At 43.5% G+C, this 138,058-nt stretch overlaps 2 protein-coding genes across 2 annotated transcripts; both read right to left on the bottom strand.

Annotated features, from left to right (window-relative positions):
- Window positions 1-29,674: 29,674 nt before the first annotated feature.
- On the bottom strand, window positions 29,675-36,571 carry LOC148354565 (BTB/POZ domain-containing protein 3-like). Its single transcript, XM_088351559.1, has 4 exons — window positions 35,978-36,571; window positions 34,739-34,829; window positions 31,782-31,900; window positions 29,675-30,823 (listed from the first exon to the last, which is right to left on the bottom strand). Exons 1-4 carry the CDS (start codon window positions 36,286-36,288, stop codon window positions 29,791-29,793), a joined length of 1,554 nt encoding a protein of 517 aa, XP_088207685.1. The 5' UTR covers window positions 36,289-36,571; the 3' UTR covers window positions 29,675-29,790.
- A 24,164-nt stretch (window positions 36,572-60,735) lies between these two features.
- Window positions 60,736-136,950, bottom strand: LOC148354564 (uncharacterized). Its single transcript, XM_088350883.1, has 19 exons — window positions 136,759-136,950; window positions 103,328-103,484; window positions 101,919-102,025; window positions 87,083-87,605; window positions 84,878-85,519; window positions 79,561-79,658; window positions 77,221-77,335; window positions 77,105-77,154; window positions 74,438-74,528; window positions 72,607-72,741; window positions 72,440-72,539; window positions 72,209-72,264; window positions 69,580-69,705; window positions 69,392-69,483; window positions 68,254-68,391; window positions 67,989-68,185; window positions 66,750-66,873; window positions 62,294-62,487; window positions 60,736-61,518 (listed from the first exon to the last, which is right to left on the bottom strand). Exons 1-19 carry the CDS (start codon window positions 136,948-136,950, stop codon window positions 61,314-61,316), a joined length of 3,342 nt encoding a protein of 1,113 aa, XP_088207009.1. The 3' UTR covers window positions 60,736-61,313.
- Window positions 136,951-138,058: the final 1,108 nt, after the last annotated feature.

Genomic DNA, 138,058 nt, shown 5'->3' with positions numbered 1-138,058 from the left:
CTTCCAGTCTTCGTTTCTCCACGCTCACGTGTATTATTTAGCGCCTCCTAGAGTCATTTGTAAAAAAAAAAGAGCAATATTCGAATAATAAGATAAAATACAGCTACTATCATCTAGATGGTAGTGTGCCCGCTTTGAGACTGGGAGGTCGCTGGTTCGCGCCTCGGCCGAGTCATGCCTAAGACTTATAACATTGGTAAAATGGCGGCGCCCTCTGTTGGCTGCGGCTGCATCGGCTCGCTACAACGGGTCAGGTGTATCGACATTTCGTTCTGTGTACATTGTTACAAAGAATGACAATACAAAGGAAATTATTATTATTATATATATATATATATATATATATATATATATATATATATATATATATATATGTATATATATTTTCGAAAACGTCGTAGGAAACAGTGGTTTGGTATAACATGAGGCCATCTTGCTGCTTTGGAACCTTAACAAACCTCTCACATCCGGTGATCCCTGTTTGCATACACATGTCTCTTATTATTATTATTCTTCCTCTTCCTCTATTTCTTCTTCTTCAGCTTCTTCTTCTTAAGATTCTTCCTAAGATTCTTCTTCTTCTTCAGCTTGTTCCTCAGCTTCTTCTCAAGCTTTTTCTTCTTCTTCTCCTTATTCTTATTCTTAAGCTTCTTCTTCTTATTATTATTATTATCATTATTATTCATTCTCTTTTTATTGATTTATTTGACAGGAAACGCAACAAACTCAATTCCAATTGATGGGTTTTATCAAGCAAATGAGCAAATCATCTACAGTGTTTTTAGCTAGCTTTCTTCCTACCTTTTTAGTTCATTAACAAGCTATCTAGCTAGCTTTTGACATTTTTTGCATGCTTATCTGGCTAACATTTCAACTCTTTTTGCCAGTTATCAAGCGAAATTCTGGATTTCCAGCCATTTTTTGTCTTTTAGCTTCTAGCTTTTGACATTTTTTGCATGCTATCCAGCCAACATTTTCCTTGTTTCCCTAGTTATCAGGCTCAATTTTGGGCTCCTTTCTAGGGAGCTATCTAGCTACCTTTTTAGCTATTTAGCAAGCTCTGTAGCCAGCTTTTGACTTTTTTTGGTCACGGAACGGAGCGGGAAACAGGAAAGGACCCATTCGCGCCGCAATTTAGGAAGAGATGGAGGGCGCACAATCGATCCGGGAATCGACGGAGTATAACAAACACTCCAGCAAAGCACAGTTAGAAGGAATGCGTTTAAGTACCCCAAAAAAGCAATCAGCCGATGCGCCTCAGCCGGTGTCCATGGGCAGGGCCTATTGGGCGCCGCAGCCAGACGTGACATTTTTTGCATTCTATCTAGCTAACTTTTTTTTTTTACCTTTAATTTTCGAGCTCCCCTTTTAGCTATTTAGCAAGCCATCTATCTAAGTTGCTATTTTAGAAATTAGTATATAATAGTAGACGGCGGTCACAGGTTTTTTTTTTTTTTTCGGAGCGGCCGTCTTTCGGGGTCAGCGTTCCCTCTCGGGACCCGGCGTTCCCTGTCGGAAGGGACGACGACGGAAGGGCGGACTCGCTCAGTATTCGGCTAGCGTAGCTGGCGGCTAAAGGCTCTTCCTCCGCAGGAAGGAGGCCATCTTGCACCTGGCCTCTTTCATGCTGAGCACACACAGAGCCTCCATTGAAAGTCTGGGGACCAGCGTTCTAGGGTCCGTGGTCCGAAGTTGGCCCCGATCGCACAAAAACGGCCTACCGTAAGGTTTGTTTGTTTATTTGCATAACCGTCTCGGGGAAACGGAACGAAAAAGCTTTTTTCTCCGGAAAAATGTTCTTGATAAGGAGAAGGAAAAGAGAAGAACATGTGAGGACAAGATTGCGTCTGAAAAAGGAAATATATTATCTCAATCATTTGCACTCGCTTCACTTTTTCTCTTTCTTTCTCCCTTCATTTTTGGATTTCACTCTCCTTCTTTCTCTCTTGTTCTTTTTCACTTTCTTTTCCCTGTCTCCCACTGTCTTTCTTTCTCACTTTTTCTCAATCTTTATCTCTTTTTCTCTCGGTTTCTCCATTTCTTTCTTTCTCACTTTATCTTTTTCTTGATCTCTATTTCTCTCAGTGTCTCTCTTTCTTTCTTTTTCTTTATCTCTATCTTTTGTCCTTTTCTCTCTCTCTTTCACTGTCTCTGTCCCCCTCTATTTCTTTTCCCCTCAATTACTTTTCACCATTTGAGTTTTATGGGAAGTTGAACTTAATTGATGACACTTTCTCAGATTTATGGAATTGTCTTTGACTAGAAATCTAGAGAAGAAACTTGAGAAGCACACAAAATGAAAGCCAACGATAAGATTTGGGTTCTTGGCCAATGAATACTAAAGGCAATGGCCTTGAAAAGGACCACTAGATGTCGCTCCATTGTGTCGTGCAGCCAAAAAGCGCAAACCACGGAGACCAAAACGCAAGATTTTTCTATTTTGGCCCAACCTTTTGCAAAGACAGAAAATAAAAAATAAAAAAATAAAAAAAAAGAAGAAAGAATGGAAAAAAGAGAAAAAAAAGAAAATCAAAGATCCTTATTATCTGTTACTTTTTCTCTCTCTCTTTTTTCTTGATGTATTCCTTTTTCTTTTATCTGTTTTTATGTTATTTGTTTTTTCCTTTGCTTCTTTTTTTTTTGCTCCCCCCTTTCCCCCCTGTTTTTTTCTTTCTTCTCTCTTTTCTTTCTATTTCCTTGAATTTTTTTCTAATATTTCAATTTTTCATTCGCCCGGTTTTCTGTTTTTTTTCTGTGCTTTATTTCCATCCCTTTTGAAGTTATTTGGTGCATAATGTGACATCTTCATTGGCGATGGTACGGACGAAAGCGACAAAAACAATCTTAAGAGACATATTTTTAGAGAGAGCTCAGCCGAAAGCCGCTTAACAGAAAGAAGACGGAAACAATCTATCAATCTACCTTTTAGCTATTTAGCAAGCTAACGAGCGAGCTTTTGACATTTTTTGCATGCTATCTGGCTAACATTTCAACTCCTTTTGCCAGTTTTCAAGCTAAATTTTGGATTTCTAGCCAGTTTTTGTTTTTAGCTTTTTGTCCGACTATTTAGATGGATTTTCACTCTTTTAGCTAGCTATTTGGCTCCCTATTAGCTGCTTATGTGTATTGCTAAATATCAATCTACCTTTTAACTATTCAGCAAGCTATCTAGCTAGCTTTTGACTTTTTTTTTTTGCATGCTATCTCGCTAACATTTAAACTCTTTTTGACAGTTTTCAAGCTAAATTTTGGATATTTTTTTTTACCAGTTTTTGTCTTTAGCTCTTTATTCGACTATTTAGATGGCTTTTTACTTTTTTAGCTAAAATCTGCGCAGCAACATTGACGTAGTCGTATGGGGAAAGAAGAAACGTCGCGTAGCTAAGTAAACTCACTTCAAGTATTTTGTAACCTGAAACTTTCTTATGTAGAGACATTTGTAAGTTGCCAGGTGAGGCGCAGCCTCATCTGCCTCCCCCGGACGACTCGTTGTACTGCACGCAAAAAAAAATCATCTTCTCTCTCAGCTGATCGGAGAGCAGATGTACCGTGAAAGTGTGTTTGCTAACCCAAATTTGCCGCTCTAAATAAGAAAAGTCACCCGTAAAAGCCGGCCCTATTCCAAAAGTGGAGCAGGTCCCCGACTCCCCTGGACGCGCTATGAAGGGAAAAAAGGAAAAAAAGGGAAAAAAGGGAAAACATCTGGCACGGTTTTCCAGATAGCCGGGACTCGGGATTTAGCAAGAGACGCTAATGCTAACAGCAGCTTCTTTCCAGGTGAAGACGGGCGCCATCTTGGCCTATCTCTCGTCCAGATGATGTTTACAAAGCAAAGAATGGCTTCCTGTCCCCGTATTCACTCACCTTCCATGAGTTCTCCCGGTGGAGAAGAAAAAAAGCGTAAGACAGGAAACAAATTTGTCACGGAGAGTGTACAAAACAGAACAAGGAAGTTCACTAGGATTTTCAGAATTCGACGACGCCGGAGCCAGGCTAACGCAGGCTTGACGACGCATCCCTGCCGGAAAACGGGGTCGATCCAAAGGAACGAGACATGAAAGGCTGAGGAAAACGTTAGCCACGTATAACTGAACAAAAATGTAAAGGCGACCGCACAGGACGTGTTGGGATACCAACTGATTCTATCTGAACAAAACGTGAAAGCGAGGCAACAAGAGAGAGGTTGGGGTACACGACATGTTCTTCACCAAGCAGCTCTAAATGAGAAGAACACAAAAGGAAGACAAAGCGGAACACCAATTGATTCTAACCTAACAAAACTTTAAAGTGAGAGGCAGAGAACCTACATGTGGATAGTGCAACGACATCATGTTCCAACAATGAGCAGAACAGAACATGCAAAACAGTTGACACAAAACACCTGTTGAAACACTAACTCACCTTACTGAACAAAATGTGAAAGGAGGCACACCCAGGTTATGTTGTCATTATAACTAAACAAAAGGAGAAAGAAAGACAACGCGGCAGATGTTGGAACTTTAGCTCTAGCTGAACAAATCACAAAAGATAAACGACACAGGGTAGATTTTAAAATGAAATGAAATGAACACTCACTAATTCAAACTGAACAAAAACTGAAGAGAAAATGCGGAGTATGTTGCACCATTCACGAGCTCTAACTTAACAAAACATGAGAAAAGGACAATGCAGGATATGTACTCACATGTGGGTCGTCATGACGAGATGATGAAATACTGTTGAATGCAGACACAGTAACAAGCTGAAACGAGAAAAAAACATGAAAGTAAGACACTTGGAACACTAACTCTAACATAAGAGAACATGAAAGTAGGACAGTGCAGGATATCTACTCAAATGTGGATCAAACAGTCATCAGAGAGCCCTGACGACAAAGACATGCAATGAAACGCAGACACACGAGCTGTGACTGAACAAAAACATGAAAGTAAGACAACAATAACATGGGGTATGTTGGAACACTAATTCTAACATAAGAGAACATGAAAGTAGGACAGTGCAGGATACGTACTCAAATGTGGATGGAACAGTCATCAGATGGTCACGACAACAAAGACATGCTATGGAACGCAGACACACGAGCTGTGACTAAACAAAAACATGAAAGTAAGACACTTGGAACACTAATTCTAATATAAAAGAACATGAAAGTAGGACAGTGCAGGATATCTACTCAAATGTGGATCAAACAGTCATCAGAGGGTGACGCCAACAAAGACATGAAAAATAAAGCCGGCACGTGAACTCGTTTTAACTGAAAAAGACATGAAAGAAAAATGAGCAGGACATACATTCTATTCGGACATTGAAAGAAGAATAACGGGACGAGGACGCGATTGTGAAGTAGGACATTTAGCAGACAAAAGGCATTTTCCTCCTTTTCCGAGCGCAGCCCCCGATAAGGTCCTTTCTTCCTCTCCGGCCGATGTTCCCATTACCTTTTTTTGTCATTTCTCTTCGCTTTTTTCTTACTTTGGCTCGTGCAAACCCTCACAAGACGGGGACACAATTTCTATTCTCTTGGGCTGAATCAGGGGTCTCCGGGGCGGGGCCCGGGGCCCCGAGGAGCCCGCGGACCTGCTCGGAAAATAGCTCACCGGCGCAGTTTTGGGTCATTGGGATTTTCTAGTCCAATTATATTTTTGAAATGGTATACCGAGTCCATTTTATCTCTCCTTTCTCTCTTTTTTTCTCTTTCTCTGTTTCTCTCACTGTTTCTCTCTCTCTCCCATGGTTCTCTCTTTCTTTCGCTCTTGCTTTCCCTCATTTCTTCCTTTTTCTACCCCCCTCTTTCCCCGGAATCTATTATTCCGGCCCCCGTGAGCCGTTTCTCCATTTCTTCACGACTCCGACTTCGCTGTTTTGTGAGGAGAGAGGATGCGCATCCGCTTCTCTGGATTGTAGCGCCTCCCCCGCACTTGAGATAGCAGCCCCTCCCCCTCTATACACGCCCCCGCCCTACAGCATCTCCGGCAAAGAGGCGGCAGGGCCGACTTCAAAAGGAAGAGCTACCTACTCGAGCGGACGCCGGCTCCGGCGGGTGGGCGGCCTGATGGGGGGGGCTTTGGCTTCCTCCGGCGAATCTGGTCTCTCCTCATTTGCATCACAAAGAGGCACAAAAAGGCATTATACGCTGCCGCGTGCCACCGATGCGGATTACAACATCATGGGCTGCCCTCTGCCCAGCCTGGCGTGGAAACTCGATAGTCCTACTCATAATGTAGTCATTTTCTCCCCGCACCAGGAACGAAAGGGCATTTTTTCCTTAGGAGAAAGTTTCCCCAGTCGAAAGGCGTGTAACTGCAGGAAGCAGTAAAGCCCCAGGATACAGCGACCCCACTTTATGATGATTTCACGTTACATTGTGGTATAGAATAATCTTTTGGTTTTCTCACGACAAAAATTGCATGGCCTTTTTTTTTTTTAAATATGCCCCGGTCACAAATATTCCCCCCCTCCAAATTACTCTGCTATATAAGATACTGTAGCCCCCAGGATACAGCGACCCCGCTTTACGATGTTTTCACTTTATGGTGTGGAATGAAACATTTTTGGAAACCCCAAGTTATGGCAATTCTCCAATAGATCACATCAGCCAGACAGCTCAGTCCGTCTCATCATTCAGATAACGTCCACTTCTTTTTCCACCGTGTCCTTCTCCAGCCACCCATGTTAGCTGAGTCTACTGTATGGCTTATCACTAGCTGTTTTTATTATTGTTAGCTACTGCTGCTTTGCACTTCAGTGTATTTTGCCTTCCACCGCTCCTCATGCTAACGATAAAACCTGAGTTCCGTGTTTGGGTATTTAAAACTTTTTTCCTGTGTTTCTTTCTCTAGCCACCCGTGTTAACTTCTTGGCTCACCTCTGTCTGATATTGTTATTTTTGGTGACGACTTTCGCAATCCACCGCTGCTCCTGCAAGCGAACGGCCCCGATTTGTTTTTTTCTATGGTTTCCTTCTTTAGTCACTCATGTTAGCCACTTGGCTCACAGCTCGCTTTAATTGTTACTGTTAGCTGCGTTGACTTTGTCCTGTAGAGTCACTCGCTTTCTACATGTGAACCTCGCTGATTGCAGAGATTCAGGTATCCGACATTATTTCCATCGTTCCTTCTCTAGCCACTCATGTGACCGAGTTCTGTGATTCGGGCACCGGCCACCATTTTCTATTGTTTCCTTCTCTAGCCACTCACGTGACTGTGTTCTGGGATTCGGCTTCCCGGTTCTCGACAAAATCATTCTTTTAGTGGGGTTTTCAGTAGCTTCTTCTGCTAGCTGAAGAGTTAGCCCCTTCCAGCTCTGACCAACTCCAGCCATCGGTTCTTTTCAGTCGCTTCGGGTGCGTTGGGCTTGTTTTTTTTGTTGTCACTATTGGGGATGAACGGTAGCTTCCATGTCCTGTTCCTTGTGCAAGAAAATTCGACTTGAATTCTGCCCAGTGGCATCCGTCGTCTTAGGCTACATCGAGTGCGGAATTCTGACACGCTGTCACTTTAAAATGGCACTGCCATGCTAAAAGCAGAAAGACAGTTTGGATCCTCCTTAATCTTGTATTCTCACCTTGGAACGCCAATTGTGTAAAAACAGAAGAAAAAACGGATCACGATCAAGAGATTTGAATCGCTGCCATCGTTGATCTCTCACTCACGGATAGTGCAATGTATTAGGGCCACATCTCGTTTCATTGCGATTTAGCGAGTTTTATTGCCCTTTTGGCCAATAACGAACGTGTATTTTGGCATACATTTTGTCATGTACTTTATCGGTCATCGTTTATTTCCTCCTTGTTGATTCAAGTGTTTATTTTGTCATCCGTTTTGTGGCGTGTTTTTGTGTCTTTTGATGTTTTTTCTGTCGCGTATTTCTTGGTGAATATGGCAAGATCGGTCCATCATATCGGCATAGCACACAGGTGTCAACCAGGCGGCCCGCGGGCCAGATCAGGCCCGCTAAGGGATTGGATCCGGCCCGCGAGACAACACTCAGAGAAGCGCAAGAGAAAAACAAGCTGCAGGTTGAAATATGGCAACTTGATGTTGCCAAAGCCAGGTTCCTCTCACAAAGACACTGTACTTGTATTTATTTTTCTCTCTCTCTCTCTCTCTCTCTCTCTCTCTCTCTCTCTCTCTCTATCTCTCTCTTTTCCATCCCTTTTCCCCCACTCTCTGTGTCTGTCTCTTTCACTTTCTGTGTCTCTTGTTCTCTTCCTTTGTTGCTCTTTGTTTCTTTCTCCCTCTGTGTCTTTTTAACTTCTTTTGCTCTAACTTCCTCTTCTCTCTTTTATCTTTCCCTCTTCCTACCCTTTGCGCTTTCTTTTCTCTTTTCTCTCCTTCTGTCTTTCTATTTCTCTTTGGATTTCTTTCTTCCTCTCCCTTTCTTTCCCCCCCTCTCTCACGACTTTTTATCTCTTTTGTTTCTCACGCACTCTCCCTTTCTCCCTTTTTCTTTCTTTGTCCCGCCCTCTCTCCTTTTCCCTCCCTCTTTCTCTCATTTCTATATCTCTCTTTTTCTTTCTCTCGAATCTACTCGTCCGGCCCCCGACAAAATGTTTGTTCTATCGTGTGGCCCCCCCGAGTTCAAAGGAGTTTGACACCCCTGGCATAGCATATGATGAGTCTTTACTGAGAAAAGAGATTTTACCGCTGCTATCATTGATCTACTATGAAGAGAAGATAGTAGTGACCGGGTCTCATTTTATGATGATTTTGTGAGTTGTTTTGCCTTTTGTTGCACATAAGAAGTCCAGAGTCATGTATTTTGTCATTGATTTTTTTGTTGCGCATTTCGTTTCGCATTTTGTCACGTCCTTGTTGTTTCGTGTATTTTCTCCTTATTGATTTCATTGTGTATTTTATCTTTTGTCGTCGCTTACTTTGCTTTGTATTTTTTTCCTATAGTTTGTCACTCGTTCCGTTGTCTTTTACGTACGGACGGGTCTTCCGTGTCGACGTAGCATATGCCGAGTAAAGAGGTTTTAATCGCCGCCGTCGTTGATCTGTCAGACGCCGCTACGAATAACAGATGGGATGAGCGACCGCATCTCGTTCGATGGTGATTTAGTGCGTTTTATTGCCTGGTTTTACCCATCATGAAGGGTCACGCCTCCCGTATTTCTTCATTTAATGCGCAATCCGTTTCGACACGTATTTCTCTCCAGATAAGGACGGATGGGTCCTCCGCATCGGCGTAGATAATGCCGATTCTTCGCCGAAGAAAAGAGATTTTAATTGCGGCCGTCGTTGATGTGTCAGACGCCGCTATGAATAGCAGATGGGATTAGCCTCGAATACGGTTTCCGGTTCAAGGTCGGAATGGATTTTTCCAACAAGGAATAACGATCAAATCATTCATATCTCATCTCATGTCGGGATCTCATGTCATATCGCCTATACATTTCTGACATTTTGAGGATTTCGGTGTCATTTACGTCCTCCTTGGTTTATTCATCGATTCACTCGTGACGATTCAGATTCCCCCGTCATTTCGGCATCATCCTATAAGTACCGTATTTTCCGCACTATAAGGCGCACCTAAAAGCCTTGATTTTTTTCAAAAGCTGACCATGCGCCTTATAATACAGTGCGCCTTATTTATGGATCAACATTAAGTCGCAAAGTCTTCCAACTAACTTGCAGCCGCCGACTCGATTTTCCCCCGAACGCCAAGTCGTCCGCGGTGGATGCTGGGATTTATTTACCGGCGTTTCATTGGCTAACCAATGTGTCAATCATCATTTGAATGGATCACTATTGGCTAAAGTTATTCGGAGGTCAAGGGGCGGATCCTTTTTATCATTTACAGGCTGGCATAGGCTTGAACGGCAAAACAAAGCCTGCAATTGGCCGAAAAAGATGAATGCGTATAGCACACGTTTGACGGCATACAGAAAGCATTTTTTTACTATTTTGTATTTGTAAGTATTTTATTCTCCTGGATTGACTAAACTCACGGATATAAGAGGACCACGGCTGCGCATTATTATGAACACAACGACTTCGGTGAGCTACTCTGGCTATATATATTATCCCTGTATCTTGTTTCAGACTGAACTCAATGTTTCTGTGATAAGTGGTGCAGATAATAGTTGGAATGGAGTGTCTATTTTTAAATTCAACTCAATTCCAAGTGTTTATTGTCATATGCACAGTAAAGTTGCGAGCGAAAATAGAAACTAAGGAATGGTTGGCATTTCTTGAATCCCAAGACTTTAACCTTCCGAATGATGGAACGATGCGTTTGAGTGACATCGTACAGACACTGTTTCCGTACATGTCTGAGACAGGTATTTGCGTCTTCGCAAGCTTTGGGAATGTTAAGGGGAAGTTGGACTGAACCATCTGACTGTTTTGTCGACGTTCCCATTGTAGCGCCTTATAATCCAGTGCGCCTTATGTATGGAAGATATAGGACCAAAAACTATTTTTTCGGGGTGCGCCCTATAACCCGGTGCGCCCTATAGTGCGGAAAATACGGTACTCGTTAGAACCGGTGTAGACCAAGACGCGTTGCTCGGTGAATGGATTTCGTCGAATATTTCGTCACGTATTCTGCCATGTCCTTAGTCACATATTTCAATATTTGTTGTGCTGTGTGTTTTGTTATTTATAGTGACGGATTGTGGATCCTGTCTTGTATTCTGCTGTATATTTGTCATGAATTGGAATAGGATCAGGACCCAAACGCGTGGCGTTTCTCACACAAGCCTCTTTTTTTTTTTTACAAGAAATGGGGAGTCATGCACGTTAGGCAGCAGTCTGGTGTGGAGTGATAGGAAGCCAGAGGCTGACGAGATCAATACCAGAGGTAAATATCAGACAAATGGGGTCGATTCCGGGCAGGACGGGACAGACAGGATCGATAATGAAACAGAATATTGAAATTAAACAGGACAAACAAGACAAGAATGAAACTGGAAACTGATATTAAACAGGACTAAATAAACAGGAACAATACCGGACAGGAAATACCAACAGGAAACAGAGCCGAGTCAAAACCCATGTGTTGCGATGCAGAGGTTCGTTGACGGACTAACAAAGAAAGAATGAGAGCACTGAGCTTAAATAGACGGAAGGCCAATCTGACAATGAGCCGCGGCTGGCGCCACATGGGCGGGGCTAATTGGGCACCATGGCAACTGTGACAATATTTTGGATTTTTTTGTGATCCCCCGCTTTTTTTTTTGCTCGTGCAGTATTTTGCTGCGCGTTTTGCGGTGTATTTCAGCGTCATTTATTTCCTCATTTGTCATCAGCGTAGATGCCGGTTCCTTCATCCGCCATCGAGCAATAAGACAAAAGTGCGGCCAGTTTCCCCCCCCCCCCTCCTTTTCTTGTCAAAATCCATGAGAAAACACGAGACCCGATAAATATCGAACGAAATGACGTCACAAGGAATCCATTGCGTGGATGTGTCAAGAACAAGAATAGGATCAGAACCCAAACGCGTGACATTTCTCACACAAGCTTTTATTTGACGGGAAATGGGGAGTCATGCACGTCAGACGTGGAATGACAGGAAGCCAGAGGCTGATGAGATTGATACCAATTTCCCGAGCAGATAACCGAAAGGACGGGACGGACAGGATTGATATCAAAACAGGGTATCAGAATTAAACAGGACAAACTAGACGAGAACGAAACTGGAAACCGATATTAAACAGGACAAAATAAACGGGAACAATACCCGACAGGAGACCGCAAAATGGCAGAGTGCGATTCGGCAGAAGATCGTCAGGACGGACGGATGAACGGACGCCTTCTTAACAATTCGAGCATAGTCTCAGCGCATGAGCCAAAAGGAGGCTTGTAGCGCTAGCGTGCCGCGGGAAATCATCAAATGGCGCTCCGTTCCTTCGCTCGCTTAGAAGAAGGATGATGGGGTCTTCTACGACGCCTCAAACGAACCTACTGAACAGAACGTGAAAGGAAGACCGGGCCGGACATGTTGGAGCGCTCGTTTGTTCTAACTGAACAAAAAATCAAAGGGGATCGTGCAGAATATGTGGCCACGCCAGCTATTTCTTCCTGATCACAGATTGAAAAAGAGACAACAAAGACTATGTTGTAACGGAACAAAACGCGTAAAGGAGACAATGTAGGTTATGTTGGAACACTGGTTACTTCTAACTGAACAAAACATTAAAAGAGGATATGCAGGATATGTGCAGCTCCATCTATTTCTTACAGAACCAAATGTGAACGAAAGCCAACAAAGACCATGTTGCAACCCTCACTATATATAGCGGAACAAACTGTGAAAGAGAGACAGTGTAGGATATAGTGGCACACGAGTTAGTTCTAACTGAACAAAACATTACAAGAGGATATGCAGGATTGGTGCAACCATCTATTTCATACAGAACCAAATGTGAAAGAAAGACAACAAAGACCATGTTGTAACTCTCACTTTTTCTAACAGAACAAAACGTGAAAGGGAGACAATGGAGGATATGGTGGAACACGAGTTAGTTCTAACTGAACAAAACATTAAAAAATGATATGCAGGATAGGTGCAACTCCATCTATTTCTTACAGAAGCAAATGTGAAAGAAAGACAACAAAGACTATGTTGTAACCCTCACTATTTCTAACAGAACAAAACAAGAAAGGGATACAATGTAGGATATGGTGAAACACGAGTTAGTTGTAACTGAACAAAACATTAAAAGAGGATATGCAGGATAGGTGCAACTCCATCTATTTCTTACAGAACCAAATGTGAAATAAAGACAACAAAGACCATGTTGCAACCCTCACTACTGAACAGAACGTGAAAGGAAGACCGGGCCGAATATGTTGGAGCGCTCGTTCGTTCTAACTGCACAAAAAAATCAAAGAGGATCGTGCAGAATATGTAGCCACGCTAGCTATTTCTTCCTGAACAAAGAGTGAAAAAGAGACAACAAAGACTATGTTGTAACTCTCACTATTTCTATCCGAACGAAACATGAAAGAGAAACAATGTAAGATATGGAAGAACACGAGTTAGTTCTAACTGCAAAAAAAACATTAAAAGAGGATATGCACAACTCTATCTATTTCTTACAGAACTAAATGTAAAAGAAAGACAACAAAGACTATGTTGTAACCCTCACTATTTCTAACAGAACAAAACGTGAAAGGGAGACAATGTAGGATATGATGGAACAATAGTTAGTTCTAACTGAACAAAACAATAAGAAAGGATATGCAGGATAGGTGCAACTCCATCTATTTCTTACAGAACCAAATGTGAAATAAAGACAACAAAGACCATGCTGCAACCCTCACTACTGAACAGAACGTGAAAGGAAGACCGGGCTGAATATGTTGGAGCGCTCGTTCGTTCTAACTGAACAAAAAAATCAAAGACGATCGTGCAGAATATGTAGCCACGCTAGCTATTTCTTCCTGAACAAAGAGTGAAAAAGAGACAACAAAGACTATGTTGTAACTCTCACTATTTCTATCAGAAAAAAACATGAAAGAGAGACAATGTAGGATATGGAAGTACACGAGTTAGTCCTAACTGAAAAAAACATTTAAAAAAAGATATGCAGGATATGCACAACTCTATGTATTTCTTACAGAACTAAATGTGAAAGAAAGACAACATGGACTATGTTGTAAGCCTCTCTATATTTAGCTGAACAAAACATGAAAGGGAGACAATGTAGCATATGGTGGAACACCAACTACTTTGATGTATTTTGTGGAGGAGATGCAGGGTATGTTGGAAGTGTAATTGGCTTTTACTGAACATTATGTTGGAACACTAGCTTGAATTAAAAAAAAACATAAAAGACTACACAATATGTCCCGTAACTCTAACTGAATAAAACATAAAAGAAAATGATACAGGATACGTTGGGACATTAAGGAGCCCTCGAACATACTGTGAAAGAAGTAAATGCAGGAGGAAGTGGAAAACGAACCAGTCTCTTACTTCACAAAACGTAAAAGGAAGACAATGCGGGATATGTCGGAGCATTGAGTAGCTGGAACTGAACATTCATGAACAAAACATGAAAGGCCCACCATGGGATTGAATCAACAACGCTGAAAGATAAATAAGATATCCGGTTTGAAATCTGTCCACATGATGTCGCCAAAGCCAAGCGCCACTTGCAAAGCTACGGAGGCAAAATTACCCTTTCTTCTCTCTTCCTCTTTCTTTCTTTCTTTCTTGCTTTGTTTCTCTCTTTCTTGCTTGCTTGCTTTTGTTCTTTCTTTCTTGCTCTTTTTCTCTCTTTCTCTTTCTTTCTTGCTTGCTTGCTTTCTTTCTTGGTCTTTTTCTCTCTTTCTTTCTTTTTCTTTCTTTCTATCTTTCCTGCTCTTTCTCTTTCTTTCTTTCGTTCTTTCTTGCCTGCTTTCGTTCTTGCCTGCTTTCGTTCTTGCTTTCTTGCTCTTTTTCTCTCTCTGTCTTTCTTTTTTGCTTGCGTTCTTTCTTTCTTGCTTGCTTGCTTTCTTGCTCATTTTCTCTCTTTCTCTTTTCTTTCTCTCTTTCTTTCTCTCTTTCTTTCTCGCTTGCTTGCTTGCTTGCTCTTTTTCTTTCTTTCTTTCTTGTTTGCGTTCTTTCTATCTTTCTTGCTCTTTCTCTTTCTTTCTTTCTTTCTTTCTTTCTTTCTCTCTTTCTTTCTTTCTTTCTTTCTTGCCCGCTTTTGTTCTTGCTTTCTTGCTCTTTTTCTCTTTCTTTCTTTCTTTCTTTCTTTCTTTCTTTCTTGCTTGCTGTCTTTTTTGCTTTCTTTCTTTTTTTCTTTCTTTCTTGCTTGCGTACTTTCTTGCTTTCTTGCTCTTTTTCTATCTTTCTCTTTCTTTCTTTCTTCCTCTTTCTTGCTTGCTTTCTTGCTCTTTTTCTCTTTCTAGTGCATATGAAGCGCGGCGTGTTCCCTGAGGGTGCAAACCCAGGCAAGGTATGTCTATTTATAATCAGGCCAGCAGTAAGCGTGAAGTCTAATCCCATTTTCAATTGCAATGCCGATAACATGGACCTTCCTTCCTTCCTCCTTTCCTCTCTTCTTTCCTTTTTCCTTCCTTTTTTTTCTTTCTTTCTGTCTTTTATTGGGTCTTTTCTTTCTCAATGTTTCCTTCTCTTTTTTTTCCATGTCTGTTTCTTTCACCGACTCTCTCTTCCTTTGCTTCTTCTATATGTCTTTCTATGTATTGCGATCCAACATAGCTTGGGGATTGCACTCCGTGCAGGAGGTTTGCACTGAGCCGTGGACACGGTAAAAGCTCCGCCGGGATTTGTTCACTTCGGATGACCTTCCCCGGAAATCCCAATGGAGCGTCGAGACAAGAATCCTCGGAAATGACGGGCGGCTAAAGACGGTCAGCTCGCTTGCTAGAGAAGGCACTTATCGGCCCGGCGAGGGGCCGCGGAGGGCTAATAGGATTGCGGCGAACGGGGAAAGTGGCCGGCTAGCTTAGCGTGAGAAAAGAAACCGAGAGGGAAATATTTGCTCGGCGGAAGAGCGCATCTTGGTGAAGAAAAAAAAACTGCTGAAATGAAAAGTTCCTTTGACGTTTTTGACACTGGGAATAACCAGCGGACAGCCAAAAGGCTTTATCATTTAGAACTCACACTTTAACGGAACATCTCGTCACCATTTTTGTTTCATGCGGTAAGGTGGCTGTAGGGTGGGCTTAGGGTACTTCCCCAAAAGTCTGTATCTCTAAAGCAGATGGTATCACATTTCTGTTTCAAATATCGGTACCGCCCAAAGGGGTGTTTTGTTCTTTCTCTTTCTTTGTTCTGCTTAAATAAATGCAGTTGGGTGGGGGAAGGGCCCCCCAGAGTTAGGAGCGCGGCCAAGGAGACGGACGCAAGTTCCTCCTCTTCTGGCCCCTCCCCCTCTCCAACTGGCAGTTGTAAAAAAGTCAAAATGCCTGCTGTATCTTTTTTAGCGTTAGCAACTTGTAAATAGCTCTCCCACATGTAAGAGGTGGATTTAGACCCCACAGTGGAATTGTTGAAATGGAATGTGGTGACCATAGATGCATAAAGTGTCAGTTGGCCAAAATACTCAAAAATGATGACAAAACTAAATATAAATCTTCATGATTCAAAACAGGGACCTAAGATATTATTTTGTCTACATTCTGAAGAGAAAAACAATAGTAGTAAATATTACAAAAATACGACTACAGTGATAGTCCATCCATCCATCCGTTATCTGCAGCGCTTATCCTCAGTAGGGTCGCGGGGGTGCTGGAGCCCATTCCCAGCCATCTCCGGGCAGTGGGCAGGGGACACCCTGAACTGCTTGCCAACCAATCGCAGGGCACACAGGGACAGACAACTCATTTGCTCGTTCACACCTAGGGACAATTTGGACCGGCCGATTCTGCAGAAATCATACAAAAATACAAGAAGGGTAATAGCAAAGAAATCCCCCACCAAACATGATTTTCTTCACATTAGCACGCAAAGGCTCATTAGTGACACCAGAGTTTGCCTCGTTTGCTTTATGAAGGAAAAAGTTTTACAGTTGGATATGCCAATGGACCGAACCATTTCAAGTCTAACACTGCATTGTTCATGGTTGCCATTACGCCCGTGTGGCGCCAGCTGCAGCTTGTTGACGGATTGGCTTCTTGTCTATTTAAGCTCAGTGCTCTCACTCAACCTTTGTGAGTCCGTCAACAAACCTCTGCCCCACAAGACGTGGGTTCTGACTCAGTCCTGTTTCCTGTTGGTATTTCCTGTCTGGTATTGTTCCCGTTTAATTTGTCCTGTTTAATATCGGTTTCCAGTTTTGTTTCCGTCTATTTTTGTCCTGTTTATTATTCTCTCCAGTTTTTGTTCCCGTCTAATTTGTCCTGTTTAATTTCCATATCCTGTTTTGATATCAATCCTATCAGTCCCACGCTGTCTGTATCAACCCCATCCGTCCGATATCTGCTCGGGCAATTGCTATCGATCTCGTCGGTCTCCGACTTCCCGTCTTTCCGCGCCAGACCGCTGCCTAACGTTTCCCGTAAAATGAAAGCTTGTGTGAGAAACATCACGCGTTTGGGTCCTGATCCAGTTTTGGTTCGTGGCAATCTAGTGTTTTGTTTTAGCCTAAAAGAAAAAAGAAAGAGTTTTAAAATGGTATCATTTTGGGGGTGCTTGGGGTGACACAGGCTGGTCACACCCATGGACTGAACCATTTCAAGTCGGTGGAGTATTTCTTATGTGGCTCTGGGCAACGATCGTCCTATTGAAGCCCATCTCGTCCTATCTTAAGGAAACACCGCGGCCTTTTAGTATTCGAGCGGACATCGAGAGAGGTCGGCCATCTTTGTAATGATACAAAAGCGCCCCCCTCCCCGACGGCATGGCCCCCCGCCTCATTTGCATACCGCCAGGCTGGCCTTATCCGATGTGACGGCCGCCGAGGTTTATCGGTCGCGCTGGAATTCATTTTGCACGGGCGGGATGACGCCGGCTTCCCGGGAAGCTTCCTTCTGCTCCTTTTCATTTCCTGCGAAACAGAAAACGCAAGTTTATCCCTTAGAAATACGAGATGCGACATCGGCGAGGAGACGGGAGATACCATCTGGAACGAAAACCCGACCTCGACGGGATCCCCTCCGTTTTCACGGTCGGCCCGGTCCGTGAGCGCCTGTTTTCGGGGAATCGATGCAGAATAGAGGCGATAGCAGAGGTGGGCGACCGCTCGGAGTCGCCATTGGCTTCAAAATTTGTCACGGGCCAGAAACGGAGACGAGACCCAATAGCGTTTGTTTTACTCAGTTTTATTGAGAAAGAGAGCAGCGCTTGCCTCCACCATCCGATGATTGTCGGACACGGGTAGCCGACGGCAGGAACGCGGAAGTGGCACTTCCGTGTCGAGCGAGGGGAGTCGTAGGCGGCGGGAAAACAGGTCGATGGCCGGGACGTAGGAGCAAGGGCGTTAACGAGTCCAGAAAAGAGGTCGGCAACAGGTATCAGGCAGGAAAAAACAGGGCAGGGCGGGGCAGGATAATGTTGGATAGTACAAATCTTGCCTAGCTGAGAGCATAGGTTTGCAGACGGTCTGACCCTGGTAACAGGGAGCCGGAGGGGGGGTTTAAAAGAGTCAAGGAACCAATCAGCGATCAGGGCTGTGGCAGGTGCTCCGAATCAGCAATCATGACAACTCAAGATGGAAACATTCCGTTAATGAAATAGTATATAGTAAGTTCTACTTTTGCGTATGACTAAATATCGTAATAAATTAATCAATTTGTTTCTGCTTTCTATACATCCGGTACGTTCTTTCTCTGCTTTCTGTGTTGAACACGATCCACAAGAGAGCCCTTTTTGTCTTTATAAACAAGTGTGACATATTGAAGTTATGTACTATTTTATACGCTGTTTTATTCCACTTCTACTCAAAAATACTTGTCCTTAGTTTGACCTCAGCCTTGAGAGTAAGTCTTCAGAAGGGTGTCGTAAACCGACTTTGCTTTGAGTTCGTGCAGATAAAAATGACTTATCACTTCACCTGGGGGGTCAGGCCGTGACCTATCACCCTTCTCTCGAGCTTCAAAGGACTATCGGGAAATTTGCATCGACACGGCACGGACCAATCAGCCAGAGGCTTGGTCACGGGGCGTGAACATTTCATCGGCACGGGTGATAAGATTACAGTAGCCGAGCTGCGCGTCGTTCAAGCAGGATGACACAAAAAGATAGCAACAGCTCGAGATAGCACAAAGTATGTGCTAGCAGCAAGAGAGCCACTTTATTTTATCCGTCAAGTCGAGAAAAAAAAACGCTATTTTGATCAGCTCTGGAATTTCATCTGGAAAAACTTGAGAGTGCTTGAAAAGTGCTTGAACTTGCCCAGGGAAAAGGCGTCTTGTAGGTGTTTGGCACCCACGTCGGGACGTCGAGGTCTTTCTCCATAGGAGCCGAGAACCCGATCGGGCTCCGATCTGCTCTCGCTCGTCCATTTTTGCTCCACGGCAGATGGCGAAGTCGTTAGCCGGCACGGCGGGGGGGGGGACGCCTAACCCTCTACCTGCTGATAATCCCTTTAGGCCAAAACAAAGACACTTTCATCTGCCGACAACGAGGCTGGCATCAATGCCCGAGTATCGCCGCTTCGCTGCACAGAAACGGCTAATACTTGACAGCGAGGACTTATGCTAATACGCTAACTTGATGAGAACTAGGCATCGACCGATACGGGACGTTCACTGTCAAGGGGGGACCGGACCAGAACGGAGGCAGGAAGGGAGAACTCAATTGCGTTGACGATCAAAACTTTTACTTGGCAAAATAAAAGTCGTCCAAAACTCAGGGACAAGACGGAACAAACAGGCTTTAACTAAAAACGTGCAAACGCAGGTTTCTTCCGACTCAAACAAAACAGGACAGAGCAAAACAGAACGGGAAATGCAGACAGAAAATGCAAGCAGAAAATGCAATGAGCCAGCACCCGCAAAACCCAAACACCCCTTGAGAAGCAAACGCGCAAATTAGGCGATCTGCTTCAGCTGTTGCCCAGGGGGCGGGGCCAGCCGGTTGCCACGGCGACCATGCTGGACACGACAGTTCACGCCCGATGCCGCTCATTCAGAGGTCCGATTCGTTCGCTACGAAAGGTTAACGATCAACGTGAGACGTTTTTCATTGCGCACAAAGAAACTATCAGGACCAGGACAGGGAAACAGGGAGCAGAACCCACTCGCGTAACGTTACTCACAGTTTATTGGGGAGAAGAGAAAAGGAGAGCTCACTCCATCCGGAGATTGTTTGTCGCGGGGAGTAGATTGCTTGAAAGGCAGAAGTGGTCAAAAACAGATCCTGGCGAGAGCAAAACAGGAGCAAAAACACGGGAAAAAAAACGGAGATTCACAGGGCGTGACGTGTCAAATGGAGTTTTGCAGACGCTCCGACAAAAGGAGACTCACAGGACAGCCTTTAAGTAGTGACAGGGAGCAGTCTGTCGACGAGCTTCAGCTGGTGTCCATGGGCGGGGACCAATTGGGCGCCATGGCAACCGTGACAGAAGCTGGCGCCACACGGCGGGGACCAATTGGGCGCCGTGGCAACCGTGACAGAAACAAACGATATTTGTTATCCATTCAAATCAAACTTCAAGAGCTCCCTTTAATAGTCAATCGATTTGAATTTGGCTTCAACCCAAAACTAAAAGAAATCAAATTAGCAACTCGTATAAAGTTACATACACACTATAATATATTCCTGAAAATTGTTACAATAAAGAAATGAAAATGTCAAACCGACCAACACAACTTAATTTAATACAAAAAGTGCAAGGAAATTAAAACGAAATTGAAAAGTGTGGGCACTCCTCTTTAAGAGCCAGATCGACCGACTCGTGTTATGGTAGCAGCTCATCATTTCCGCGTTAGCGCGCTTTTTATGCTCTCTCGATCACAAATACACGCAGACTAATGTTATGATAAGAGCTAATATACCAGCCTCCACCTGAACGAGCTTCCCTTTAACTACACTTTTTAAGCTATCTCTTAATCAAAAACTTGCTTTTCTACCACAAAATTTCAAAAAAATGTCAATATTATCAATATTATTGATTTACGGTCATGTCGGGACTCGGGAGTTAGCATAGCTGCTGCTGTTTACCACGCTGTAACGTTCTTCTTCGTGCTCCAGTGGCTCCGCCTCAGGTTGCCTATCCAATAAAAAGGCGCAGGGTGGGTAGCGTTCTCCACAGAAGGCAGGAAGGAGAGAAAAGCTCGGCTGTATCTGAGCCTTAACAATTGGCCTGTCAAATAGACAAAATGCCAGTACTGATAATCAGCAAATTCCCAAATATAGATGCCGATCTCGATAATCAGTGGACATTTATATGAAGACAAATCATGCATCAAGAATTCCAGAGGTACAATCTCTATTAGCAACATTTTGCTCAAATAATTGTGTTGAACTCAAGACTAACCTTCTTTTTGTGGTAAAAGTGGACATGACAGGCGGTGTCCATAACTTCAGACGCCATCTTCTGGCTGAAATCCTCATTGCAGCTCGAATGAACGCTTCCTTTTTCAGATTTTTATAATGTTTGGCGTGGCGTTTGGACTGTATTTCAAAAAGTCCGTTTCTTACTTTCGCCATTTTCATCCTAGGATAAAAGACAACCGCCGACCCATGCGTGAAATCGCTTTCCTCCCTCTCTCCCCTTGCTTCCTTTCCTCAGGAGTCATGCGCTCTGTGGCTGGAACACCGAGGGTAAAAGTAGGATAACGGCAGATAGGCGCGCTGTAAAAAAATAAAATAATAATAAATAAATAAATGAATATTTTTTATAAAAACAATCAGATAGGGTGGAGCACCAGGTTACCTTATGACGCTTTCAGTTTTTGGTGTGGAGTAAGATTTGTTTCGATTTGCGTCACGCCATCATTAAAAAGCTGATCTGCCGTTGACTGAACTACCTCCCACAATGCCTTTCTTTTTCTTCATTCAGTTCAGAATCCCATGTATGTAACTTTCATTTGTTTAACTATGGCTCCAAGGACCTGAATAAATAGAATTAAAGCGATACTCCCTAGCCTGTTGAAGTTCTGAGTGTGTGTGTACGAGTTTTTCCTATTATCCCGGCTTGACTGCACATTGTCATTGTTCATTACTTTTATCCTGTCCGGTAAGTATTCTTCACATCAGCACGTCTTCCTTAAGGATTCATCCAGTCTGTAAAGTGGATGGTTTCGATCGGAAGGAGGAAAGTCGGACTTTGAGCCAAAGGAAAGGCTGTGTGGGGCCGAGACCCGCTTTTCCCCCAGGAAGTCATTAAGAAAGATGGAGTTGCGTTGCCAAGATCTGTTCTGCTGATTAGGCTTCATCAAACAAAATCCACTCTCGACAAAAACAAGAAGAGTCACTCGGTCCGGAGTTCACCGAGAGTTGAAAAGACTCGTCCTCTTTTTTAAAGTAGTGGGAAGGAGGTCAAACGCAAGAAGGAGTATATAATTAAGGACCATGTTTTCATGCAAGCTTACACTATACTGTATGCGTGAATACCGGCATGCTCTTCGTGTCCCCTGCGCTACAAAGAGCTATCCTTCACAACAGACTCACGAAAGACATGCAGAAAAGCAGACGTCATTGGTTCAGTTTTTCAAGAACAACACTGCAGAGTACCAGTAAATACTTAAAAGGTAAATAAAGTAGTATTTCCTTTATTTTTTGTTTTTTCCATGATGTGCCTCTCGCTTTTGTCACGGTTGCCATCGTGCCTAATTGGCCCCGCCTGTGTGGTGCCAGCTATGGCTCATTGACAGATGGGCTTCCCTTCTATTGAAGCTCAGTGCTCTCACTCTCCCTTTGTCAGTCTGTCAACAAACCTCTGCCCCGCAAGACCTGGGTTTCAACTCTGTCCGGTTTTCTGCCTGTGTTTCCTGTCCAGTATCGTTAACGTTTATTTTTGTCCTGTTTAATATCCGTTTCGAGTTTCGTTCTCGTCTAGTTTGTCCTGTTTATTTCGATTTCCTGTTTTGATATCAATCTTGTCTGTCCCGTCCTGTACGGTATCAACCCTATCTGCCCGATATCTGCTCGGGCAATTGGTATCAATCTCGTCGGCCTCTGGCTTCCTGTCATTCCACGCCAGACCGCTGCCTAACGTGCATGAGTCCCCGTTTCCCGTCAAATAAAAGGCTTGTGTGAGAAACGTCACGCATTTGGGTTCTCCCCCTGTTCTGGTCCATGAAAGCTTTATGTTTATTGCTCGGTGATCTCATTTTTACACGTATTTATTTCATGTTCTGATGCTCTTTTATGATTTATTAAAATGATACCACACTTTTCCTGGGCTTGGAACAGATTAGCACATTTACATTCAAAATACGTCCCTACTCGCAAACTTTTCATGTTACAAATCCATTACCAGAGGGAATGCAATTCCTAAGTAGAGGTACCACTGTATTTGAATTTTCATTTTCAAAATTGCGTTTTTTTTTTTTACAATATTTTATCAATGCAACCTGTAATATATGTATGACTCTGCTATGCAGATGCAGAGTGAGGCACGCAGTTCTCTTGCCTCACAGCAGAGGGCAATGGTCAGGCAAAAGACAAAAATAACCACAAGCAATCTTTAAATCGTGACAAAAGGACGATTCATATATAAAACTTTGTCACTTAATATGAAACATGTATCCAAAACATGTGGCTCTTTAGCGCCGCCCTAGTGGCTCTCTAGAACTTTGTCAAAGATTTTGGCCAAAATGGGAGTAACCCAATACTTTGCTTGCGTTTCCTCGATCATGCAGTACAATCTTGTATCCAGGGGAGGCAGACGAGGCTGAGCCTCACCTGTCATCATGGAAATATACGATACAAAATCAAAGAAATGGCATTATTTATTCCCCCTTTCAGGTATTCCTCATTTTACTTCAAAAATGAATTTTCGTTCCCAAATGTTCACAATTTTAGGTTCTGGGGTGTCAAAGATGCGGCCCACGGGCCAGATCAGGCCCGCAAGCTTTTTTAATTTGGCCTACCAAACAGCACCCAGAGAAGCTCAAGAGCAAAATCAGCGGCTGCTCAAAATATATCCACTTGACGTCGAAAAAGCCAGGCGTTACTCTCAAAGCAACTGGCGCAAGATTATTTTCTCACTCCCTCACTTTTATTTTTTTTTCTCTCCCTCTCTTTCTGACTCTCTCATTTCATTTATTCCTCTCTTTCTCTGTCTTCTTCTTTATTTATTTTTCATTCTCTATTCTCTCTTTCTGTCTCTTTCCACGAATTACATGTGTCTCGTTTTCTCTTGATAGCCTTCATCCCATCCAATGGCTACATGCTAACGAAAACATGCTAACGAAAGGATGCTAACAAAAAGATGCTAACAAATAGTAGCTAACAGCTATATGCTAACGCGTCATTTTAAGAGCTACATGCTAATGACTACATTCGTATGTCTCATACTAACAGCTCCAGGCTAACGTGATGAGTTATTCTAACTGCTTTATGCTAACAGCTACATGCTAAAGAGTCACGCTAACGGCTACATGCTAACGACGAGATGCCAGCTCCAGCCTTAACAGTCATAACTGCCACGGGAGTTGTCTCGTTCCCATTAGGATTCTGTATGGTCAGTTGCAGCACGGTTGGTAATGAAAAAAGACTATGGCGACTCAGATCAAGTGAGTTGGAAGAAGATTTGATTGATGATGCAAAACATGGAGAATTTCAAATGTTGAATGTATCTGAATGAGTGGAATAGTGATGACTTTAGTCATCTGGGGGTCAATCAATGAGTCAATTAATGGATCGGGAGGTTTTCTATTGAACCTGCTAGCTTTTTAACCTATAGCTCAACGACCCGAGATTATATTTGTTGCTGAAGATATGTATTCGTTGACATTTTCCTTTTTTTTTTTTTTTTAAACCTCGCAGCCGCAGCCAGTGTGCAAAACACCAGCTCGTTGACGGCTTCCCGCTAACGGCTTAGCATGCTAGTTTTTGCGTGTACTCTCTGCGTTATCTCAACCGGCTTAATATTTTTCAGGATAATGAGCGAGAGGGCCCTCGTGTCCCCCCGGGGGCCCGATGTAACGAGTGAGCGCTTATGAGAACGCCATCTTGCTAACGGCTAGAAGCTAATAAATAACAAGCAGCTGGAATGGGATTTGTAAACCCGCCATCTCACTCTGTTCGGGCTACGTGATGCGACGCTAGCACGAGTCATGCTAAGATTGGAAAAATTAGCGGCAGGTTTGGTGACCGTATTTAATCTTCGAATTCGAACGCTAAACGCGACCTCCAAATCTTAGCAAACCATCGGAAATTTAGGCGAGCTTAAAAGAAAAGCGATATGAAATTGACAGCAGCCAAAAAGGGGAGGAGCTACAATGTTGTTTTCCTAATTTTAATTGAAATTTTTGCCATGTTTTTTAAAGGATTTGTGTCTAAATTGCTTCAAATAGAATTGTAAATAGTTTATATTTTTGCGTTTTATGACTTAATTATATCATTTTTAAATGTTATCGTTTTGCAATTTTATAGATTTTGTGTTGCTGTTTGACTGGAAATCTGTTCAGTGTGTTAAAATTGTTAAAATTGTCCGATTTTTTTTGTAGATCTGCGAATATTTTAATTTATATGTGATGTGTTTTATTGAAATGACTCATTACTAAATCATTTGGAGCATAATATTTTAGTATCATTGATAATATATCATTAAAAAAAAGCCGTTCGGGAGTGAGCCGAGCCAAAAGAGACTGTTTTCTAAATAGAGTTGTCCTCTTGGGTGCAACCAGAAGGGGGTAGTGAGTGAGGCTTCACATGACAACGCCGTCATGACAAGTCACCAGAGCAGGCATGTCAGCGTCATCTTCACACTTTATACTAAAAAAAAAATTAAAAAAAATAAAAGTCTTCACCCAAAGCATTTTCCTAACCTTGCAACAGAACATTAAAAGTTAAGCATTTTCAAGGATTTCAAGCGCCCATACAAACCCTGTTCTTCGATCTCTGCCGTGTATATTTCAATCCTTTAAGCACCTTATAGTATCTTTCCACTTTTTTTTCCTCAGCATACAAAAATATCTTTGAGCGCAAAGAGTAAAAAAACTGGGCCACGTGCTCATAAACAAGCTCATCTCACATCAAGACGCTCTCGGGTAAACGTTCTAGTAAGGTTGCTGTATCCAGGGGCTCCACTGTATTAGGATTTGTTGATGTAGTATAGTAGGGAAACGCCTTCATGCGGGCCCTGAAAACATCTAAATCCAAAGTATAAAATGAAAATATCGTAAGGTGGGGTCCCCGTATCCAGGGGCTCTACAATATTAGGATTTGTTGATGTGGTATCGTAGGGAAACCCCTTCAAGCAGGCCAAGAAAACATCTCATTCCACACTGTAAAATGAAAATGTCGTAAGGTGGGGTCCCCGTATCCAGGGGCTCTACAGTATTAGGATTTGTTGTTGTTGGTGATGTAGTACAGTAGGGAAACACCTTAAAGCGGGCCCTGAAAACATCTAAATCCACACTCTAAAATGAAAATGTCGTAAGGTGGGGTCGCTGTATCCAGGGGCTCTACTGTATCGGAATTTGTTGTTGTAGTAAAAGGGGGAACTGTTGTAAAGAGGGGCCCAAAAAACCTATTGGACACTGTAACGTGATCATACCATGAGGAGGGGTATCCGTATCCCGGGGTTCTACGGTATTGAGAAAAGGAACGGCAAAACGCGGTGGTAGCTTTTGCGTTTTATTTGCTGGATCGGTCATCGGCCACATTCAAGAGACCTTCAGCGTTTTCCATTTCGTTCTCAACAAAAAAAGAATTCAGAATCATAAAAGTGACCGAGGCGGCGGATGGAAATCTCATCCCTGTAAAAGCCGAGGCGCAGCAAGCGATAGCAGCATGTGGGCTCCGTTTCCACGCGGGCCGAAATCCGACAGGAAGGCAAATGCCAAGATTCGACGATGATCCCGTCCGTGTCTTTTTCCGAACGGTCGAGTTTTGCCTTTGATGACGTCATCCGATCGCGCAGTTGAGCTCGTCCTGAATGGTTTCAAACCGCAATGCACCGTGGGACTTGTAGTACAGATACGTGTCCTACGCGCAAACTCCGGCTTTATTGCGGAAAACGGCGAAAATCCAAGAAAATAAAGAAGTATTTCAGTGATGAATAAATAACGGTGGACGGCACAACCAAAAGAAAACAGATGTTATAAAATAAATGGATATTAAAGAGAAAAAACAAACTAGGTCAAATTTTTTTTTAATAAAAATAAAAAATAATAGCCAAAGTTTCAAAATAAAACAGATGTGACTGTATTTGGTGCCGCAAAGCACTGGGACTTGAAAGTATACAAACCAATAATAAATTAAACTCAACTTTTGGGCTAAAAAAGTGAAACAAACAACCAATCGAAAAGAGAACGAGTTAAATAAAAAAATGAAAAATATAAAAAACATTTGAGAGAGAGAGTGAGTGAGAGAGACTGAGAGCCCGACTGAGAGAGAGAGACAGAGAGCCTGACCGAGAGAGAGACCGAGAGCCCAACCGAGACAGAGACTGAGAGCTCAACCGAGAGAGAGAGAGAGAGACCGAGAGCCCTACCGAGAAGGAGAGAGACTGAGAGCCCGACCGAGAGAGATAGAGAGACCGAGAGCCCGACCAAGAGAAAGAGAGAGAGAGCGAGAGACCGACCGAGAGACTGATTGAGAGACAGACCGAGAGACCGACCGGGAGACCAACCGAGAGACCGACCGAGAGACCGACCGAGAGACCGACCGAGAGACCGACCGAGAGACCGACCGAGAGACCGACCGAGAGACCGACCGAGAGACCGACCGAGAGACCGACCGAGAGACCGACCGAGAGACAGAGAGAGAGAGAGACAGAGAGGGAGAGACAGAGAGAGGCCGACCGAGAGAGAGAGAGACTGAGAGACCGACCGAGAGAGAGAGAGAGAGAGCGAGAGACCGACCGAGAGACTGACCGAGAGACAGACCGAGAGACCGACCGGGAGACCAACCGAGAGACCGACCGAGAGACCGACCGAGAGACCGACCGAGAGACCGACCGAGAGACCGACCGAGAGACCGACCGGGAGACCAACCGAGAGACCGACCGAGAGACCGACCGAGAGACCGAGAGAGAGACACAGAGGGAGAGACAGAGAGAGGCCGACCGAGAGAGAGAGAGACTGAGAGACCGACCGAGAGAGAGAGAGAGAGAGAGAGAGAGACCAAGAGACTGACAGAGAGAGACCAAGAGAGAGACCGAGAGACTGAGAGACCAATCGAGAGACTGAGAGACCAACCGAGAGAGAGACCGAGAGACCAACCGAGAGACCGACCAAGAGATCGACCGAGAGACCGACCGAGAGACCGACCGAAAGAGAGACCGAACGAGAGAGAGCCCAAGAGATTGAGAGAGAGACCAAGAGTCCGAGAGAAAGACCGAGAGACCGAGAGAGAGACCGAGAGAGACTGAGAGAGAGAGAGAGAAATACTACTTCGTTTGCTTTGCAAGTTGCGGCTGGCCTTTTCCATATCTGAATGATTTCCAATCGGATTTTTGCTCGCATGGAAACGCGACAACACGAACGGCGCACGAGTGAGGAAGGTGCCGAGGAACATGCTACATAGTGTCCTATAGTGCTCCCTAATCTAGGATAAAAGTGTCTTTTCCATTCCCCCAAACGCTCCGAATGACAAAAGTCTTTGGGTTGATCACCCAAACGGACAATTCTTGGCTAAAAGCGCGAAAGAAGGGGACGTATTGCTGCTAAATAGGTGCCTTCTGTGCAAACATAGAAATGCAAAGTCTAGCTCGTCCTCCTATTGACATATTTTCATTTTTACAAGATATAGCATTTCTACATTATTCATTTCAATGAGACATTTGTATCAAACAGGATCCGGTCCTTCTATTAAAAATCCAGTCTCGTGTGTCCCCAGCCACTTCGTCCAATTTATACAAGAGAATCCTGAACTGCTAAGCCAAGAGACATAGTCTCTAGAGGTTGTCCTCAGGGTCCCTCCACTAGCAAGTACAACAACCACTTCATCCAACAGGCCGAGCCAAGCGTGTTCTTTGTCGTCCTCGGGTCTCCTCACCAGGAAGGCAATACAACGGGATTCCCCAGCCCCTTCAACAGAGTGTCGTTATTCCACCCAAACTGGCGGTTAGATTTCCAGGCCACACTATGTCCCGTTGCGATAAAATACATCGGAACCGTCTACTTTCCTGTAATGAAGCCGAGACCTTTATGTCCCCGGCCGCTTCATTCAGTGTATCCAACAGGATCCTGTGGTGTTCCCAAGCGAGCTGAAAGGCATGGTATCTCCCGTGTGCCCTAGGTCATGCTTAAAGTCTCTTGACCAGGGAGGCGCTCAGGTGGCATCTTAACTACATACCCCAACCACCTTATCCAGCTCATCCAGCTCAAGGGGTTTCCAAGCAAGCCGAAAGACATGGTATCACAGGATCTTCCCTCTAGGAGAAGGTGTCAAGGAGGCATTCGAACCAGATTCCCGAGCCCCTTTAACAGGATCCTCTTAACGCAGAGAAGCAGCAGATCTAGTCTGAATCCTTCCCAGAAGACCAAGAAATTTGTAAATTACCATAAATGATGCCAGGATCATAGGTCAACCGGGGGAATCGAGAAAATCCTTCTGAGCCCTGATAGACCTGAACCGATTCACTTGAAAAATATTTTGAGATACTTGGAGTCCTCCACTTGGGCAGAATCTCATCTTTAAACCAGTGAAGACCAGGGTCTTGGAAGCTGTTGATCTTTATCTGTTTCAGTTTCAAACAGTAGTTAAAAAATAAATAGTCCTGTTCTCACTCAAGAGCAAGACCCTGAGATACTTAAGCTCCTCCACTTGGAGCAGGGTCTCATTCCTGCACCTGAGAGAACCATGGCCTTGGATTTAGAAGGGCAGATCATTATTTGTCCCGGTTTCAAACAGTTAAAAAATAAATCGCAGGCCTGTTCATACTCAAGAGCAAGACCCCGAGATACTTAGGCTCCTCCATTGTGGCAGGATTCCATGCACATGTCACTGTTCTCTGGCTGAGGACCATGTTCCTTTATTTGCAAGTCCAGATCTTCATCCATCCCTGTTTCAAATGGCATTCAAAAACACATCAGGCCTGCCCTTATTCAAGAGCAAGACCCCTGAGATACTTGGACTTTTCCTCTTGGGTCAGGTTCTCATCCCTGAACTAGAGAGGCCATGCCACCACTCTCTCTGGCTGAAGACCACGGTATCGAATTTGGAAGTCCCAACCTTGATTCGTTCCAGTTTCAAACATTAGAGGGACGAAAATAAATAGCGGGCCAAACTACACAAAAGCACTGGCTTTATATCTGTAATGCAAAGTCAGGCATAGAAGATAAGTTCTGGAATCTGCCCCCCTTGAACCCCGGTCCCGTTGGTGCTGTCTGAGGAGCACTGAAACTGAAAGGTCACCTTCCCGCACTGCACCTCCGTCATGCCTTCCTGTCCGAAGTAGCTCAGCTCGTTCCCGTCCAGAACCACGCTGGCAGTGTAGAAAGTATCGGCTTCGATCTGCACCGGGTACTCGAACCACACCGGGAAGGTGTTACTGGAACCGTCGGAGAAGTATTTGCTGAGGTTCTGGCCCATCAGAACTCCCTGCCGCTTCAGCTCGATCCTGGCGCTGTACTCCGTGGAACCGCAGCTGGATCCGTAGAGTCCGAACCCGGCGACGAAGACCCGTTTGTCCACGGCGAACTGAATGCTGTCGCAGCGGCCCCGGTAGCGCCATTGGTTGCTGCGGTAGGCGCAGGACTGGAACCGGTGGCAGCGCTGGGGGGTCAAGCCCTTCCTGGGCTGGCTGGCGAACGTCAGTTCCGGTTTCTTGGCGGCCGTGTACCACAGGAAGATGTCGTTGGTTTCGTTGAGGGTCAGCACGCCGGACTGGGCCGCCCCGTTGGCAAAGTCGTCCAGCGCCATGGTGGGGATGCGGATCAGGTACATGGCCTGACCCAGAACCTTGCGTTTGTTGTCGGTGGTGAGAATCAGGTCCTGCCTTTGGCACTCGGCTTCGGCCCAGCCCAAAGCCGCGTCGAAGACCACCATCTCTTTGGCGTTGAGAGTCTCCCGCTGTAGGACGCTTTGCAGGGTCCGCCAGTCGATGTCGCAGAAGCCGTCCGATCGTAGAGCCAGTTCGGCCTGAGCGTCGATGACTTCCCAGCACCGCTGGGTCAGTTCCGGTTCCTCGAAGAGGCAACTCTGGGACAAGAGAACGCAAGCGTTCTTGGCGCTTAGGCTGGTCTCCAGGAAGGTGACGCAGGCTCGAGCCAGGTGCGGGACTATGTACTTCTTGGCGGCGTAGAGAGTCGCCAGGACCGTATCGGCGGTCAGGTCGATCTCGTCGCAGTAGATGTACCTGTGGACACGAAGGGAATTTAACGGACTAGCCCTTGAACACCCTGCCCCCTTAGGAACCGGACCACTCGCGTTAAAACTCCTTCATCCGAACATCAAAATTCTAATCCTTATTTTGAATGACTAACACTGACCTTCTCCTGATAACCCTAAGACCAAAACCTTTAAATCCCTAACCCTAAACCTTTAATTCCTTAACTCCTGATCCTAACTGTTAACCCTCAAGTTTTACCGTCTAGCCTTAGCTTTACCCCCTAAACCCATAACCCAAAACTTTTATCCCCTAAACCATAATCCTAATCTTCTATTCCTAACCCTTTACCATAAATGTATCCCTCTAACCCTAAACCTCTAACCTTCATCCCCTAACCCTCAGCCCTTAACGTCTAGTCCTAAACCCTAAAATTGATTATAACACGCCATATTCCCATAACCTTAACCCCCTAAACTTTTAACCTTCTAACTCCTAATCCGAACCCTTACCCTAACTTAACCCCCTATCTCTATTAACGAAACCCTCAAACCCTGAATTCAACCCTTATTGCAGCACTCTAAGCCTCACCCTAACTTGACAGTCTAGCCTAAGCTTTAACCCCCCTGAATTCATAACCCCAAACTTTTATCCCCTAACCCCCGAACCCTTTAAATTACACCCCCCTAATACTTTAAACCCTAATCCTTACCCTTATTTTTCAACCGTTTAACCCGTCTAAGCCTAACTCTCTAATTTGAAGCACTTAACGTGACAACAACCCCTTAAACCAAGCTCCTTAATCCCAACTCTTAACCCATACCCTAACCCTTACAGTACAGATTATCTCTTCACCCTCCAAGGGAAAAAGTCCACTCATACCACCTAACCTTTGCCTGAGGAGATCAGATTTGTTATTTATAAGCGAAGGATTCCGCGTTTGAAGTCTTTTCGATCTAGCTTGAAAAAGCAGAAACCGGTTCCTTACTTCAACATGGCCAGAAAAGCCGGCGGCTCCACGTCCGGAATCCGGATCTGGTCTTGGTTCTCGGCCAGTTCTCCGTAAAACATGGCGTGGAAGACGGAACTGCCCACGGCTAACACGTACTGCGGAACAAATGCAAAATGGGGTTTATGGACGCGGCCCGATTCCAAGACTTTGTTGTCGCGGAGGCGTTTAAGGCCCGGCTATCCGACGGTAATTACCGGCGCTCGCCTTCGTTAGCTTCTCCGGTTAATGAGCTTATTTAGCAAACGACGAAGAGGCCGATAAACAAGAGGACGTCGGGTAGATGTTCAATTGCACAAATTCCAGTCGCTGAAATTGGACCTGATTGCAACACGATGCTAATATGCTCATTGAAGAGCAATCGCGGTTGTGCCTTTCGAGTAAAAGTAAAGCCGACGTCCCCGTTTTATAAGCGCTATTTAAATGACCGTCACCGATAAAAAAAAAAAATGGAAATCGTTCTTCAAAACAACCACTAGGTGGCGGCAACTTCCCACAACGGGATATCAAAGGTATCCATGTGTGGCAACGGACTAATCACAGGCAAGAAATGACACAGTAAGTTATGCAATTTGTGAAACACGTTTTTGTTATCTGTAACCAATGAAAAAAAAAAAGATACGTATTCACGTATTTGTATGAAGTATATGTTCCAATAATTCCGCTCCTTTCCCTGTTCCGTCCCCATGCTCCCTTGAGTCTACCATACTGCTATCAGAACAGCTGCAAAAGCCACTTAGATCCAGTCTGAAGAAAGCTTTCTGTCTTTCTGTCTGCCAATGTAAATTTCATTTTCTATTTTGTCAAGTCCAGGCCTTTTTTCGCTCGTTTGTTCTTTGGTTTGATCCGTCTTCGGCTTTTTGGTTCGTTCTTCGATTCATTTGTTTTTCGGTTCTTTGGATTGTTCTTTGTTTCATTCTTGGATGGTTGGTTGGTTGATTTGTTGGCTTGTTGGTTCGTTGCTTCTTTGGTTGTTGTTTTTTCCTTTGTTGGTTTGTTTGTCCCTTCTTTCTTACTTTCTTTTAAACCCTACTGCTCTCTCGTTCCCTATCTCTTTCCTTCTTCGTGATGACATGTGCCCGGTCGTTTGGCGCTAGCCTGAACCGGATTGGTTCCCTGTCTTTTTTAAGCTCCGTACTTTCACTCACCTGTTGTCAGTCTGTCAGCGAACCTCTGTTTCTACAAGGCAAGCACTTTGACTCTGATTCCCGCCTTTCCCGTTTTTGCACCCGTTTTTCCACCCACTCGTTCCTGATCTCCCCGTTTGTCTCCGGCTATGACCTGTTTTTTGCCCCCTACCACATTTGCTCTCCCGTCCCGGCTTACGACCTGTTTTTGATCCCGACCACGTTTTTTGCTCTCCTGTCCCGGCTAACGACCTGTTTTTTCCATCCTGGACACCGCCATCTCCCGCTCCGGAAGATCCACTTCCGCATTCAGAACACGATCTGATTCTGTGAGCAACTTGCTTTGCGCGTCCAGCGAGCATCTGGGTCCTAATTCTGTTCCGGTCGGGACACCTTCTCTCTCTCTCGCTCTCATTTCCTACCTCTCTCTCTATCTCGCTCTTTTTCTTTCCGTCTCTGTCTCGCTTTTCTCTCTCTCGCTCTTTTTCCTTCTCTCTGTTTCCCTCCCTCCTTTTCTTTCTCTTTCCTTCTGTCTCCCTCATACCCACAATTTTTCTCTCACTCCCTCTCTCTCGCTCACTCAGTGATACTGAAGGGAGAAGCAAAAAACATGACAACCTTGGAAACAAAGTTTGTGACGCTAACGAAAGGTGGCTGTCATTAATGGACTATCGGGACGGTAAGACAAATAAGGAGGCCATCAAAGCAAGGACATCTTCTAGGGGCAAATGCAAGTTTTCAAAACAGCTTCCTTTTCTATGTGCAAATAATTATTTAAGGGAGCTACTTCGAAAAAAACGAGAAACGTGAAAATATGAAAAACAAAATCCGCGTTTGCCGTCTCTTCCTTCCTCTGCAGCCACCTGCTACTCCACTTGACCAGCTCGAGTCATGCACATCAGAGGTAAATTAAAAAAAATTGTTTTTTTTTCCTATTTTTAAATAATGTTATTTCATCATATACCACACATATGTAGTATTTAATATAGATTATTATTATATATTATGTCAAGCCAAGTCATGTTTATTTGTGTGGCCCTTAATCACAGAGAGTCTCAAAGGGCTGCAAGGATTATTGCAAACCGCAGACTATTATGACACATCCCCTCATCTAAAATATATTCATTTTGATTACCGCAGAGGTTTCTTAACCCCGCTATACAGCAATTCCCTTTCGCGATAGTCACCTCATAAGAGGTTCAAGTCATGCCCAGGGGCATGATCATAACAAAACGCTCATCTGAAATGAAAGGAATTTTGTCTGATTTTCCAATAAAAGCAGGCGCTCTGAAGTGACGCTCGTTGTCCGGACGTAACGCGCGATTCATAATTGATGGCGACTTCTTGGAAGGCGAAGCGGACGGAAAAAAAACAAACCGGTGGAGGAGAAGCGGAGAGAATGAAAAAAGACCGGATTCCGATCGTTATCGTGCGACGGATGGAGAGGAGCTTTCCGTTATGGAAGAGCTCTTCGAACGTCAGGGAGACAAAACGGACGAGTTTATCAGGTGGACGGGAAGGAGGTCCCGTTTCCTCCCTCCGTTCAGACGCGTTGACGTTAATAATTGAGCAGTGTCTGGAAGTTCCTTCCTGGTGACAAGAGATGAGAAATGATCGAGAAAGAAAGAGGTGGGGAAAAAGAGAAAGAAGGAACGAAAAAGAGAGGACGGAAGGAGGCTGAAGAACGAAGGAATCAAAGAGTAAAGACCCCGAGATGGAAGTGACAAAAACAACATGAGGTTTTCCTTTTTGGCCTTTTTTGTTTTTTGGGGTTAAAAAAAAAACAAAAAACTAGAAAATAAATCTCACTCTGTGTCCCGGCAGCCGTCGGGTCTTTCCCGGCGCTCCCACCAGGAAGTGAACGTCCGCCATCAGCTCGTTGTTGTACATGACGGAATTCCTGAAAAGGCAAAAACCCGAATCAAAAACGCTGGATTTTCAAACGCCCGTCAAAGCTCATAAATGGTTTTGTGCAGATTGTGACATTTATGAACACACGAACGGTTCCTTCAATAAGAAAATGATCAAAAAGAAATAAGAGACGTGGGAGGTCAATAAAGTCTTTACACTGGACTGATGTTGTCCAAGGTCCTTATAGGTCATAAATCTTTTTGTTTGTATGTTTATCCATCCGGTATCTGCAGCGCTTATCCTCAGTAGGGTCGCGGGGGTGCCGGAGCCCATCCCAGCTATCTTTGGGCAATGAGCAGGGGACACTCTCGACGACTTGCCAATACGGAGACAGACAATTCGCTCGCTCATTCCCACCTAGGGACAATTTGGACCGGCCAATTCACCTGAAATGCGTGTCTTTGGAATGTGGGAGGAAACATGGGGAGAACATGCAAACAATGCACAAGAAGGCTGGTAGCTGGATTTGAACCTCAGAACTGTGCCGCAGGCACGCTAACCACTCGGTCCCTGGGCCGCCCTTGTGTGTTTATTTTCACACAAAATATTCTAAAAATAAGACCTTTCATTCATTGTCCCTCTCTTTGTCTGTCTCGTCTCTCTTTGCCTCTCCCTTTCTATATGTCTCATTTCTCTCTGATTTTCTCTTTTTCTCCCTTGCTTTGTCTCTCTTTTTCTTTTTCTCTTCTTTTGTTTTTCTCTTTCCCACTTTTTCTTTCTCTCTGTCAAATTTTCTCTCATTCTCTGTCCCTCTCTGTGTCTGTCTGTCTCATCTCTCGTTCCTCTCTAATTTTCTCTTTTCTCCCTTACCTAGTCTCTCTTTCTCTCTTCTTTTTTCTCTTTGATTGCCCTATTTTCCTTTCTCTTTTTTTTCTGTTTCTTTCTGTTTCTCACTATCTTTCTTTCTCTCTGTCAAAATTTTCTTTTTCCTCTGTTTCTTGCTCCCAACGTCTCTTGCGCTCTCTCTCCTTTTCTTCTTATTTACAAGTCGGGCCACCACCCCAGCCGGGACGAGTCTGACACCCCTCCGTCGGGAGAAAGCGAAACCGACAAGATGGACGCCAACTTTCCCGAAAGGGACCGGACGGGTCATAAAGCGATTCCGAGCGCGGAGCGGGACGGGGGTCCGGGTCCTACCTTTCCCTGATGGTGGAGTAAAGTCCCTGCCAGTTGCAGTTGTGAATGCTGTTGTTATTGTTGAGGTTCTGCCGCTGATACTGTTGCACGGCCACCGACTTTTTCCCGGAGAAGACGTCCGCTGCCATCTTCTTCTTCTTCTTCTTCTTCTTCCTCAGCGTGAGGATCTCGTAGCAGACCGGGGGTAGTTTAGGACCCCCTCCGTTGCCGGCGTCGCCCCCGTCGTTCTTCTTGGAGCTCTTGCCGGACTTGCTTTTCAGCATCAAGAAGAAGGTCAAACATTTCATGGTCCTCCCTTCGGGGTCCACCATGGGCGATGTTAAAGCGGAGAACGCCCGCTCTTCCTGACAAGACCCCGGACCCGATTGGGAGGGCCCGGTCGAGGTCCTTCTCCGTTCCCGGCCGATCCGCCTTCCGGATTGAGCGGCGCTGCGGCGCTCGGACGGACGTGCGGGACGTCTCCGTCCCTCTCGCCTCTGTTGTGCCCCCCGCCCTTCCTGGTTTTTTTTTTCGCAGCCCCCCCCTCTCCTCCTCCTCTTCGTCTCTCCTCCCGAGATGCTCCGGATACTTTCCTCTCGGGATGCTGGCCTGGGCTGCTCATCGGCGGATGCTTCCTTCTGCTGACTGGAGAGATTCCGCCGAAGACGCCGCAATCCCGTCTCCCCTCGGTCCCGCCCACCCCCCTCCTGGCGACGCCGCCAATGAGAGAGCGGAGCTTTTCCGATTGGCTGGCCAGGAACATCCTGGCATATGTAATGGCGACCGTTGAAGAGACAGTGAGTGAAATCCTCTGCAGCGGAGCGCCGGATCCATTCGTCCATTTATGACTTTATTTATGAACTGACAAACACGTGCGCACGAGAGAAGACGGCCATTTTTTTTTTTAGATCCCAGATAAAAAGTAGTGGAAAATAACAATCAATAAACACATCGAACTTCATTGGAAATAAAGAAAAACGAGAGGGAGAAAGAAGTAGAAAGGAAAAACAGAAAAAGAAAGAGAAAACGAGATGACCGGAGAGAAAAAGGGGGGAAAAGAATGGTAGAAACAAAAAGAAAGAGAAATTATGAAAGAAAAGACAGAAAACAAGAGGAAGAAAGAAAGAAAAAAGAAGGAATGACAGAAACAATAAAAAAAAGAGAAATTATGAAAGAAAAAGACAGAAAACAAGAGGATGAAAGAGAAAGAAAGAAAAAGGGGGAACAAAGAGAAAGGAAGGAAACCAGAAAGAGAAAGATGAACGAAAAAAGGAAGGAATGGCAGAAACAAAAAGAAAGAGAAATTTCTTTTATCAAGTACCTCTTCATCAACAAACAAGAACAATACAGTACGAATAAATCCATTTTGACTAGCTTGGCTGGACGCTAACGCTAGTAGCTACACAGGGTTCTGTCCTGTGTTAGCAACAATACATTTTGTCAAGTCATGCCTTCATCAACAAAGAAGAAAGGAACAATACAGTATGAATAAATCCCCTTATTAGGGTTATCCTTATCCCGAGCCGTCCTACGCTAACAAAAAAAAAGCTAGGCGGCAATTTGAAAGCAGTTTATGCGCTTGACACGTGTATTTGTTAGCTAGCGTTGATAGCTTAACCTTCTCACGGCTAATGTGTCCCGATGGCCTGACGGGGGGGAAAGAAGAATGACCTTTCCCCGATTTATTACTGCGTCGCACGCAAACAACGTGGCGCTAATTGGGACAGGGGGCGGCTGTTATGCTAGGTCGCATATTTCGGGGTAACCTTTCCCCGATTTACTACCGCGTGGCACGTCCACAAAATGGCGCTCATCGGGAGGAGCCGAATCGTAGTTTTGTGACGAGCGAAAGCGCTAAATATCCATAAGGAGTCGACGAGCAAGAGATCCTTCTTTGTGATAGCATCTGATACAAATACTTGAAAATTATCCGGGGTATGAATTACTTCCCATTATAACCGCGATACGAAACGGACAAAGGGTACGTACCCGGATACGCCCAACAAACGTAACAAATTGATTTCGTCCTTTAGTTTGTTTTGCACCCGGCACGTACTTTTTACATTCCTTACATTTTTTCAAATAGTGTTTTTCTTGTGTATTTTGTCCTGTATTTTGAACACTATTTCGTTGTGTATTTGACATGTATTTATTTGTGTACTTTTCTTGTTGATATCATTATTTATTTCATCGTCTATTCTTTGATTGAGTTGAGCGTTTCGTTGTATATTTAGTCGATTCTATTTATTTTGTTGCATATTTCTTGAGGTATTTATTTTATTATTTATTTTCTCTTTTATTCTGTCGTGTATTTTGTCGTTTGTAGAGAGAGAGAGAGAGAGAGAGAGAGAGAGAGAGAGAGAGAGAGAGAGAGAGAGAGAGAGAGACTTTATTTATCCCCGTAGGGAAATTCACACTTTCAGCAGGATCCTTGTGTTGATTATTAACAGATTAACAGGATGGCCTCGGGGTGCTGTGTGTGGTTGTGTATTCTGTCATGTATCTTGTCTTTTTTTTAACTATTATTATGCCGATTTTGGTATTTCTTTTTTCTCCTGTATTTTGTTGAATATTCTATTGCATATTTTGTCATTCACTTGTTGATTTTGGTATTTATTTCCTCGTGTTTTCTGCTGCGTATTTGGCCAACAAATATGTGATCCAAACGAGGAGGCGGCCCGGTGGCCTGAGCTTCTCACCTATTGGTTGATCATCGTTCGTTTCTTCCCTACATCGGCCAATAGGTGCAAAGCTCTGCCGGTTTGACCCGCCCCCTCATTTGAATAATGAATGAATGAAAACTTTATTCGAACAAAAACAATAACTCAACAACAAAATAATGTTACATAATATGTTCAAAAAGGGTTAGTCAGAAGCAAATGCTCCTTCATCTTCCCTATTAAACACGCCAATGATAATAAAAACTATAGTAATAATATCATTAATAACAGTTATGATATAACAATAGCAACGATAACAACAAAGTTGTAGACGAACTATTCCCAATTTCTCGTATCACCCATTTTCTTTATCTCTGTATTCCGCCAGGAATGTTTTTTTTTGTATTTAAATTTGAACAAGTGAATAGTTGTTTGACTCCGCACACAGACGCACACATACTTTTCCTGGTGGTTCTCACCTTTGGGATTAGGAATTCACTACAGCCCCTTAAGATATCATTTCCTTCTTTCCGAATGAAAATTTTATGGATGCTTTCTGGCACTATGTTTTTGTTGACCTTAAATAGCAGTTGTGCAGTAATTTACTAATTCACCCAATTTTAATCATTTGGACTGCAGTATTTCAATTTGAAGACGTGAATAGTTGGACATTGTTTGATCTGGTCTTCTAAATTGTTCCAAAGTTTGACTCCGCACACAGACACACACATACTTTTCCTGGTGGTTCTCACTTTTGGGATGATGAATTTAATAATAAGTTATAATTTCCCTCTTTCTGAGTGAATCATTTACGGATGTTTTCTGGCACTATGTTTTTGTTGACCTTAAATAGCAGTAGTGCAGTGAAAAATTGGACTAAATCATCCCATTTTCATCATTGGAGGATACAACATGTTTTTGGGACCAAGTACACACAACCTAAAACATGAAGAAATCAATCAATACAAATACGACAAAAACAACGATGAAATATAAATGACAAACTGCAAAAAATAAATATGTCCTGGATTTGGGCATTGGGAGATGTACTCGGACCTTCATTTTTGTCAGCATTTCTTTCTTTCTGCATTGATGTTTTCATGTAGCAGTTGGCATTGGCTTGCACTTGCAGCTGTCCTGATGGAGAAAAAGGGAGAGAAAAAAGGGAAAAAAATGCTGCTCGCTCCTACACTTGCGCAATCAGCAAATGAAATATGAAATATGAAATATGGAAGTTAGCGGAACGGAAAAGATGCGCTCGGGTGATTTCGTGACGGCGGATTTCTGCCGGATCTTATGCTTCGCTTTAATTAGTCTCCAGTTTTTTTTCTTTTTTTTTCCTCTCATAACGGGGAACTTTCTTATGCTCGCGTGGGTTCTTTCCTCTCTCGCTCAGAAGCCGTCCTCCTTTTATTAAAAATGTGGGGAGAAGATGACCACCGATAAAGGACGCTAAAGCCCCGCCATAAGGCGACTCCGCTTTACAGCGACAAAGGGGAAAAACAGTAGAAACAAAAGAAACGGGGGGAAAGAAAAAGAAGAAGTAGAGGAAAAATAAGGAAACGAGGAGGAGGAAAGGGGAAAGGCTTCCAAAAAGGGGGGAATAAAAAGGGGAACAAGGGGAAAAAATGAGGAAAATAGAGACAAGGAGATGGGAAAAAGGAAATGGGAGAACAAAAAGAAGAAAAGGAAAAGAAAAAAAGGAAAAAAGGGGTAAGAGAAAATAAATTAAATGGAGAAAGTGGATAACAAAAAAAAAAGGAATACAAAAGAGGAAAAGAAAAAAAGTGTAAAAAAGGGGGTGGAGAAGGAAACAAGTAAAAGGAAGCAACAACAAAAGGAAAAAGGAAGATGATGGGAGTTTTCGACCGCTCAAAGTAGCACAAAACCAAAGTTTCCCAATTTGGGGAGATTCCTTGTACAGGAAAAAAATGCTTACTCCCAAGAACCAGCAAACATGGTGTTCAATTTGAAACCGTCCTCTTACTTGTTCTTGCAGAGCGATTTGGTCCGGTGTGTCGCAACGTGTGGCCTGCGTGCCAGGCACAAGGACGTAGGGTAGGGCAGGCCCGCACGGCCACATCGAGCACCTGCCACGAGCGGCAGGAGATCCACATCTGGTATCGATCCTGTCTGTCCTGTCCAGTCCGGTATCGATACCATCTGTCCGGTATCTGCTCGTGTATCTGGTATCGATCCTGTCTGTCCCGTCCTGTCCAGTATCGGATCCCGTCTGTCTGGTATCTGCTTGTGTATCTGGTATACATCCTCTCTGTCCCGTCCTGTCCGATATCTGCTCGTGTATCTGGTATCGATCCTGTCTTTCCCGTCCTGTCCGGTATCGATCCCGTCTGTCCGGTATCTGCTTGTGTATCTGGTATACATCCTGTCTGACCCGTCCTGTCCGGTATCTGCTCGTGTATCTGGTAGTGATCCTGTCTATTCCGTCCTGTCCAGTATCTGCCCTCCTCTGCAGTCGGGTCCCACACTTCCTCCTCCCTATGACGCCCCCTCCTGCATTTGGGTCCGCCCAACACCCCGTGACTCGGAGCGGGTCTCGGGCCGGGACAAACCTCCTTTCCCGTCCGTGTCTCGTTTTCAGACGTCGGCATGAAAAATGCATGGCTTGACCTATATTTTTCATGCCGATAAATATATAATCGGGGGATGATGCAAATCTCGGGAAGACGGTCGGGAGGAGGGGGACGGGAAAGGGACGGGGGTCCCGCCCGTCTCCCTTTCACATATCTCGAAGGCGGGCGTGGATTCGGCATTGGGGGGCCGGTCCCGGAGACCCGTCCCATTTCTATATTTCGAATATCTTCATGTCAAGTATTAGCTTCCTGTCGGAGGTGTAGTTTTTTGTAGTTGTTTGGGAATATTTCTTCATTCCCATTTTTCTCGTACTTCTGCCATTTTACCTTTTCTCAGATTGTCTTAGTATTTCTGCAGTACAATTTTCGTAGTATTTCCAAAGTAGAATTTTTCAATTTTTTTTTGTATTTCCAATGTATATTCTTTGCCATCCATTTGTTAGCATCTACTCCTTAGCGTGAAGTAATTTGCATGTCATGGTTAGCATCTACTCGTTAGCAGGTAGTCATAAGCATCTACTTGATAGCATGAAGTGTTAGCATAAAGGGGTTAGCATGGACTAGTTAACATGAATGGGTTAGCATGAAAAAGTAAGAAGGGATGGGTTAGCATGAAGGGGTTAGTATCTACTTGTTAACATCTACTTGTAAGCATCTATTTGTTAGCATCTGCTTGTTAGCATCTACTTGTTAGCATGTAGTTGTGAGCATCTACTTGTTAGCACGTAGTTGTTAGCATCTAATTGTAAGCATCTACCTGTTAGCATCTAGTCGTTAGCATTTAGGCATCCTTATTCGATTTCATTTCCCCCCTTGGCGCAGGTGTCACGCTAGCGTGTTTTCGTGAGAGCGACGGGTTCTTGTGCACTTCCTCTTTATTTTTGTTTGTGAATTGTAGCTGCGCCACTGTGATGGTATTACTGGTGACCTTAAGCTTTCTCTCAAGGTCGGAGTCACAAAACGGCCCCGCGGTCAGCCCAAAAACTTTTCTTTGATTCTTTCTTCTTCTTTTCTGCTCCTTAATCTTTCCTTTCCCCTCTATTTTTAGACTTTCCTCTTTTTTTGTCATCCTTTTTGTTGTTCGCTAACGACATGCTAACGAGTAGATGCTAACTCGTCCGTATGCCGTATAAAAACTTAGTATTCGATCCCGCGGTGGATTTTCTTTCGTTTCTCCGGTCGAGCGTTTATCTATTTCCTCTGTTGATTGATTATTGGTCCAGCTCACTGTCGTCATTTGTTTTCAAACATTACCCTGAACCTAGACAAATGTAATATCACCCATAGTGACTCGGTCAAAAATCTAGGTGTTATATTTGATCCTAATCTGTCGTTTCAGTTACATGTGAAAAATATTACTAGAATAGCTTTCTACCACCTCCGTAATATTGCGAAGATTCGTTCGATGCTGTCCCAATCAGATGCAGAGATTTTAATTCATGCGTTTATTACTTCTCGGCTCGATTACTGTAATGTATTGCTTTCTGGTCTCCCGATGTCTAGCATTAAAAGTTTGCAGCTGGTTCAGAATGCGGCAGCTAGACTTTTGACTAAGACTAAAAAGTTTGAGCATATTACACCTGTATTGGCCAACTTGCACTGGCTCCCAGTCCACTTAAGATGTGACTTTAAGGTTCTCTTATTAACATATAAATGTTTGCATGGGCTTGCACCCTCTTATCTCTCCGATTTGATTTCCCCCTATGTTCCCGCACGGAGTCTGCGCTCGGAAAATGCCGGTCTACTCGTGATTCCGAGAGCCAAGAAGTCTGCGGGCTCGAGAGCGTTCTCCATCCGGGCCCCGGTGTTGTGGAATGCCCTGCCTCTGGAGATAAGATCGGCAACCTCAACGGAAGTTTTTAAATCGAGGCTTAAGACACACTTCTATTCCAAAGCATATGATTGATGCCCACCTCGTATTCTGTTTTGTCCTGTCTTTTTCTGAGGCCTGCCTGGCTGATACGAAGGAGAAGGATGATTTGGGATGGGTCAGCGGACCGGGGTCTGACCTGCAGCATGTCAACCCCTGCATTTACCAGCTGGCGTCGTCGTTGATGTCATGCTCTTTCCGGACATTTTCAACATCTTACCTAGTGTTTACTATTCTGTGTACAGTAATGCTAATTGTAATTCACCCTGTTCAATCCTGGAAGGGGGATTACCACATGTGAGGTCCTTTCTCAAGGTTTCTCTTTTCTCCTCACACTGAGGTTTTTGAGTTTTTCCTTGCCCGCATGCTGGTTTGCTAGTTTAAGATCAGGTCATTGTGTCATTTTGTAACTGTAATCCTGTGCAGTCCTTTGAGACATTTTTGTGATTAAGGGCGTCATAAATAAATTTGACTTGACTTGACTTGACTTGCGTTTTCTCATTTATTTCATCATATATTTCTTTGCGTATATCATTTACATTTCTCATGGTCTTTCTTTTTTCATGTATTTATTTGTGTGTTTATCGTGTATTTCCCTGTTGGTGTTTTTTCCCTCATGTATTTTGTCCTTGTTTATTTTGTATTGTAATCGATAAACTATTTCTTCACGGGGTCTCTCACCTTTTTCAATTGTCGAGTTACTTTTTGTTACTAATCAGCGCAAAAGGCACCCACAGTTTGATTTCCTAAAATAGTAACTTATTTAGACGGCTTGCTAAATCGCTCAAACGTAGCTTGAGAGTTGGCTCGAAAAATACACAGGTCAAAAACTAAAATGGAGGTCGATAGCTCGCTAAAAGAGTGTAAAGGCCTCCCAAATAGCCAGATAAAAAGCTGAAAAAAAGCTAGATAGCTAGCTAGAAAGGAGGTCAATATTTAGCTTGAGAATAGAATAGAATGGAATAGAATACTATAGAACTAATGAACTACCAAAAAAGATCAAATGTTAGCTAGATGGCTTGCTATGTTGTTAAAAATGACGGAAGATAGCTAGCTACTAAAAAGGTAGCCATATAGCTAGCAAAAAAGAAATGCACATTTTTTAGTGATTTGCTTTATAAAAGCCATCAAATTTGTATTTTCTGTCAAATCAATCGATTCAAAAGTAGAGAAATACTCTACATGTGTTTAATACATAAATATATTTTTTTCTATTCTCATGATCATTCCTCGTATAGATTATTCTGCCCCTGAACGGGAATCGACTTATTTAAAATATTCACTGGTGACCACGTTATTAGCGGGTTGATGATCAGAAGTAAGATGAAATCGACTGGGTCGACCCGACTAGAAAATCCCAATGACCCGGTTCAATTCAGAAATCCCGAGGCGTCGCGGACCCCCGCTTTGAAACGAATCCCCGCAATTGAAGCTGATTGAGGGCAGGAGACGGTATCCTAGCGACTCCAGTATCGCTAACGTGTCGTTCGGCTATAAATGATGTAGCGTCCAAGGTCACCTTGAAGAGGGGGGGTCCTGGAGGGGTGGGGGGGTGCTGTCCGATTCATATATCGCAGGGCATAGAATGGCAGTCTTCGTTCGGTGTACTTAACGCGGTCGGGGCCCGCCGGCATACCCTTTCGAAACGTCGGTATCGGTGTATCATAGCTCCCCGGTGGCGCCCCCTGGCTGTCCTCAAACGAGTGGCCCTTTCGTTAGCATCCGGGAGGACCCGAAGCCGGCCTCTCCGAAGATTCCGCGAGAGTCCGGCGACTTCACGTTTGCCTATACTTACGAGTGCAAAGAGGAAAACGGTTCTGGAATAAAAACCGATCCCGTACGACTTGATATTTAGTTACTATCGTTATGACCGCTTTCCCGCGTTCCTTATTGGAAGCAGAAAGAAAGAAAAAAGATCAATAGATGGAGAAAGAGAGAATTAAAGAGAAAAGAGACAGAGAAAGCAAGAATGAGAGGAAGATAAAAAAAGAAGGAAAATGTGAAGGAGAGGAAGGAAGGAAGGAAGAGAACATAGATAAGTATGATGTACAGTGGAACCTGGGTTCTCGACCATAATCCGTTCCAGAACCCTGTTCGATAACCGATTTGTTCGATCACCGAAATCATGTTTCCCATTAAAAATAATGTCAATCGTTTTCATCCGTTCCAACACCCTGAATGTTTACCACGAACGTAAACATGAAGCTAACCCGAGCTCATCGTACGTTCGCGTTAGCGTCATCTTCCGTATGAAAGATGACGCTAACGTGAATGTGTAAAAATTTTAAAATCAGGTCGTTTACACGTCATTTAGCACCCGGGTCTCCACAACAAGTGGTGAGTGGTTAAAGGATAAAGAAAAGAATGATGAATAGGATTTCTTACCGGTCGGCAGAAGCCATGCTGTATTCCTGAAAGAAGGGAAACTCGCACACCTTCATATTTTGCTATTATTTCTTTCTTAAATGCAATAGTTGTACGCACTACTCCTCTTTTTTCACCTGTAGCAACTTTGCTGCTTGCACCTACCTTCCGAGGCATAATTAGGGGTTAAAACACTCCGTTCACAGATATTAAAAACGAAAGCAAAAAGGAGTGCGCGCTCACGTGACAAAAGTTCTTCACGAGGGGTGGGGGCAATCTACACGATCTACACCCGTACGCCGCTCAGCGTCGCCCCTGGCGTACCGGCGTTCGAACCCCGATTTTTTGAACGAAAAGCGAAGCAAGAATTTCTCGAAATTTTTGGTCGAGAACCGATTTGTTCCAACTGAGAGGCGTTCGAAAACCCAGGTTCCACTGTATGGTTAATTTGACTCAGTCAATAAAAAATAATAATAATAATAATAATTGGACTAGAAAATCCTAATGACCCAGCACTGGTGAGCTATTTTCTTAGCTGTCCTTATAGGGGGCACCACATTGGGTGAAATTCGGCCAAATCAGTCCCACCATTCTCGAATATAGTTACATGACATAAAGTGTATCCTAAAATAAAAATTTGACACAGAATAAGATGAAGTATTTATATGCAAAAAAATCAATCAGTAATAAATGAATCCAAAATTTGTGCAGGCTGCATTCACCTTAAAGGGGCAACGTGTGATATTTGACCACTAGATGACGCTGTATTGTGTCATGCACCCAAAAAGCACAAGGAAGAATACAGACGACGGCGGCACAGTTTTTTTTTTCGCAAAGAAAGAAAAGAAAAAACGATTTTAAAATAGACAAAAAAAGAAAAGAAAGCAAAACATTAAAACAGATAACCAAAGAAAAGAAAAAAAAGAAATAAGTAAAAGGAAAATGTGAAAAAGAGAGATAAAAGATGAAATAGTGTTTTAAAAAAAATGCACATCGATAGTATAGTTTATGTATTTGGCTTACTTTTACAATCAATCATTTTGGAGTGAAGGATTCTTTTGCTTACACACACCGTCCCTTTAAATTTTGGTTTTAAAGCCGCCATCGGCCCCCGGGCCTCTCGTTGGAGAGCCTGGTGTCTTCACGAGGGGTAAGTCGCTACTCGGTATTTCGAAAGGTGGTCCAAAACCCCCGAGAGAATGAGGAGAGGGTGCTAGGACAGGGCGCCCTTGAAGGGACTTTGAACCGTAGAGGGAGCTCCCCGAAGGAGACGCGTCTTAGAAGTCATTGATATGTGCCGGCTGAGCTCTGACAAGAAAGCAGAGACCCCCTCCTCAAAGACCCCCTCCTCAAAGACCCCCTTTTTGCTTCTCGGACGAAACTCGGCAAGTCGAGCGTCCTTGAGCGCTAATGAGCTTAAACGCCGAATCCCCCTCCCACGAACCATATTCCCCCCACATGACGAAGGAGGAGCCATTTTCCTCACCAGAAGGAAAAGAATGAGCTCCAAACGAAAGCCACAGAAGTAAACCTAAACCTCCATAAATCATGTCGTATACCTCATTTGATGACATTCGTGCGATACGTTGGTGTATTCATATATTTTGTCTTTTATTTAGTTATTTATTGGTTTTTTTCTTGTATTTTGTCACGGTTGCCATGGCGCCCGATTGGCCCCGCCCGTGAGGCGCCAGCTGCGGCTCGTTGACAGATTGGCTTTCTGTCTATTTAAGCTCAGTGCTCTCACTCTTCCTTTGTCAGTCCGTCAACGAAACTCTGCCCCGCAAGACGTGGGTTCTGACTCGGTCCTGTTTCCTGTTGTTATTTCCTGTACGGTATTGTTCACGTTTATTTTGTCCTGTTTAATATCGGTTTCCAGTTTTGTTCCCGTCTAGGTTTGTCCTGTTTATTATTCTCTCCAGTTTTGATTCCTGTCTTGTTTGTCCTGTTTATTTTTGATATTCTGTTTCATTGTCTATCCTGTCTAGTATTGACCCCATCAGTTTGATTTCAACTCGGGCAATTGGAATCGATCTCTGGCTTCCTGTCCTTCCACGCCAGACCGGCTTCCTAACGTGCATGACTCCCCATTTCCCGTAAAATAAAAGGCTCGAGTGAGAACGTCACGCGTTTGGGTCCTAATCCTGTTCTGGTTCCTGACACATTTATGTGTGACTGTAGTTTTGCCATTTATTTCTGTATTGTTTGGTTCTGTATTTTGTTGGTGTATTTTATCATTTTTGATTGTATTAGGTCTGTTATTAACTACTGTTATTTTCTTGTATTTTGTCATTCAACAACGATTGTATTTTTTGTGTTTTCTTTATGAATTGGCTTCATTGATTTATTGCTGTATTTTCAGTTTTTTTTCTTGTATTTTGTCATTTATTCATGATTTTGTGTATTTCCTCATCATTTTTTTTCATGTATTTATTCATTTGTCAATTATTTTTGATTGTGTTTTCTTTCTTGTATTTTCTCATTGATTCATGACTGTACAGTATTCTTGTGTGTATTTGAGGCAGTTTCTATTTCGAGGTGAATTTTGTCATTTGTTCCTTTCAGTATTCCTCATGTATTTTCTCATTTATTTATTCGGGTATTTTTTCATGTATTTTGTCACGTAGATCATGATCTACTTTTTTGCGTATTTATTTCGTCGCGTATTTATTTGGCTATTTATTTTGCGATGCCTTTTCTCGTGTATTTCGTCACATATCATTTCGATATTTTTTTGTGTATCTCGTCGTTCCTTTTTTTCTGTATTTCTTTTGTTATTCAAATGAGGGGGCGGGTCGACCGGAGGGAGCTTTTCGTCGATCGGTCGATCGGCGTTTTACGCCCTCACAAACGACAAACGACAAACCGTCAAATAGATATATATATATCCACCGTGTCTGTTTCCTTCTCCGTATGTCGGGATCGCTCTTCAAACCCGAGTCGAAAAACCTCGCGTCGTATTTCCTGGCCCTTGAGCCAGGGGTGTCAAACTCCTTTGAACTCGGGGGCCACACGATAGAACAAACATTCTGTCGGGGGCCGGACTTCTAGATTCAAGAGAAAGAAAAAGAGAGATCAAGAAATAAGAGAAAGAGGGAGGGAAAAGGAGAGAGGGCGGGACAAAGAAAGAAAAAGAGAGCGAGGGAGAGAGCGTGAGAAACAAAAGTCGTGAGAGAGGGGGGAAAAGAAATGGAGAAATCCAAAAAGAAATAGAAAGACAGAAGGAGAGAAAAGAGAAAAGAAAGCGCGAAGGGTAGGAAGACCGAAAGAGAAAAGAGAAAAGGAAAAAAGGAAGTTAGAGCAAAAGAGGTTAAAAGACACCAAGAGAGAAAAGACAAAGAGGAACAAAGGAAGAGAAAAAGAGAGAACAAGAGAGTTAGAGAAAAAGAGAGGGAGAGAGAGAGAGAGTGAAAAGGAGATAAAAGAGAGAGAGAGACAGACAAAAAGGAACAAAATAATAGAAAAAGAAAGAGAGACAGAGTGAAAAGAGACAGAGAGAGGGAGAGAGTGGGAGAAAAGGGGTGGAATAGAAAGAGAGAGAGAAAAATAGTACAGTGTCTTTGTTGGAGGCACCTGGCTTTGGCAACATCGAGTGGACATATTTCAACCTGCAGGTTGTTTTTCTCTTGCGCTTCTCTGAGTGTTGTCTGGCGGGCCGGATTCAATCCCTTAGCGGGCCTTATCTGGCCCGCGAGCCATCTCTTTGACACCTGTGCTTTAAGCGGTTGCAGGGTAAAATGTGTTCCACTCTGAGACGTTTTTACGCTCCATCAACAATTCATACACCTTTTCTACGCGGTGCGTTTACGTCCTTGAAATAGAAAGGCACCGGAACCGGGGGGTTTTCCGACCCCTCGCTGAGAAAATCTTTCTTCCCGAGACCCGTAACCTATCATTTTTGTTTGCTATATTATAAGAAAAATGGCACACAAAATTCATTGGGGTTTATGTAGGAAATGGTTTCGTTTCAGGGTTTTCATAGCCCAACTCCAGGAGGCGAAAGGTATCGAAGGGCTGTGCCAACAGCAGAAGCTGTCGGACCGTTACTTACCGTTTTGATGCTTCTTCCCGCCTAAAGATTTCCCTTATGACCAGTCTTTCACCCACATGTGTTTTGATCCACCACCGTCCTCCAGAGGGCGCCAAAAGACAGGAGGACCCTGCACCTGTTCACCATCGAGAGAAGAGATTTAAGAACTGTGTTGACAGCAGAAGCTGTCAGAATCATGCCAACCATTATGACGTTCCCGCCTGCCTCTATTTTCCTTCATATCAATCATCAACTCACATGTGTTTGAATCAAGTAAACCGCTGTCCTCCAGAGGGCGCCAACGGACGGGACGACTTCACACCTGTTCATTATGAACCGCACTTGACTAAGGACTGTGCCAACAGAAGAAACTGTTGATGTCTGTCGTTTCGATAATCCTGCCTGCCTAGGTTTCTCATCATGCCGGTCTTTGACTCAGATTTTTTAGATCCAGTGCACCGCTGCCCTCTAGAGAGGCGCCAACAGAGACTGACAGGAGGACCCCAAACCTGTTTATTATGACCTGAACTGGACTAATCAGGAGAAAAGTATTTAAGAACTGTGCCATTAGCAGAAGCAGCCAGATTGATGCTCACCATTTTGATTGTCCCGCCTGCCTATGTTTACTTTATTAACGGTCGGATCTACTCTGGACTTCCTGAACATCGCCAGCCGTGAGTTTCTCCAGACTTTGTTTTTGTGTTTATTGTTTTCTCACTTGCTCCCTCGTGCGGAGGCCTTTTTGTGAATTCCCTTTTCCCCGAATAAACTGTTTTAAATCAGCGTGTATGTACGCGCTTGGGTCGGCCTTCGCAAAACATGATTATCAAAAATGAAAATGAATCTTTCACACCGTTCTCTTTGCAAACACACTTTCTTGAAATGATCCCGGATTATAAAGATGTAGTCACTGGGTTTTTTTTCAGGATTATCATTAAAATTCACATTTGATGCTGGCAGTAATCTATCCTAATCTTTCTCCAAGCCCTTTTCAGCAGCGGCCATTTTAATCACATTTGAAATAAAAGCCAGGCAACACTGCAGGCAATGCGATTCCACCGAACCAGCTAAAGACACGTCACCCCAAAACTAAATCAAATGTCATTTTTCATTCATATTTATCTAATTTAATCATAAGCCCTATATACATACATACTATTTCCTTATTTGAATATTTTAATCTGAGGTCATTAGCATAAGATTGAATCCCCTGTTATATGACATATTCACAATCAGTTTTAATTTGCATCCGCATCCGCTTTCTCCTACCCTTTCTGCATCCGCCTGCCACTCCCCTGGACCAGCTCAAGTCAAGTCACCTCAAAGAAAAATGAAATGTGTTTTCTCTCCTTATGTTTGTTTGTAATGTTATTAAATCATACGCCTTGAATAAAGTAAATATATTTGTTTTGTTTAATTATTATTTTATGAAAACAAAGTAAAAAAAAATAGGGTCTACTACACTACAAACTTAATCGGTCTTTGGTGCAATATGTTCTCTCATAATGGTGTCACCTATTGTCAGTGTGTACTAAACTAGACCCTTAACCCGGATATTGTGCATCTTGATAGTTTTGTACAGTCCCCTCCTGTTCTCCTTGCAAAGTCAGTGTTCATTTATGTCTCCTCTCCTTATTTTTAGTGTCTACTAAACTGTAAACGTAATATTAGTGTTTCAAGCTGACTATTGTAAATCTTGAAGTTTTTTGAAAAGTCCTTCCGTGTTCTCCTCGCAAGTTCAAAATGTATCCATGTCTTCTCAGTGTCTCCTGAAGGTTAAACGTAACAATTGGTCCTTTGAGCCGGATATTGAGCATCTTGGAAAGGACCACCGGGTTGGAATTTTTGCATCTTGAGTGTTTTTCTTTTCTCTTGTTCAAGTTCAAAACCCAATGATGTCTTCTCTCCATACATTGAAGGGTCTACTCAATTCTAAAATGGAGGGTTTGAGGGTCGGGAAGTAGATACCCTTCCGGATTCGTCCCCCTCTCTTGACGAGACGAGTCCCGCTTTTCTTCCGGGTATGAGGACATTTGGCACGTCTTCCCTCCTTCTCCCTGCAGGGGGACGAGGAGGACAGAAGACAGAAGTGAAAAAGTGGGTCACTGTTGTTTCCCCTCACACGCCAAAAGAGAAAAGCAGGCGGCGGAGACGTTTCTGGGTCTCCGCATGAGAAGAGAAAGGAAAAAGAGGCAGTGCGAAAAGGCAACATCGCCGTCTGAATAAAAGATGCCGCCAGTCTCATTGCTCGTCTCGCCGGCTTCCTTAGCGAGGACGAGCCGTCGGCTAGGTGTCCTCGCCTTCCCGGATCCCGATTCGGTTTCTCAGTAACGCGTCCCGGAACGCGTTCACGACCCGTCGGACCGGAATCCCAAAGTTTTTTTCGATGCTTTTCTTCGACCCTTTAGACCGGCGGTGGCCGACCCGCTCCCGCATGTTTTGAAAGTTTCTCTGCTCCGACTTTCAGCTCGTTAGCGAGCCTTGTGATCATGATCCAGGTGATCGGAATCACCTGGATTGGAGCAGACGTGCGGCTCTCCAGGACCGGGTTGCTCACCTCTGCTTTTGACCATTTTGGTCACTTTTCTGTTCATGACCGCAAATCTTCTAACATGAAGTCAAATTTGGAGCATGCAGAAAGATGTGATTTCAAGGTTCTGTTGGTAGTATAAAAAAATCATCCCTCATATCTTTCAGATTTAGTTTCCCCCTATGTTCCAGTCCGGAGCCTTTGCTCTGAAAACGATGGTCTACTCGTGATCCCGAGAGCCAAGAAGAAATCCGACAGTAGTTTCCATGGGGGCCTTGGTGCTGTGGAACGCTCTTCCCCCTGAGATCCGATCTGCAACCTCAGTGGAAATTAAAACACACTTCTATTCTCTAGCATATGAATAACCTGGATTTTTTGTTGATTATATGTATCATTTGCCCTCATGTAGGTTTTAGATGAGGGGAAGGTGTCCTAATAGTCTGTAGTTTGCAATAATCTGTGGTCTGTACAGCCCTTTGAGAGATTAAGGGCCAAATAAACAGGACTTGACTTGTATGTTGAAAATGTTGAAAAAAAAACACAAAGGGGTTAGTATGTTGAATACGTAAAAAAATAAAAAACACTTAAAGATTAGTATGTCGAAAATGTTGAATAAAACACAAAGATTTAGTATGTTGAAAATTTCGAGAGAAAAAAAACCCGTTAGGGGTGAGCATGTTGAAAATGCTTAAAAAAACCCACTAGCGCCGGTAAAGCTGTGTTTTTTATTAATAAATAGCAAATCAAAAATTCATTTTTTTCTCAATTTTGGGGAGATTACTTTCCAAAAGCTTAAAATGAGAACTCAATGCTTCTTGTGAGGCACCAAAATGAGCAAAAGTGAGACTTTCGGTTTCGTTCTCACGAAAATAAGCAAAAATGAGACTTTCAGTGTCCATTCAGGTGAAAATGAGAAAAATTGAGACATGATTTTTTTTTTGCGCAGTAATGACCAAAATTGGGCTTCAACGTGGAGTTTTTTCATGAAAATGAGAAAAAGTGGGACTTTAAGTGGCATATTTAGGCAAAAATGAGCAAAAGTAAGACTTTTGTGTGTTGTTTTTGAACAAAATTGAGCACATTTGCGACTTTCAGTGGCGTTTTTTGTGCAAAAATGAGCAAGATTGAGACTTTTGGTATCGTTTTTGCACGACAATGAGCAAAAGTTAGACTTTTGGTGTCGTTCTCTCACAAATATGGGGAAACTTGGGACTTTCAATTGTGTTTCTATGCAAAAATGTCACCAAAAGTCTCATTTATGCGCCAAAAGGACACAAAAAGTCTTGATTTTTCTCATTTTTGAGCAAAAACGCCACAGAAGGTCTCACTTTTGTTCAGATCCGGTCCCAAGATCTTACCTCCATAAATTATATAATTTCACACATTGTATATTTATGGCTGAGCCATGAGTCCCAATTGTGGTCGTTTATGAGCAAAAACGACAATCCAACCTGGAGGTGCCTGAAAAAACTGACTTCGGACCGTCGAATTTTTCCAAATTGATTATTATAGCGGGCAGCACGGCGGCGCAGTGGTTAGCGTGTGTGCGGCGCAGTTCTGAGGTCATGAGATCGAACCTCCTGTGCGGAGTTTGCGTGTTCTCCCCGGGCACTCCGGTTTCCTCCCACATTCCAAAAAAAAACATGCATGTCAGGTGAATTGGCCGGTCCAAATTGTCCGTAGGTGGGAATGAGCGAACGAATTGTCTGTCCCTGGGTGCCCTGAGACCAGTTGAGGGTCCCCTGCCCACTGCCCGGAGACAGCTGGGATGGGCTCAAGCACCCCCGCGACCCTACTGAGGATAAGCGGTGCAGATCATGGATGGATGGATTATAATAGCATACATGGCTGTAGTGTTTATACACCTACTTCAAAATCCAGAGTCTCGAGAAGACTTTGGATCTCCGTGCCATGTCCCAGGTTTGTTAGCGTTGCCCTTCATACAAGTTTATCAACCTCGGCAAATGCACGTCCATTCAGGAAGGGCTTCAGGAGGTCAGGAGATAAGAGACATGTGAATCTTTGAGGAGCAGACACAATACATACAGAAGAACACTTTACTGTGCTCGGATAGCACAGAAAGATGAAATCAAGACAAGACGGGGATTATTTTGCTCATTCAGTCTTATTTGTACTACTTTGAACTTGGCTTTGGTTCATGTTTCAGTATTACCCACTACCATGGTATAAATATTTTGATTGCATGATGATGGTTTTATATAAGATCCCCCTTGTTTATAACCTTATCTTCTCTGTTCCTTTCTCTTGGTTTTTTACCTCACTGTGAATGTGTGAATGATAGGTTGGTCGTTTTGGTTGTAATATTTCTCAGAATTCACTGTGTGAATATAACTTGTTTTTATATTCCAAAATATAAAAACATTCTTTCACACACACACACACACACACACACACATGAAGTAACGTTTCAATAATCAGTCTAATTGCATCTCTTGTACGTTTATCAATCTTATATTCTTTTATTGTGAAGTGCTCATGTGTGCTGTTTCTCCCTGACGTATAATAAATCACGCCCAGGTTGTGGGCGGGGTCTCTTTCCCTTCTTATTAACATCATGGAGGACGTGAGTAATCCTGCTCTTGGTATAACGATTAGATTTTAACAATATATATGTATTTTATTTGTATAAATATGGCCACGAAATAGTCTTAATAATGACTGACTTTAACAGTGAAACTGGAGTGTCATGCCCAATTTCATTGCAACAATATGTTAACCCATTTTGTAACAATGACAATAAAGGTAGATTCTATTCTATTCTATATGGCAAAAGTGACATTTTACACCTAAGACAAGTAATGTCAAAATACTTCATTTCCTTTTTTTCAAGTATGTGTTTTGTCGAGACCGCCTGAAAAAAAAGACATGATGTGTCAATGGTCATAAAGGGGGGACATTTGGATGATCTCGGAACTTACCTGTAATTCAGAAAACAATGCCGGTCACCTGCTTTCAATCTGAATCGCAGATGGCTCCCTCCCAACTACTTCCTGTCAGTGAAGCGCAAAGCTCTGGCCCATCGGTCCGGCTTCTTCTCTGCGTCATCCGGTAGAGATTCGGTATCCTCTTCGCGGGAATACGCGTCTGATTTCGACAGATGGTGCTGAAAGGGGCACTTGGAAGTTTCCTTATTTTTCAAACCGACTCGCAGATTAACTAAGTCATCTGCAAATGCGCCTGACTCAATTCGGACGATACGTCCCAATTCTACTTCCGTGAGTCGCTGCATCTTCAGGTCTACTACTCACAAAGTCAATGATTCTTGTGAGTGTAACGGGTGTAATACCTTTTGTTTTATTGAAATTCCTGCTGAAATATGTTGTATAGTTTCTAAATAAGTGTCCTGCAATGATGAGTCCAACAGTGCCACCTGCTGGTATGGGGTAAGGTTTGGTTTTGGCTTTTGACTTGTGACCGGAAGGCGGGGTGTGTTGGCAGTCTAACAGCAAGCTGTCAACGGTAAGACACGATTTCTTGGTGCTCCAAAAAAAAGTAAATTTTAAATACTTATAACCACAGCTGACAAATCCCTCAACATGCACAGTAATGTAAAGCTGTTTGGATTTATTTTCGTTTTGTTTCTGTCGCCTTTTATAATAATAATAATAAATAATAATAATAATAATTTCCTTGTATTGTCATTCTGTGTAACAATGTACACAGAACGAAATGTCGATTGCACCTGACCCGTTGTAGCGAGCCGATGCAGCCGCAGCCAACAGAGGGCGCCGCCGACCACTTTTTAAGTCTTAGGAATGACTCGGCCGGGGCGCGAACCACCGACCTCCCAGTCTCAAAGCGGGCGCCTTACCATCTAGGCTACTGAGCTATGTTAGTTTTGCCGGACATTGCGCTAAAAAGCTAATTCCCCTTGTAGAGATCAAAGAGATCAAAGCCAGGAGAGAAGCTTACCATGTGTTGTGACCCGTTCATTTGCAGGTCAATTGTACCCGTTCTTTATACTCATTATTGTTATTATTTCTATTTTCTCATATATAAAAAAGGATGATGTTGGTTTAAATTCAGTTTAAAGAAAAATATGTTGAATTCATCGTAAACGTTAAAAAAACACTATACGATCTCTTGTTAAAAGTATCTTGTTAAAATGGATGTAAAAATGTATTGTGATGGTTGATATTCTAAAATGTATTCCATGTAAACTAAAAAAGAAAGCTCTTTGTTATGTTTTGGGCAGTCTAACAGCGCGCTGCCAACGAGATCAAAGCCAGCAGAGCTTACCACGTGTTGTGACTCATTCATTTGCAGCAACTGTAATAAAAACCTCATCATCCAGTCCAGCGTGAATGTGGATCTTCGGTGGGACGGGTACACCGCGGTTACATGAGCGACTCGTGTCTTAAAAGAGCAAAGGAGGTAGGGGACGAGACCTGCAATATTGTCCTGGTTTCAACTCGTAGTGACGTGATACTACACCGGTGAACTGTGAAAAATGTGCAAAACTTCCATGTCTACTTCATAGGATTGCATATCAGTGACATGAGCCACGCGCTGGAGACTGCAATGAGAGACACAACATACACACACCATGTGGTTCGCACCTCCGCTGGTTTTCAACATCGTAAGCAGCGCGCTGGAGACCGCTTAACATATCTGCCTTCCAGTCATCAAATCAGAGGCTAAACTACACCTTACCCCATACCAGCAGGTGGCGCTGTTGGACTTGTTATTGCAGGACACTTATGCACAAACTAGACTAACATATTTCAGCAGGAATTTCAACAAAACTAAAGTTGTTATTACACCCGTTACATATGCAATGTAATTCTCTCCTTTCCTGTAAAAAACATGCATGCAATAGTTTTTACTGGAGGCTGCAGAGAAACTAGATACAAATTGATCCAAAAATCAAAACCCATTCACTTTACCCTACTGAGGATAAGCGCTGAAGATCATGGATGGATGGAAGAATATCGTAAACGATCGCTTACAGTCTTCTAAGTATGCATTTTCCTAGTATTTCTATCTTTGGGTTTTCACAGTCCATTTTCATTTACTGCGACATTATTTTGTCGGCCAGCAGAGGGCAGCATCCCCTCATCTTCGGCTGCTATGCAAGAGAAGCGAGACTGACGGAGGAGGGTCAAAGGTTCCAAACGAGAGTAGATCTTCTGGGGTCCTCCGGGACCCCCTTAAGTAGCCACTTTGGGGGAATTGGACACCATTCAAAGTCTTGCAAGACTGCCTGGGATGAAAGCAAATACCACATTTAGTGCTCCAAAACATATTCTTTTGTCTTCATTCTAGGAGTACTCCATAGACACTGCCACATAAATATGACGACAGGAATACTACAACAAAATACAACTACTGTAATACTACAAAGATAGTACAGATATACTACAAATATTCTACTATGGATATACAAGAAAATACTACAGTAGAAATACTACATAATAAAAAATAGAGTAAAATCCTACAGAGGTACTAAAAATATCTGAATGCAGAAATACTACAAATATTACCACAAAAATCCAACTCAAGTAATACTAAAAACATACTATAGATAGACTACACAAATTCTACTATGGAAATAGTGCAGATATACAACTGCAGATAGACTACAAAAATAAAACTCCAGCAATACAACAAGATTATGACGACGGAAATAAAACTTTGCTGCCCGTTTCACTGGGAGAAATGGGATTGTTTTGACCTAGTTGCGTATTTTGATCATTAAAGGCCGCGGGAGGTAGGTTGAACTATCCTCGTGTACAGCGTGCGTTCCTGTTTTGTCTTTGCCTCCTTTTGTGTACGTGATCTCGACTTTTCCTTTTGTCTTTCTCTCCGCGCGTCTTGCAAATCCTATAATATTGCCCAGATAGTTCCTTAAGGCTTCCAGTTTTGTTTGGTCCGGGTTAGCCCCTCTAGTTGTCGGCGAGCTGGCTTGCCTGCCGTGCTCATCGTGTTTGTCGCTGCTGTGGCTCGTGGTTATCCTGGCTGCTTACTGCATGTTTTCTGTCAGCCGATCGGTCCCGGTTCTTCCTCCGTAGCGTCCGGCTGGCCTGCCGCGCTCTTTTGGGATATTTACAGCTGGGTTCGTGTTTGTCACTGTGGTAGGATTTTGTTGCTGGCTTCCGGATATCCTGGCTGCCTACTGCATGCTTTTAGTCAGCCAGCGTCACGTTTTTCTGCCAGACGGTTGCGGTTAGCCCTTTTAGCAGCCGGCTAGCCTGCTGTGTCCTGACTACTTTAGCCCGTTAGCTCTTTGTGTGTTATTTTTTGCCAATCGGCCCCGGGTTAGGGTTATGTTATATTTTTTCCAAATGCTGCACCTGTCTGCGACACAACACAGACATTATCCACAAAACTTGGCTTCTAACCTTTTTGACTCATTAACCAAAGCGGTGACGGTGTAACTTGTACGACGTCACAACTCGGGAAGTCAAAGGCGAGACACTGTTTTCAAAATGCATTATCTTGGAAATGAATTAGAATATATCAATCACATGTATATATATATATATATATATATATATATATATATATATATATATATATATATATATATATATATATATATATATTATGCAGAATTGAGAAAACTATTTTCTCAAGCATATTTTGTATATGCTTGTATATTTTGGAATTTGTGTATCTACTTGAACTCCACAAGCACGTCAACAAAATCTTTCAGCCGGCAAGACATTCCTCCTTTGAGGACGCGTGGATCTGAAGAGAAGGCGGGCTCACCTTATCGGAGGCGGCCGGAGTTTGGCGAGGGCGCTAAGCCGAAGCAGATGCGGCGCGGGGTGTCGGTGCCGGCCCGTGTCAGGTACGCCGCGGGTTCAAGTCCGGGCGCTCCCAGATGAAACGGGGGTCGGTCCCGCTCCCTTTCAGTGCACCGTGGACGTTTTCCTCGGTCTTTCGTCCTGCCCGTCTAGCGCTCGGGGTTTTTTCGTTCTCGTGCTAAAAGACGCTCTTGTCTTTTTGCCGTCACTGCCTGAGATTCGGTTATGATATTCCTGACAAAATACTCGAGGATCGATTGAGAAAGTTAAGCTGTCCTTCCGTGTTCTTAGTCAAGGTATGTGTGCCAATCGGTCTTTAATAATCATCAGATGCACTTTGTATCAGAATCCAGGTATGTCCATAGCCCGGCCTGGGGGCCAGATAAGGCCCAAGATCCCACGCTACCAAGGCGAGGTACGGGGTTGCCGATCGCCGAACTCTAAAACTTTCTGAACAGGTACGCCGGCACCTCAGCCGTCCTTAGGGAGGACTTCGATTGTTTGAGACCCCTGCACTCATACCATTTATACAGGCTTGCTTGTTTATTGGGATTGCTCCAGAAATCCAATAGATTTGTACCTCTCCTTACAAAGGTTTCAGGTTATAAAGCACCTGAAATATTGCCTCAAGTTACAAAGGTGTTTCGGGAGTCAAAAGTACAGTACAGTACGCGCTGCCATTCGTCGCTTCCGGGGTTCTACCTGGCCACCCGGTGCGTAGGCGCGAATCCCGGCATGCTCTTCGTGTCCCCTTCCCGCTCTGCACGGTGACAGTACAAAGAGCCGTCATTCACAATGGTAAGACATGCAGAAAAGTGGACAAGGAGAAAAGAAGAGGAAGAGACTTTTTCTGGCTGCGGAAACAAAGCAAAGAGATAATATAAAGGTATAAAAATACACACTGCTGTGCAAGAGCAGTTCAGAGATGAGAAGGATGCAGCCGTCGTTCCGTCGGCCCAAATGAAAGACATTTTGGCAAAACTCTGTAAAGTCTCAGAATTTGTGGAAAGGATTCACCCGTAAAGGGCTATCGCTCATCATGATGACGTCTGCCTCAAGCATTTGCCACGGATTGTCGAAAGCGGCAGAAACAGACGTCATTGGATCAGTTTTTGGAGAAACGCCAAGCAAAAACCACTGCTGAGGACCAGTAAACAGAGAGGCCAATTGAAATGACGTTTTTATTATTTCCTTTATTCCTTGTTTTTTAACACAATGTGCCCTTGTTTTATGTTCTTTGTGCAGCAATCTTATTTTGATATGTATTTGTTTCATGTTCTGATGCAGTTTTATGATGTATTACAAAATAATATCTGATGGGCGCATTTGCGTTGAAAAGGCGTCTCTACTTACAAATCTTTCAGGTTACAAAGCTACTCCCGTTACAGATTCAATTCGGAAGTAGAGGCAGCACTGTATTCTCTTTCGAAATCGATTATTATTGTTGCGTGTCCGCCCAGATGTGGGTTTCGTGTACAAGCGCCAGTTCTTTCCATCCTCCATTTTTTAGCGTGGCAAATCGTCACAATCCACCATCGAGTTTTCCCTTTTGGGAGCGTCTCGGTGAGCGCCGGCTACTGTTTGCACTGTCAGGCTTGCGCGATCGGCTAACTCTCAATGACGGAGAACTCGGCTGAAATGAAGCGTTCCCGCGACGCGGGCTTTGCTTCCCACGGCCAACTTTAGCATTACGCTAAACAAAAAAGAAAAGAAAAATAAGAAATTGCACGGGTGTGTTGTGCAAAAAGGGGATGCGCCGCACGGACACATTTTCCGGGATTTCTCCGAAGTATAAAGCCTTCCTTCTTTTGAAGTCCACTCAAACAGATGGTTGAGAAACGTGCTCGAGAGCAGTGCTTTCGAACATGCCGTCTGCGAGCAAATTGCAGCCCGCGGGACATTAGTTTGAGGACCTGACCCTAGTACACGGGTCAGGAACCTATGACTCTTTTAGAATAGAATAGAATAGAATAGAATATACCTTTATTGTCATTGTTACAACATGGGATATATTGTGACAACGAAATTGGACGTATTTTCCTCCTAGACTGACAAATCATTATTCATATCTATGAACTGAAAAATCCATAACACAAGTTAAATTAAATGTTCAGGGGCGGCAGTGGCTCAGGAGGTAGAGCGCTCGTCTTGGGATCAAGAGATCGCAGTTCGAATCCCGGCTCCTCCGTGTTACATGTGGAAGTGTCCTTGGGTAAGACACTAAACCCCGAATACCCCCAATATGCAGGTTAGCGCCTTACATGGCTGCACGGCCGTTATTGGGAAATGTGAAGCACACTGTAAAGCGCTTTGGGAAGTCATTGACTTGAAAAGCGCTATAGAAATGCAGATCATTTCATTTCATTAAGAATGTTGCTTCCTTCAGGGTAAATGCTAGACACAATACAAGGCTATGTCAAATTCTTTCAGGTGGGAAACTGTGAGCATCACCTGCTGGCTGAATCAGTAACGACAGAATTCGATTCTGAAATGAATAAATATAACACAAAGCAATTTTCTCTTTTTTACTTTTCACGTATCAGATGGCCAAGAGCCTGCGCGGGGACGGCGTTTCCGTGGCGACCGCATCCCTCTCGGGCCGGTCGAGGGGGGGCGGATGCGGGCCGAAGGTCTCGGGGGGCTGACGGAGGACCATGATCCGAGCGCTGCCGAGCTGCGAAAGAAACTCCTTCAGTTCTTCTTCTGTCCAGTTGACGGCCGCCGAGCCGTTCACCTCCAGCAGCCTGCCCCCAAAAGGAGAGAAGATAACGTTTGAGAAAAATTTTTTAGGACGTGATTGGAGGCAAACAAAATCCTAAATAAACACAACATTCAAACATAAAAACTATTTTTGACCTCACATAAAGTGGCGGTGCATAAACATTCTCAGACAGAGGGGTTTTGTAGCTTAGAATGATGCTGAATCACGAAAGAAACCCAAAGAATACCAATTTCCTAACATTTCCCGATTTTTGTCTCAGCTTAATGGCTAACATGAGTGGCTGGAGAAGGAAAGAGTAGCGAAAAAAGAGCGCCGGATGAATGAAGGCTGTTGAAGTTGACACCGAAGCAGAAGTATCAAACAGTTACATGAGCTGCTAACAGCTAGCCATAGAGCCTGCAGCCAAGCGGCTAACTTTAGCAGCTAGCGAAAGAAGCTACAAAAAAGTCCAGTAAAAGATTGCGAGCGCATGCTTTATTCATACAGCTCACAAAAAAGTTTGCGGCTCGCGGCAAGCCCAACCTGCAGCGAGGTGACTAACATGAGTGGCTAGATAGGGAAACAGTGGGAAAAAAAGGCAAATGACAAGATTTGGCTACTTTCTCAAGATGGTCATTCGGGCTTCCGTAGCAGCAAGATGGCAGTCGCACATGCAAACTTCTTCCGACTTCTATTATTACAAATTTCTAAACCGCTAAGCATGATCAAGAGCTAGTACATGTGCTTCTGATGATTTTTTTTTCACCACTAAGGGTCGCTATATCACACAATATTAGAAACTCTATGTTTAGCGTTACCTGTCGTGCACACGGAGTTGCGAGCGGTCCGCCCGGAACACCACCAGACCACTTTCCGGCGTGTAGCGACTGGTGAACCCGAAGCGGCCGTCGGCTCCGCGATATTCCTGGAAAAGCAGCAACAGCGACGGAGACCTCGGCGACACCAACTGGCTCAGGTTGCCGATGGTCACGTTCTTCTTCGGGATTTTCTCCTGAGTGCGGAAAAAAATATTTCCCCTGTCGGAAAATAGCTACAAACAAACAAATAATTCGGAAATTCGACGAAGTTCGTGCATTTTATTGGCACAAATGAAGGAAAACTGATCCCCTCGACTTGCTGCTTAAAGAACTCTACGCCTCAAAAAAAATCTTAAAAGTAAAATGGCAGTACAAGGCATGAATATGGAGCTCAATTACAATCGATAGAACACATACGAAAAGGCAACATGGTTGTTAAAACTTCAAAAACTTAAAGTAAGTCCGATAACTCGAGGTCGAAGGACTCTAAAATCTCAAAGTTAGGAAAAAAACGCAATTCCAAGAGCTCCAACTCCAACAACACCAACAACTCCCACTATAAGTCCAACAACAGAGTCAAGAACCGCAAACGAGTCTCTAAGCTCTAATAACTCTAAATCCGACTACGCCAACAATTCCAAGTAAAGAAACAAAATCTCTAACAACTCAAAGTTAATAAAGTCGGTCTAAAAACTCCAATGTAGTTTGTATTAGGGACGACTTTGCCGAGGCTCGAACCTGTGACCTCCTGGTCTCGGGGCGGGCGCCATACACCCACCCTAAATCATTTGCTGCGTAATGTTTTATTATTACTGATAATATATCATTCAAACGACAAGTCATCTGAGCCGTTTGAGGCTCTTCCCAATGAGCGGAGCCAAAAGAGTTTTCTAAATAGAGCTGTCTTCTTAGGTATGACCAGTAGGGGGTGGTGGCGCTTCACATGACAACGGCAATATTGACGAGCCACCGGAGCGTGCCGTGTCGGTAGCATCTTTTTGTTTGAATTTTCTTTATTGATCGCTTCGTCTGTAAAGTCAGACTGCCGAGAAACATGAGAATGGCAACAATTCCAAGCATTTTCATGCACTTCACCCTAAATTCAAGTCTTTTATCTCACCTTGAAAAGCCAACATTAAAATTCAAGCAGTCTAGCTCGCGTCGCGTGACGATGAGCGTCCAGGACACAAATAACTCGGAAGGCCGACCCTCAAATTCCTGACTTTACTTATCCTGCCTGTTGGCCGCGCCCCCAAAAGGGTCAGGGGTCGAGACATAAGCCCCTCCCTCCGCAGACCAGACAGGAAGCGGCCGCGAGCATTCATTGTGGCTCTTTGAAAAGGTTGCGCCACCTTTTCTCGCTTTTTGGTGGAAAGTCTTGACCCGTCTAGGCATCGAATCTCTAAATAGTACCGAGAGGGAAATACTCTACGACATACAACTTTGAGAAATGGCTACGACTCGATAAGTCGGGGGAGGGCAAACTAAACTACACTATCAATCTATCTATACAGTATATATCTATTTGTCCTTGTTTTGATGGCTTCTTTAATCCCACTGTCCCTTTGTGTGTCTACGACAAAGCAGTACGACAGAAAAACGACAAAAATACTACCGAAAGACTACAAGTTGTGTTTAAAACAGGGACCTCATGTATATCATTTTGCTTTAACATTGAAAAGAAAAAATAAATACTACGATAAGAAAGTACTACGCCAGAAATGCTACTACGACGACATGACAAAAACAGACATCACGGTGCCTGACGAAATGTGTGCCAAAATACAAAACCAATGCCAGGCAAAATGCACGACAAAATACGTGATCAAATAAACTACAAAATACATAACATGGATCCAAAATGAAAACAAAAGAGAAAAAGTTTAAATTTGATAATCAAAAGAAAGCTCAATAATGTATTTAATATAACAAAGTCATCGAAAACCCTCATAGTTTTCTTTTCAATATTTGATACAATAAGAAACAAAACATTTCATTTTTTATCATTGAAGTAATATTATTCAGTGTTGGTTTTCAGTTTAATTTGCAAACTTTTTATTTGAGATATTACAATATATTTGTGAGTGAATAATTATATAACTGACTTTTAACAGTTTCGATATGAAATCATAATCATTTTGATTCAATTGCATAGTCCTGTGATGTATGCCGATGGAGATTTTTCGTTTTCCGGAGTTCCGTTTAGCCGAGTGGATGACGTCACGCGCTAGGCCAAAAGTTGGACGTCCCTGCGGCAGATGGAAATCTTTGTGCCCAGGGTTACACCGCCTCGCGTTCACGTAGATAGCGAGTCCGCCTCCTCTCCGCTTCCCGCATGTTTTTGTGTCTCTGTCTGTCCTAACAGCGCTGAAGCCGGGTAGCTCCACGCTAGTGTCCGGGATGCTAAACGTGAGCCACGTTTCCGTAAAACACAGCTTTGTTTTTCACCAGCACAGCCAGTTCGTCGGTCATATTTGGTAGAGAGTTCCCATTTACCATGATTACGGACGGCACCGAAGACTTATAACGCCGCTAGCCGCTAAAATTAAACCTCGCGCATGCGCAGACGACTGGCAGCGCCAATAGCCTTTTGTTTGAAATGGTACTTCATCTCCATCTTGCGGTGGGATGTTTTTACGATTTTTTTTAAGGGGAAAACCGTAGTTTTTGTGAGCCAACCCTAACACCGTAGTGGGTTCAAGAAAAGCGTACTCATTAGGGCAAAACCGTAGTACTTGTCAGGTATGCCGACCCTACTTTGAGGCTTCTCCACTTGTGAGGTTCCGACCTTCCACCGTTTGCCCTCCACGGCGCTTTGCCAGGCAGCCGAGACAAGCCGAGGGGTTTTCCTTTCAATTTCCCCTTCCGGAAGCGGCCGTCTGAAGTTCTGTCCCAGACTAAGAGCTTTTGATTCCGCATCATTTCCGCTATTTGTTTGTCTTTATTGGCTGTGGGCGGCCGTCGGGAGCCCGTCCCGGGAGATCTGAGGCCGCCGATGATGAAATATTTCCTTCTGCTCTGCAATGTTCGCCGCTTACGAGCCGGCCTTCTTTCCCAGGCCGCCGAGCGTCGGCTTAACCGGGCGGGATGAGCTCATGCGAGAAACACGAACGCCGCCGCTTTTCCCACCCGGACGCCGTCTCCAAACACGCGCCGGTTGTGTTATGTTGACAATATCTGTGTGTTATCTGTTATTGCAACATCCATTTTGGCCTGGTCATCCTGGAAGGGGGATGACCTCATGTGCGATCCCTTCTCAAGGTTTCTTCATTTTCCTCATGTTGAGGTTTTTTGACTTTTTCCTTGCCCTCATGTCAATTTTAGATCAGGGGATGCTGTCATAATAGTCAGGGGTTTGCAATAATCTGTGGTCAGTGCAGCCCTCTGAGACCGTCCCTTCTCAAGGTTTCTTCATTTTCCTCATGCTGAGGTTTTTGAGTTTTTCCTTGCCCTCGTGTAGGTTTTAGATCAGGGGATGCTGGCATCATAGTCTGTGGTTTGCAATAATCTGTGGTCTGTGCATCAATTTTGAGACTCTTTGTGATTAAGGTTTGGTCTCGTGGTTCGAGTTTTCGTCTGCACGCCGATCTCCAGTTGTGTGGTGAAAAGTCTGTCTCCTTTTAGAGAAGCGGCTTTTTTGGCTCAACTCATTCAAGAGAGCCGGCTCTCAATCGGCTCACTTGCTTTGATGCATTATATTACGAATGATGATGTTGTATAAAGAAGTTAAGAAAAAAAGGAAGTATAAAAGGAGAAAATGAAAAAAAGACAGGTCTGTGGTTATCCCTTGAATCGGTCTATTACCAACAATACTTTGATGCAGAAAATGAATTCATAATTTGATGATTAAAACTGAATGAATATATAGATTTGTATTATATATTTGTCACCGATTTACAATTCCAACCTAGATAACACTAACTTTTGGGGAGCCCTAGATCTCTGTTGGGACCCATTGATTTTTGAGCATGCGAGTCCCCGGGACCCGTCACTTTTCACAGCTCAAATGAACACTGCTTGGGTAATAGACATCAATCCTTTTTGGGTCCATTTTCAAATCCTACCTCCATAACCCCAGGTTTAAAATCTGTGTTTTTCGCAATTTTGGTAGCCCTATTCACAGACCTTGATATTTTTTTTGTATGGTTGACCATGTTTTAATAGTTCCCATAATCCATTCATTCTGGATTTTTAACTTCTTCCACATGACTACTTATATGAACAGTAAGGATTCCACAGGCACATTTGGACAAGACCGCTGCTCCATGTCCACCCATATAGTATCTTTGTCCGTAGTAATCCACAGAATAAGAGCTTACATTTGAGCGAATATCGAATATGTCTAGGCCCCATTTATAGCCATGAAAACATCGGGAATCACTCGTAGCGATCGACGTGTTCCCAAGCTAAGTCGACACGACGCCAGACCGGTCCTCTGGCGTTTTAGCTGACGTACCTCGGTTTGTGGAAGGGCGTTTTGGAGATGCGCCACCTGTCTGTTGAGGTGCACCATGGCGATTTCCTCTTTGAAGACCTGACAGTTCAGCTTCATTTTCTCCAGGAGACGAACGTCCGACGGCCTGCATCCCGATACAAACATTTTGCGTTCAACAAATGCTACCTCCAGGGGAAGACGCTCCTCTCGCACTAGCGCACAGAATTCATCCAAAATGGCGGCTTTTCCGGGGCCAATACCGATACCGATGAGTAGTATTTAAAAAAGCGGATATTTGAAGCCGATTTTCAGTCGCCGTCAATGCTTACAAATGGGCGTAACACATTTTTAATAAATCAAAAAGAAACAAAGAATATTTGTTCAAAAAATTTCAAATCAAACTTTTGAAACCTTTAACAGTAAATACATTCGACGAATATTTCACTTTTAAAGATAAATAAATAAAATGGTCAATCCAACCAACACGACTTTATTGAACTTAAAACAAAAGGTGCACACGCATTTCAACGGAGCTCGCCAATTGACAACTAGATTGATGATATCAAGTTATGCTAACAGCTAATCATTCAGCCTTACACTTAACGTGCTTTTTCTGCTCTCTCTCAGTCACAAACACACACGCAGCTCATGTTATGAAAAGAGCTAATATATCAGCCTCCAACTTAAGGTGCTTTCCGAAATCAACTACACTTTTTAAGCTATCTCTTAATTGAAGACACACTTTTATACCACGGACAATTCAAAATCCCAATATGATCAATATTATTGATTCACTGTCATGTCGGGACAGTTAGCAGAGCTGCCTTTATTTATTCCGTTCAAAGGTAATTCTTCCTGCGGCTCCGGCCCCGGTCGCTTGTCCAATCGGAAGGCGTGAGGTGGGTAGCGTCGGAAGAAAAGAGAGGAGCAGGAGAGCGAGGCTCGACTGCATCTGAGGCTGAATAACCCGGTTTGAAATATATTTAATGATAATAATGCCGGTTACGATATCCGTCAAATTTCCAAATGTCGGTGCGGATAATCGGTCGACCTTTAGTATTCATATAGCTAAAACTATTCATCTACTATTGCACGTGCATCCATTTTGTACATGTTTATATAGTGTCACTGTATCCACATTTTGTTTCGTATCCGTGTCTACCAGAAAGGTGATAAAGTATATCAGAATCTAAAACTCTACGATGGTCTTCATAGATCGAGAAAATGCGTACGTAAATATTCAACTTGACAGACACCGACCTGTTCCTGTGAGCAGCAGAATTCTGGACTTGATCTCGAAGACCCTCCAGATTTTGCTTCTTGTCGCTTAGCCTCTTTCGGAGCGAGTCCAGTTTTTGCTCCAACTGGGCCGAGTCCAGATGTTCCAAATCGGGTTCTGCGTCAGAGTTCTTCAGCTCGGAGCAAAACGCCACCAAGCCCAGGTGGAGCTCCTGCACCTGGAGGCCAAGAAGTCAGTTTGTTGCAGGGAATATTTCAAGGACTGGATTTAGAGGGAGGTCCTAACCTGCAGGATGACATTTTGGAGCGAGTCCACCTGCTGGTTCAGTTCTTTGATTCTCTCCTCCTTTTGTATTCCAGGAGAGCTGCCGGCTTCCGGGCTAGCTTCCGGGCTAGCCTCCGAGCTAGCTTCCCTGGCGCCGATCTCAAATATCAAAGATACTTAAAATGAATTATCGTAACTTTAATAATAGGGTAGACCCTGGGAAATGGCATGAATAGCTTATGACTTTTTCTTCCTCCAAATTAACATTTGGGTCAAGAGACGAGTGAAAACCGCAGATCTGTTGAGGTTTTTACTACAATACAACTAATAAAATGAAGAAAGCAGAATATTTCGGGTTTGTGAGTATAGAACAAGGCTATGTGGTTTTGCAAGGGCGCTGACAAAATGGCTGACAATCCCTGGTATACTCGTAGGGCGGACTATGACAAAAATAAAACTTAAGTCAGTGGAATATCACCAAAACCACAGCTTCACACCAGTCCTTTGGCTAGTACTGATAAAACCCGAGGACTTTAAACTCAAAAACACCACGTGAAACAAAGTAGAGACTGTATAAATGAATCTATCGAGGAGTCTGGTGACGGTAAGGAATAATCATTTGTTTATAAATAGAGTAGACCCCCCTGGGATGCGGCAGGAATCGGAACTGAGGTGGAGAAATTGCTGTTGATGGGGAACCTTTTTCTGATTTCAAATCTATATCCAGGGTGCGAAAGACAGAAATCAGAAAACAGAAAGTACTTCCACAACGTTTAAGTTCTTCTGTATCTTTATACAAGTTGCTGTTCAGCCTATTTCCATTTCCTGCACTTATAGTTTTGGGTCGAAGTCAAAGATAAGTTAGTTGTGTTGAAATTCGAATGTATATACTGTAAGATGCTTCGAAAATGTTACTAGAATGCATCACAAATATTCTTCCCGTTTTTTCAATTATTTCAAAAAATTTCACGCCAATTTTTAAGCTTGAACAGCGAACGAATATCGGTTCCAAATATCGGCCTCCTTTTAAGACCAACAATCGGTATCGGACCGAAAAAAGCCATATTGGTCGATCCCTAGTATAACACTAGCTCTTGTCTCAATTTCATGCGCGCCATATAAGGCGTAAAAGACGAGATTTTGATGAATGTCTTCTTACCTTTTTCAACAAATGAAGTTCCAACTTTCCATCGGTCGGGCTTGCCAGGAGACTCCCGATCTGCAGATCTTGTGGGAGCTCGGCTGAGGAGTCTGAAATTAAAAATATATATATAAATATATATGATATATATTTATGTACACATGAAAAGGATGGCGAGGATAGGAAATACGCCGTTTTTGGGGTACCTCTCTCTTTTCTCAGCGAAAAAAAACGTTGTTCATCTGGCACGGCGAGCATCTTTAGACACGAGTCCAGGATCTTGCCCGTGGTGGTTTCTTTTGGCGTTCGAAGGTGAACGATTCGCTCCGAAGCTGCCATGTAGAAAAAAAACACTTTTCCGTTTTCATTCATTTCTCACGCACATATAACTTAAAAATTGACTACGTTTGGTTGTGCGTCACACACAAGGTTTTACGGTGGTAAAGTAAAAAAATTGCTGCACTGATTGATGAGTAGAAAAACAGAGCTAACCACAATCGCAAAGCATCGGATGCGACGGTAATTGAACCTGGGCCGCGGTAGGGAGCGTGCTGGATCTTAACCGCTAGAACTTTTAAATCTTTGGAGAAAATGTAGAATATAAACACCGCACCTTCTTGTCATTTTCGAGTATCCAAATCCTACGCGAGATTTGAACCCCGAACCCCACTTTGAGCTGGACATTTTAACGATGCATTTATCATTTCAAAAAGTGTTAATTCACACATCAACAACGCACGAATAAAGACTTTAATAGAGACTTGAATAAAGAAGACGCTGATAACACATTATTCACATGTTAATCATACATTTATAAGATGCAACAGACATTAATGACATGCTAATCGCACGCTAATAAATATGTTAACACATTCATAACATGTTAATAAAAAAGTGGATAAAGAAGTAAATCAGGACATTCATAAAGATGCGTCTATTTATTGGCATATTGTGTGATTGACAGAGGCAGAGACATTTTTGGTTACCTGATCAAAACTAGCAAACAAAAACACAACAGAACCATCAAAGGGAAAATTGACTTGTGTGAAAAAATCTTCCCAAAAAGTTTTATCGTTGAATTGCTAACTGCACACCAGTGTCACACTCGTCAACAACCATGAAATGGTATCCATCCATCTATTCATAGCTAGGTCGATTTAAATCTATCTAACTAGATCCATCTATCTGGGTCCATCTATCGAGATCTATCTGGATCCTTTTACTGAGATCAATCTATCGAGGTCAAGCTGGATCCATCTATGGAGATCTATCGGGATCCATCTATCCAGACCTATCTGGATTCATCTATCGAGATCCATGTGTTGAGATCAATCTGGATTCATCCATGGAGATCTATCGGGATCCATCGATGGAGAGCTATCGGGATCCATCTATCCAGATCTATCAAGATCCATGTGTTGAGATCGATCTGGATCCATCATGGAAATCTATCGGGATTCATGTAGGGAGAGCTATCGGGATCCATCTATGGAGAACTATCGGGATCCATCCATACAGACCAATCGGGATTAATCCATCCAGATCTATCGAAATCCATGTGTTGAGATAAATCTGGATCCGGCCGTGGTAATCTAGCGGGATCCATCAACGGAGAGTTATCGGGATCCATCGATGGAGAGCTATCGGGATCCATGTGTTGAGATCAATCTGGATCCATCCATGGAGATCTATCGGGATCATCGATGGAGCGCTATCGGGATCCATCCATCCAGATCTATTCAGATCCATGTGTTGAGATCAATCTGGATCCATCATGGAAGTCTATCGGGATCCATGTATGGAGAGCTATCGGGATCCATCTATCCAGATCTATCGAGATCCATGTGTGGATATCAATCTGGATCCATCCATGGAGATCTATCGGGATCCATCGATGGAGGGCTATCGGGATCCATCTATCCAGATCTATCGAGATCCATGTGTTGAGATCAATCTGGATCCGTCCATGGAGATGTATCGGGATCCATCGATCCAGATCTATCGAGATCCATCGATCCAGATCTATCGAGATCCATATGTTGAGATCCATCTGGATCCATCCATCCATGGAGATCTATCGGGATCCATCGATGGAGAGCTATCGGGATCCATCTATCCAGATTTATCAAGATCCATGTTTTGAGATCAATCTGGATCCATCATGGAAATCTATCAGGATCCATGTATGGAGAGCTATCGGGATTCATCTATCCAAATCTGTCGGGATCCATCTATCCAGATCTATCGAGATCCATGTGTTAAGATCAATCTGGATCCATCCATGGAGATCTATCGGGATCCATCTATGGAGAGCTGTTGGGATCCATCTATGGAGAGCGATCAAGATCTACCTATCTAGATCTATCCATCAATATTTATCAAGATCTACTAAGAACTACTGATATCCATCAATATCTATCAACAACATATTAGATCTAATGATTTAGATAATAGTCTTTATCTACTCATGTATGTGTCCATGAAGTTAATTTATTGACATGTACACAATAGAGGTGTCTCATATTTTATAGACTCGATCCAAACTAGAAAAACAAAAGCAAAAATAAATAGATACAAAAGCTCTTGGTGAAGGCACCAATGAGATCCCTTCAATCATAGATGAGTTCTTTCACGTATCGGCGATTGAGCGTGTCGGGCATGTCGTTTCCAATCCCTCCACGTCACCGATGACTTAATTGCGCAATGATCGTCTCGTCATCTCTGTGTACGAACACGCGAGCGAGTATTCCTTTTCTTTGTCCGCAGGTATGACTCACGGCAGATACACGAAACAAGCCCGGATCCTATGCAAACGGGACACTACTTTCTCCTTACCATTTATGGTCACCTCCAACAACTCCGAGTTCCTCGGCCCCGGACCCTTCTTCTGTCTGGGGACGGAAAACGTGTTCGGATGAGAAAGACATAAAACCACTTTGACAAATGTTGGTCGGTTAGATCCCTTAACCGCTCGGGTTTTAGGGGCACCACTTCCCAGAGTGTCTCTTTATATATTTCAAAAGAAATAAAAGCTCAGGTGTTCGGGTGAACACGTTGGGAGCACACCTGAAGGACGCGGGCTTGGCGCTCAGACAGCTCACTTGCGGCGAAGACGAAGATCTGATCATGGACGTCCGTCTTCCCGCAACACGGTGGCCCGAAGGTCCTGCCGCAGTGTCCGTATTCAGCAGAATTCCAAAGTAAGAGTATGGCCGCCAAGCGGTGCAATTTACCAAAAGAGGAGGGCGGGTGCACTTCGTTATAAATGGCGGAGAGGAGAGTCTCCTTGTCCTGGACGCTGTCCAGGTGAAGGACGTCCAGGACGTGGACGCGGATGGACGCCAGGTCCGCTCCGCATAAATTGGACTCTGAAAATTCAGGTTTGGAAGTTAACTGAACAAAAGAGATCCTCTGTAGTATTTTAGAATCCAACTCTTCAATATTGAACCTTGATTTCAATATTAAAATATTAAAATGACAAATCTATCCGATGAACTCGATGAATCGCCCGGTGATAAGATTCTTCAATAAAACAAAAAGCATGAAGTCATCGAGCCACTTTTCATAGACAATGCCTCTGAAAATGATACATTTATCGCATGAATTTGATGAATTGCCCGACTCTAAATCAACTCAATAAAAGAGCCAACTTTTAATATCTCCTAAAATAATGAACTCATCCAATTAAGTCAATGAATTGCCCAACTCGGAGTTAAACCCTTGAAAAAGATGACATTCAGGATTTCACTCCAAATCGTAACCTCCAAATGACTATTTTGACGATGACACCTCAAATGATGAAATAATCGATTTGACTTGATTATTTGTCCAATTCTGAATGAAAAATGTTTCGTGGTATTTCAAATGAAACTCTTACTATTTTTCTACTCTATATTTCACAGTTTTAGCCAATGTTCAAGTCATGGACTTTAATAATGACAACCAATTTATGGAATTAACTTAGTAATGGTCCAACTTTGACTTATCTCCATTATCTCCAAAAATAGATAAATATAGATAGATAGATAGAGAGATAGATAGCTAGATAGATAGATAGTTTATTCATCCCCGTAGGGAAATTCCCACTTCCAGAGTATCCTTGTGATGACAAAAAAAAAATATCATAAAATAAAACAAATAGAAGACAAAAATACCCAATATAACGTGTCGAAATGGAGTATTTAAATAGTGCTACGGAAAATACACACTGTCATAAAAATAGGGTCATATGCAAATGTGGCGGTGGGGTTTCATGTGGGCTTTAACTCCCTCGGGTGGAGTTAAAGAGCCTCATGGCATGAGGAAGTCTGTCCAGATGTTATGTAGCATTCAAAACAAAACGTACAATTTACCTATTATAGCAACATTTTCAAGTGGACAACACAAATGGAATGAACTCCATGAATTGCACGAGTCCAACTTAACTCAATCAAAACCATCTTGTTTAGGATTAAAAATGAGACTTGCTTTATTTTACTTTTGAACAAATTCTCAAATCCACATCTCTTCGAATACTGAATTCATTGCCCGGTAGTTGGCCAGCTCCATGTGAACTCCATGAGACAGAAACAGTTGAAGGCTATCATCCATCCATTATCTGCACCACTTATAATCAGTAGGGTGGCGGGGGTGCTGGAGCCCATCCCGGCTATCTTATATTCTTATGATCGAATGAACTCAATGACTTGCCCGGCTCTAAGTAACTCCATAAAATAGATGCCACTAAATGGAAAGTTGTATTTTATTTGAACTGGTATTTCATGATTTTGCCAACTTTCAAGCTGATGAACCTTTTGAATGACCTGTTAAACAAATTCACTTAATTAATTGCACAACTCTAACGATCCCCCCAAAACTGCCATTAGGGTATCTTAAATCAAACTCTGTTTTCAAACCTGATATTTCATGATTTTGTTCATTTTCAAGTCGGCAACAAACGACAAATGAATTAAAGGAACCCAATAAATGGCCTAGCTCTAAGTGAACTCCCTCCAAAATTGCCATAAAGTATCGAATGATATCGAACGAATGAACTAGACAACAAGTCTTTCTTTTGCGTCTTACCTCGGACGGCAGGAAGACATTTTTGCAGTCCCACGGCAGCCAACCAAGAGCACGTCTCGTCCGTGTTTCGTTCCCGAAGAGGTTTGGACGCCTGCCGGCAAAGGAACAGAACCTGATATGGTGCTGGAATCGTGTCCGACGCCACGTACCGGTACGAAAGGATTACATATATGCTAAAATTTCGACGTTAAAAGCAGTAGGTGTTAGCCCATAACACTGGAAGACGAAATATAGGGGTTTTACACCTTTTCTATGGCCAAATTCAAGCACCTTTAAGGCCAATGATTCCATTTCCCAGTATCTTCAAAGGAAGAAATCCAGCACCCATCAAAAGAAACTTTTTTTTTTTTTGTCACGACTAAAATTACGTTGCTTTCTTGCTGCTAGCACATACTTTGTGCTATTTTTACTGTTTCCTATGTATGATCTGGGTGTCAATGGGCTGCTATAAACGGACACTTGTAGACAAAGACAGAAAGGCGTCTATAGTGCATTGTCACGGTTGCCATGGCGCCCAATTGGCCCCCCCGTGTGGCGCCAGCTGCGGCCCGTTGACAGATTGGCTTCCCTTCTATTTAAGCTCAGAGCTCTCAATCTCCCTTTGTCAGTCCTTCAACAAACCTCTGCCCTGCAAGACGTGGGTTTTGACTCAGTCCTGTTTCCTGTTGGTATTTCCTGTCCGGTATTATTCCCGTTTATTTTGTCCTGTTTAATATCGGTTTTCAGTTTGGTTCCCGTCTAGTTTGTCCTGTTTAATTTCGATATCCTGTTTTGATATCAATCCTGTCTGTCCCATCCTGTCCGCTATCGACCCCATCTGACAGATATCTGCTCGGGCAATTGCTATCGATCTCGTCGGCCTCTGGCTTCCTGTCATTCCACGCTAGACGGCTGCCGAACGTTTCCCGTAAAATAAAAGCTTGTGTGAGAAATGTCACGCATCCGGGTCCTTATCCTGTTCCGGTTCTTGACAGTGCATAGTGTTCAACACAGACAACAGAGACAGAACGTACCGAATGTATAAAAACAGAAAAATCAGCCAAATTTGGACTCATTTGAATAATATCGATTGCTCCCGAGCAGAGTGCATTTAATCCTTCCGCAAATAGTTTGCTTTTCATCGACTTCATTTATATGTTTGACCTGTTTTCAGAGGATCCGTCTAAACTCTTAAATAGTTCATTGTTTTGCACTTCATCATTTATTTCGAGTTCATATTTGTCATTAGGGTTAGGTTATTTTAGGGTTATTTTAATTTACATTTCATGGGTTTTTCAGGGATGACAACGACCTAGCCTACAGAGAGGAGGTGGAGCAGTTGGTGGGCTGGTGCAGGGACAACAGCCTGGTCCTGAATGTTGACAAAACTAAAGAGATCATTGTCGACTTTAGGAAAAACCAGCCCAACCATGCCCCACTTTGCATCAACAACAAGGCTGTGGAGGTTGTCAGCAGTATCAAGTTCCTAGGGGTGCACATTACAAACAAACTCACCTGGTCCGTGAACACTGCATCACTGGTTAAGAGGGCACAGCAGCGCCTGTACTTCCTGCGGAGGATGAGGAGAGCCCACCTGCCCCCACCCTCCCTCATCACATTCTACAGGGGCACCATAGAGAGTATCCTGACCAGCTGTATCTCTGTGTGGTGTGGAGGCTGCAGCGCTACCGACTGGGGTAGTGTGAGGAGGGTAACGAGGACAGCAGAGAAAATAATCGGGACTACACTTCCCTCCATTCAGGACATTGGCCAGAAGCGCTGCCTATCCCATGCTAAGAACATTACCGGGGACCCCTCTCACCCCCATCATGGACTGTTCACTCTGCTAGCCTCTGGGAAGAGGTTCTGCAGTGTGCGGTGCAGGACCACCAGGCTCCGCAATAGTCTAGTCCCCCTGGCCATTAGACTGTTAAATGGTCAATCTAACATATAGTTGACTTAAATCTAAACGGCTGCTAATCTGACTTTTTGCACTACTGGCAGTTTTTTATAGCTTGCCACTCATTGCACATTGCTCTCTGCACTATGGTAATTACAGCGTTATTGTTACAGTGTTAATGTTACTGTGTACCTGACTTGTTAACCTGACTGCCCATTTTGCACATCTGGTTAGCTACTCTTCTTGCACTATCGGCACTATGGTAAAATACTATACGTAGCCAATTACAATACAACTTTATTTATATCTGTACATTCAAGGAAACTGTGGGGGTCAGATGCATCGACATTTCGTTCTGTATACACGTGTACTAGAATGACAATAAAGTAGATCTGAATCTGAATCTGAATCTGAAGACGTATACAATTACTAATTACTCAATTATTTGGTGCATAATGTCTTGTGACTATTGATAATATATCATGAAAACTACTTTTTAGTGAACCATACCAAAAGAACTGTCTTCTCGGTTGTGCCCAGAAGGGGGCGACGACGTTTCACATGACAACGGCACCCGAGCAAGCGCGTCAAGCGTTTCAAGGATTTCGAGCACCCGTACGAACCTTGAGCCGAAACGATGAATTCTTCTGAATGAAGTCAAATTTAAAAAAAAACAGAAACTATGCTGCTGCCCGTCTTTAGGCTAGCAAGCTAAAAGCTCAATTCGTGAAAGCAAGAAGAGCATCAAGGCCTTCCATCTATTTGAAGAAGACATTTTGTTTCAGTACCTTGTCCATGAAGTCGGCGTTCCGGTCCTGAGATTTAAGACCGCACGATGCTGTAGGAGCACAGGAACACGGCAGTTAAAATCGATATCGGATTCACGTCCCGAAAAGAGACCCACCGACGGTTTTGCGACGTTGCCGTGGCGACGCGGTCCCGGCTGCTTGCCGGTCCGGATTCTGGTCTGACGTCCCGGGGAGGGGGTCCCCTAAACTGCAGGAACGAGTAAACGGCCTCTGCACAGTCAACACAAGGCCGCAATTCATTCTTCCGAGACCGGACAACATTTCCGGCTTCGTTTAGACTTTTTCCGAGCGATAGAGTGACATGGATTCAAAAGCTCTTTTCTCATCTCCGTTTTCGTATAGACTGTTTAATAACCTGGGTCAAAGCCGAAGCAAGAGAAGACTTGCGCTGGTCAGAAGACAGAGGAAAAGAAAATCTGAAAAAAAACCTTCAGTCATCGTAAATTGAAGTTTTGCGGGATCTCAGTGGACACTCCTCACCAAAGATGTGCTCAAATGCATGAAAGCCAAAAGATTGGACCGAGGCAATCATCAAAATCGTTAGGCCATTTTACTTGTCAAATTGTCAAAATATCTCGTTATTTTCTTAGCTTGAGCTAATTATTAGCATGTAGCCTAAAGGCCATCGAGAGATGATTCTCCTACAAAAAACAAATACCCGAATAATTGAATGTATCTGATAAATGACTTGGATTGTGTGCTTGTTATTGTTGTATTTATTCACAAAGCTAACAGTTAGCTGAAGCTAAGAAAATAAGATATTATGCTGCTAAAATAAGTCATAAACATGAATCATAAACATTTGATTTTTATTACCTGAAGTGTGCGCTGCAAACGCAGCAATTTCTTAGGAGCGCCTCGGTCCAATCTTTTCGCTTCGATGCGTTTAACCACAAGTGTTCTTTTTCTTTCATCTGGAGTGTCTCCGGTTTTTCTCCGGTTCCGGCGCACAAACACACACCTAGCAGCAACGACACCTTTCTTTTCCTCTGTCTCCTGACCAGCACAAGTATGCTTTTGCCTCCGTCTTAGACTAATAAAGCGTAACGTCTTTGCCTTCCCTTCTGATGACGCGGTGCTCGTTGACATATCGTCTTGCCTTCGCTCTGGCCTCCCGGCTAAGCCCCGCCCACTGGTTCCTCACAATGTTTACAAACAAATTAAAGGGTCTCAAACTTGCGGCTGGCAGGATGATTGAGAAAGTTAAAGGGACAGTGTGTATTATTTTCCAGTCTTCCTTTTGTTGCCTATTTTCTTCTTCATTCTCATCTCATCTCATCAGCCGTACCGCTTATCCTCATTAGGGTCGCGGGGTTCTTCATTCTTATTATTCTTATTTATACTTGTATTGCTCTTTTTGTCTTTGTGGGTAAAAAAAATGTGAAAAAAAAAGCTACATTTTGTTCCTTTTCAGTCTCCATAGTTTGTAGTCTTCCTTGGTCCAAACATGACGGCGACATCTAGTGGACAGATATCAAACACTGTCCCTTTAAGAACAGTGTTGATTTTGTGGAAAAGCCCATTTGGCCCGACCTCATCCGGACCCTAGCTTCCAAGGGCCCCGGACTCAATTGAGCATGAAGTCCCCGGGCTATACATTTTTTTTTTGACATTTGTTGAAAATGTTTTTAACATTTTTTTTGTCACGCCACCTGCAAATTTGTAATTCCTTGCTGACATTTATACATTAGTCAACTTTTTAGAGCTTTATTGCTTTTCCTCAGCATGTAAATCAGGGGTCTCCAACGCTGTGCCCGCGGGCACTGCCTGAGGACAACCCAGGTGACTCCAGACCTATTTTGAAAATAGCTCACTGTGTTTTTCCGGTAGAATTTTTCTTGTGGTCAGGGTTCATACATATATTCCTGGCCTAATGCAAACACTTTTAAACTCTTTCAAAGACAATTTTCCAATTTCCCCTAACAGCGACGCTGATTCACATGATAACGCCATAAAGACTTAATGCCAGCAGCCGTTAGTCACGCGGGAATAAAGAAGCCATCAGAGCAGGCGCCTCTGCATCATTTTTAAACAGACTCGATATATTTTTCTTCATTCGATGCGTGGTCTATCGAGTCAGACTGTCGGTAAACGATTTCAAGCATTTACAAACAGCTCATCTCAAATCTAAGCTTTTTTTTTTTTACTTTTCAGACCTTGAGTACATATTAATGAAATCATTTTCAAGGATTTCCAGCCCCTGTACAAACCCTACTGAGTCTATTTTACGCTACTCGGGGTAACCTGGTAATAACATAGAAGCAACATAGGAATAACACATGAAAAGGAATTGACATGAAAGTGGGTCCCTCAGTTTGAGAAAGGTTGGAGACCCCCTTGATGTCAATGGATAAAATAGAACGAGGACAACCGGAAATGTCTTTTCTCTACTTATTTGCATTTCTTTCATACGATCTCTTCCGTGTCGGACGTACCCTGTGCCCAGTTAAAGCATCCATGTTGGGCGCCGCCATCGGAGGAAGCCGATTGGACGCGCTCGGCATGCCGGAGAAACTCTCATCGCTTAAATCGTCTGCAAGGAAAGACAACAATCGGATTATTCGTGGATTTGCGATTCCCGCAGAAATCGAACGAGGAAGATTCGTGACATGGGAAACGTCACGGCATTTTCCGGATTAGGGACGGATCGGAATCCAATGCCTATCAAAATGACGGGAGCCTAAACCCTACTCGTTTTTTCTACTGACTTTTTGAAATCATCAAGCTTTTGTGCAATTTAAGGGCGATGGTATGATTTTTTTAAAGGCACAATCATAAAGTCAATGTTTTTTGTCCAAGTCAGGCGCTCGTTGTCGGAAAATGCGGCGGCGGCGGCGATGACGGACACGGTGAGCAAGACGTCAGACAATAAGACGGAGCGGATGACATTCCGATTCCTTCCCTGGGAAACCCACATTCCTGCATTTTTTCCATTATCGCACGATCGTTCCGTTTTCGTCCGCTATTATAACGAGCGAGGGTCATAAATCCCACTCAAACATGATTATAGAGAAGCATCTCAACTATGGGACAGTCATGAAATACATTTCCTTTTTAGGAAAGTAGGTCTTTGGGACGGACCGCCATCTCCTCAATAGTCCGTCGTTGGGATTGAGAAAAAACGGAAAGGTTTCTCATCGTGTTTTCATTCCCTTTCCACATTTAAAAAATATATACTCTCTAGAAGCGGTCGATTCTGGAAAATAACTGAACAAAAAGAGATTATAGATTTCTTTTTTCAAACTCGGTCCAAAAGATGGACCAGGTTCTCTATCATAGTCCGTTAATAGAATCGAAAAGAACCGTAAACATTTTCGATTTCTCAGGTTGTGTTTTCAATCATTTCTTTATATTTGTAGAAAAATGGTTTCCTCGAGTCATACAATTTTTAAAAAAGTGACCGGAAAGAGAAAGAAAATAAATAATTTGGTATATTTTATGTTCAAGAGATGGATTACGATGTATACAACAGTCCGTCGGTGTCACGGTTGCCATGGCGCCCAATTGGCCCCGCCCGTGTAGCGCCAGCTGCGGCTCCTTGACGGATTGGCTTTCCGTCTATTGAAGCTCAGTGCTCTCGTTGTCAGTCCGTCAACGAACTTCTGCCCCGCAAGACGTGGGTTTCGACTCAGTCGTGTTCCTGTTGGTATTTCCTGTCCGGTATTGTTCCCGTTTAGTTTGTCCTGTTTAATTTCGGTTTCCAATTTTGTTTCCGTCTATTTTTGTCCTGTTTATTATTTCTCCAGTTTTCGTTCCCGTCTAGTTTATCCTGTTTATTTTCGATATCCTGTCTCATTATTGTTCCTGTCTGTCCTGTCCGTTATCAACCCCATCTGTCGGATATCACCTCGGGCGATTTGTATCAATCTCGTCTGCCTATCGTTTCACGCCAGGCCGCTGGCTAACGTGCATGTCTCCCCATTTCCTGTAAAATAAAGGCTTGTGTGAGAAACGTCACACGATCGGGTCCTGATCCTGTTCTTGACAGTCAGTGGAATTGAGGAGTTCCTATTTTGTCTGCGATGACAACCGGGGGTCATAAATTCAACACAAACCTGATTATAGTAAAACATCTAAAGTAGGATGGTCATTAAATATATTTTCTTTTTAGGAAAAGACATCTTTTTGGCTTTTTTCATCGGTTGGTTGGATCCTTAAGCGCCCGGGTGGTAGAGGCACCATTTCCTGTGGTGTGTCTTGGGCAAGTACAGCCTGACGGCCCCCCATTCCTCTCCAGGCCAACACATGTCTCCACTCGGTCCCTAACCAAGGACCTTTCGCGTGGTACTGCACGACAGAAACGCGTTTTTCTAAAAGGACTGAGAAAAAAAATAGTCAACACAAGTCCTAAACTTTGGAAAGCAATCTAGAAACAAGGCTGCTTTTTAAAAGCCCGAATAACCGCATTCGATAAATCGGGAGAACGGTAGCTCTTTTCCAACGGTCGACGTGGCAAATAAATCATGCCGAGGATTCAAAGACACGTCTTTGATTCCGAGGTTTGCGGGAGTTAGCTTTGACGTGCAGATGCGCTTAGCATCAGATAAGAGCGCTAACGCCTTTATGTGTGTCCGCTAAGGAATTCTGTCTGAAGAACTTGAAGTTCGCTAGCACTCTCTTTATCACCTGAGAGGCCGTTTACAGGGTCAAGGAGTCGAGTCCACCGACGAGAAACTCTGGGGAAGTCCCTTTCCTTCGGGGTTTTCTGACCCTCTATCTACCGAGGACTAAATCTTTTGGGTGGAAAAAGGTCATCAAATCGTGCAAGACCTTGTCAGAGATCAACCAAAAGAAGAAGACACAACATGCCTTATCAAACTAGGAAATTCGGAGGAAGTCCCTTTCATCGGGTGTTTTATGACCTCTTTTGACCGAGGACTATACCATTCTGGTGGTAAAATGTCCTAAAACCAGGCCCTATCTTGTCTGAGTTCAACAAAAACAAAATGACACAACACCCCTTCACTCTTCAAAAGAGAAAATTCAGAGGAAGCCCCACTCGTTTGGTGTTTTATGACCTCTTTTGACCGAGGACTATATCCTTCTTGTAGAAGACCGTCCTAAAACCGGGCCCTATCTTGTCAGAGTTCAACAAAAACAAAATGACACAACACGCCTTCACTCTTCAAGACAGGAAATTCGGAGGAAGCCCCACTCCTTTGGTGTTTTAGGACCTCTTTGGACCTAAGACTGAAGAATTCTGGGAGAAGAAAGTTCCGAAGTTGTCCAACCAAAACGACAAGACCTTTTACACATACCTTTTAACCTCAAAGTAGAAAATTCAGTGGAAGTCACATTCATTTTTTGATTTAAGACCTCTTTTCAACACGGACTGCAGAATTTTAGTGAAAGATGGGAGTAAAGTCATACATCATCCTCATGTAAGACTTTATAATATTACACTCAAATTGGCCTCCGTTCCAAAATTTGTGTTATGGTTAAACAGATCAAGAAAATAACTCAGAATGTTCTATTGTAGCAGTGGTTCTCAATTCAGGGTTTGTAACCCTTTTATGGCCACATTCAAGCACTTTACAAGGCCTTTCAAGGCCAATTTTGGATTTTTCCCAGTAGCTTCAAAGATCCAGCGCTGTTAGAAAAACATTTGATTTTGGTTGACTTTAAGGACTAAAATAAAGTTGCTAACTTGCTGCTAGCACATACTTTGAGCTATTTTGAGCTATTCCTATCTAAGATCGGGCTACTATATACTGACAGGAATTCTGCCAAAAATAATAGAGGAAATGAATCAGCCAAATTTGACTCATTTTGGGGATATCAATTGTTCTGAAGCCGAGCGCATTCAATCTTTGTCTTATTTATTTTAATTTCTATTTCTTTTGCGTCTTTTTCAGAGGATCTGTTTTTCAATTGGTTAAAATAGAATTGTAAATAGTTCATATTTTGCATTTTATAATTTACTTATAGCACTGAATTTTTCTATTGTTTGCATTTCATGGGATTTTTGTTGTTCAACTTTAAAAATGTATATTTTTCAAAAATTCAATAACAAAAAAATTGCGATGATTAAAATCTTAAGAAATTACACGCTGTATATTTTTTATTAACATTCGTGCTCGCTGCTTCTGGTTATATTTTTACGATAAAAATGGTTGACACGTGTCAATACGAACAGTCCTGTAGAATGGATGACAGTTGATGTGAAAGTTAAAGGGACACTGTGTATTAGTTGCCCACTAGATGTCGCCGAAAACAAGCGCTTAAAGCATAACGGAAGAGGACACAATACGGAGAAACGCACCCTAATACTTTTGAAAAGAGGAGAAAGAAGAGAAAAAAGGATAAAATAAATAAAAAAGAAAAGAAACTAAGAGAAAAAAAGGAAAAAAAGACAAAGACTAAAACTCAAGAATAATAAAAAATGCAATAAAAAAAGATAAAATTGCTTATTTTCCGCGTATATCTCTTCTTTCTTTCCTTTTCACTTTCTTTTTCTCCTTTTACCTTTTATCGTTTTTACCATTCGTTTTTATTTTCTGCCTCTTTTCCTTTCTTCCTTTTTCTAATTCCTTTTAAAAAATATCAATATTTTCCCCTTCTTATTGTCTTGAAGGCTGGCTAAAATTGAAAGAAAAAGGCCGCTTCGTTTGCTGTAGTTTGTCGTTTTCGAGGACCAACCGTGACAACGACCTCTAGTGGACAAATATAAAAGACTGTACCTTTTGAGAACAGAGAACCCTAGCTCACCCGGACCCTAGCTTCCAAGGCCCCGACGCCATTGAATTTGAGCCCCCCGCTGTAAAAAGAACATGTGGAAAAGTCGTTTTTGATGGAAATAAAAGGCAAAAACCGATTTATGCGATGGCGATTATAGTCTGATTCCAGAGAAAAGAAAGTTGAGAGAGGGAAAGAGGAAAGCCCGCTGAGTCACAGGAACTGAAAACCTGAGCCCGAGAGAGAAAAAAAATGGGATGGCGGGTAAGGGGAACTCCTGCGACTCCCCGAGGAGACGGCGAGGCACCGGAGCTTGACGAGCACCGGGGACGCCGCTCCTTCTACAGCGCCCCCTTTCGCTCACGCTTCGAAACAACAATCTAGAATCGAGATGATGAGGATACGGGACACCCCCGGGATACAGCCACCTCGCCTTAAGACCTTTTTCCTCGAAGGTGGGGGAAATTATACAAAAACAAATTCATTCAATGTACACAAAAATCAGGATCTCATAATACAACAATCATCAGGAGATCAAGGGATAAGGCCAGCCAACCTTGTGGCATTTTTGCTTTAAGGTGGCTTTTTTGAGCCCCTCTATACAATCAATTCTACCTCATCAACAACAAAGTACTCTCTACCAAATAAGACCGACGAACCGGCTGTGCTGGTGAAAAACATCAAAGCGTACAGCGAGTGTAGTTTGCTGTGTTTAACGGAAACCTGGCTCACGTCTAGCATCCCGGACGCTAATGTGGAGCTACTCGGCTTCAGCGTTGTTAGACAGAGACAGGAAAGCCTGAGGGAAGCGGAGAGGAGGCGGACTCGCTATCTACGTGAACATGAGGTAGTGTAACCCTGGGAACAAAGATTTCCATCAGGCGCAGGGACGTCGAACTTTTGGACTAGCGTGTGACGTCATCCAATCCGCTGTTGCTAGACGACAACACAGCACCCCGAGGCCATCCTATTAATCTGTTCATAAACAACACAAGTATCTATCTATTTACATGAAGCAAACTGTTTTTTCACCTTTGTGATTTTCGCCTTTAATCAAGTCAACCGCCGTGAACTCACGTTTTTGTGGGAGACAACGGATAGGATCCACCTGATAAGACACCGTCTCGGATTCGTGTCCGTTCCCGTCCTCTTTCTCGGTTTCCTTCTCATCCGGTCGGTCTCCCTCCGTCCGTCCCGCTTCCCTTTCCTCGTCGCTGTCCTCCGAGTTGGTCTGGAAGAAGCGATCGTCCTCCATCACGTCGGAGGGCGTGGGCGGGATCAAGTTGATCCGAAAGCGTGCCGAGAGACTTCCGGACGCGGGCGTGCCGCCGCTGCCGCTCCCCGAAAGAGACACGTCCTCTCCTGCGTCGTCCTGGTCCCGCTCCGTCTCGTCCCGTCTTGTCCCGGGCCATTCCGGGTTCTTTCCAGGCACAGCGAGTTCTTCGTCCCGCGAACGGAAAGCGGCGTTGTCCCTCCCCGAGACGAGGACGGTCTCCGGACGGCCCGTTTCCGGAGCATCTCCGTCCGTCTTCTCCCGTAGCGGCGACCCGTCCTCTTCTTGCGAGCAGGAACAACAGAGAAAACGGAAACGCCCGTTCCTTCGTATTTCGGAATTCCCGACCATGACGGAGAGAACCGGGTGGCTTTCGGGTTTCCTGGAAGCGAGCGGAGCGAATGGCGTCGGGCGAGCCGGCGGACGCTCGTTTGCGAACCGGGTCCCTAAGGGAAGACGGAAACGTTCGGAGAGACAATGACCAGGTGAGCACTCCAAAGACGAATAATCCCCTCTCCTTTCATATGTTAAGCGTCATCTTCAAGTGGCCGGCGTCCTTTTCCGGAAGCGGTCGTATCGAGAATAGAAAGGGGGAGCCGTAGAGAGAGAGAGAGATTGATCGAAATGGAGAGGGAAATGGAGAAAGATTGAGAAAGAGATGGACAGATTCAGAAAGACACAGGAGAAAGAGAGGTAGGGTAAAGGGGGATCAATTAAGAGTGAGGGAGATGGAGAAGGAAATTGAGAGAGAACGATCGAGAGACATTGAGAAATAGAGATTTCGATGGACGGATGAAAAGGGCCGAGAAAGAGGTTGAAATGGATAGAGAATGGGAGGGAGAGCATTTGAGAGTGTGAAAGACATAAAGAGAGAGACTATTAGAGAAAGATTAAGATATTTAGAAAGAGAAAGAGAGAGAAAGAGGAAGTATTAAGCGAGAAAGAGATAGAAATTGACAGAGAAAGATTTGAGCGAGACATTTATCAAGATAGAGAAAACGATTGAGAGAATGAAAGATCCAAGCGATGATTTAATGGAGAGAAGCAAAGACATTGAAAGCGCGAGAAAGAGAGGGATTGAGAGAGAGAGAGAGAGAGAGAGAAATGGAGAGCGAGAGGTACATGAAGGTTGAAAAACAGATTAGGAAATGAAAACAGAAAGGCAGAAATTAAGAGAGAACTTGCGAGAAAGATTGAGAAGAAGATGAAGAAAGGGTGAAACAGAGATAAAGAGGTGGAGATTGAGAGAGAGAGAAAGAAAGAGAATAAGAGATAAGAAAACAGACTTGACTTAAAAAAAACCTTGGCTCATCTGTAACCTCTGCAAAAGGATTTGGACATCACAAATACAAACCAAGACTCCCGTTTGTACTAAGTGAAAAATTTGCATTTATCAACATGTCCGTCAATGATTTTGCATTTCATTTGCTACCTTTTCCCGTCTTTTTTCCGCCATTTTGCCGAGGCTCGAGCGTATCTGATCCGAGACCATCCGGCAAAGCGTCATTGCTTTGCGTATGCCCTTTTGGGCCAGTCAGTCAAAAATGGATATATCTCTCCATTTTTTTGTGTTCCCTCAAACGTTTCACGTTTTCCGGCTTTGCTTTCGGTCCGCACTCTCGTTTCGGTGCTTCCGGTTAAACCAAAGTAAGGTTTTTCTTCCTCTCATAAAATCTCTGAGCTCATTGGGAAACAAAGACAGTTCTGGCAACCCAAAATATCCCGATGGATCGCTATCTGCCAATCTGGTACGCCTCCTACCACCAAAGGGCCCCAACAGGGGTTTCAAATGGGCAGAGGTGTATCTAAACCCCACACACTTCATATAAGGATATTTTCAACATCACTTGTCGTCGGGTCATTTTCGTTTCATTCCATCACCGTGCTCGTTTCCTTTGTTTCCGGTTTCTTTGCTGCTTGCATTTTCCGTTTCCGGTTGGGGTCTTTGTTGTTTGTCACTTTCTACCTGCTTTCGTTATTAAAAACTATTCTTTTTTGAGCCCCCCTACCCCCAGTTCGGTTTTCCCTTCGTGGGTTCACCGGGCCCCCCAAAACCATAAGGAATCCGTATTTTCTAAACTCAGTCACCAGGAGCAGCACCGAGCAAGAGACAAAGATCGAAGAACGCGTGAGAGACGCCGGCAAACAAAGTAGAACGTAGCCGGGGGGGCGTTTTCCGAGACGGCCGCTCCAAAGTTTTTCGTCCCCGGCGATATCGACCGTGCGGATTTGTCGTACGTGTTCGGACCGGACCTCGGCGGGATTTCTTTGATTCTCCGGTCGGATTCCGTCTCGCCGGGACATCCCGGAGTCTTCTTCGAGTGGTCTGGACGGAACCCAGACAACCGTGAAGCCAACGTCAACACCCCGAGTGGAAAACACCCAGAAGATCTCACGCACTTTCCTGTCGCAAGACAGACAAACTCTGGAAAGTCCGGAAACTTCTACTTTAGACGTGACCTTCCTTTGGACCACATTACTATCGTGATCCAAGCCAGGGGTGTCAAACTCATTTGAGCGGAGGGCCACACGCTAGAAAAGAAATGTCACGGGGGCCACCCTAGTCCGTTTAAGAGAAAGAGAGAGGAAGACCAAGAAAAAGAGAGAACGATAAAGAGAACAAGGGAAACGTAGTAAGGAGTGAGAGAGAGAGAGAGAAGGAAAGAGAAAGAAAATGGGAGCTAAATAGAGAGAGCACAGTATTGAAAAAAGAGGGGAGACAGTCCAAGAGATAAATAAAAACAGTGAGTGTAAAAAAGAAAGGGAAAGCGAGAGAGTGAAAGAGAAGGTAAGAAAGAAAGAGAAAGAGAAAGAAAAAAGAAGATAGAAGGACTGAAATAATAAAAGAGAGAAACAGAGAAAAAGCGAGAGAGAGAAAGAAAAGGGGAGAGGAATAGAGAATAATATATAAAATCCAACACATGACCGCCAAATATGACGTCGCCGGAGAGAAAAAGAGACAAGAAACCTTCCTGGTCAGAATCGATTTTCCCCAAAAGTGTGTATCTCTAAACCAGATGGTATCACGTTTCTGTTTCAAATATCGGTACTGTCCAAAGAGGTGTTTCTTTCTTTCTCTGTCTTTGTTCTGCTTAAATAAATGCAGTTAGGTGGGGGAAGGGCCCCCCAGAGTTAGGAGCGCGGCCAAGGAGACGGACGCAAGTTCCTCCTCTTCTGGCCCCTCCCCCTCTCCAACTGGCAGTTGTAAAAAAGTCAAAATGCCTGCTGTATCTTTTTTAGCGTCAGCAACTTGTAATTAGCTCTCCAACAATATGTAAGAGGTCGATTTAGACCCCACACTCCACGAAAAGGATTTTATTGTGAATAAGTAGAAAAATATATAAATATTGCTTTTTATAATTATAGCAAATATTGAAAAAAAAAAAAAGGTTTGGTTATCTCTAAAAGCAGAATTTTATCGGCGGGTAAAAATGATATCCTACTTAGACAGTGTCCAATCTTTCCAACATACCAAACATTTGGGCAAGTCGGTCTTTCTGATTTTGGCCGATTCCCCGGCGGCTGACATTCGATAGCTTGAGAACGGCAATTGAAGGAGAGGGCGGTGACCTTGAAAGAGAGGGCAGCGACCTTGGGAACTTTCCCCCTTTAGGACCGGACCCCCTCATCCATTATCCTTGGCAGCCAGGAGACCGACGCTGATGAGGGAAACCACGGCAGACGTTTCTTCTTCTTCTTCTTCTTCTTGCTCAACCAAATAAGCTCAGGAGGTAGAGCGCTCGTCTTGGAATCATTAGGTCGAAGGTTCGATTCCTGGCTCCTCTGTTTTATATGTGGAAGTGTCCTTGGGCAAGACACTGAATCCCTAATGCCCCCAATAAGCACGTCGGCGCCTTGCATGGCTGCATGGCCGCTATTGGTGTGTGAGTGTGTGTGTGAATGGGTGAGCGTGAAGCACATTGTAAAGCGCTTTGGGAGCTCTTCATTGAGTTAGTTGTAAAGCGCTATGGAAATATAGACCATTTACATTTACATCCTAAACAGTTTGAAAGACATTTTTATTTGTGAGTGACGCTTAACTATTTGTTTACCGACAGAAACCACGGAATGGTTTCGGGGGCTCTCGCGTCTGTTCTCGCGGTCAAAGCTCAAGAAAATTCACTTGTTTTAGAGAAAAGGTCTCAAACTTGTGGCCGGTGATGATAGTTTGAGGCCCTCCCTTAAATATGAAAGTTGGACCTGAGTTGGTACAGATGCTAGCTTTGCGCTAACGCGTAAGGCGGGCTTAGCTCGTCACGGAAATGATTTGCTTGCCATTTTACAGGGCGTCCCGGTAAAACCAATATATATTGGTTCGCAAAAGGAGACGTCTGTCAACAGTGTGTTTTAAAGGCGCTATTTGAAAGTTCCTATCATTGCCTGGCTTCTCCTGTCAAAAGTGTAAAATGGAGCGGGAGAGAGACAAAGACAGAAACAGAAACAGAGACAGAGATCAATAGAGGGACAAAGTGATACATCGATAGGTTGCGGCCTTGTTGCTTGGCGAGGGTAACAATGCGAGTGCCTTTTTTTATCATCTCAATCAAGCTATTCTACCTGTTCAGTCGATCGGCGCCATCCCAGTTGTGTTGGAGAGGGACCACATCTCATTTGATGGTGATTTTGTTGTTTACTTTTCCCTTTCTGCCCATAATAATGGCTTCTAAGAAAGTGAGTGAAAAGGGGAAGTAAAAGTGCAAAACAAAGGGAAAAAAAAAAAACAAAAAGAGTGTAGGAGTGTCTGCCATTGACACGCTGATGGAAAGTACGGTAAAATGGTATCTTTTTAGCTTTTTACCGATATATAAAAACATCGCCATTATCTAGATCGTTATGTAAGTATTGTTGTTTAGGTTCACGTTTTATTCCTATTTGAAGTCCAAATGACTTTTAGCTTGTGGCTATTTTAAAGCAGTTCAAGAAGTGGCTTACCTGCAATGTAGGCTTATTTGCCAGTATGTAGAAGCCCTTTTGCTTCCTTTAAAAAAAATAATAAAAAAAAGAGAATATATTCTTTGATCTCTGCACTAAAGTGCACAATGCTTTTATTCAACCAAATTGAGAAGTGGACATCGAGGTGCCACGGTGGGTCCTCAGGTCAGTGGAGCACCGCCAGTTTTGAGGTTCCCACTTTTGGTCTTAGGTCCCGTTTATTGTTTGGAAGCGGGCGAGGGGCGGTCGGCACGGTGCCTCACGTGTCATCCGAGTTTAGCAGCTCCGATATCAAGGACAAAGACCCGCTTTGAAGAGAAGAAACCCATGGATGGCGGTGGCGATGACGTCTGAAAAGGCAGATTAGCGCCAAGACAAAAGGCGCGTCCTGCCATTGGAGCGCCGGCGCGCTTGACCTATTTGAGAGCCTTTTCCACCTACTCTATTGTTTGGCCGGACCGCCGGCGTCTCCTTTGATGACTTCCAGTGAGTATTTGCCCACCCGCCCCATCTGATTTCCCCCTATGTTCCTGTTCGGAGCCTTCGCTCGAAAAACGCCGGTCTACTTGTGATCCCAAGAGCCAAGAAGAAATCCCGAGGTTCTCCATTGGGGTCCCGTTACTGTGGAACGCTCTGCCCCTCTGAGATTCCGTCCGCAACCTCAGAAGAAGTGTTTTAATCAAAGCTTCTATTCCATAGCTTAAGAATAACCTCAATTTCCTGTTGAGGATGAAAAACAAATTCCATGCCTTTCAAGACTTTTCAAGGATCCCCAGGAAACCCTGCTTATTATCGTTGTTACTGTTATTATTCCAACTGCTATTATGGGAATAGTGTCAGATTTGAAAGCGGTCCATGGTACAGAAAAGGTTAAGTTAGGGATTTTATTTCTGAACAACACAGTGGCGGGTTTATTTGGACAACAGGAAGGTTTTTAGATTGTGTTATGTCTTGTGTACATTTAATTGCATTTGTGCAAGTCAAGTCACATTTATTTGTGACGCCCTTAATCACAAGACGTCTCAGAGGGCTGTACAGGCTACAGAACTTTATGACAGGATCCCCTGATCTGCAACCTACATGAGGGTAAGGAAAAACTCAAAAACCTCAACATGAGGAAAATGAAGAAACCTTGAGAAGGGACGGCACATGTGGTCATCCCCCTTTCTTTATAATACTCTCTTATTATTTTTTTTTACTATTTCTGTTGTATTTTTTTAGTATTTCTAATGTAGAATGTTATGTACATCTGTAGTATTTCTGTAGTAAAGTATTACTGTAGTTTTATTTTTTTCGTATTTTTGTAGTATTTCTGTAGTAAAGTATTACTGTAGTTTTATTTTTTTCGTATTTTTGTAGTATTTCTGTTGTCATACTTCTGTAGTAATATTTCTGTCATAATATTTTTCTGGTAGTGTTTTGTATGATAGTATTACGAAGTGGTATTTTTGAAGTATTTCTGTAGTCTTTGAATTTGCATATTGCGGTGGGTGGGGGATAATGGTCCTTTAAACTCAAGGGTAGTAGGGACACCATTTCCTGTGGTGTGTCTTGGGCAAGTACAGCCTGGCAGCGCCCATCCCTCTCCAGGTCTGGGGACCTTTCGGGTGCTACGCGAATGTGCTAACCGCTAACTTTTAAATTCTATGCGTATACGTGCACTATAGGAGCTTTGGTTTTCACAACACTGTGTCACGGAAATAAAGACTTCCTATTCTATTCTCATCTAATCCATTCTCTAAAAAGGAGTGCGTCAGGTGACGAGACCCATCGTACGAATCGGGGCGGCACTTATTTCCAAAAAGTATCGGAGCGCGGCTCCCAACCGTCGGTCCAGTCGGAGAGAAAAGTGATTTCAGCTTCAATTAGCGTCTTTGACGGAGGAAAGAGAGAGCAGATGGTGGCGGTGGTCAAAAAGCTTTTTGTCTTTTCTTCGGGACAAATTTAGCGTGACCTTAAGAGTCTCATTGAAGTTTTAGCACGGCACGCCAGCTGAAAATTTACAAACCGGATCCTTTCCGTATAAATAGAATTTACAGCGCTATTGATGAAATATTTACGACTCTACATTATAAACGAGGTTTAAAAAATGCTTAGCTCTAAATAGAGGATTTCTACTATAAAACCGACAGCATTGGTTTACAACCAACCAATTTTTGTCATATATATATATTTTATACTATATAAAATAAATGTTTTTTTTTTCATTTGTGGGAACTGTATGAAAAAAAAATACTAAAAAAGGAATCTATGACGTATACACTGAGATGGTTTATGACAAATTTATGACCACCCCTCTATATACAGCAACAATCAGACAACTAAAACTAAGCATTCATTTCAACATGCAATACTCACAACAAGATCAATATTTGCGAGCGTTTTCGGTGAAATACCCCCAAAATCGATAACACTCACAAACCAAGAACACCCCTCTGTAAACGGTAAAAAGAAATTGCAAACCTACCAGCCAATTATATTTGACAACATCAATATTTCCTAATGTTTTTGTTAAATGTGTCAAATACTTTCAAACATACATGTGTGAAAGATTTATGACTCTACACCTAATAGAAATATATCCGATGTTGAAATTATACTAAACTTTGAATCTATGACATACTATTTACTATAAAACCTACAGAGTGATCTATGGCAGATTTATGACTTCTATATACAAAGAACAAATTATAAACAATTTTATAAATATGCTTATACAAAGTTTCAACACGTCATTTTGTATTTTTTCGATTTTTGTAAAATGAATCAAAACGAATACTAAGAAATGTTTCCATAAGCTTCATTGGCGGACTAGATTGGGATTGAATAGGTGGCCTCAACATGCCTGGATGAAACGCAACCGCAGTGTTTAATCCCGCAACACAAACTGAAGTCAATAATATCACATTTAGCTTCAGGAAGGAAAATAGCTTTGATCGGTAAACCGTCTGATCCGGACTGTTCTCTAGCTAGCGAACTCAAGCTAAAGGTCAAAAAACACAAACGCGTCCGTGTCGTTAGCGTTAGCGCAATCGGGATAACGTCATTGGGGCCGGCCTTATCCCGGGCTTGGGAACGTGAGCGCATACAGGAAGTCTTCATTGTCCCGGCGCGAGACAGCGCACGCTAGCCGCGTCGTCATCTTTGCGCTCGCCGGCCGCGGAACAAAGAAGCAAACAAACACGGCCGGCTTCCTCGCGCTTCAACTGTCAGTCCGATTAGGCGGCGTCCCCGCGGAAATCCCGCCGGGCGTTTTCCCGGACACCCCCCGCGCCCTTTTCTTTATTGCTATCGCTTTCAAATCCGCAGGCTCGACGTTTTGCTTTCCTGCCGTTGAGCTCGCCTCGGCTAGCCGCTAGCAAAACATCCTCCCCGATAACATCTCCGATCCCTCCGATCGGAAGAGTCCGGCCCGGGAAATCGGCACCCGTTTCTTTTCCCCGACCGATACTAAAATGAAGCGAACCATTTTCAGTGTTCTTGCTTTCTGAGTCATATAACATTCAGTAGGTGTATTATTGATCAGGTTTCGTACACGTTTGTCCTAGCCAATAATCCATCACTCTTGCGAGGCCAATTTTCCCAGTGTCATTTAAAGAAGAAATCTACTGCAAAAAAAAAAAAAACAGGTGCCTAAACCTTAGTTCCAAACACTAATTTTTTCGGAAGCCTAAAATCGGTTGAATCTCCTAACTTGTAGCCCTCGCCCTACACCTAAGCCGAGCCATTTTGGAGCCCTACAATCAGTTTAGAACCCTAAAATAGAGCTCAAACTCTAGTTCCTAACCCTAGCCCCCAATCCTATTTTGGAACCATATAACAAGTTTAAGACCCTTATTTGAAGTCCACACCCTAACTCCTACCCCTAGCTCCTGGCTCCTAACCCTAGCCCATCACCTAAGCCCAACCCCATTTCAGAAGCGTAGATTGATTTTAATAGCATCATAACAAGTGTAAATTTTTGTTTCTAATCCAGGTCCCAATCCGATTTTGGAACCATAAAACAAGTTTAAAACCCTGATTTGAAGCCCAAACCCTAGCTCCTAACCCTAGCCCTACACCTAAGCCTAGCCATTTTGGAACCCTACATTCAGTTTAGAACCCTAATATAGCTTAAACTTTAGTTCCCAACCCTAGCCCCCAATCCTATTTTGGAACCATAAAACAAGTTTTAAACCCTTATTTGAAGGCCAAACCCTAGCTCCTAGCTCCTATTCCTAGCCCTACACCTACCTAACCCCAACTCCATTTCAGAGGCGTTGATGGATAAAATATGAAAAATGCTTCACAAAAAAGGTTTTTGAAGGGTGCGTCTTAAAATCCAGGGTGCCTTATAGTCCAGAAAATGCAGTACTATAACAAAAATATTATGAATTAAAGTAGAATTTTTAAAAATCTGTCAAAAATAAAGCAAAAGACTATATCCTGTACAATAAAGAAAAAAGAACAAAAGAAAAAGAAAACACAATAAAAAATACTATGAAATACAGTAAAATACAATTAAAATCATGAAAAAAAAAATAATAAAGCAAAACTAAATAAAATAAACCAAATATATGAAACAAAGATAAAACAGTTCAAATGAATAAGATGAAATACATTATTATTGAAAAATAAAAAAGTAAAAAAAAAGCAAAAACTAAATAAAATAAAGCAATACGTGAACACAGAAAAATAATAAAGAAAAGCAAAAAAAAAGCCAATTAATTAAGATAAAGACAAATGATAATAAAATGAGGTACAAAATAGGAAATACATGAATCAATTAAAGCAAAAAATGAAAAAGGTAAGAATATCAAATACAGTAAAGTTTTAACATTAAATGTAAAGCAATAAAGAAATGAATTAGAGCAAAAAGAAAGAAAATAAAGAAAAATACAATGGAATTCTCTCTCCAGTGCCTTGTGCATATTGTGAAGAGGTAGAGAGGAGACACGACCAACTTGTGTTACTTCTTCTATAGAAAATCAAAATGTATTCTAAAGAGGAAAATAAATGCTTCTAAAATAAATCTGTTGTGCCAGCTGAGCGACTGTTATAACGTGGCTAAAAGTGACTCGTTATCACGTCCCTCCAGTGCCTCGCGCACATTTTAAAGAGGCAGAGAGGAGACATGACCAAAGAAGGCTACTACTTTAAAAAAAAAAATCAAATTTCATTAGAATGGGTAACAGAAACATTTATAATCTTTCAAACAAGCAGAGATCTCTAGTGCCTCGAGCACAATCTGAAGCGGTAGAGAGGAGACACAACCAAATTGTGCTACTATTCCTATAAAATATGAAAGTATATTCAAGCAGTTTCAGTTGATTGAGTACAACAGTGTGGTTCCATGTGATCATTTTTGAGCTCTCCAGTGTCTCACGCAATCTACAAAGAGGGTGAGAGGAGACACGACCAAGCTGTGTAACTACTTCTACAGAATATCAAAATGTATTCTAATGAGGAATAGAAATGCTTTGAATCTGTCATTCCAGCTGAGTGACTCTTAGAACGTGGCTAAAAGTGACGTCCCTCTGGTGTCTCGCGCACATTATAAAGAAGCAGAGAGGAGACACGGCCAAATTGTGCTACTATTCCTATAAAATATGAAATTATATTCTAATGACAAGCAGTGTCAGTTGATTGAGTCCAACAGTGTGGTTCCATGCGATCATTTGAGCTCACCAGTGTCTCGCGCAAATTATGAAGAGGGTGAGAGGAGTCACGACCAAGTTGTGTTACTACTTATAGAATATCAAAATGTATTCTAATGAGGAAAAGAAATGCTTTGAATCTGTCGTTCCAGCTGAGTGACTCTTAGAACGTGGCTAAAAGTGACGTCCCTCTGGTGTCTCGCGCACATTATAAAGAGGCAGAGAGGAGACACGACCAAATTGTGCTACTATTCTTATAAAATATGAAAGTATATTCTAACGACAAGCAGTTTCAGTTGATTGAGTCCAACAGTGTGGTTCCATGCGATCGTTTTGGAGCTCTCCTGTGTCTCGCACAACCGATGAAGAGGGTGAGAGGAGACACGACCAAGTTGTGTTACTACTTCTATAGAATATCAAAATGTATTCTAATGAGGAAAAGAAATGCTTTGAATCTGTCGTGCCAGCTGAGTGACTCTTGTAACGTGGCTAAAAGTGACAACGACCCAGTGTCTCGCGCACATTAGAAAGAGGCAGCGAGGAGACACGGCCAAATAGTGGTACTACTTTTTAAGAACTTTAAATTGCATCTTAATGGGGAACATAGACATTTACAGACTTCCGAACAAGCTGAAGGTCCCCAGCACTTCGTCCACATTATAAAGAAATCAAGAGGGGACAAAACCAAACAAAACAAAAAAAACACGGACCGGAAGGAATTGAGTGAATTTTTCCCGGATTTCCCCGTCTTACAAATAGAACTTTGTGGAGTAAGCGATGTTTTTTCCAAGAAGCGTCGGGCCTCTCGTGTTTTCCTAGCGTAAATCACGACCTTATTTAATTAGCGTCGTCAAAGTCTCATCCGTTGCGGTTGGAATCCATATATTTTTCGCTGCCACTTATTTCTCCGACTTTTTCGACAGTGTCAAAACAAAAGCCAAGAAAACATAAATGGCCTCCAAAAAGGCGTATACAATACTAAATCAGGAGAATAAAAGTCTCATAAAAGGACGCTCGGTTGCCTTTTAACCCGTGCGTGAATTGATTTCTGGTAGCAAACATGAAATTGATTTGGATTGATTGGACATCATTTTCAACTTTCACTTGGCAAAAAATGGCAGAACATTGAGCATATTTTCAATGTATTTTCTCTAGTTTTAAGATATTTAAACCTTGTAAAATTAGTCCATGTATATTCAAAACTAAGCAGATAGAAAAACATTTTTCTAATTTTATACTAGAAAAAAATGTATTTACCCCATTGGCAGGGAATATAGTCAAGTTTAAGTGAAGTTTATTTGAATAGGTGTTTTTGGTGTAAGATAAGATGAAATGTACTTCAAATAAAAAAATAAGAAAACTAGCTTTGGGTAAAAATAAATAAATAAATGCAAGATTAAGAATAAAACTGCTTTGAATGAGCAAAACTAAGTGCTAGATGAGATAGGTTGAAAAATAGAAAATAAAAAAAATAAATGAAAAAAATACAATGGAAACGTAAAATATATATATATATATATATATATATATATATATATACACACACACATACCGGAGCCATATCCCCTAGTGGGAGGTGGCTGGAGTGGCTAGGTGGCTAGGAATGTGTTCTTGACGTAAAAAAATAAATAAATAAATAAGATAAAAAACAATAAAACTATATAAGAAAATAGATTTTAAAAAATTACAAAAATGAGTTGTCAAAAATAAGTAAAAAAGGCAACAAGAGGAAAACAAAAACAAAATATAATTAAATACAATGAAACAAAGTAAAATAAGAAGCGATAAAATAATACAAAAATAAAGCCAAAAATAAAATTAAGATAATTAAGAAAAAAACCCACAACACACTTATTTAAGGTAAAATAAAATAGATAAAAAAAGAGCAGTAATTAAAATAAAAAGGCAAAAATATAATCAAGTCAAATAAAATAAATAGATAAAATAAAGTAAAAAAAAGATAGAATAAAGCAAAATTAAAGCAAAAAAATATAATAAAATAAAATAAAAACAATACAATTACAGTGTATACGATTCAAACCAATCAAAAATAGAGTACAGCAAACTATAAAAAAATAGAGTATAAATAAATCATTAAGTTATGCAAGATTCCCTTTTCAAAATGGGGTCACCCTTAAACACCCAGGTGGCAGGGGCACCATTTCCTGTGGTGTGTCTTGAGCAAGTACAGCCCGACGGCCCCCCATCCCTCTCCAGGCCAACTCATACGACAAAGTCAAATCAAAGCCTAACGCTTACCTTCATTTGATTCCAATTGCTTTTGAACAAGATGTTTGCGCTCGTCCTAGCAGAAACCGTCCGGCTAACGGGAGATGGAGAAAACCGATTCACGGGAAAGAAAGCGCTCCGGAGAACGTCCGTCACGATCCCCGATTCGCCATGGCGGGCCTGGCGCGGGACCCCCTCGCGTCGTATTTTGAATCCGGCAAAATCAAAATAGGGGCAAAAAGAAAAGCACGGACGCTTGGATTTGTTGTTTAAAGCTGATTACAAGAGCGGGGTTGGGGGGGGGGGGGGGGGGGGTGGTTGGGGGGGGGTTGGGGGGGGGGGGGCGGTTGGTTGCAGCACATCTGGACGCTAGGATAACAAAAGTGGGTCAACTCAGACTCACCCTCAAATACGTACACAGTGTCTTTTTGGAGTTAATGATATCATATCATATAAAAGAGAAACGAGGAAATAAGATGCGTCTTGGTTTTTTTGGCCCATTTTACGTTTTGTCTTTAAAAACTAAAGACAAAACCAAGATAACGTATAAACACATGTTTCCTCAGGTTTTTTTTTATGGCACCTGATTTTCCCCCACTGCAACCTTTACGTTCCGTCCAATGAAATGTGAAAAATAAAAAAGGTAAATGGAAAAAAAAAGAAAAAGGAATAGGGAATAGAAAGAAAAAAAACCCCAAGAGAAAAAAAAACAGTTCTTTTGTGTTCCTCAGGGTTCCGTTTCGTGCCCCCTGATTTTTTTCCCACTGCTCCCTTCAGAATACATCCCAACGAAATGTGAGAAATAAATCAAGGTTCACCTCGATTTAGCCCTTTTTGTTTTTATTGAAATAGGAAGGGGCGGGGCCCGGAGACGATTAACGTTGGGTGTTCACGCCGGTATGTTTCCTCCAGATTAGAAGCGCCTCTATTCTTTCAAGGAAAGAACTCTTATTTTGCTTCCTTTAAAATCCTCATTGAGAACAACAATAGAAGGCCCTGCTTATTTCAGACAATTAAAAACAGTAAAAACAAAACAAAAAATAGAAGAAAAAATACAGCAGAAGTGCCACTTAGTGGTGACAGCCGTGCGTGTAAATCAGTGGGGAATTTTTGGGCTTATTGTTCCGTCTGACCAGATTTGAGGGCGTTTTCCTGATTTCTTTGCATTCGGTATCAGGGAGAAAAAAAATGGAATATATATACATATTGCCCTCAAGCCGGTGCTTGAAATGTCATTTTTTGCAGTCGGATTGACAGCTCACATCATTAAGACGGCAATCAGTCAGCCAATCATTGATTTAGCCTGAAATGACAATCATTGAGGTGATAAGATGTCTAGATAGTTAGATGTCTAGATAGATAGAGATAGATAGATGTCTAGATAGATAGTTAGATGTCTAGATAGATAGAGGGGGCGGCAGTAGCTCAGGAGGTAGAGCGATCATTTTAGGATTAAGGGATCCCAGTTCGAATCACGGCTTGTCCGTGTTACATGTCGAAGTGTCCTTGGGTAAGACATTGAACCCCCGATTACCAAGATGGCGGCGCCCTGTTCGGCTGCGGCTGCATCGACTTGCAACGGTTTTTTTACGCGTCGGCCATAAGATCCAGTCTTCGACTCAGTTTTGATGGCGCACAAAGTCGGCTCGAACTGCAGATTAAGTTACGATCGCAGTTTTTTTTGCTGGATATGCGATCATCCAGACATCAAGCGCTCGATGTTTATTAGCCACGGACTGCTATGTCAACAAGACCCAGCGGCCTACAAGGCAGCGAAGCAGAGTGGCAAGACGGCGGCATGACCGCCGAACGAGGACATCAAGCGCTCGGTGCTACGACCACTCGACATCAAGCGATCGGTGCTACGACCACTCGGGAGTGTTTATTAGCCACGGACTGCTATGTCAACAAGACCTACAAGACCAGCGGCCTACAAAGCAGCGAAGCAGAGTGGCAAGACAGCGGCGTGACGAAGAAGCGGGCCGGGCTAACAGCTAGGCTAAAGGCTAACCCCTCGACGAAGCGGGCCGGGCTAACAGCTAGGCTAAAGGCTAACCCCTCTAACATTCGCTCTCTGGACAATAAACTGGACCATTTAACAACTGGAAGAGGCATCGAACCGCGAGATGACGAACTGCTGCGCTAAAATTCTGACGAAGACATGGTTAATCTTATCTATCCCGGCTGACGTTCAAAGAAACTGTGCGGGTCAGATGTATCGACATTTCGTTCTGTATACACGTGTACACGAATGACAATAAAGTAAATCTGAATCTGAATCTGAATCGGTGAGCTGTCAATCCGACTGCAAAAAATGACATTTCAAGCACCGGCTTGAGGGCAATATGTATATATTTTTTTTTCTCCCTGATACCGAATGCAAAGAAATCACCCACCTCACTCTTTGATAGATAAATGTCTAGATAGATAGATGTCTAGATAGATGTCTAGATGGATCGATAGATGTCTAGATAGATAGATGTCTAGATAGATATCTAGATAGATAGATTGATAGATGTCTAGATAGATAGATTGATAGATGTCTAGATAGATAGATTGATAGAGGTCTAGATAGATGGATAGATGGATACCTTATTCATCCCCGTAGGGAAATTCACACTTCCAGCAGTATCCTTGTGTTTAAATTAAAATAATAATAAAGTTAAAAAAAAACCGCGACCCTACTGAGGATATAAGGTACGGATAATGGATGGATGGAATAAAGTAAAAGAAATAGAACACATAAATACCCAATATAACTTGTTAATATAGAGTATTTCAATAGTGCTACATAAAATAGACACTGTCATAAAAATAGGGTAATATGAAAATGTGGGGGTGGGGTTTCATGTGGGCTTCTACTCCCCCGGGTGGAGTTAAAAAACCTCATGGCATGAGGAAGAAATGATCTCCTCAGTCCGTGGAAAAAGACTGTGACAGCAGTCTGTCGCTGAAGCTGCTCTTCTGGATGTGATTGTCCGTTCTTGTCATTATTAATAAGATACCGATGATTTATCATCACGTTTGGTATCGTCGGTTAGTTGGTATTATTCATTTAACTGATCGTTTTATTAAGAAATAGTGTTAGGGTAGGGCTAGGGTTAAGAGCTGAGGTGAAGAGCTAAGGTTAAGGGCTAGGTTAGGGTAACAGTAAGGTTTTAGGATAAGGATATTAAGTTTATCAGGGTAAGATTCAGGTTTAGCTTCCGGGTATGGTTGAGAGTTTGGTGGATAGGGTAAAGCTAAGGTTAAGGTTTTAAGGTTTAGATATGATGGTTATGAGGGTAGGATTGGGCTTTCATGATAAGGTAGTGTTAAAAGTAAGGGAATGGGATAAGGGGTTTACAGTTAGGGGGTCTGGACTAGGGTAACAGGGTAGGTAGAGTTTAAGGTGAGCGGGCTAAGGGAGGATTAGGGTTAAAGGGTAGGGGGATGGGTTGTGGTTAAAAGGTTTTGGTAAGGAGAAGGAAACAAGGGTGAGGGGGTTAGGGTTACGCTTAGGAGAGGAAGCGTTATGTTTAGGGTTGGGGGCCGGATTAGGATGTTGGATTTCCCAATTTTAAGTGCTATGGAACGAGGGTCACGGGGTGGGAGGTATCTCATTCTTGGCAAATATGGTTATGGAAAGGGTTGAGATGTAGGGTAAGGCGTGAAAGAGTTACATTTACATTTCTTCTTGGGTTCCTTTTCCCTTAGCTTTTTAGTGCTTTTCATTTCTTTTTTTCTGGCTTTTTTTTCTCTTTTCCTATTTCATTTTTTAATTTATTCTTGTTTTTCTTGCTTTCTTATTTTTTCTTATTTTTTTCCTTTTTAGTCTTTTCATTTCTTCCTTTTTTCCTAGTTTCCAATATTTGCTCCCTTTTTCATCTTTTTTCCTGATTTTGATTTCCTTTTTCCCAGGCTTTTCTCTTGCTTCATTTTCTTCTTCCCTTTTTTTCATTTTGCCCTCAGCACGACATCCAGTTTTCTTTGGGTGGGCACTACCCCCCTTGTAACGCCCCTGTCTCCCATGTGTTCCTACTTAAAAGCGTCGAGGCCGCCAACTTACTTTTTCCAGGTTTCCGTCTACGCCGGTTCGCTGGTATTCATGGAGATGTACTTCCTTCCCGGGATCTTTGCGGTAGGTCTCCGACTCGGAGCGATATCGCCTCGCACCTGATGAAGCATTACAAACGGCGGAAACACGTGTAAGATTTCTTAATCCCGACAAAGGTTTATGGAGCTGTGTTTGTTATTTCCGACATGTGAAAAAACACTTGAAAGTACATCAAGTTGTCAGTGACCGAGTTAAGATGACGTAACAACCGAAGCAAAACTGACATTGTTTTGAAAGGCCAACGTGCAGAAACACCAAAAAGAGTTCTTCTTCATAATTATTCATTTGGAATCGGTTATTTGGGGGCATGTATTGGTTCGTTTAGAATTAGTGTTCCAACATATCCTGCATTGTTCTTTAAGTTTTGTTAATGTAACCGCGGTGTACTTGTCCCACCTAAGATCCACATTCACGCTGGACTGGATGATGAGGTTTTTATTATTACAGTTTCTGCAAATGAATGAGTCACAACATTAGCTTTTCTGCTGGCTTTGATCTCAGTTGCAGGTGTGCATTACCGTTCGATGACGTTCACAACAAAAACAAAGACGGAATGGTTTACGTTGTATTACATTCCCAACAAATGCAAGACCAAGTGGATTTGGTTATATGTTCGCCATTACATTCCCTAAAAGTGAGATAAAACGAGGTCAAAGTGGTTGTTGTAGCGAGGGGACGCAAATCTCGGCAGGGATGCATTTCTCGGATAAGACCGGGCTGTAGAAATCATAACCGCTCGAAAAGCAGTCCCGTGAAGATCAAGATTTCAAGCTATGGCACCGAAGAAGCCAATATGTTATCATTGTAATAGTTTTTCCATTTTGATTTTATGATCTCGTTATGAAATGAAATGTCAAGAAATAAAAATGGATTAAGACGAGGTCACTACGGTGACGGGGATCCGTGTCCACCCCTTGACGTCTCGAGCACAACTGACGTGCGCTCGGCAAATCGCGCCGTATATACGCGGAGAAAGGCGTTTGACCGTCACACGCGTAACACGCTAATTTCACGTAATAACACCGCGATACAGGTGCAGAACATGCTATGACCGTGCTCCACCCACGACGACCCGCTGAAATTTCACGTCCTAGCCACGTGTAACCACGCCCCGGCCGCGGCCAGAGCACGTCCTTCCGCGTCATTTCCGCGTCATTACCTCGTGTGCCGCCCGCGGTTACACTTGGTCGAAAGTTTTGAGCAGCGCAAAACTTTTTGGCGCGGCCGACCGCGTGTGAATTTCCGACCGCGTGTAAAGCACTGCTGTATCTCGTCCGTATGGCGATCCCAAAGCGTCCGACAGCGTCTGCTTCACGGGCAGAAATTTCTGGCCGTGATTCAGACGCCAACGGCTGTGTGACCGGGCCCTAACGTGGTGAAAGTCACCGGCGTGGCAGAACTCTCCGAAGCGGAACCCAAAGGCTCACCCGAGTGGAGAAGGACGCGGGACGCCCAGAGCTCATCAGATAAAATAACAACCAGGTGCTTTTTCCCCGCCGAGGTGTAAATGAAGCGCTCCTTTTCAAGCGGCGACACGGGAGGCCGGGAAGCCAGCCAGACCGGCCAGAAAAAGCCCAGGCTCCGCTCCTCGGGCTATTCCTCGCTCTCGCCCCGCTTTCATTCTGCCCACATCTCGTCAGCATCGTCCTCAACCATTTTTCAGGATACCTTCGTTTGTCTTTTTTTATGGTTTTCTTTAAAGCCAGGTTCTCCAACCTGCTGTCCGCGGGCACCTAGGTGGCCCACTTAGAACACCCGAGTAGCCCGCAGAGAGGTTCTGAAAATAGCTCAGCAGCGAAGGGTCATCGTGATCTTTCAGCCCTAAACTTGTTTAAAAACGTAGTTCCTAACCCTAAAACCACACACACCTAACTCACCCCAACCCTATTTCAAAACCCTAAATTCAGTTGAATCCCCTAATAAGGAGCCTTAACCTTCTTTTCTAACTCTAGCCCCTAAACTATTCAGGAACAATAAACAAAAGGTTTAAAACCCCTATTTAAAGCCCAGACCTTAACCCAACACCGAAGAATTTGAAGCCTTTAAAATCACTTCATCTAAAATTCAAGCACTTTTCAAACCTTGAAAACGTAACATTAAAATTCAACTGTTAAAGGCAGCTATGCTCAAAGACTGGCCCAGGGGCCAGTAATCAATTTTTCACTAGTGGCCTGCAGCCTTTGTCATAAAAATATGTGGGCCACCATTTCCGATATGGCAGCGATTAAAAAAAAAAAAGGAAAGTTGACTGTGAGGGCCGCCGCTCCTGGGACGAGTGGAATTTATAGTAATTTTCACCAAAGATGTTTGAGACTGTGGCCGTATTTAAAGAATAGAACATCAAAAGGCACAGCGACTACAAAAAGCTCACTAGAAACAACGGCTGTGAAAAGGTAAAGCCACTGGAAGCTGTTTTCAAATGAAATGAAAATGCGAAAAGGTGAGCTGTGAGGCACTGCAACCCTTTGACAGAGGTTGAATTTCGGAAGGATTTTTTAAAGAATGCCAGGCTGAATGGTCAGCCCTCACACGTTCTCAGTTTACCAAATTTGGCCCCGCGCTTTCTCAAACGTTTGGACAACCCTGGTTTAAGGATTTCAAGCATCCGTACAGACCCTGATTTAAGCATTATCGCAATTAAAAACAATTATTTATCCAGTTGTTGCGTCGCATTTTTTGGGAACAGGTGTCTTTGATTATAGCTTACGCGGTGTTCACGCTTGGGCGCCGATCGCAGTCACGTGCCGGGGAATTTCGGGGAAACGTCCAAGAATGTGCAGAAATAATGCAGACTTTTAGGCTTTTTTCTTTTTTTTTCGCGTGTCATTTGAAGGAAGCCGGAGAATTGGTTCAGGACCTGGACCCGATCCAGGCGCAGAGAGGTTTGCCGTGCGCTCATTAAATGCGGCGAACGTTAGCTGAAAAAGCACGGAGGGGCTAATAAGCCTCGGGTAGGGTGGAAAATGGCCGTTTGGCCCTCCAAACAGATCCTAAGCAAATATAATGACGTCGCTTAACGCAAACGCAGGGCGGGAAAGGCCGGGATCGTAAAAGGAGACCTGTAAAGCTTAATGCTGCGTTATACAACTTTATGAAACGCGCAAAAAGTCCGATTCAAATGATTTTAATGATATTGTGCGGGACTGTGGGTTATATCAAGCCCGATGATTGTTAATGGCTCGACCCGTGATCCTGTTTCAAGGGATTGGGTTTTGCGACCGGAGCTTAAGCAGCCCAAAACCGTGAAAATCACAAAATGTCGTGACGTATGACATCATTTGGATATAAAGGATATAACCTGAACGACTTAACTCTAGCCTAAACCCTACCCCTCTAAGCATATCCCCTAACCCCTCACCCTAAACCTTCCCTTCCTTGCCTTGACCCCCAAAATATATAGCCTTTATACCTCCCCTGACACCCAGACCCTACAACCCTACCCACCCTCCTTACCCTATCCCAATAACCCCCTAATCCTTAACTTCACCCTAACCCTACCCTGAGCCCTTAACCCTCCTCTCTCTCAAATTGAGCCCCTTAAAACTAGCTCTACTCTCACCCCTTCGAACTTAGCCATACCCTCAAAAACCTTAAACCCCCAACCTTACCCCGATAAACCCAAGCTAAACCCCTAACCTTAACCCTCAAACTTTATCCCCTTAACCCTACCTTAAACCTTTAACCTGAAATGAAAACCCTGACTTTTAACCTCACCCTTAACCTTACCCTAATCCTTACTTTTAACCCTACCCTGGACCCCAACCCTTTAAACATAACCTAACCCTTAATCCTTCCTGAAACCTTAACTGCTCAAGCCTCCCCAAAACCTTACGCCCTCCTTACCCTACCATAGCCCATAACTCTACTGTAAACCCTAAACCTTACCCTATTAACCCTAGCCCCTTAAAGCAAATCTAACCCCATAAATCCACCCTAAACGGTCTCCAGGTTCTGATCCATAACCCTTTTAACAGTTTTAGGTATTTTCTACAAATCAGGAAAAGAATACTTCAATGAAATAAACACAATCGGCGATCAGCCAAAGTAGAAACATTTGCTCATTTTTAATTTCGTGTCTAACAAGAAAACATTTTTTCTGACTCTGAAATCATTTTTCCTAATCTAAGAGATATTTTCCGTCATACTTGGGAAAATAAAACTTCACGTGAATAATACTATCCCTTATCTGCAATCCTGGAGGACTAAAAAACAGAAAAAAGAAAAATGAGAGCGAAAAAAATGGCCAGACCGTTTTGCTATTTTTTTCTTTTTTTCCTCAACTAAAATGAATAAGAATCAGCTATACGCAATATTTTTGGCTCATTTGAATTTTGTGTTTAATTAAAAACCATTTGTGAAAAAAACTTGAAATGTGCTGCCAATGATTTGTGTATAGTACAATAAACCACTGCCCATCCATGGATATGAAAGCAATTATTTTAATAAATTTGTAGCCGTTAGCGACTAGCAAAAAAAAATAATTACAAAGCCATTTTCAAATTTGAGCACTTTGATCCGGTGTTTTTTTTTGATGCCGTGGCCAATTTTTTGATATTGGTTTTTCGGCGGCGGCGTTGTCTTCTCGGTGGAGACGTGGAAAAACACAAACACGCAAAGTTGAATGGCCTGCGTGTAGCAACCCATGTCGAGGCGCACAAGGCGTGTGCCTCGCTCTCTTCGCCTTTCACCTGCCTGTACTACAATAGAGTCGTAAATCCGGAGACGCCCTCGGGCCCGCGCGGTCCCGAGCACCAACCTGGACCGGTTCCAGGGGTTCTTTATTACCCACAATGCCGGGCTTTGTACACGATCGGCGCAACGAGATCACGGGCAGAAACTTACAGGAATGAAAGATTTTCAAAGTCCTTTAGGATTTTTGGCAAGATAACTGCCATATTCTAAGATTCTGTATTTTTGTCATATAAAAATGGTTTCTCTTGATTTTCCGGTCATTTATTGATGAATAGTAGGCCGTGATGCTGTTTTTATAAGGATACGAACTCCGTTATAAATAGATCACGCCTTTTTCATCCATTTGATCGAATCATCGAATGTCAGATCTGATCATTGCTGTTGGCAAACAATCACTATCGAACCTTAAGGAACCCGAGCCGCTTCGTAAGGAAGAACGGGGAAATATTCCTGTTTCGAGATGTGCAACACCTCTAAAAGACTTGTGGCTGTGGTAGCAGTAAAAGGAGCTTCGAAGGGGGGCGATAGTTTTGCAACACCTACAGTGTTCTGGTTTGCCCGCGTCCCTACGTCCTAGACACATCATTTTTGCTGGGGACGCAACTTTTTGACACCAAATTGTCATTATTACCCGATTCCTTTTTTTTTTTTTAAACAAAGATTTACCGCACCCCAAATTTTTCGTCAGGCAAATCCGCCATTGTTGTTTTGGTCTCGCGCCGATCTCGGCAAACGAGATCTCGTTGCTTCGGGATGATGTCATTGTTTTGTTGGTTGTCGAGTGAAAGAGAAGTATGCCTCTGTAAAAACAGTTGGTATTAGGTGCAAATCAACAAAAAAATTGGCAATTTCTTCAGTGTCGGTAATAAGTCAAAACATAATACAGAAAGTGGTAACAACGGCAATAATTCCGGCACGGAAAAACGGCAGAGAAGACCGCGAAGGCAAGAAAAACACGTGTTTTGAAGCCAACGATTCGACGAAGATAAACAAAAGAATACTCCTAGCGAGAAAAGGTCTTTTCAGCCAAAATGGACTCAATTATATTCCAGGTTACGCTATGAGGAGGATGATAATAGAGGCTACATGTTCTGTGATGCGTGCACCCAGCGTGACAAAAAAACTGGATGGCATAAATCATTTGGCAATAAGAACTTTCAGAAAAGCACATTGGATCGGCACAACGACAATGAAAAGCACAAATTAGCTATGGAAATTCCGTTGCTGCAATTGGACCTTGAGAAGGCATTACAACTGTGGCGGGACAGCAAACCACCAAGAATGTATGAACTGAAAAATCTGAAGTGATTAAAACTGCATGAATATATATAAATATAAATTTTGGGGAGCCCTAGATCTCTGTCGGGACCCATCGATTTTTGAGCATGCGAGTCCCCGGGACCCGTCACTTTTCACAGCTCAAATGAACACCTATTTTTTTTTCCATTTTTTATTGGCGATCAGGTGTCAAATACATTTGCTTTCTTTACACACTCGTTTAAAGGCTGAAAATGTTCCAAAATTCTGGACAAGGCACCGTAGGTTTAACCACGATAGGTTACACCACACGTGGATCCCCCAAGTACGCGGTACTCGTCTTTGTCCCCTCGTTGCGTTTTTTACGGGTGAAATCAGACGGCGTCACGTGCTGCTTCGGTGTCCGGCACTCAAAGGCTTTTCCGCTCGCTCGCTCGTCAATGGGATACTCGGCAAAGGTTTGACCGCGCCTCGGATTTCAAAGAGGCGAAGCGGCGCGGGCCCTCGGCTCCGTCCTCTCGTATGTAGAAATAAAATGGCCGACGTCGTACAAATAAAAGATGTAATACCCAAAGATATAGTCGGCGAATCACGCGTCGGGTCATTCCTTGTGTATTTCGTCCGGTATTTTGTTGAAAATTGCATTGTCTATTTTGTCATTTCGGGTTGATTTCCTCATGTCTTTTAACTTTGCACTGCATTTTTTTGCTGCATGTTCCGTCAAGTATTTCATGATTTCTTTTTTTTCTAGATTTGTTTCCTCGTGCATTTTCTGGGGTACTCCTCAGTGTATTTTGTCGTGTGTTTTGTGGGGTACTTCGTTGAGTATTTCGTTGTGAATTTTCTGGTGTATCTTGCCGTGTATTTTCTCATTTACCGTATTTTCCGCACTATAAGGCACACCGGGTTATAGGCCGCACCCCGAAAAAATAGTTTTTGGTCCTATATTTGACATACATAAGACGCACCGGATTACAAGGCGCTACAATGGGAATGTCGACAAAAGAGTCAGATAGTTGAGTCAAACTGATTACCCCCTTAACGTTCCCAAAGCTTGCAAATACGTGTCGTAGACACGTGCGGATGCGGTGTCCGTACGATGTCACTCAAATGCATCGTTCCAAATATCACTCAGAAAGTTAAAGTCTTGGGATTCAAGAAATGCCAACCGTTCCTTAGTTTCTATTTTCTTTTTTGCTCACAACTTTACTGTGCATATGACAATAAACACTTTGAATTGAGTTGAATTTAAAAATAGACACTCCATTCCATCGAGTTCAGTCTGAAACAAGATACAGGGAAAATATATAGCCAGAGTAGCTCATCGAAGTCGTTGTGTTCAATAATAATGCGCAGCCATGGTCCTCTTATATCCGTGAGTGTAGTAAATCCAGGAGAATAAAATATTTACAAATACAGAATAGAAAAAAATGCTTTCTCTATGCCGTCAGCCACGTGCTATACGCATTCATCTTTTTCGGCCAATTGCAGGCTTTGTTTCGCCGTTTAAGCCAATGGCAGCCTTTAAATGATAAAAAGGATCCGCCCCTTGACCTCCGAATAACTTTAGCCAATAGCGATCGATTCAAATGATGATTGACACATTGGTTAGCCAATGAAACGCCGGTAAATAAATTCCAGCATACATCGCGGACGACTTGGCGTTCGGGGGATAATCGAGTCTGCGGCTGCAAGTTAGTTGCCAGACTTTGCGACTTAATATTGATCCATAAATAAGGCGCACTGTATTATAAGGCGCATGGTCAGCTTTTGAAAAAAATGAAGGCTTTTAGGTGCGCCTTATAGTGCGGAAAATACTGTATTTTTGACAGGATCTATTCCTTCCTGTATTGCTTTGTGTATTTCCACATGTATTTTTATCATGTATTTCACTGTGTATTCATTTTCCCACATATTTTGTTGTGTACTTTACTGTGTTTTTAAACCTGTATTTATTCTGGGATTTATTTTCTCATGCATTTATTACAGGATTCATTTTCCTTTGTATTCCGTCTTGTGTTTGGTCGTGTATTTTCGTCGGGTCGTTTATTTCAATATGTATTCCATCGTGTATTTTTTCACCTGTTTATTTCTTTTTTTTTTTTCCGCATCTTTTTTTGTCATTGATTTAATTCAGGATTTATTTGGCCGCGCCTTTCGGTCATTTGTTTCGAGATATATTTTCTCATGAGTATTTTTTCACAGGTTTTGCTGTGTATATTTTCAACTTATGAGTTAATCAGTGATGAATAAATCAGATAGAGGTGAAACGTTGACCCACCTCCCATTTTGGTTGTGCCAGAATACATCAAAAAATAAATAAAAGAATAAATTGAATTGGTTTTCATATATTTAGGTATTACTGTTACAATCTGAAGGCCACATGGTGGTAATCATTTAGCTTAGCATGCTACTGCTCGTTCAATTGTAGTCTACTTGCCATGAGGCGCCACATGGGGGCGCTAAACATCACAACACAAACTCTTCTACCTTATTTGCATTTTTGTTTAAGCCAGAGGTTTTAGACTCATTACAATCTGAGAGCCATATGGTGGTCATCGTTTAGCTTAGCATGCTACTGCTTCTTTAAGTGTAGGGTTGTGGATCAAACCTTCCCGTGTGGAGTTTGCATGTTCTCCCCATGCTTGCGCGAGTTTCCTCTCACATTCCAAAAACATGCATGATAGGTTAATTGGCCGGTCCAAATTGTCCCTAGGGGTGAATGAGCGAGTGAATTGTCCGTCTCGGTGTGGCAACTGGTTGAGGGTGTCCCCTGCCCACTGCCCCGAGATAGCTGGGATGGGCTCCAGCACCCCCGCGACCCTACTGAGAATAAGCGGCGCAGATAATGGATGGATGGATGATACTTCTATCTTCATTGATATCCTATGGCATATATGTATAGCCATTGATATATTCCTACACAGGGCAGGATGGCTCCTGTTGGCTACCGGACTGGAATTCTGGTCTGGACTTGCCCAAAAAGTCACGGAGAATCCAGAAGGGCAAAAAAAAAAAAAATCAAGCGCCTCCTCGCAAGAGTTCAGCTGAGTACACAGTCATCAATCCCGCGTTCTAAAGCGGCGTGCCGGTAATAAAGACGGAAGATGAATTACGAGTTTTTTTTGTTGATGCTCTTATGAAGAGATCTCCATTCAATACGGGGTGAGGAGGAAGGTCACGCTTCATCTATTATTGATAGTACAGTAAAGCCCCGGGATAGGACACTGTTCCCATCCGAAATGCGGACCGCGGAGTGAAATTTCTGTAACCCGACTATGCCAAACCTCAGAACCCCAGATATATTATACAAAAAAAATAAAAAATAATAAAAAAAAATAAAAAAAAAGAGTACAGTGGAACCTGGGTTCTCGACCATAATCCGTTTCAGAACCCTGTTCGAAAACAAATTTGTTCGATCACCGAAATCATTTTTCCCATTAAAAATAATGTAAATCGTTTTAATCCGTTCCAACACCCTGAATGTTTAACTCGAATGTTTAACGTAGACATAAAGCTAACCCAGGCTCATCGTACGTCCGCGTTATCGTCATCTTCCGTACGAAAGATGACGCTAACATGAACGTATAAAAATAAAAAAAATCAGATCATTTACAAGTCATTTAGCAACCGGGTCTCCACAACAAGTGCTGAGCGGTTCATTGGAAAGGGGGCTCCGTTCCAACACCCTGAATGTTGGGCTCCGTTCCAACACCCTGAATGTTTACCGTAAACATAAAGCTAACCCAGGCTCATCGTACGTTTGCGTTATCATAATCTTCCGTACGAAAGATTACGCTAACATGAATGTACGCACTCACGCATTACCGGCGTTCGAACTCCGATTTTTCGACCGAACAGAGAAGCAAAAATTTCTCGAAATTTTTGGTCAGACACCGATTTGTTCGAACTGAGAGGCGTTCAAAAACCGAGGTTCCACTGTACTATTTAAGTGCAATATATGCAAAGGAAAAATAAATCAATTTATTTTTGGCGTGACCTGACCTGGTACAATTGAGTAGTGGGTGGATGCAGAGGGGAAAAGAGACAGCAGACAAAAATAAAAACCGATTCAACCCCTTAGCGTTCTAGGTAAGGCTTCGTGCGATAGTCCCAGCTGTTTTCCAGCCAAGCTGCCCATGCTACACTCATTCGGACGCATTTCATTTGAAAACATTTATTAGGCGAGGATAAAGACTTTCTATTTCTGTGTGTTCCAACTCAGATGACTCTGTGAGGAGCACTGTCAGTGATCGTCTCAGTTTGGGACAAAATTCGAGAGTCTTAACTTTCAAAATTGAGCAAAATCATCCCATTTCTCCGTATGGTTCAAGAAGAGCATTCAATTGACTTTGGGTCCGTCTTGGATTAGCATTTTAGGTGAAATTTACATCTATCTACCCAGGTCATATCCCTCGAGATCTTAATCCCCGTAAAATAATTCCTTGCTTTAATTGTCTCTTTTTGTTCTTAATATTAGTCCTGATTGGTGATGCAACTTATTGAGAGTAGACAGTGGTGCGTCCTCTTTATATGTCTTGACCATAGGGGGCTTTGCTTCCCTGGTCATCATGTTTTTGTTCCTCCCTTTCGCATCAATGCAAGCCTTAGGACTCATAGCCGATAATGAGAGTAGAAAAAAAACACGGTATTGAATCGCCAACACGAAAAGACTACAAATAACAGGAGATTTTGAGCTAAATGAGAGAGAAAGGCATTGTGAGAAGTAGTTCAGACAATTGCATATCGACGTTTTCATGATACCTTGACACAAATCAAGCATCTAAAAGAGTTTAAAATTTCTGTTGACGGAACAAAAGCACGTATTGTCTTTTTTTTGTTTGCTATATTTGTCATTTTTCTCGCCATTTATTCATTTGTGAAGCAATGTAAAGATGAGATAGGCATTGCGGGAGAGAGTTCAGCCAATAGGATATCGGTATTTTCAATATGCCTTGTCATACGCCAACGAAGACTCCGGAACCCGACGGTGTCACGGACCAGAAACAGACACAGGACCCAATAGCGCTCATTTTCTCAGTTTTTATTAATATAGAGGGAGAGCAGGGCTTGCTTCCACGATCCGATTGTTGACAGACAAATGGAGCAGGAGATGCGGAAGTGGCACTTACGTGTCTGGCGAGGAAGGTCGAAAACAGGTAGTCGTTTTCCGGGACCGGAGAGAAAGGACGGTGTCAGGTTCGGAAGCGAGGTGGGTAAAAGGAGGCAGGCGGGTAGCGGGGGAAAAACAGGTCGGATAAGGGGCAGGCAGAACGGGGCAGAGTCAGGTACGGAAACAGGTCGGCGACGAGGATCGGGCAGAGAAAACAAAACGGGAACGGAGTGTCTGAAAGTGAGAGCTTGCCGAGCTGGGAGCGACGGTTTGCAACGATCTGACGAGGATCTCTTGAAAGCCGGGGGTTTAAAAGAAGTCCATCAGCCGATCGGCTCTCAAGGCTGTTGGCGCCAATGAGCAGTCGGCAGGTGCCCCGAATCGGCAATCGTGACGGACGGGTCGCTTCGATGCGCTAACAATTTGCCGTAGCGCATACGAGCGCGTTGGCCACGTGTGCCGGAGTACGTCGGTTTCTTTAGAGATGGAGAAGAAAAAGCACGGGAGCAAAGTCATCCTTTACAGTAAGCGTAAACACATGTTCCTCCCTCGGGCCAAAACCAAAGACTCCCGCTCCGTGTTTGGTCCTTGTCCCGGACCCCGCATGATTTTCATACTTCTCGTGACATTTTCTGACACGCGAGGGGATTTTTTTCCATTTCGAACGTCTTTGATCGCTCAATAAGACTCAACCTCAAGACGGTAGCGCTTAATCCCGACTTCCCATCCGCCTTCTCTTTTTATTGGACCGAGGACGATTTTATCGAGTTTGGGTGGGCTCGGCTGCTTTTCAGTGTGCTGGCTTTTGCTCGCAAAGCACGAGCCAATGCTAGCTGCCGGTCCCGCTTTCCACCAATGGAAAAGGTCCTCTCAAACGGTGTGGAAGTGGTCTTAAGCACGTTTATTCATTATTTTCTGTCCCGCCCTCCCTCGGAAGAAGAAATCCTCTCACGCTCCCTCATCTTTCCTCCTTTTATTGCTCGATATTGATGGTAACGCGTCACCTCCGTCGGCGCCTGTTGGCAGATTTTTACCGGGAAAAAAACTCAAGCGTCTTATCAGTATGATTAAGTTGTCTAGAAATGACAGCTTCGTTGATTTGGTTTCATGCCGTCCGCCGCCAACATTTCTAATGAAGCGAGCACGCCGGTCTTTGCTCATCTCCCTCTGTCGTTGCAGCGAAGTGCTACGTACGATCCTTTAAACTTCCGTCTTCGCTTTCGGGAGGAGAATTTTGTTCGTCTCTTTACCCGTCCGTCTCGGCCCGTCTCCGCAGTCGTGGTAAATAATTTAACATGGGGTCACTTGATGGTCTGCTAAACTTTGTGTCTACACTTCATACTCAATGAGTATACACGGTGCATAATGCATGAACGAGATACGATGACCGTTCCAAAATATACTCATGGCAGAAACATCGGACTGAAACGGGATACCCCGAAATTATAAAGGCGGCATAGCTCACTAGTGATGTGGCCTTTTAGTCAGTTAATGAGATGATTGTCTGCAAACACGGACTGGTGATAACCAAGACAATCCATAGAATCCAACCGTGTCAATATTTACCCCAAAACACGCGGTATTCCCGACAGATTTTTTTTTTAAAAAGGCCACCTAAAAGCATTTCTGCATCATTAGACGTTCCTTGTTGTGATCTGTCTGTCTGTTTGCCATATAATTACGTGAACAAATAAACAGAGTCGTAAAATAATAACCAATATGGCCATTAGTCTTTGACCTTTTGATGGACACCACTCTCGGACTTGTGCTGATAAAACGGATGTCTCCTCCTTTAGCTTCAAATATGTTTAGCCAGTCGGAACTGAAACAAATGATGATTGACACATTGGTCAGCCAATGAAATCCTGAAGGGAACAATATGTCAGACGTACGTAGTTGATTCAAATTAGACAAGAAGATAAATGTGCTTAACACCTCTCGCGATTCATTTTTATGCGCTACTATTATGTGCGAGGGTGCACAATTGTTGATTTGACTTCTGGCAAGAGTCAAACATTTACAACTCTTTCAAAATGTCAAAAACATTGGCCAAATAAAATTCAAAGGTTTAAGTGCTGTAAACTGGGCGTCTGCAAATGGCCACTTCTGAAAACGCCTAAACTTACCCTTAGGAAAACGAGCAGGTAAGAATTCAAGCTATTGTCTAACCCGTTTTTCAGCCAAGATGCCCATGTGACACTCACCTGCTGGCATGGGATTGTAAAGCGATAATAAGAACCTGCTATTTCTGTGTTTCAACTCAGATGCTTCAATGTTAGTAGCACTTACATTGATGATTTGATTATTATGAGCCGGTACAGTTGAGTGGTGGGTGAATGCAGAGGGGAAAGCGACAGCGGATACCAATGAAAACTGAACGCCTTATCATTCCGGTTCGACAACTACACTTAGGATTAAACGCACAAAAATGCGTTTATTCGAGGAATCAACTCCTCGCCCGAAGAATTCTCGCGCCGGCGTGATGAGGGGGCCCTATCGTGGATGCAGAGCCGGAGCTAAGGCTAAGCGGCTAGCGGCGTTATAAGCCTTCGGTACCGTTCGTAAACACTCTACCAAATAAGACAGACGACCTGGCTGTGCAGGTAAAACACATCAAAGCGTACAGGGAGTGCAGTTTGCGGTGTTTTACGGAAACGTCTAGCATCCCGGACGCTAACGTGGCGCTACCTGGCTTCAGCGCTGTTAGGACAGACAGAGACACAAAAGCCTGCGGGAAGCGGAGAGGAGGCGGACTCGCTATCTACGTGAACAGGAGGCGGTGTGACCCTGGGCACAAAGATTTCCATCTGCTGCAGGGACGCTGAACTTTTGGCCTAGCGCGTGACGTCATTCACTCCGCTGTGGCTAAACGACAACACAGCACCCCGAGGCCATCCTATTAATCTGTTAATCGACATAACAATACTGCTGGAAGTGTGAATTTCCCTACGGGGATGAATAAAGTATCTATCCATCTATCTCTTCTCCAAACGGTTCAAGAACAGCATTCGATCGACTTCGGGTACGTCTGGGATCGGGATTGGAGGCGAACATCGAGGGGTTAACGACCGGCTTTTCAATACTGCGACAAAGTCTCGCATATGTTTGTGCAAAACGGAGCTAATGGTTTAATATCCAGAGGGCAGGAAACGTATCCGGAACATAGCGATGAGGCGAAAGATTAAAGTTGCGAGGCGGCGAAAAGAAAATGAATTCATGCAAATTGCAACCAGACGACCCACCAATAAAAGAGACGTCCGGTGCGAGGAGAAGCGGCAACCTCGCTTTCGTCTGCCGTGTAATAAATGCTCCAAGTCGATGAATTTGACGGAGGGATAATGTAAACGACGCGTCGGCAGAAACAGTTCTGACTTTTCGGGATGTCTTGAAGCTAACGCTAACAGGATGTATCGATTTAGGGCCAAGACTGGACGAAGTTGGAACCGGAAAGCCATACCGCAAAAAGATCTCGATTAGAGGAGAAAACGCTGTCCGTTGGGACACTATTTTCAAGGCGCACCAAATGTGAAAAGGAATACAATCATCCATATTTCGCGTTTTATCAACGTTTAAATTGTCAAGAAAAAATGACAGAACATAGACATTTAATCATATTTTCCGAATTGTATTATTTTACGTTTTTTTGGGGGGGGATAGGACATGAATCGGTTCTCAAGTGGCTGTCCCCTTAAACCAGGGGACACCAGATTGTCATAATTGCTGATTCAGGGCCCCGATCACTGATTGGCTGTTGGACTCTTTTTAAACCCCCGTATTCCAAGAGGAAGCTGTCAGACCGTCTGCGAACCTATGCTCTCAGCTAGGCAAGCTTTGTACTCTCCGACATTATCCTGCCCTGTTTTTTTCTGCCTGATACCTGTTGTCGTTTCAGCTTTGCTCCTTTGTCCCGGCCATCAACTTGTTTTGCCGTTTCCTGCCTGATACCTGTTGTCGACCCGTTTCTGTTTTGCTCCTCCGTCCCGGCCATCGACCAGTTTTGCCTCATTTCCTGACTGTTACATGTTGCCGACCTCTTTCTGGACTCGTTACTGCCTTTGCTCCTCCGTCCCAGCCATCGACCTGTTTTGCCCCGTTTCCTGCCTGATACCTGTTGCCGACCTGTTTCTGGACCCGTTTCAGCCCTGCTCCTCCGTCCCGGCCATCGACCCGTTCCCGTTCCTGCGGTCAGCTACCCGTGACCGACGATCATGGGATGGTGGAAGCAAGCGCTGCTCTCTTTCTCAATAAAAACGGAGTAAAACGAACGCAATTGGGTCCCGTCTCCGTTCCAGGCTCGTGACACAGATAAAAAAATCCAAATAAAAAAAGGATCTACTGAGTACTATTCATGTGCAACACATGCATACGATTAAATAATAATATCAAGAAAAATGAAACAATGTCAATTCGGAACAAGGTGACTTGAGCTGGTACGGAGGAGTTTTGGGGTAGATGCAGGGGAGGAGACGGTCCAAAAAGTTCCAAATTCCGCACAGCCAATGAGGTCGGTTTTTGAACGCGCTATCCACAAATGTTAGAAGCGAAGAACACGAACTAAGTGGGCAGGATGAGCCGGGCGCGGGCATCTCCATCGGGGTCAGGCGGTGGAAAAGGACGGGGCGGCGGGCGTCCCGGCCAGGAACGCCGGTCCGAGCTCGTCGGAAACAAAGCGTATTCTCAAAGGGGTGCTTACGGCAGGTGAGCCTTTTCACGGGAAGAGAGACGGGAGACGAGAGAGAGAATGTTTGGCGCTCGGGCGCTTGTTTACCCAGGTGCGCTAAGGAGAACCCTCGCCCAGCTGCTCGGCTGACCGATTCAAAGCGTCCCCGGGAGTCGGCCCTTAGAAGTGCCGGCGTTTGTTTTTCTTATTGTTTGGGAGGAAAAACCAGAGAAGGCTCTTTCTTTAATGTGCAGCGAGTACAACGATACCTCCAAATTCTCACGACCTCGTTTCGGGACCAATCGGTATTCGAAAATGAGCCGTTCCTTCTTTCGATATCTGGAGCAAAATTCGGAACCCAAACACCGCCAAACCGAGACGGGGCTGAATGAAATGAGCGGCGAGGAAGGGTCGGCAATCAACCGAAATCTCATCGACATTGATAAGTAACGTGGCGCGATTGTCCATTCATCCATTATCTGCACAGCTTATTCTCAGTAGGGTCACAGGGGTGCCGGAGCCCATCCCAGCCATCTCCGGGCAGTGGTCAGGGGACACCCTCAACTGCTTGCCAGCAGACGATTCACTCGCTCATTCACACTAAGGGACAATTTGGACCGGCCAATTCACCCGACACGCATGTTTTTGGAATGTGGGAGGAAACCCACGCAAGCACGGGGAGAACATGCAAATTCCACACAGGAGGTTCGATCTCGTGACCTCAGAACTGTGCCGTACACGCGCTAACCGCTGCGTCGCCGGGCTGCTCTGGCGCGATCGTGTCGTGGCAAAATGTCACTTGTCGATCCCCGCCTCAAAAGGAATCCCAGTCTTCTCCCAGGTCCTACCGTATCGTTCGGAATCCGGATCCGACGTATCGGGTGGCGGGTAGGAGCGTCCCTTCGGGCGCTCGGGAGAAAACGGGAGTGGCCGAGACGCTCCCGTTCCGACCTTCCCGCGGCGCAAACGATACGCGGGTCGTAAAAGCCAGGCGCGGCAAGAAAAGCTCCCGGAACTTTCCGATCTTCGGCTCGCCGTCAAATCCCACGCTTCGCTTTCCGCTCGACTTTGCGGCGGCGAGCGCGGAGTCTTCCGTTCTTACATAACCTTAAAAGTGATCGCGCTCTACTCTGACAAATGATGACATTCGAGCACGGGTGTCAAACTCGTTTGAACTTGGGGACACGTCGTAGAAAAAATGACTCGAGGGGGGTCAAGACTAGTAGATTAGAAGAAAGAAAGAGAAAAAGAAATAAAGTGGATGAGAAAGGGAAAGAGGAAAAAGAAAGAAAGAGATAAAGAGAAAAAGAAAGAGGAGGGGGGAGAAAGGGAAAGGAGAAAAAGAAAGAGATAAAAAGAAATAAAGAGGATGAGAAAGGGAAAGAAAAAGAAAAGGAAAGATATAAAGAGAAAAAGAAATAATGAAGATGAGAAAGGGAAAGAAAGAAAAAGAAACAAAGAAATAAGAGAGAGAAAGACACATAGGAGAAAGATAACAAAAAATAAAGAGAGAGATAAGAAAAAGAGAGAGCGAGCAAGAGAGAAATGTGAAGAGATAAAAAGAGAGGGAAAGAGAGAGAGTGAGAGAAAGAGAGAAAAAGAGAGACGGAGGGAAAGGGATATAGAGAAAAAAGAGAGAAGGAGAGTGACAGAAAGGGTGAAAAAGTTAGACAAAAGGAAAAGAGAAGAAAAAGAGAAGGAGAGAAAGAGAGGGAGATAGAGATAAAGAAAAAGAGGGAGAGAGAAAAGAGCGACAGACAGAAAGAGAGAAAGAGATTGAAAGAAAGAGGAAAAATATGGCTGTTGCTTTGGGGGTGGCGCCCCATTTAAAACGGCTGGCCAGAATCCATCCGTCGGCAGGCCTGACCTGGCCCGCATGTTGGACACCTTTCTCGAATCCATTTTCAGCGGGAGACAAATTTGAAGTGCTATATGGATATGGGACTTATACTCCAGGTGTGACTTATGTTTTTAGGCTAGGGCCACTCATATGACGGAGCGACTTATAGTCAAGAACACACAATATGTCCCTATTTTGAAAAGGCTCGTAACTTTCGTGCTTCGCGTTTCTTTTGGTGTTTCTTAAGTCTATTATGGCTCTTTCCACAATTTGGGTGGCCGATCCCCGCACGACACCATACGGCGACCTCTAGTGGTCGAATATTGTATATTCAAAACAGAATAAGGGTACAACGACAGGGTTCCTACAGCTTAAGACAGGGGTGTCAAACTCATATGAACTCTGGGGCCACACGATAGAACAAACATTCTATCGGGGGCCGGACTAGTAGATCAAAGAGAAAGAAAAAGAGAGATAAAAAAAAAAAAAAAAGAGGGAAGGAAAATGAGAGAGGGCGGGACAAAGAAAGAAAGAGAGAGAGAGAGACTGTGGGAGAGAGAGCGAGAGCGTGAGAAACAAGAGATAAAAAGTTGTGAGAGAGGGGGAAAAGAAAGGGAGAGGAAGAAAGAAATCCAAAGAGAGATAGAAAGAAAGGGAAAAGAAAGTGAGAGGAAGAAAGAAATCCAAAGCTAAATAGAAAGACAGAAGGAGGGAAAAGCAAAAAGAAAGCGCAAAGGGTAGGAAGAGAGAAAGAGAAAAGAGAGAAAAGGAAAAAGGAAGTTAGAGCAAAAGAACTTAAAAAGACACAGAGAGAGAAAGAGACAAAGAGCAACAAAGGAAGAGAAAAAGAGAGACACAGAGAGTGAAAGAGACAGAGTGGGAGAAAAGGAGTGGAAAAGAAAGAGAGAGAGAAAGAAATACAAGTACAGTGTCTTTGTGAGAGGGACCTGGCTTTGGCAACAGTTGACATATTTCAACCTGCAGCTTGTTTTTCTCTTGCGCTTCTCTGAGTGTTGTCTCGCGGGCCGGATTCAATCCCTTAGCGGGCCTGATCTGGCCCGCGGGCCGCCCCGTTTGACACCCGTAGCTTAAGACAAGTACTTTTGAAGACTTTTTTTCTCTCTGTGCCATGTTGCTACGCATATTGCTCTGAAAGGTCCGACTGAAAGCACATCACCGTTTTGCTAGTTTAGTGATTGGGGTCACTAAATATAATCTCGGAATTATTTAAAAAGTCAATTGATGAATGCTACCGAATATTAACTTTGGAAAATTGGATGGAAGACATTTTAACGCTTATTTTCAGGATCAGGAATTCAATGCCGTTTCAGACTTCTGAAGGATCCGCCGGAACCCTGAACGAGCTCGTCAGGGGCTTTAATGAAACCACAAGTATGGTTTTCCTGCGGTTAAGGTCACGGCCTGATCCCGAACCCCTCCCCGTCCCGTGTTAGACCCTTCCCCGACCGCTCCGGTCCGGCTTGTTGTTAAATAGGAGCAAGAATGCCTTTCAAGTGGTTTTTGCGTTTGGGTTTGCGGGTAGGGCGCTGTTTTTTTTCTCTTTGGGAGCGACGGCTGCTGTGTTAGCGATAGCGCCGATGCCTTCGTATGCGGCCTTCCTTTGCGGCCTCTGACGTCACGTCTCCCCAAAAAGTAAGTGAAGGGGCCCGGCCGCGGTTACATGTTTCGCGTGAAAGACACGGGGTTTGGGAAATTGACGCTCCTAAACACGATGGCACTCATTTTCATTGAAAAGAGGTCGACAACAGGTATCCAACAGAAAACAGGGCAGGATAGAGTCAGAGAGTCACAAAAGCTTGCCTAGCTGGGAGCATAGGTTCGCAGACGATCCGACGGGTTCCTTCGGGAAGACGAGAGTTTAAAAAGAGTCCAACGGCCAATCGGGGTCCGTGGATCCCTGCATCAGTAATCATGACAGGAATGATCCTGATAGTCTCTAAACTCGTTGCATATGATGTTTCACAACGTTGATATCGATGACATTAAAAACAATTCCAATTCTACTATATAACATCAACAACAAATTATTTTGCGTGCCCCCGAATTTGGAAAGTTTGCTCCGTTCGAGCATATGACGAGTTACTTCTCCGAGATGCCCGTCCGCTATCGGTCGACGTCGCATAAAATACAATGCTGCCATTGGCTGAACTCACTCCCACAATGCCTCTCTCTTTGTTCAGTCGCTCATTTGCTTTGTAAGGCTTTCGTGAGTTATTACAATACAGTATTTTTTGACTGTCTTTTTGGCTATGAGTCCCAAAGCTTGCAGTCATGCTAAAGGGAGAAGAAAATGACTGTTTTTGTCACGTTTTGTCCCTGTAGTTTGTATTTTTCCTTGCGCTTTTTAAGTACTCGTTTTTTTCAGTACACTACGACATCAACATTCAGTGGTCAAAGAATACACACTGTCCCTTACGATGAATTGCCCCCGTAACTCCCCCCACATATCATATGAGCTCCCTCTAGGTGAGCCTCATTAAATTTCAAATAAATGAAACTCTCTCCATCTACGAGTATGTTAAAACATGCACGTTTTTATCATGGTTTGTGTATTTTTGCTTATCCTTAAAATCAGTATTGTTTTTTTATGATGATCTTTTTTATCAACAGGAAGCGCTTCATAATAGACACTGTCCCTTTAACCATCCATGATAACAGGGTTCCTACAGCTTGAGGTGTCAGGACCAGAACGAAGACAGGACCCACTTGCGTTACGTTTCTCTCAGTTTTATTGGAAGAAAGGAAAGGGTTGCACCCAAGATCCAGCGGTTGCGGGAAGCAGGTCGCTCTGAACGCGGAACTGGGACTTCGAGCGATGGCAGTGTCGGGAACAGAAAAAACAGGTCAGTCGCCGGGACAGGAGGGCAAAAAACGTGGTCGGGATCAGAAACGAGTCGAAAGCCAGGAGAGGGGAGTACACGTGGTCGGGATCAAAAAACAGGTCGAAGCCGGGAAACAGACGGGAGCAAAAACAGGTGGGAGTCAGGGTCGAAAAAGCTCGTCTAGAGTACACTGAGGTTCGCAGACGGACTGACAACCGGTGACAGAAAGGAGTGGGTTTGAATGGGGTCAGGGAGCCCATCAGAGTCGGAGGCAGTTGGCGCCAATGGAGTCACATCGGTAATCATGACATGAGGCAAGTTCAATTTGAGACTTTTGATATCAATTTAAAACCAAGTTCACCCCAAAAACGCAAAAGAGCGGCAATTTGGGGCAATTTAAAACCAATGTTTTGTATTTTTTTTCTAATCACATTTCGGGCCACTAGAAGATGTTTCATTTGAAAACTCTCCAAACAGTCTATTCAAAGGATGTTTACGGTACTTGACGGATCCGAAGATAACGACTCATTCCAAAGAACATTCTGCTACGTTCATGAAAGATTTCTATCATGATGCAGAACAAATGCACAACAGATGCACGACTTGATACTAAATCTGTTAAATGTTCTATAAATCTGACCGACGTCTTCACATTTTGAAGATTTTCGAAGGCCTTGGTTTTGGAATCATGGAATTCGACGCCTTCATAGACTTTTCAACGATTTGCAATCGGACCCCGGGCGGTCCGCATTCACAGTTTATGGCACTGTCTTGCAACCGAGATGACTTCCTCACGTTTCACATCGGAGGGTCAGAAAACAACCGGGACCGGATCAAAGGAAATCGTCGTTGGGATCTCCGAACGAAGGCAAAACAATAACATCGGTTTTCTCTTTTATTGTTAACGTTAGGGGAAGCGCGAGAGGAAGGGGACGTTCCGACCCGAAGCGACACGTTCCCCCCGCCGTAAAAGCACAAAACACAAAGACACGAGCGCCGACGAGACTTGGACCGGCGCCCGGCACATTTTACCGGCTCGCCTTCGCAAAGCCGCGCGTTTGATTCCCAGACGGAACGCCGTCCTTCTCGACGGAGACGGTCGCCGGCGAGGGCGGGCGCGGACAAAAAGTCTATTGTGGGGAAAAAAGGAATAAAGGGGCGAACGGCGTCATGAAGGAAACCGGAGCGTCCAGGAACAATCTCTCCTTTAGAGCGGACGGACAGCGTCAGAGGGAGGGATGAGAATTACGTAGAATTTTAGAGAAGCGGCTCTTTCGGCGAGGTTAAGAAAAGTGGTGGTCTTATTGTCCGTAAGCACTTTTTCAAAGCGGATTTTCCAGTACCGTTTAAAAAAGCCAGCTCCGATCAAAAGAACAGGAGCCCCAATTTTTAGTTTCAAACCCCAACTCTAGCCCCGACATTGTTTCGGAACCCTCGAATCAGCCGTAACATGCGACCCGAACCCTAGCCCTACGCCTCACCCGAGCTGTCACCTTAGCCCTGACCCGGTTTCAAACCGTAGCCCTAGCGCTAAACCCATTTTGGAAGCCTACATACAGTTCAGAACGCTAAGACCCTAGTCCCTAAACCCAAAACTACTCATAGTTTAACTCTAGCCCCAACCCTATTTCATAACTCTAAATTCAGTTTAATCCCTTTAAAATGAGTTTAAACCTTAGTTTCCTATTTTGGAATACAAAACGTTTAAAAACCTTATTTGAAGCCCAAACCCTAGCTCCCCATGACCGACATTTAAGCTAAGAAACAAAATGATTTACAAGCACTTTGCCTAAAATTCAAGCACTTTTTGAACCTGGAAAACACAACATGAAATGAAATTCAAGCATTTTCAAGGGTTTCAAGCACCTGTTGCGGCGGCGCCACGCCAGCCAGACTTTTTGCCGACTTCTAGCTCGAAGGACCAAAGGATTCAAGCTCACGCAACTCTTGATTTCTCGACTGGCAAATATACGAGCTGGCTTTTCACCAATGTCACATCGCTATGTTGGAGGAAGACCCCAGACCCGTTCTGTTTGCAAACCGAATCTTTATTTCAAAGGGAGCCGGCTCCCACTGCTCACTTTAAAAAGCTGCCTCAGAGAGCCGTTACCAACGACATAACGCCGACCCCTTTTCTGAACTTGATGTTTTTGCTCCCCCGTCCTGGCCACCGATCCGTTTCTTCCCGCTCTCGACACTGCCTTCGCTCGCCACGGAAATACCACTTCTGCGTCATTCAATTCAGAGAGCTTGCTCGTAGAGTTGTTATATTTGCCGATATAAGATCACTATCTTCAAGGAAGCGAGCTCCCCAGACGTGAACGGTGTGGCGCTGGTTCATAGAGCTGTTCTTTAAAAAGTTTAAAAAGCTGCCTCACGGAGCTGTTACTTCCAACGATGACATAACGCCATCTCCAAGGGAGCCGGCTCCTGTCATTCAATTCAGAGAGCTGGCTCGTGGAGCCGGTACGTCCGTCGACAGTTTTCTCAAACAGCGCCGGCTCCTGATGGGTAGGGAATCGGCTTTGGCTCCAAAGAACTGGCTTCTTGAGCCGGCACACAACATATCACCGTCCGGCTCTTCGTTGGCGGGGAGCCGGCTCGTGTTTCTCACTCCCAATGGCCGGCTCGTAGAGCCGTTTTGTTTTTGAAAGACACGGTCGTCATCGTCAAGGGGACGCGTAAACGCGCCTCGCCTTGGACAGAGAAGGCTCGTCTCGGGTTATCTGGAGAGGCGCCGACATCCAAGGGCGGCGTTGATTCATGCACGGACTCCTTCCTCCCCCGTGGTCCCGTTTTTTTTTTTTTCTGTCTTCACCAAGGTGGCATCTTCTGAAGCGTCCTTGTGTTTTCCCTTGACCCGTTTCGGGAGGTCGGCTCGCCTTGTTGCCTGCGCCCCACTCTGGACGCACTCAAGGAAAGTGAGTGCTTTTTGAGTGGGCGGGGGGAGGGGGACGGGGATTCTCCTTCTCTAGCCGCCATCTTTCTTTCACGCATGCCTTCCTTTGCCCTTGAAGAGCCGTGAAGGATGATGTTGTGTGGTCCTTCCTTGTCGATCCACGCTATTCCTTTCAAGCACCTTTTTGGAAGACCCGATTTGCTTCCATTTTAAGACGTAACGTTTTCAAGGAACTACGGTACACGGCGGGAGTCGGTTCTAGGGTGGGCTTCATAAGGTGAAATTGTCATATAGCGGGGGATTGAAGTGTTCTGAACCCGCAATACCCCAAAATTCAAAATAATACATCATAATGACGACTTATTATGAAAACATGATGTAAGTTTACGAACCCATTGTGTGGAGTTTGCATGTACTCCCTGTGCTGCTTGTGTGGGTTCCCTCCGGGCACATTTCAAAAACATGCATGTTAATTGGCCGGTTTAAACTGTCCCTAGTTGGGAATGAGCGAGCGAGTTGTCCGTCTCCGTGTTCCCTGCCCACTGCCCGAAGATAGCTGTGATGGGCTCCAGCACCCCCGCGACCCTACTGAGGAGAAGCCGTGCGGATTATGGATGGATGTAAGCTTAAAAACCCTTACCGATGCGTAGGGAATATTGAACTGTATTTATCTTTGGTGTGACGTGACTCGGAGTAGGGGGTGGATGCACAATCTGATTCGAATCAGCAGATTTGTTCTAGCCATACTTAAAGCGGGACGACAATAGACCCTTAGGATAGGACATGAATCGGTTCCGAGTCGGGCTTCATGAAGAGAAAATTCCTCCTCGTGTGGGAGAAAGGCCAATTCGTTAAATGGGGTTAGAGCAGGGGTCAGGAACCTATGGCTCGCGAGCCTTATATGGTTCTTTTCATCAGTAACGTCTGGTTTGGAGATAAAATAGAAGGCGCGTATTCATTTCCTCAATTGATATACGCGGAGCTGATTGTGACGCCTCCACCCGAGACGATACTGATTTCAGTCCATTTTATAGGGCACAAACATGACTACAATTTACCATTAAAGCAGGGGTGGCGAACACGCGGCTCTCGGCCAATCGGAACGAGGCTCTTTGCCTCTTCATATATTCTCTATACTGTGGCCTTGTTTCATGTTTAGTTTTTCCCCGTCTTAAAACACACTTTAATCCATCAGAGTTAATAACAAATAAGAAATAAAATTTTGAAACCAATTTGGCAGATTTGTTGTTTTTATGCTGCTCCGGACACATAACCAGGGTTGGGGAGGGTTACTTTAACTTGATTACTTTCAATGACTTTTGGATGACTCCAATACCAAAAATTGCTAATAAAAGACAAAAGAAACTAAATAGGAATAAAATGATGACTCAACACGTGGTAAGCTTTCTCTCCTGGCTTTGATCTCTTTGATCTCCGGCAAAACGAACACCAAATGCCACAGAAACAAAATGAAAATGAATCCAAACAGCTTGCCAACATCATTTTTACCGTTCCATGTATTACTCGTTACTCCCCTCAGTACCCGTTACTCCCCGAAGCCTGCACAAAATGGAGTCATTTTATTCCTATTTAGCTTCTTTTGTCTTTTATGAGCATGTTTGGTATTGGAGTAATCCAAAAGTCATTGAAAGTAATCCAGTTAAAGTAACCCTACCCAACCCTGCACATAACTGATGGCCAATCCTCTGCGTAGGTTACATCTAATGTCAGGAAATGAAGTCAATATTTCATGAGCGTGCAGACTGTTCCCCTCATGGTCAAAATGTCAAAATGCAAAGCGAAACAGAAATATTAAGAGGAACGCGGGGCTTTTCAGCAAGAATGGGAAGACGCTTACTTTTTTGTTGAACGAAATGGCAAATCACTCTGCAGTACCATTTCAAGACTTCAAATCTTCAGCGTCATTTTAGAACAGCCCATGCGAATATTGACACGGAATTCCCCAAAGGTACTGAATTACTCAAAGGAAGAATTGAGCACCTTGAAAAGCCAGGTCAAAAGACAGTCTCAATTGTTCAGTGCGTGGTGTGGCTCTTTGACTCTCACAGTTCAAAATTTCAGCTCTGGTTTGCCACCCCTGCATTCAATTCTCAATTGACCAGACTGGAAATAGCTCAATAATACTTCTTATGGAAGCTGATTAATCTATGTTCATTGTTAAGACACTACGATGAGAAAAGTGTTAAAACACCCGGAAGCCTTAGCAAAGCACCCGAGGCACTTGGATTGGGTGAGCGGTAGGAATGGGCGGAGTTATACACAGGAGCCAGTACTCTTTCGCCCATGGCCGTCTGCACTGAAGGTAAATGCCTCGCTATTTTCGTTTGCAGTATTTTTCAAAAGAACTCTTCTCGCACCTTGTTTTGAAACCACGATTTAGCCTCAAAACTCTTCAGTCACTGTGTGAGGGAGACAAATTTGAAGGGGTATATTCAAATAGATACGGGACAGGCTCTGACATCATTTGGATTTTATGGGTTTCATCAAATCATCACACAATGAAATATAATGCACTTTTGTCTGGAGAGCGGCAGCACGGCCGTCATGGGTTCAAATCCAGCTACCAACCTTCCTGTGTTTGCATGTTCTCCCCGTGCTTGCGTGGGTTTCCTCCGGGCACTCCGGTTTCCTCCCACATTCCAAAAAAAACATGCATCTCAGCTCAAATGGCCGGTCCGAAGTGTCCCTAGGTGTGAATGAGCGAGTGAGTCGTCTGTCCCTGTGTGCCCTGCGACTGGCTGGCAACCGGTTCAGGGTGTCCCCTGCCCACTGCCTGAAGATAGCTGGGATGGGCTCCAGCACCCCCGTGACCCTACTGAGGATAAGCGGTACAGCTAATGGATGGATGGATAAACAAAACGCCTTTTCAGGGATCCGCGAGAACCTCGCTCTCTGTAAGGAACTTGTCTTTGCAGTTAGCATTAGCTAAAGCACTCAAAGCCTGATCGACTCACCGCCAACATTCCAGTGACAATTTCTTTCCGCGTCTCCATTTTTAATCGTGATTTTCTCGATTTTTGAGGTTTGGTCGCCGCCCCGAACACGGCCGAGCGTCCCGCACGTTTCTTTTTTTGGTTCGTGTCAGTTTTGATCCGACTTGCCAAACATTTCTGGTTTGGTCTCTGGTGTCCTCCCAGAAGCTTTGCGGCTTGTCAACAAACATTTGGGCAAATTCCACTCTTGTCACTTTTCTGACTTGAGCGACCGTGGCGCTTGGCTTTTCCCTGACCGCGACGATTTTCCTCAACGAAATAATAACTTTGAATTTGTCAGACTTTTTAAAGAGATTACAAAGGTTTTTCGCTCGGGTACCAAATATTCCAAGCACTGGGGTCTTCACATTTCGTCTCAAAGTTAAACCCTGGCTAATTTGAGCCTCAGTTATGGCTAGCTCACTCCGTTGCCGATTTTGAATAGAATTGATTTTGACTTTGTTCTTTTGGATATCAAGGTACCTGACTGCCCATTTTGCACATCTGGTTAGCTGCTCCTCTTGCACTCTTTGCACTACTGTATAATACTATACATGGCTATAATTATTTAGTATATTATTAGTACTTCAATACTCCAACTCAATATAACATTTTATTTATATCTGTACATTCAAGGAAACTGTGCGGGTCAGATGTATCGACATTTCGTTCTCTATACACGTGTACAAGGATGACAAAGTAGATCTAAACCGGAATCTCTGAATCTATTGTGTTCTGCAGATAGCTAGGACTGATGAGCTCTGTTTGGGCAAATGTACTATTTTTTCACACTTTGCTCGTTTTAGAATTCAGGTAACCCTTTCATTTCATTTTCTTCCAATTGGAGTTTGTCTTTGTTTCTGGTTTGTAAGGGATTTAACGGCCAATCCTAAAAGTTTTCTTTCGGAATCCGTGACCGAAGGCCGTCATCTGGAAATAACAGGGTAAAAGTCCATCTGCCGTCTCCGTCCCGTCCATGCACGCCATTGATTTTTATCTGCCGGATGAAGTGGACACGCTTTGGGGTTGAGGGACAATCTGATGCTTTTATTTATAACAAAGTGAATGCGATTTCTAGCTTTTCATCCGTATCTCCTGTCCGCGGGTCAAAAGGTTCGGGCCAAGCTACGACTAAATCATCTATTTGCCGAAGCAAGCGGGCGTGCAGCTACCGACCGGACCCCCTCCTCAAGCTGTTTTAGAGCGTAATCTATCCCTCGAGTATAGGTCCTAAACTGCGCTTGGTTATTGATTTTGGCCCATCTGCAGAAAACTCCTGTTCACGGACAGTGTGTGACCACAGAGTGACACTGCGGTTTCCCATAGAAATCCATTTAGCTCACCGGGGGGGCAATTACATGCTATGAGGGGCCTGATCGATAGAGAAACTCCATTGGCCCGTCCGTGTCTTGAAAACTGCAGTGAACATTAAAGGTAGAAAAATAAATCTCGGGACTTATCATGAAATGACAAATACAGAAGACAGGGTTCATGACCGTATTTAAGCACTTTTCAAGCACTTCCAAGGCCAATTCTTTCAGTAACTTCAAAGCAAATTGTCATCTTGGTGCTAGAACATTTCTTTGTGCTCTTTTGAGATGTTTCTGTCAATGTGCCGCTATAAACTGACATGAATTCTGTCGTTCTACATTAACACGTCCCACTTGTTTACAAACGTGAAAAGGGCTTAACAAGAAAGAAAGAGCGCACTGTCTGTATAAAAAGCAGATAGAGGCGCCAAATTTGGACTCATTTTAATGATATTAAGAACTCTGAAGTCAAGTCAAGTCAAGTCAAATTTATTGATGACGCCCTTAATCACAAAAATGTCTCAAAGGACTGCACAGGATTACAGTTACAAAATTACACAGTTACCTGATCTTAAACTAGCAAACCAGCATGCGGGCAAGGAAAAACTCAAAAACCTCAGTGTGAGGAGAAAAGAGAAACCTTGAGAAAGGACCTCACATGTGGTAATCCCCCTTCCAGGATTGAACAGGGTGAATTACAATTAGCATTACTGTACACAGAATAGTAAACACTAGGTAAGATGTTGAAAATGTCCGGAAAGAGCATGACATCAACGACGACGACTCTGAAGCAGAGTGCATTCAATCTTATACACTGCTGATCTTTTGATTTTTGCTTTGCTCATTTCAATTTCATATTTTTGGGGTGTTTTTCAGAGAATGTGTCTAAATTGGTTAAAATAGAAATGTGAATGGTTTTTTTTGCATTTGATCATTTATTTATAGCACTGAAGAGTTCATATACTTCATTTTGATGTTATTGTTTTGCATTTTTAGGGATTTTGTGTTGTTGGACTTGAAATCTGTGTCTAAAGCTAAAATTGTTTTGTATTTTATAATTCTTTTGTACATCTGTGAATGTTGAGATTTATATTTTATGTGATTCCTGCAAAACATATGAATTTACTGCTTCAACACAAATCTCAGGAGCTGTTTGGGAGCCGACTTTTCTCAGTGAGGCAGGTCAAAAGAGGCGGTTTTTCAAATAGAGCTGTCCCCTAGGGTACAACCAGTAGGGGGCAGTGAGGCTTCACAAGACAACTCTATATTGACAAGTCACCACAGCAGGTGTGTCGGTGTCATTTTCAAATGCTTTTTTTCTAAATATATTGCGTGGTCTATAGAGTCAGGCTTCCCAGGCAACAATTCCAAGCCTTTTTAAACACTTCACTGACAATTCTTGCATTTTGCTGACTTTGAAAACACAACAATATAATTCAAGCAATCTGTTTATTACATCTGCTTATTGAATTTGTAGTCGACTGTGGCCAGATTTCTATTTTGTTTCGCGACTCTGTGGGGCGCAAGAGTTTTTTTTTGCCGTATCCAATCGGGAATGGTACATTTTTGCGGGCCCGTAAAACCCAAGGAGTTATTTTAGTACGTCGAGTCCCCGAAAAAGCCGATTCCTTTGAGAAATACGAGCGTTTTCCGGCGTCGTACGTGACGAATGCCGCCGCCGCTCACGATAGCTCGGCAAAGCGGAAAAAGGGAAAAGTGACGGGCGTCCGAGAGGAACCCCCCGCTGGGAAACGTTTAGCTAAAGGAGAAACGTCCTCTAAATCATCCGTCCCGGGGCGAGAAATTGAGCCTTTCCGTTATTTATCCTGAAAGCGAGCTGGCGTTTTACGCCGGGACGCCCGACATAAAAGTGAGTTATACGAGACGCCGATCTGTGAGAGCGAAGGAGACTAGCAAAGCGAGAGACGGCATAGAAAGGCTTGTTGGAATTTTTTAATGACAGTCATTTGCTGGAAGAATTACATGCGGAGCCGCGTATCATTATACATGTATTGTGGCTCAAACGTCTCATTAGGCGACGTGCGGCCGCGTAAGCGCTAGCGTCAAATGGCTCCTTTTGCGCAAGAGCTGGACCGTCTTTGCACGGATTTGGCCCGCACCGACGATGACGTCGACGCTTGCTGCCAAGAGGCAGAGAGAAAGGAGGAAAGAAAGAAGTGGGGAAAGAAAATAAGTCCATAAAAACGAGAGCAAGTGAGAGGAGGGACAGCAAGAGCAGCAAGAGAGAAAAGAGAGAGGGGGAGGGAGAAAAAGAGAGAGTGAGAAAGAGCAAGGAAACAAAAGGGAGGAAAAGGAAAAGCGAGAAAAAGAGAAATATTAAAAGAAAATTAGAAAAAGACAGAGAGAGAGAGAGAGAGAGAAAGAAAGAAAGCAAGAGAGACAGCTTGAGAGCGAAAAGATAAAAAGCAAAAACATGAAAGGGAGGAAAAGGGAAAGCAATAAAAAGACAGACAAAGAAGAAAAGACCGAGAGAGAAAAAAGGAAAGCAAAAGAGACGGCATGAGAGCAAAGAAGAGGGAGAGTGAGAAGAAGAGAAAGCGAGAAAAAGCAAGAGAAAGTGATAGACAAAACAAGAACGAACTTAAAAAAGACAGTAGGGAAAATGCAAACGAAAAGAAAGTGAGAGAATAGATGAAGAGAGAAATAAAAAAAAAAAGCGAGAAGTAATGTACGAGATAAAGTGAGAAAGAGCAGGAAAGAGAGAAAAGCGAGAAAGAGGGAGAGAAAGAAAACTTGAGAGTCAATGAGGGAGAAAGCTCGAAAAAAATAGGGAAGGAATGTGAGAGAAAGAAAGAAAAAGAGCAAAAAAGAAATAAGTGTGAGGGACAATTAAGAAAGAGAAAAGAGAAAGAAGGGGGTGAAGATCAAGAAAGAATACGAGGAATAAAAGGCAAGAAAAAGAGAAAGCACGGAAAAGTGAGAAACGAAGACAGAGAGTAAGGGGAGAAAAGGAGAGAGAGGGGCAATAAGAATGATAAAGAGAAAAAGTAAGATAAAGTGAGAAGGAAAGCAAGAAAGCAAAGAGAAATAAAGAAAGGGAGGGAGAGAGAACAGACCGAAAGCAAGAGAAGGAAAGTGAGAATAAGTCAAAGCCAGAAAGAGAACGCCAGAGAGGGGGGAGGTCAGAAAGGGAGGAATAAAAGGACAAGAAAAAGAGAAAGCATGGAATTCAGAAGGGAGAGAGAAGGCCCTGCCCTATCTACCCTCCCTTCCTCCCTCCATCCATCCCGACAGGCTCCGACAAGACAGCAAAGCAAAAAAAAAAAAAAAAAAAAAAGTGGCATTGGAATCAAATGTCCTGAAAGAGTGCGTGGGCAGCAAGGAACAAAACGCATCCGTGCCAGAAAAGAAAAGACATCTCTGGCATTGACAAAGACTCAAAAGCACGAGTTGCCTTTCAGAAGCTTCAAATGGCGTGGCCTCGACTTTTAGCAAACAGAAAATTGCATCAAAAGAAAATCCCAGATGAAGAACGGAAAAAAGATTCTAAACGAAGTGAAAATTGTTTTCTTTGTTGATAACATAGAAAACACATTCATATCAAAATAAAACGACAGAGAACTTAAAACAAATTGCACGGAAAATAACCGAGAAAATGTCATTGTTAAGGGCAGCACGGCGACGCAGTGGTTAGCGCGTGTGCGGCACAGTTCTGAGGTCACGGGTTCAAATCCAGCTACCAACCTTCCTGTGCGGAGTTTGCATGTTCTCCCCGTGCTTGCGTGGGTTTCCTCCGGGCACTCCGGTTTCACGTCAGGTGAATTGGCCGGTCCAGATTGTCCCTAGGTGGGAATGTACGAGTGAGTCGTCCGTCTCTGTGTGCCCTGCGACTGGCTGGCAACCAGTTCAGGGTGTCCCCTGCCCACTGGCCGGAGATGGCTGGGATGGGCGCCAACACCCCCGCGACCCTACTGAGGATAAGCGCTGCAGATAATGGATGGATGTCATTGTTATTGCATAGCCGTCAAGCTGTACGTTTTTGCCGTACAAAGTACATTTATGATGCATTTTAAGACGTGTACGACGTACGAGAAAATCTGTACGGAAAAAAGCTAATCTGTCAATGAGCGGTACCATCCGGTATACACCGCCGATCACCAAACGGCAAATCAATCGAGTTTGCCGCGGTAGCCTCTATCTCGGTATTGTTTTTTTTCGTTGCAAACGAAGCCAGCCGTTTGATGCTACTGTGCGCATGCGTCTGCCGCCTGAGGATTTCCCATCATGCATCATTCCGTGGTAGTTGTGTAGTGAAAGGAAGTCCGTTTTTTTTTTTAAGAGAACCGGCTTTTTCAGCTCCACTCATGAAAAAGAGCCGCCTCTCCAACGGCTCACTTGCTTTGATGCATTATATTACGGATTCTTTTGTTGTATAAAGGAGTTAAGAAAAAAAGGAAGTATAAAAGGAGAAAATGAAAAAAGACAGCTTTGTGGTGATCCCTTTGAACAGTATATTTCCAACAATAATTCATAATTTGAATAAGAAATTTCTACTTAATTCTATTTGCATGTATTTTTTTCCTTCTACAGTAAAGGTCCAAGCGACTTCATTTTTGAACTATTTTTTATAATAAACCTCGTTCATGTCGAGCAACTCGGTGTCTCACAACAAAATGTTCATGAACAATATATATGATATAAGGAAACACATGAAAAATAGAACATGTTAAACGACATCAATAAACACGTTTGAAAACAAAAAAATATGGTGTAAGATGATTTTGTATTTTGTAAGGGAAAATACGACAGTTTGGAAGGGCATGGAGCCCTGGAGCGCCACAGATATCTTATTGTTTCGGCGAAAAAGAAACAGGCCACTCAAACCTATTTTTGCACCGTCCTTCAATTGTTTCAAATGTAAACACGTAAAAAAATTGAATAAGCTTATTTTTCTGTAAGACTGATTTGTCTTTAAATCATATTCCAAGATTTTGCAGTATTTTATAAAAGTTCTCCTTGTTAAAAAAACGTAATTAACCGTCATAATACATAACATCATAGCAACTATTGTCATGCGTGACAATCGATCATAATTTGTAACAGAGTAGATAACGATCAATCACCAGAACTAAAATGTAGTTGATAAGTAGTAGATAACAAACAACCTCCTGACCACGTCTGATCTCCCGTCCCGGCTTACGGACGCTTTTTTGCCCCCGACTACGTCTACTCTCCCATCCTAGCTTACGACTCGTTTCCGACCCCGACCACGCCTTGCTCTCCCAGTCCCGGTTACCGAGCCGTTTTTCCGTCCCTGACACCGCCATGGCTCGTTAGGGAAGATCCACTTCCGTGTTGGGATCACAATCAGACTACGAGAGCGACTTTCTTCCCGTGTCCAGCGAACATCGGATCCTGGGCGCAGCCCTTCGTCTTTCCTTCAATGAAACTTGTGGTAAACGCTACGCAATTGGGTCCTGTTTCCCTTCTGGTCCAGACATAAGTAACACAGTAGGTCATAGTAGTCATCAGGTAAGGACCAATGACGGCTCACTTTTTTTTTCTGGCTACGATAAACAAGCAAAATGGCAGAATAGAAACCCTTGGATTTAGCTGCTCCAATTTCTGTGTTTGAGCTACCGTGCAGCATCGATTTGATCATATTTGACGGATAACGCTATAAAAAAAAATCTTTATTCCATTTCCATTCGTGGACGAATAGCGAGCGCGCTAGCGAGCCAGTGAACGAGCGCTAAGGAGTGAAAGAAGCGAGTCGTCTTTGTGAGCTCCTGTGACAGGATGGCGGAGGGGGTCAAAGGGCATGGCTGCCATTTAAGGGGTCACATCAAAAGAGGGGGGCTTTTCTCTCTTTTTCAATAGCGCTCTGTTCGCGACTGCGCTTCCAGAATCCTTCTTGGAGAACTTCATGGCTATCTTCTCCTGAGTAGAGTCATTCCCCCTCGTTAGAAATGAAACCAAAGCGATTCAATCCTTCGACATAAATGAGTATTGCTACGATTGTAAGTGAAAATACAGGCTGTTCCAAAAGTCTCGGGTGGATTTTGAGATGGAATATCTGGAAAACTATCCAAGAGATAATAGATTATGCACTGAACGGGTGGTGTTCCCCCCCACAATCATGCAGACATGCCATGAATCTCAGGAAATGCATTTTCTAAGTAAACAGTTTGATCTCATATCCCCTAAAGCTGTGACGTCACCAGAAGACAAGGTGTCACAAGCCAGAACAGGAAACAGGAAGTAGAACCCACTTGCGTAACGTCACTCACAGTTTATTGGGGAGAAGAGGAACGAGCGCACACTCCATCCGGGGATCGTTGGTCGGGGAAGAAGATTGATCGGAACGAGGAAGTGGACAAAATCAAACCGATCGGGGAGAGAACAAAACCGGAGCCAAAATACACAGGGAAAACGGGGATTCACAGGGCTTGGCGTATCACAACAGAGTTTAGCAGGAGTTACGCAGACGGACCGACAAAACCCGACTCAAAGACAGTGTTTAAATAGTCAGGGAGCAATCTGTCAACGCGTTTCAGCCGGTGTCCATGGGCGGGGCCAATAGGAGCGCCGTGGCAACCGTGACAGAACCTGGCGCCACACGGCGGCGCCCAATTGGGCGCCATGGCAACCGCAGCGATTGTAGTCATCAGCGATTGCAAAGCGCTCATTTCTGCCTGAAGAAATTGGAACTTTGCTTAATGTGTCGGTGGGGGACTTCTGACTTTTTTGCCAGTGTTGCACGCTTCGATCATCAAAAGCTGCTTGTGGTAAGTTTACCTCCCGTGGTGCACAGCTCGTGTTCCTTTATTGCCTTTGCCTTCTTTTAGGTAGGCGATTGTGCAATTATTAGAATATAGTCCAGATTGCTCTTCGTTAGCGTCCGGGCTAAGACTTCCAGTTTTGTTTGGTACAGGTGAGCCCCGTGAGCAGTTGTAGGGATGATGCCCGCAGCCGACCCCACAGACAGAACTGCCCCTATGGGAAGTGACTGGACTCTCCAGCAGTGAAATAACAATGTGAAAACTCTCGAATGCTCATTTGTAATCAAGAGATTAAGGATCTGCATCTGTGTGTCATGTTCATGCTAGTAATGATTTCATTGTGTGTCTAAAATGAGATTAACCTATTATCAATCCATCAACCAAAGGAAAATAAACTTTAGTTTGAAAGGCCGTCAACAGGAACTTGAAAGGCGACCCTTACTTTGCTCTCTCCTGCCTGCATTCCAACTGCAAAGAAGATCCCCTCTTGGTAGGTTGGCCACCTCAGTGCCACGAGGCTTGGAGAGCCTGTGGTTATCTCCATCCCTGTCATCTGGATGAGAACCACCACCGTGAAGTCCACCGCCAAAAGGGAAAGGGACTTGACTTTGTTCATCTTGCAGTGAGGCCACATACTGCTTTTGGTTGTCCAGCCTCATTTCCCCCCCACCAAATGGTCCCGGTTAACCCATTTTTTGCAGCCAATTAGCCTGCCGTGTCCCTTTTGGTTGAGTCCCTGTTAGCTCTGTGTCTGTTATTTTTGTCAGTTGGCATGATTTTGGCTGCTGGCCATTTGTTGTACCGTTGCTGTACCCACCTACGACACAACACCAAAGCCTTCACCACAAAAACTACCAAACCTTGGTTTGACACAGTCAAAACCTTTTTTGACAAGTTAACATATATACCAATATGGTGACTAGCTGGCTAGGGTGCTGGTCTTGTTCACGTCTCGACTCAAGAAGTCAAAGACAGGACAAAGTGTCTTTAAAATGCATTACCTCAAAAAACAATGTACCAATGACATGTATACAAATACTATGCAAAAAACCTTTTATCACATATTTTTAGACTTATGGTATCCCTTTAAAGAGTGTGACATTAAGCTAGCATGTTTTTTATTCTTAGAACTGAAAACATGGTAAAAATATCCTAAATTTTTCAATTTTTTTTGATTTAATGGTCTTTAAGAATAGGGGATACTATTTACAGCCGCTATTGACAAGAACTTCAAAAGTTCAGATGGTGCTGTTAAGCAAGCGGGTTTCTCATTCTGTCACGTTCACGTTGATTTGATCCTCGGGATAAAAGATTTCGGATCCCCGGTTTTCTTTAATGGGGAAAAAATGTCCTTAATCCATTATATTACTAAGCATGTCATCATTAAGACTAGCGGTGTTAGGCTAGCCTGTTTCTCATTTCTTGGAACTGATTCAAGAGATTGTGAAATTTCAGAAATTGACTTGAGAAGCATAAAACTGCTTTTAAGGTCTTAAATTTGAAGGTATGAAAATAGGAATGGGAATTCAGGAAAAAAAAGATCTGAATCCCAAATATTTGAAGTTTTTTTGAGTGGGAAAATGCTCTAAACATGATCCAAACTTGAAATAAAGAAAGGTTGGTTATTCCTTTGTACTAATACTCTAAATCGGTTTGTGTCTCAAAGCGGGCTCGATTCTGAAGATTGTTTTCCCGTCTTTCTGTGTGGGCCTCATGGCACAATTCCCCAAAACACGTTTTGG

Source organism: Urocampus carinirostris, chromosome 13 (assembly GCF_059441175.1).
Source record: "Urocampus carinirostris isolate Australia breed hairy pipefish chromosome 13, RoL_Ucar_1.0, whole genome shotgun sequence".
NCBI lineage: Eukaryota > Metazoa > Chordata > Actinopteri > Syngnathiformes > Syngnathidae > Urocampus > Urocampus carinirostris.
This window is presented reverse-complemented; position numbering and strand designations above follow the sequence as displayed.

What these genes read in the sequence shown, in the direction of transcription:
- LOC148354565 (XM_088351559.1), bottom strand. Translation starts at nt 36,288, where the DNA reads ATGGTGGACCCCGAAGGGAGGACCATGAAATGTTTGACCTTCTTCTTG. An exon ending in TACTCCACCATCAGGGAAAG is followed by an intron (nt 34,830 to 35,977) that starts GTAGGACCCGGA and finishes TTGCCTTTTCAG; the next exon opens with GAATTCCGTCATGTACAACA. An exon ending in GCTTTTCTGGCCATGTTGAA is followed by an intron (nt 30,824 to 31,781) that starts GTAAGGAACCGG and finishes TCGTGTCCACAG; the next exon opens with GTACATCTACTGCGACGAGA.
- LOC148354564 (XM_088350883.1), bottom strand. Translation starts at nt 136,950, where the DNA reads ATGTGGCCTCACTGCAAGATGAACAAAGTCAAGTCCCTTTCCCTTTTG. An exon ending in TTTCACCACGTTAGGGCCCG is followed by an intron (nt 102,026 to 103,327) that starts GTCACACAGCCG and finishes ATGCTTCATCAG; the next exon opens with GTGCGAGGCGATATCGCTCC. An exon ending in CAACTCCGTGTGCACGACAG is followed by an intron (nt 61,519 to 62,293) that starts GTAACGCTAAAC and finishes TTTTGGGGGCAG; the next exon opens with GCTGCTGGAGGTGAACGGCT.